Here is a 133,480-nt window from a genome sequence, read left to right on the forward strand (position 1 = left end):
CTTCCTCTGACCATTGGCAGAAAGATACCAACCTGCAAATATCTGTCCAGCCATAAACACTGGATGTAGGGATATCACAGGGAAATAGGAAGGCAGAGAGCCTAAATTCTTCCTCTGACCATTGGCAGAAAGATACCAACCTGCAAATATCTGTCCAGCCATAAACACTGGATGTAGGGATATCACAGGGAAATAGGAAGGCAGAGAGCCTAAATTCTTGCTGTTTGTTTAGCTCTTACAGATTTGCCAGGTGTTTTTACAGAACAGCAGCTATCCCCTTAGATGTGACCCACAGTCATCCTGAGTCTCAAAGGAGCATGAGTGAGGCTCCAGGCCCCATGGGAAAGGTCAGAAACCATAGGTACAAGTGGCTTTGAGAGGTGCAGAAGCTTCTTGTCTGGAAGGCTAAGAACAAAACAGACCAGACATGTCACTAATGAGACAAAAAGAGACATAGAGCCTTCAGGCAATTCGCTTGGATTTCACTCCCAGTGAGTCACTAACAGCAAAGCCAAGTGAAAAGTTGTTGGTATCGGGTGGATGGGCCACGGGGCACTGAGGGAAGAAAGTCTAGGCCGTCCCAGAAGCAATGGGACCATTCTTTGCACTGAGAAATATATGGTAGAAGAAAGGAGGGAGAAGCAGTTGAAGTGAAGGTATGGGGTCAGAAATGAGAAGAAACGTTTTCTTCTCTCCATCTAAACCAGAGGCCCTCAAGATGTCTCTTGGGTATACATGTGAATGTAGATTGTATAAGAAACATGTAACGGCCTAGGAGCATGTCCATGCCACAGAGACCCTGTGTATGTGATCCTAGGAAGATGAAACGTGAGCCCAGAGACTAGTGGCTTGAGCTTCTCAGGCTAAAGTGGCCAAGATGTAGAAGGCACATCCAGGTCCTGGGTGGGCTCTCTGCAGGCCTAAAGGCCAGACTGAAATAAAGGTTATAGTCTGTTCAGCCTGGGGAACTCGGGAGTGACTCTCGTCCCCCGGCCAGCAACACTCAGCTCCAAGCTGGAGCTGTCCCAGGTGTATCTATGGCACCTCTGGGCCGCAGCAGGGTAGTCAGGTGTCCTTGGCAGGAGAAAGATGCAGGCGTTGGCCTCCCCCATGAGGGATGCCTGACTTCTTCCCCACCCCACCACACCCCACCCCTGCCCTGAAGGTGAGAGAGCCACATTTTATGCAATGTTTGTTGAAAGAAGCGATGGAAGTTCCTCTAATTATGGCCACGGTAATTATAGGATTGCTTCTTCTACCAAATGTGTTCAAAAGAGACTTGGTGAGTCTCCCCAAGACGCATCATCTGCCTTGGGCACAGACTCTTGGGAGCAGGCTTTTCGGGTCTGCCTGGGCTGAGTAGGCACTACTAAGAGGGCCAAAGGCTTGGGTCTGACTGGTCCCTGCCTGCCTCGCCAGCCCATTTTCATCTCTATCCTCCACTTCTCTCAGCCCCCCTGCTCCCCTCCACACACACTGGTGTGCACACGTACACACACTGTCTATTTACATTCCACAGTGACCAGCCTGTAGCTTCCCAATGGACTCTGATCCTTTTTGTTTCCAGATCTCTGATCAAGCCCAGGAGGCATTTCCATTCCTTCTTAACTGCTGCCCCTCATTTTGAGGCTTGGCTTCTATGTCACCTCCTCTAGGAGGGAAGTCTAACTTGACCAAACCTAGGCAACCTTAAAGACTCTTCCCCAGGATTCCCCCCAGATCCCTGAATGTACATGTATGCAATGTACATGTACTACTTAACACAGCAAACTCTCCCTGTCATGGCTTGTTTACTTGTCATTCTCTCCCTCTGGATTGGGATGCCTTGAGGGAAGGAGCTATGGCGTTTTGCCAGTTACACCGTCAGTTCCCAGCACAGAAGTCAGCTCAGAGTAGAAGCTCAAACACTGTGAAATGAATGAATGTTGGAGTGAGCAAGAGGGCAAACCCGGTTTCAAAACAGGACAACTGGTTTCGCCTGATATTCCCATGATTCTCTCCATGATCTCGTCCATATTTAGCATACCCTCCTGTCCCCGGAAACCCACTTCCTGACTGAGAATGAGAATCCTTCAAGGCAGATAAATCTCTATTAGATACACAATGGGAAGAAGACAGAAGATCGGAAGTATAGGTTTAGGAATGTGGTGAACTTGGGGCGCCTGGGTGGCTCAGTGGGTTGAAGCCTCTGCCTTCAGCTCAGGTCATGATCCCAGAGTCCTGGGATGGAGCTCCACAGGGTCCTGGGATCGAGTCCCACATCCGGCTCTCTGCTCAGCAGGGAGCCTGCTTCCCCACCCCCTGCCTGTCTCTCTGCCTACTTGTGATCTCTGTCCATCAAATAAATAAGTAAAATCTTAAAAAATATTAAAAAAAAAAAGGAATGTGGTGAGCCACATTCCTTTGACCATGGGTCTTTTAAATTTTTTTTCATTTTTTTAGAGCAGTTTTAGGTTTAAAGAAAAATTTACAAGGCTTCCCACATACTCCCTCCCCCTTCAACACACAGTTTCCCTCATTATTTATATCTTGTATTAGTGTGGCACATTTATTACAGTGAATGGGCCAGTAATGGTATGTCATTATTAATTAAAATCCATAGTTCACATTAGGCTTCAGTTTCTTAAAATCTTTTTAAAGAATAATCTCTATACCCAACATGGGACTCAAACTCACAACCCTGAGATCAAGAGTTACATGCTCTGAGTCAGCCAGGTGCCCCAAGGTTTCACTTTTTGTATTGTACAATTCTGTGGGTTTTGACAGAGATATAATGATACATATCCACAATTATAGTGTCATACAGAATAGAATAGTTTCCCTGCCCTGAAAATCCGGTGTGCTTCCCCTACTCATCCCTCCCTCCCTCCCTCCAAACCCTTGGTAGCTTTTTACGGTCCCTGTGAGTTTAACCTTTTCCAGAAGGTCCTATAGTTGGCATCATATTGCCTTTTCAGATTGACTTTTTTCACTCAGCAATATACTTTTAAGGTTCCTCCATGTCTTTTGGAGGCTTCAAAGTTTTTTTTTAAAAGATTTTATTTATTTTGGGGCGCCTGGGTGGCTCAGTGGGTTAAAGCCTCTGCCTTCGGCTCAGGTCATGATCCCAGGGTCCTGGGATCGAGCCCCACATCGGGATCTCTGCTTGGCAGGGAGCCTGCTTCCTCCTCCTCCTCTCTCTCTCTGCCTGCCTCTCTGCCTACTTGTGATCTCTGTCTGTCGAATAAATAAATAAAATCTTAAAAAAAAAAAGATTTTATTTATTTACTTGACATAGCAAGAGAGATCACAAGTGATCTCTGTCTGTCGAATAAATAAATAAAATCTTTAAAAAAAAAGATTTTATTTATTTACTTGACATAGCAAGAGAGATCACAAGTAGGCAGAGAGGCAGGCAGAGAGAGAGGGAAGCAGGCTCCCTGCCGAGCAGAGAGCCCAATGTGGGACTCGATCCCAGGACCCTGAGATCATGACCTGAGCTGAAGGCAGAGGCTTAACCCACTGAGCCTCCCAGGTGCCCCTTCAAAATTCATTTTATCACTAATATTCCATTGTATCAATGTACCTGTGTTTGTTTATCTACTCACCTACTAAAGGACATTTTGGATGCTTCCAGGTCTGGGCAAGTGTGCTTAAAGCAGTTATAAATATCTGCGTGCAAGTTTTTGTGTGGACATATGTTTTCAACTTATTTCAGAATATCATGAATTTTTTAGAGGTGTGTTGTTTAATTTCCAAATATTTGGGGGCTTTCCCAGGTATCTTATTGCTGCTGATTTCTAATTTAATTCTACTGTGGTCAACGAATATATTCCATGAGATTTTAACCTTCTGAAATGGGTTAAAACTTGTTTATAACTCAGGCTAGAGCTTATTTTGATGAATATTCTATGTGCACTTGAAAAGAGTTTGTATTCTATTATTTGAGGTGCAATATCCTGTAAGTGTCAATTAAATCAAGGTAGCTGATAATGTCCTTACTAGGTTTTTTTTTTTTTTTTTGGTCTAGTAATTGGTTTTTCATATCAATCTTTGAGAAGTATTAAAATTTCTGATTAAGGGGTGCCTGGGTGGCTCAGTCAGTTAAGCGTCCAACTCTTGGTTTCAGCTCAGGTCATGATCTCAGGGTTGTGAGATTGAGCCCCACATTGAGTTTGGGGCTCAGTTTTGGGCTCCCTCTGCCCCTCTTGCTCATGTTCTCTCTCTCTCAAATAAATATATATTTAAAAAATAAATAAAATAAAATAAAATAAAATCTGTAATTATAATTACGAGTATGTTTACTTCTCCCTTTAATCCTATCCATTTCTGCTTTGCATATCTGAATCTCTGTGATTAGGTTAACACACACTTAAAGTTGTCCTATCTTCCTGTTGAAGTGTCTCTTCTATCATTGTGAAATATCTCTGTTACAGTCTTTGCTTTGAAGTCTACTTTATCTCATATTAATACAATCATTAAAACTATCTTAGGATTTCTGTTTTTATTTTGTATCTTTTCCCACCTTTCGACCTACGTGTAGCTTTGTTTTTAAAGAATATGTCTTGGGGGGGCGCCTGGGTGGCTCAGTGGGTTATGCCTCTGCCTTCAGCTCAGGTCGTGGTCCCAGGTGGGTCCTGGGATCGAGCCCCGCATCGGGCTGTCTGCTCCGCCGAGAGCCTGCTTCCTCCTCTCTTTCTCTCTGCCTGCCTCTCTGCCTACTTGTGATCTCTGTCTGTAAAATAAATAAATAAATAATCTTAAAAAAAAAAAAAAAGGAATATGTCTTGGGGGTGTCTGGTTGGCTCAGTCAGTTAAGCATCTACCTTTGGCTCAGGTCATGATCCCAGGATCCTTGATCAAGCCCCGCATCAGGCTCCCTGCTTAGCATGGAGTCTGCTTCTCCCTCTGTCTCTCCCCTTGCTTGCACACGCGCGCTCTCACTCTCTCTGCCAAGTAAATAAATAAAATCTTTTTAAAAAATAAAATAAAGTTTGAGAGGCACAATCCTAGCGTCTATTCTGATGGTCATTGGCGATTCAGTGCTGAAGGAAACAGACACCTTACAGCAGACGAAGTATGACAAAGAATGTACAGCATTGGGGTACCTGGGTAGCTCGGTCCATGGAGTGTCCAACTTTTGATTTCAGGGCTCTGCACTCAATGTGGAGTCTGCTTGAGAATCTCTCTCTCTTCCCATCACTCTGTCTCTCTCCCCATTTGTGCTTTCTCTCTCTCTCTCTAATAAATAAAATATTTACAAAAATTCTGGTATGAGAGGGGGTTCGCTTTGTTTTGTTTTGTTTCCCAGCACTTTAAAGGTGTTGACCATTAGATTCCAGGCTGTATTATTTGCAATGAGAAGTCAGTTGTCATCTGTATCACAGATCCTGCTCTTATGACGTGTCACTTTTCTCTAGCTGTTTTCAAGATAGTTCACATTCTCTTGGGGTTTTGGTGACTTACCTATGCTGTGCTGCACATGGTTTTCTTTGTATTTATCTTGTTTGGACTTCACTGAGCTTTTTGAACCTGTAAATTTTTCTTGATTAAATTTTGAGAAATCATCAGCAAATATTTCTTCAAATATTCTTATGCCCCATTCTTCCTCTTTTTTCCTGAAAACTGAATTATGTATGGTTAATTGATCTTTCAGTGTTGTCCCACAGGCTCATGAAACTGTCTAATTTTTTTCAGTTTTCTTTTTCTCGCTGGTCGTCAGAATGGGTAATTTCTTTTTATTATTATTATTATTAACATATAATGTGTTATTTGTTTCAGGGGTACAGTTCTGTGATTCATCTATCTTACACAATTCACAGTGCTCACCATAGCACATACTCTCCCCCATGTCCATCACTCAGCCACCCTTCTCCCCTCCAGCAACCTGCAGTTTGTTTGCTGAGATTAAGAGTCTCTTATGCTTTGTCTCCCTCCCTAGTCTCATCTTGTTCTGTTTTTTCCTCTCTTTTCCTATGACCTCTGTCCTGTTTCTCAAATTCCTCATATCAGGGAGATCATATGATAATTGTCTTTCTTTGATTGACTTATTTCACTTAGCATAATACCCTCTAGTTCCATCCATGTCGTTACAAATGGCAAGATTTCGTTTTTGATGGCTGCATAGTATTCTGTTATATATATGTATGTGTGCATATATATATATATATATATATATATATATATATATATCGCCGTCTTTACCCTTTCATCTGCTCATCTGTTGATGGACATCTAGGTTCCCTCCATAGTTTGGCTATTGTGGACATTGCTGCTATAAACACTGGGGTGCATGTGCCCCTTCAGATCACGACATTTGTCTCTTTAGGGTAAATACCCAGTAATGAGACTGCTGGGTTGTAGGGTAGCTCTATTTTCAACTTTTTGTGGAAACTCCACGCTGTTTTCCAGAGTAGCTACACCAGCTTGATTTCCAACAACAGTGTAGGAGGATTCCCCTTACTCCACATCCTCACCAACATCTGTCATTTCCTAATAATTTTAGCCATTCTGACTGGTATGAGGTAGTATCTCACTGTGGTTTTTCATTTGTATTTCCCCTGATGCCAAGTGATGTTGACCCCTTTTTCATGTGTCTGTTGGCCATCTGGGTGTCTTCTTTGCAGAAATGCCTGTTCATATCTTCTGCCCATTGATTGGATTATTTGTTCCTTGGGTGTTGAGTTTGATAAGTTCTTTATAGATCTGGGATACTAGTCCTTTATCTGATATGTCATTTGCAAATATCTTCTCCAGAATGGGTTATTTATTTATTTATTTATTCCTTTCTTTCTTTTGTTTAAGATTTTATTTATTGGGGCGCCTGGGTGGCTCAGTGGGTTAAGCCTCTGCCTTCAGCTCAAGTCGTGATCTCAGGGTCCTGGGATCGAGCCCCACATCAGCTCTCTGCTCAGCAGGGAGCCTGTTTTCCCCCTCTCTGTCTGTCTCTCTACTTGTGATCTCTGTGTGTGTGTGTGTCAAATAAGCAAATAAGATCTTTTAAAAAATATATTTTATTTATTTATTTGTCAGAGAGAGAGAGAGAGAGCACAAGCAGGGTGAGTGGTGAGCAGAGAAAGAGGGAGAAGCAGGCTCCCCACTGAGTAAGGAGCCTGATGCGGGACTCGATTCCAGCACTCTGGGATCATGACTGAGTGGAAGGCAGATGCTTAACCAACTGAGCCACCCAGGCATCCCAGAATGGGTAATTTCTGTTGATCTTGAAATTCACTCTTTTGTCATCCTCATGCTGCTATTGAACCTATCAAGTTAATTTTTTCACATCAGTTATCATACATTTTAGTTCTCAGATTTCCATTTGGTTCTTTTCCATAGTTTCAATTTCTCTGCTGAGGAGCTTCATCTGTTTCTTCACTGTGACTTTATTTTCCTTTAAGACCTTGAAAATATTTACCAGCAGCTTTTATTTTTTTATTTTTTAAAAAGATTTTATTTATTTATTTGACAGAAAGAGATCACAAGTAGGCAGAGAGGCAGGCAGAGAGAGAGGAAGGGAAACAGGCTCCTTGCTGAGCAGAGAGCCCAATATGGGACTCCATCCCAGGACCTTGGGATCATGACCTGAGCCGAAGGCAGAGGCTTTAACCCACTGAGCCACCCAGGTGCCCTATCAGCTGCTTTTAAATCCTCGATGTTAAGTCCAATATCTGGATTGTCACTTTTCTCTTCGAGGATGAGTTTGGGGTATAAGTCAGTTTTCTGTTTCTTCATCTGTCTGCTTACAGCTTACTTGGTTTTTGTGTGCTGGCCATTGTCAGTGACCCATTGCAGAGACCTTGGAGTCTGTCTTCTTCCTCTCAAGACTGTTGAACTTTGTTTTAGCAGGCAACTCATCTGGCTGGACTCAAAACTCCAAATTTTGCATCCATGTAGAGGGTGGTCCCCGAGCTTTCCACTCAGTTCTTTCAGCTTCTGGCTGTTGGTTTCCCTGAGATCCTTGGAGCCTCTTCTGAATGTGGATAGTCCAGTGGAAACCCAAGGATTTAGACAGAGTTTGGGACTCAGCTCCGTTACAGTCTAGGTTTTTTTGGGATCCCCCCCTCCACTCACCTTGATTTTTCAACACTTTGCATGGAACTCTGTACTCCTGACACCTCAAATCAGTAAGACCACAGCTCTCTACCCATGCCTACCTCCCACACAGGTTAGAGAGTGCCTCAGATGAGAGACTACAACAATACAAATTTCAACCTGTAGCTTCTATCTTTCATGTGTTGTTGGCTCTCTCACATTTCTGGCTGCCGTGGGATGTGCTACAGTGCCTTCAAATAACCAGAAGTTTCTGGTATATATTTTGTTCAGATTTTATGAGGGAGGGTTATTCTGACCAACCCAATCCCAATCTGCTATTACCACCCCCTCCCTTTATTCCTCAGAGCACCATGCCAAGGTCAGTATAATAAGGAAAGCAAGGCTTTGAAAAGTAAAGTGTGTTGCCCAAGGTCACATAGCTAGTTCATGGCACAGCCAAGGTTTGAGTGAAATCAGATGACATAACCCAGTCCTTGCTCCAAATCACAACCTTTCCTATATGTCTTTAAGGTGGTTTGGATCCCAGTCTAGAGCCCATTGGAAAATATTCAAGGATGGAAAGAAGTGAGATCCCTGAAAACCCCTATTCAGGCTGGGGCAGCAGTTTTCAACCCACAGTGTCAGAATCATTTGAGAAGCCATGAACAATAGAGATGGTAGACCCCATCTGCTGGAGAGGTACTAGCGGTAGAGACTTGAAGCTTACATTTTATACAGCTTCTTCATGATTCTAATACCCAGTTGGGGTTAAAAACCCATCTGGGAAAGGCAAAGTACCTGCCACCAGTATTCTTCTGTCTCCTATAGCTCAGGATTCTTATTTTTCCATCACGCTTCACTTAGGTGGGGACCCTGCTTAGATTCCCATCCCCGCTCTGTCACTTGTCACCTGTGCAGGCTTGGGCAGGTGGCCCCACCTCTCTGAGCCTCCTGCTTTCTTTGATCTTAAATGCAGATCGCAATAGCACCAACTCTGGGGCGCCTGGGTGGCTTAGTCGGTTGAGCATCTGCCATTGGTTCAGGTTGTGATCCCCGGGGTCCTGGGATCCAGAACCGCATTGGGCTCCCCTTTCAGCAGGGGAGTCTGCTTGTCCCTCTCCCTGCCTGTGCTCCTCCCCGCTGCTCATTTGCACGCTCTCAAATAAATAAATAAATAAATATCTTAAAATATATCTATATAAAGCACAAACTTCACGGGGCTGTTGTAAGGAATATGTGAGCTAATTTGGCCGAAACATTTCACAGAGGACCTAACACCAAGTAAGCTCTCAATTGATAGTAGCTGTTATTACGATGAACACATCCTCTCTTAGCTCTTCTGCTTGCATGAACTCTGTTCTGTCTCTTACCTAAACCCAGTTTCTAGAGTTAAACTACACCTACGTCCTCTAAGGTTTTTTAAAATCCCCCTTCCCGGGGTGCCTGGGTATCTCAGTGGTTAAAGCCTCTGCCTTCGGCTCAGGTCATGGTCCTGGGGTCCTGGGATCGAGCCCTGCATTGGGCTCTCTGCTCAGCAGGGAGCCTGCTTCCTCCTCTCTCTCTGCCTGCCTCTCTGCCTACTTGGGATCTCTGTCAAGGAAATAAATAAAATCTTTAAAAAATAATAATAAAAAAAATAAAATCCCCCTTCCCAAAAGTTAGCACAACCTCTGTTCTCTCAACTGAGCCATCCCCACCCCAGCTCCCCCTGCCTTAGAGTAGGAAGCATTTTAAATTGAGCTCAGACCTTGAAGAACTTCTTAGAAGTGACTAAAATGCCCTCAGCATCCGGCTGTGTCCCCGCTTGCCTGTGAGCTGGACCTTACAGGTCACACCTCAGCGAAGCCCTGAATGACAACCTCAAATACCAGACTAGAGGGTTAAAATCGCAAAACCAGACTTAAATGGCTGAAACTAACCACCTGGGCTCCTGAGAGTCAGGCTTGAGTCAGAGCGTCCAAAGGGGAGCATAGGCCTGACCAAGAAGTTCCGAGGAAGGTGAACTTCTAACACCCTATTTCTAGGCACTGGCTGAGCAGTGGGGGGGGTCATGAGAGAGGACGCAGCCATTGCCCCGAAGCTTGCCCCATCCAGCAAACATCTCTGTAAGGCTCCTCCCCAGAGAAACCTTTCCTGTGTGGCACATGGCACACCCCAAGGTGACTAGTTCCAGGCACACCCCCGGGGCTCTTCTGCCGGCCAAAGCATTCCTTTCAACCTCCATCGCATGTCAGGTCTGTGGTTTTCAGGGAACACTGGGGACCAGCTGGGTCCCCAGGGCTGGTTCCTAAGAAGGAAGGGAGGAGGACCGCCCCTGTTTACTGGGGATCCTCTATATGCCAGATGCTGTGCCCTTTTTTTTTTTTTTTTTTGGTGTTGTTAAGATTTTATCTATTTATTCATTTGAGGTGGGGGAGGGGCGGAGGGAGACAGAGGACCTCAAGCAGATTCCATGCTTCTGAGCACAGAGTCTGACATGGGAGCTGATCCCACGACCCTGAGATCATGACCTGAGCTGAAATCAAGAGTCGGACCCTTAACCAACTGAGCTCCCCAGGCATCCCAATACTGCACATTACTGTACTTTATCTACATAAGGTGTCTGCTTTCCTCAGCACAGAACCCCGATGCCCAGCAGAACAGACACTGGGTAAGTATTTAATCATGATAATGGGAAAATTACTATTTACTGAGTGGTACTATGTGCCAGGTACTGTTCAAAGTGCTTTATATCTCTTAATTCATGAAAAATATGACGACAACCCTGTGAGGCTAGACTGTCTCAATTCTACCTCAGAGGAAGCCGAAATGCAGAGAAGGTAAAGGAATGCTCGAAGGGCAGACACGTAAGAAATGGACAGCGAGGCCGGGCTTTGAACCCAGGGAAATGCAGCTTCCCAGGAAGCAGAAGGGAAGGTCTGGATCTCAACTGAGATGTTGGTGCAAAGGGAAAAACCAGCTGGATTTTGAAGGAGGCACGTCTGTGGAAGAAGGAGCGAAGACTGGTGATTGTTGGTGGGGCCGGCTGCCGGCTGGCCTCCTCTTAGAGCAACCGTTTCAGACAGCAGCACAATCCCCAGGCAGTCCCCTAAGAAATGCTGACATCGAGTCCTCAAGAACCATACCCCTTTCCCACAGGAAGAGGTGGAAAGGAACCTTAAATTTCATCATGGCCGCTGTGGGGCAAGGGTGTGGGGTGGGGGCTGGGGGGGTGGGAGTTGGGGGGTAGGGCTGCTTGCTGCCCCAGTGATCAACAGCCCCAATTTCTGTGAGCTTCTCCAGTCAGATCCTCTCCCAGAGTCCTGGAGCCAGGGCAGTGTGGGGGTGGGGGAGTGTAGCAGGTGGCTCCTAGCCCCACCTGAGGTGACTCAGAGGTGACGCCCCAGCCCTGGACTCTGGGTGCACCCCGGCAAGGAGGAGCATGTCCCAAACCCTGCCAGTGGTTCAGAGGACACCCACCCACTTGGCCTCATTGTCATGTGAGACCTCCGGGGTTGGCTTGCTGAGAGGCTACAGAGCTGTCTGCCCTCCTGGGCAAGCCTTCAGTGGACCAAACTTCTGAGGTGGGACAAGGGCCCCAACAGGGCAAGACCTGGGAGCTCATCATATGGTGACACAAATGACCACATCTGCCGTCCTCACTCAGCTCCTGCCCAAGCCACTCCAGGACATCGCATTCTCTTCTTCACCTTGGATTCACTTTGACCTACACGCTGCACCTGCTTATCTCCCTGCTGCCCTGAAGCTCCCGAGGGCTGCTCCTCCCCGGACATCCGCCTGGAATGGAGCTGGGCACGGCCCAGGTGCTGCAGAGCTGCGGGTGAGCCATGAATACGGCAGGCCTCGGTCACAGCCATGCCTCCACCTATGGCCTTGGTGCTCTGAGCACCTGCTGCCCCCCACCAGAGCCAGGCCAGCAGGAAGTCCTGGCTTGGATGTGGGTCTCCTTCGCCAAGTTGTTCCCGCCAATCTTGCCAGTCTCGCAGCCTAGCTCTCTGTCAGGCCCTCTCAGTCTGGTGCCTTCCTCCTGCGATTTTCTCTCTCAAGCTCCATGTGTCATGCCTGCCCCCTGCCAGCACGGTTGGGCTGTTCTGACCCTATCTGAATCCAGGTTCAGACACCTGGTCAGGTGTTGGTCCTTTTCCATGAAGCACATGGTGTCGTGCAAAACGGGGGTGGGGGTGGGGGGACCTGGCCATATTCCAGGAGGTTTCATGCCCATCCCTCATCACATACTCCATGCTGTTTGGGACCCAGTCTATTTCTAGCCCATGGGGCCCCTCTGGAGGGTACCATGGCCTGACTGTTTTGCTCACTCTTGGCCAGAACATCCCTACCCATGAACCCAGCAGTCAAGAAGCTGGGCAAAGAGAAGGCACACTTCCTAAACACCCACTATATGCCAAGCAGCCTGCTGGACCCTTCCAAATGTAAGATCTCAGGATACACCAACTCTTCCACAAACTTTTAGTGATCCCACTGCACTCAACCTCATTTTTTCTACATTGTTGTGCACGATTTCCATTTCAGAGTTGAGGAGACTGAGGGTCTGAGAGTGACTTTCTAGGGTTACATATCTAGCAACCGATTCCATGCTCATCTCATCCTGCCATGTCCTAGCCCCAACTGTGGCCTTAAGAGGCACGCTCAAGGAAAACAAGGCATGAATCACAACATTCCACTCACCTAAACAAAGGGTGCAAACTCAAGTGCCTCCTGGACCCAAACAGATCATTTAAATGAATTTGTGAAGCAGTACAGGGGTAAGACGACAGGGAGAGGTAACGACTGTGGATAACTGGAGAAGCCACACCCCAACTAAAGGCAGTAGGTGTGACTCATCTCCAACAAAATGTTACCACATGGGGCTACAGGTCAGTTTGGCCAGATCTGATTCTTCAAAAAAATCTGGAAATTGGAAACTTTTATGTGAAATTTACAAACAAAGCATTTCCACTTGCTGGCTGTTATCAGGAAGACAATTTGGCCCTGTGAATTGGAAGATGCTCCACAATCTTGGAAAGGATCCCGTGTCTATAGACCAGCTGTTTTGAGTTTTGTACTCTTCCAGTCCTCCAGATAGCCCTCTGTCTGGGAAGGGAAGACACAAGATATATACATCCAAAAGGCATGCCACACTTGAAGAAAAACACATAGTTAAAGAAAAAAAAAAAGGAAGAAGAAGACACATGGTTGTAACACAGGACCACTTGAAGGTCTGAGCTCATCAGCTGCCAACAATAGAATCCAATTCTGCGTAACTTAGGCAGGTAAGAACTTGTTGGAAGGATATCTGGAAGCTTAGGGAAATAGAAGCAGGGAATTGGCAGAAACCCAGGGGAGGTAGATGGCTGAGACCACACCTAATAGCCCGCAACCACCACTGAGCGCTAGGGGCCAGATGAAGTCCACATCATCTCTTCTCGTAGGCAACCCTCAGCCTGTGCTTCCAGAGGTTCCAGCCAAATGGTCCAGTTCAGTGAGAACAAATATTTGATACTTTCATTCCATACAAAATCTGATATTTGATCCAGAAGGTGGACCACCCCCCGCCCCCAGCCCCTGCCCCAAACACAGGTACAAGGTTCTGATTCTGGGAACACACACACACATACACACACACACACACACACACACACACACACACTGTCTGACTCATATCTAAGCTGGAAAGGCTCTTGAAGAGCCTCTGGTCTTTCATTTTCAGAATGGAGAAACTGAGGCACCAAACAGGACAGTGACTTGCTCCAAGCCACACACAGAGGGGCACCCGGGTGGCTCAGTTGATTAAGCATCTGTCTTTGGCTCATGTGATCCCGGGACCCGGGGATCAAACCCTGCATTGGGTTCCCTGCACAGCAGAGAGTCTGCTTCTCCCTCTTCTTCTGTCTGCTGCTCCCCCCGCTTATACTCTCTCTCTCTGTCAAATAAATAAAATCTTAAAACAAAACCAACAGAACAAAAAACATAGCTTCTGGAGTGATCATATTATAGCTCATAAATTAGGGAGTGAATTCACAGATAATGTTTATTTTGTGATTAACTTTTATAACATATTTCAGGGTTTCGCTCAAAAGTTACCTCCTCAATGAGGTTTTATAGTTAGACTACTCAAAATTGTATCTACTCTGTGCTCCCTTGCCTCTTTCTTGCTTTATATTTTTTCCACCCGAGAGATGAAAAGTGTCAGGGTTTTGTGTGTGTGTGTGTGTGTGTGTGTGTGTATGTGTGTGTCTTCTCTTTCTGTAAGGTACAAAAGCAGCACCTGGGTCTGTTTTAGTCCCCACTATATCCCCAGCAACCATAACAGGGCCTGGTACCCAGGAGGCCCTCCATAAATGTTTTTGGAATGAATATGTTATACAGTGTATATACATTATCTAATAAAATTTAAAAATTTAAAAAATTTTAATTTTTAAAATTAAATTTGAAATTTAATTTTAAAATTAAATTTGAAAATTTAAAAGCCATATTTAACAATTATTGGGCATTGCTCTGTGCCAAGTCCTGAGCTGAACACTTCATGTGCCATAAGATCTCACTGAATCCTCATTATACAGATGAAGACACTGAGATTCAGGGAGCATGTCATTTGCCCAAGGTCAGAGCTAGAAGGTGGCAGGGGCAGAATGCGAACGTGGCAGGGGCAGAATGCGAACTTAGGGGAGAAAAGAGGCTGGAACGATTTGGGAGGTGAACTGGGGACAATGCTGGGCTCGGGGAGCAGAGGCATGGAGGTGAGGTGTTGGAGGAAAAACCCTCCTCTAAGGCAGGGCCCTGTTGTTTAAGAGCTGGGCTTGGCCGGCTGGGTTCAGGTTTTTACCTGGGGACTCTGAAGCCACGCGGAGAGGGAGGCTGGTGGACTCTGACAGTTGTCAGTGTAGCATCAAGCTTGTGACCATGCACTTGGATTACAATGAGCTGAGAAACGCTGGGAAGGCAGCTCAGAGCCTTAGAGACTCATCTCCCCAGTCCATCCAGGGGCCCAGGAGAGCTAGCTCATTGCAGAGGGACAGGAAGCCAAGAAGCCATGCAGCGGAGGCAAGCTGGCCACACCTGCTGTGGGCTGCTTTCCTCCCAGGATTACCATTAAGGGGATCATGGACTTCTACAGAGCCACTCTCTGCCCCATTCTGTCTCCTGTAGGGACCCATCTTGGAAACACATCCCAGGGCTCCCTGGGTGGCTCTGTTGTTTAAGTATCTGCCTTCAACTCAGGTCATGGTCCCAGTTCCTGGGATCTAGTCCTGCATCTGGCTTCTCACTCAGCAGGGAGTCTGTTTCTCCCTCTGCCTGCTGCTCCCCCTGCTTATGTGCTCTGTCAAATAAATGGATAAAGTCTTTTTTAAAAATGTACCTTTTTAAAGTGGATTTCAGGGGCACCTGGGTGGCTCAGTGGGTTAAAGCCTCTGCCTTCGGCTCAGGTCATGATCCCAGGGTCCTGGGATCCAGCCCCACATCGGGCTCTCTGCTCAGCAGGGAACCTGCTTCCTCCTCTCTCTCTCTGTCTGCCTCTCCGCCTACTTGTGATCTCTGTCTGTTAAATAAAATCTTTAAAAAAATAAATAAATAAAGTGGATTTCAGTATGGTCACCAACTTGTGCCATATCACCACAATCTAATATTCAAATTATTCTTGTCACGCCAAAAAGAACCCCTCATCCATTAGCAGTGAGACCCCTCCCACCCCCGACCAGTTCCTCCCTGCCCCAGCCCTGGTTAATCTCTGATCTAAGCTCTGCCCATTCTGGATATTTCATGAACATGCAGTACGTGGTCTTTTCGTGTCCGGCTTCTCTCACTTAGTTTAATGTTTTCAAGGTTCATTCACGTCTTAGCAAGTATCAGTACTTCATTGTTTTCCTTTTTTAAAAAAGTTTATTTATTTTTTTGAGACTGTGTGCATAAGAGGGGTGGGGGAGGGGCAGAGGGAGAAGCAGGCTCCCTGCTCAGCAGGGTGTCCCAGGTGGGACTCAATCCCAGGACTCTGAGATCACGACCGGAGCCAAAGGCAGATGCTTCACCGACTGAGCCACCCAGGCACCCCAGTACTTCATTGTTTTCAACGGCCAAATATGCCATCATATGGTGAGACCACAATTTCTTTATCCATTCACCAGGGGATGGACGTTCGTGTTATTTCCAGTTTGGGGCCTTTATGAACAATGCTACAATGCACGTTTGTATAGTTTTTGTGTGGACACCATTACGTTTTTAAATGAATGAATGAATTTATTTATTAGAGGGTAAGGGGTGGGGCAGAGGGAGAGGGGGAGAGAGAGACTCTGGAGCAAGCTCTGGAGAACTCTCTCATGCAGAGCCCGATCTTACCACCCTGAGACCATGACCTGAACTGAAATCAAGAGTTAGACGCTTAACTGACTCAGCCCCCAGGCACCCGGATACCATTACTTCTTGCCTGAACCAGGCCAGTAACCTCACCAGAGTCCATGCTTCTGCCCTTGGCTCCCAAGGGTCTGTTCTCACTTCAGCCAGAGACCCCTTTGAAAACGGGTGTCAGGTGGTGCCATTCCTTCGCTTTTAAACTTCCAGTGGGTCCCCGATCCTGAAGACAAAGCTGAAGACCCAGTGTGCTCTCTTTCCCGCCTCCAGCCCAGCGGCCCCTTCGGTCAGTTACAGTTGTCTGTCCTTCCCCATCACTGGCCATGTCTCAGTTCCTCACATGAGCTACGCTCCCTCCCAAGCTCAAGCCTCTGCAATTTGCTGGCCCTTTGCTGGGAGCCTTCTTCCTTCTCCTTCCTCCCTCTGGTCTGCAAACTCATCACTATCCCTCAGCTCTCCAGCGAGAATCATTCATATTTGCAGAGAAGCCTTCTGTAACCTTCCCATGAGCAGGTGGGGCGAGGGGGTTTAGAAGGGAAGGCTGAGGGGGTTGTCTTGAAGCTGCGTTTAGGGAGCTGTAGAAGATGCTCTTGGTACCCTGTCCAGATCCTTTTTCTCCAGCATCTACTGTCGAACCTCCAGGAGTGTTGCAACTTCTTTCTCCAGAGAACTGCTTTCATCTAAGGGGTCCTGCCTTGGTAGAAGGTTCTGACAGCTTCTAGTGCTCCCCCACCCGGCAGTGTGTAGGCAACAGCAGATAGAAAGACACAGAAGACAGGTCCTCTGGCCTCAGTGAGGGGCCAAACTATGGGGCAACTAACACTCCAGACCACCTCCCTCTCTGCCCCAGCTACAGGTAGCTCCCAGCCGAGGCTAGATTTTATCCTGCCCCTCCCCTGCCCTAGCCTGCTTTGCTCAGTCTTTCACTGGGGCTCAGTGCACGGGAGTCAGACTAAGCCTAAGATAATCACATTTCACCTGAGGTTGAAAAATTGTCCATGTCAGTACCAGATATGTCCCCTCGCTGCTTCTGCTGATGGAAATGATGGAGAAGAAGGCGATGCCCTTCCCCAACTCCCCTTTGGCACTGACCCTGTAACTGGGCACCCCATCTGCTCTCCCCAAGCTCTTCCCTTTGTGCCCTTATGTCCTTCACTTGTTTGTGGACTGTCAATGATCTCTGCCTCACTTGATCTTAAGTTCTCCAAGGGCACAAGCCGCGTCTGTCTCAGCCTCTACCTTATCCTCGTTATCCACCGGGCACCCTGGAATAGTCTAAACAAATATTTGGTAAAGGGTGTTCCTTGCTGCAGCGTTTATGATACCAAGCGATGGGAAACAACCTAAATGCCCAAGAAAGGGGAATACCTATTTTTCGGTGGTCGGCTGGCCTTGCTTACCTAGACCGCTTCTTCCTCGCTTGATTTCATAGATTCACATACAGCCAGTAGTTCGGGACCTGGCTTGCTTGCCTGCATGCTTCCTTTTAAATACTTTATTTATTTGACAGATAGAGCAAGAGAGCACAAGCAGGGTAGCAGCAGGAGGAGAGGGAGAAGCAGGCTCCCCGCTGAGCAGGTGCCCGACCTGGGGCTCAATCCAAGGATCCCACTTGGATCATGACCCGAGCTGAAGGCAGATGGTTAACCGACTGAGCCACCGGGGTGCCCGTGGACTGGCTTTCTTCATGCCTTACACCGAGGTCGCAGAAGTCAGAGAAATCTCAAGGCGCCTTCCAGTCATCAGCCACCTACTCGGGAGCCAGAAAAGGGCAGAAGGCAGGGCGTGGTGGGACTTATTTGGCTACCAAATTTGGCTTTCCAAAGCCTGTATACATACATATGAACACCATGACCTAGAAATTCCATCACTAAGAATTTATCCTAAAGGAACAATCGAGGATTACACATCAAGGTCTAGTAGAAGCATAGTCACTGAAGGATTACTTAGGACAGTGAGGGGGGAAATGGCAGCACCTCTCACTGGTGGGGAACTGGTAAGTGAATTAGGCTGCGTTCACACTAAACCCTGCGTGCATTCTTTACACAGTTTCTAAGGAGTTGAAGACAGAAACTAGCGAACGAGAGAGAGAGATGCAGTGTCAGGCAGAGCTTGATTCAAATACTTGCTGTACTCTTTGAGGAGTGTGACCTGAATTTACTTAATCAGCGTCCCTGGACCTCTGTTTCCTCATCCAAACTAGGAGTACACTATCAGTCACCTCGCATGAATCAGCATTGGCTCACTGCCAAACAAAGCACTACACAACATCACTGGCGTAACCCCACAAAGGTTTATTTCTCTCTCATGCTAGGTCTGATGCAGAGGCACACAGCCTTCTGCTGACCCACAGACTCAGGATCAGGTTCCTTCCCATCATAAGGCTCCTACCATCTTAAATTCCTTTGTTCCCTTTCCCACTGGACAGGACAGAGAACGTGAAAGACTGGATGGGTTCCTTCCTGGCCAGGCGTGGTGGAGAGTACATCCCTCCGTCCACACCCTATTGGCAGCAAAGGCAACAGTCCTCCCTAGATGCAAGGGCGCTTGGGAACACTGCCTAGTCCGTGCCTGGGAAGGGGAAATGGGTTCAGGGAACTCTTGGCTTTGTTTCTGATCCACGCCTCTGGGGACTCCTCTGAATGAATGAAGTGGCACAAAGTAGGGACTCCAATATGCCAGGCTTTTTCTCATTCCCTTTCCTTTATGACTGATCCTATGTGTGACTGCCCTGCCTCCTGAAAAGTTTTGTGTAAATTGAGGCAAGATGTTTATGCTTTGGGGTAGGGAGCAGAAGAGGGTGGGGTAAACTGGGGGGCAGGGGGTCCACTTAGAGGAGCCCTAGAGAAGTCATCCCACCTACCTGCGTCCCACTCAGTTTATTCTCCAAAAAAAAAAAAAAAAAAAAAAAAAAAAAAAATGAGTCCCACGATGTTTCTCTTTCTCCTCCTCCTCTCTGCCGCCGGTGAAGTCTAGCCCCAGCTCTTCTCTCCAGCCTCCACACCTTTTGTGGCTTTCTTCATCCTGCCCACACTTCTTTAATTTCTAGAATGTGCCTTGTTCCACATTGCTTTCCATGCCACAAGAGGCCCACCCAGCACGTCCTCAGGAAAGTCCCTCTCTCTAACTCCCTGGTTTAGACAAGGGGACACTGCTGTACCCTCATGTAACTCTCTCGGCTTCTCCTCCATGGTGATGCCTCCATCAGGTGATGAGCCCTCCGTCGGGCTCCCTGCTCAGTGGGGAGCCTGCTTCTCCCTTTCCTTCTCTCTCACTATCTCTGTCTCTCCCAAATAAATAAATAAGTAATCTTAAAAAAAGGGGGGGGGCCTACCTGCAAGCTTAGAAAAGAGTCCACAGAAAGAAACCTACCTATGTAGGGACACCTGGCTGGCTCAGGCAGTAGAGTGTGCGACTCTTGATCTTGGGGTTGTGAGTTTGAGTCCCACATTGGGTGTAGAGATTACTTAAACATAAAATCTGGGGGGGGGGGGGGAAGAAAAAAGAAGGGGTGCCTGGGTCGCTCAATTGGTCAAGCATCTGCCTTCAGCTCAGGTCATGGTCCTAGAGCCCTAGGATTGAGCATCGGGCTCCCTGCTCAGCGGGGAGCCTGCTTCCCCTTCCCTCTCTGCCTGCTTCTTTGCCTCTCTGTGATCTCTGTCAAATAAATAAATAAAACCTTTAAAAAGAAGAAGAAGAAGAAAAAGGAGGAGGAGGAGGAGAAGGAGGAGAAGAAAGAAGGGAACTTACCTTGCTGGCACCTTGATCTTGGACTATCAGCCTCCAAAATTGAGAAATAGTATTTCTGTTGCTTAAGCCACTCAGGGCAGTTTGGGTGGACCAAGACGTCACAGAACTCATCTGAATTGTTGTTCTTTCAGGACTAATTGTTAATACCTGCAAAGCACTTAAAACTGTGCCTGGCATCCAGTTAGTCCCACTAACTGTTAAGCTGGTCACATATCAGATGTATAAGAATTTGTGGAGTGAATAAATGGATCCATTTTACAAGTTTGAGTTCTTATGCAATGGTCTCCTTGAAGTGAACTTAACTGAAGTGAAAATAGCCTTCAGACATTTGAAGGACTCCCTTAACTGCATTTTTATCCCAGGATATCCGACACAGACGAACTCCTTAAAAAGAAAATTCATAAACAAAGAAAGGGAGTTGAAAGAGAAGGTTCCCATCTCCAAGTTTTTTTCCCTAGAACGCCCACCAGAGGGCCCCCTGTTGTCTTTCTCCTTCCAAACCAAGGTTGGCCCCCGGGGAAGTGACCACTCTGGGGATAAAGAAGAGAAAGCTGAGTTTTCTCCCTGGGTTTACTCCACGGGGGGTAAACAAAGCTCATACAATCATAGGTGTAGCCGGGTAGGGGCAAAAACCGAGGCGGGGCTGAAAAGAAGCAAGGTGGAATCTTGGTTTCGCTGGCCCTGGGCTAGTGAACCTCTGAAACTTAAGTCTCCTCCTTTATAGAGAGCCGAGATAATCTTACTTAGCACGCGGAATTGTAGGGAGGACCAAGTAAAAGTCTTCTGTGGAAATGTTAGCGGTTACTATGGAATCACTAAGTTGCAAGGACCTCTTTTACAGTTATCCTGCTAACGTGACAGTGCGGGGGTCCCCGTGCCCCACTCCTGGAGACCTGTCCCACACAGTCAACCAACGTCTATTTTCCCGCACTAATTTGAATGCATTCAGACCAGATGTAAATTCTTCTTGACATCTTCTTTGCCACAGCCTATCGTAAATGCTTATCTTACCTTGTTTACCAACCTGGCCCCTCACGGCCTCTTTTGGGTTTGCAACATCTGGTCTAAATAGAAAGTTCTGGGGTGCCTGGGTGGCTCAGTGGGTTAAGCCGCTACCTTCGGCTCAGGTCATGATCTCAGCGTCCTCAGATAGAGCCCGGTGTCCCTGGGTCCAGCTCTCTGCTCAGCAGGGAGACTGCTTCCCCCATCTCTCTGCCTGCCTCTCTTGTGATCTCTCTCTGTCAAATAAATAAATACAATCTTTAAAAATAAATAAATAAATAAATAAATAAATAAATAAATAAATAAATAGAAAGTTCTGTGCCCGTCAGGTGATACCTGAAATACAGCATTATTAATCCCAACCACTGCTATTTACTGAGGCGGGCCCCAAGCTGTATGCATAACATACAGAAGCCAAATATAGCCAGAACTTCTGGATGCCGAATCTCTGCGTGGTGACTGACTTGGCAGAAAAAATGTAATTGGAAGCAATTCAAATCTTCTCCCAAACCCTTGAAAAAATGTAAAGGGGTGAGTAGACTGTGAAAAGAGTTTGTCGCAGTATAATGGACTGACCACAAACTTGCCCATGTCTCAGGTGTGTAATTTGATAAGCGTTGGCGTTCAGGGCACATCAGTGAAACCATCATCGCCATCACGATAATGAACACACCTAGAACCTCTGTAAATTTCCTTGTGTGCTTTGTAATCCCCCCACCTTCCCTGGCCTGCCTGCCCTCCAGACCCCAGGAACCACCAGTCTGCTTTCCATCACTGGAGATTACTTCCATGGAACTGAACTCGTACCGTACGTTCCCAGTCTTGCCTGGCTTCTTTTTCACTCAGCACCATTACTGTGAGATTCATTTGTGTAGTGGTGCGTGAATGAATCTTTGGCTCTGTTGTCGCTCAGTTTCTCTTTGATTGTACGGAGAGGACATGCTTTGTTGATCCGTCTCCTGGCTGACCGTCATTCGGTCTGTCTCTGGCTTTCGGCTACTACGGATAAAGCGGCTGTGAACTCGCGTGGCACATGGTTACTCGTGGGCAGATGTTTGCATTTGTCCTCGGTAAACACCGAGAAGTAGAATGGCTGGATCTTATGTTAATTGTATATTTAACTTTTTAAGAAACTGCAAACTCTTTTCCAAAGTGGTTATACCACTTGACAGTTCTAACAGTTGCGCCGGGCAGTTCTAGCGGCTCTGTTAGGTCCGTTATTAAATGAAATGAGACTGAGACAAAGTGAAAGTTATTTAAAGCTTTATTTTATGATAAGTATTAGAAGTTAGACTGTTAGACTGATTGGTCAGGGGAACGAGACTGAGACAAGGTGGAAGTTATGCAAAGCTCTATTCTATGCTAATCCTTAGAAGTCAGACAGACCAAAGAGAGCGATCACCCCCAGCTTACAGGCTCAAGAATTGACTGACTGACCGGTCAGGGCCGCCTTTGAAGAGGGCGACCCCTCCCCATCTTACTGACTACCTTTTATAGAGCAAAAGTCTGGCCACACATAGGTGGCCAATGAGATTGTAGTCATGTTGGGTCACACACAGGTGGCCAATTGAATTACAATTTACCCTATAGTAGCTGTTTGACCTAACCTATTACTCTGATCAGAATTGGTGCTCAAGGTTGGTGCCCAAACAGCGGGGTTTACATTCTTTGGTGGTTAGGGGGAAAGTATGTGTGTTTCTTACTGATAGGATGTCTCCACCTGGCCCGACTTGTCCTTGTATTCTGGGCTCTGTTATCAGGAACTGGCCGACTTGGCCTTGTATTCTGGGCTCTGTTATTAGGAAATAGCCGACCATATTTTACTGGTTTCCCAGACTTGCTTCTAAGTAAGTTTCTCTGCGGGGAGGGGGGCAGGGTCAGTTTAAGTTGGCTGCACAAACAACAAAATCGCTTTTAACCAAGATGGAGTCGCTCTGGCTAAATAGGTCCTTACAGCTCCAGATCCTCACCCGCTCTCTGTGGTCAGGCTTTTTCATTTTAGCCATGCAAATAGGTGTGGTTTGGGGACACCTGGGTGGCTCAGTGGGTTAAAACCTCTGCCTTCGGCTCAGGTCATGATCTCAGGGGCCAGGGATTGAGCCCCGCATCGGTCTCTCTGCTCAGCGGGGAGCCTGCTTCCCCCTCTCTCTCTGCCTGCCTCTCTGCCTACTTGTGATCTCTCTGTCAAATAAATAAATAAAATCTTTAAAAAAACAAAACAAACAACAAAAAAACTTGTCTGCTCTTCTGTTCTGCAGACCCTACTCTTCGAGTTGCCACAATCACAGAAGAGTCCCACCAAGCTCTAGTGGTAAGACAGGTGAGGAAAAAAAAAAATTAGGGCCATTTAGCCAGGAAGAGAGAACTAGCAATGGTGGCATGAAAACAGCCTTCAGACATTTGAAGGACTGTATTTGACCCCCAACACATCATTTCTCAACCTTCCCTTCCTCGAGAGGATAAAATCATTTTCAGTATTAATCATTTGGTAACCAATAAAGATTATTATTTTCTTGAGTCATGGTTTCATTTCATTTCATTTATTTTTTAAAGATTTTTATTTATTTATTTGAGAGAGAGAGAGAAAGTGAGAGCAAGCACCAGAGCGGGGGAGGGGGCAGAGGGAGAGGCTCAGCAAACAGGCCACTGAACTCAGACGGGACCCCAGGGGGCCCCATTCCAGGACTCCCCCCCCACCAAGATCATGACCTGAGCCAAAATCAGATGCTTAATCTACTGAGACACCCAGGCACTCCCATTCTTTCCTTTTAAAACAATTAATGGTTAAGAAGTAGGAATACATTGGGGGCGCCTGGGTGGCTCAGTGGGTTAAGCCGCTGCCTTCGGCTTGGGTCATGGTCTCAGGGTCCTGGGATCGAGTCCCGCATCGAGCTCTCTGCTCAGCGGGGAGCCTGCTTCCCTCTCTCTCTCTCTGCCTGCCTTTCCATCTACTTGTGATTTCTCTCTGTCAAATAAATAAATAAAATCTTTTTAAAAAAAAGAAGTAGGAATACATTTCAATTTTAAACTTATTAGTGAATTCAGTAAAAATATCATGCAGGAACTAAAATTAGCACTGACCAAACAAACAGAAGTATTACATCTTGCTGTTCACACTGTGTTTCATCTTTTTAAATTTTATTACTCCCAGTGGCCTTCTAAAATGACCAAATTAGAGGTAGGTTAGGTTCTGTTTCTTCATCTTTTTAATCACTGTACTATCTCTGTGTTGTTTTGTTTTTAAATCTACTGTTTATTTTTTTTTTTTTTAAGATTCTGTTTAAAGATTCTCTCCTCACTCTCGAAAGAGAGAGTGAGGAGAGAGCATGAGAGGGGAGAAGGTCAGAGGGAGAAGCAGACTCCCCATGGTGCTGGGAGCCTGAAGCAGGACTTGATCACAGGACTCCAGGATCATGACCTGAGTCAAAGGCAATCGCTTAACCAACTGAGCCCACCAGGCACCCGAAATCTACTGTTTGAAGGAGGAACACGTAGTGCCATTGGGGCTGGTGTTATGACCACCCCCAGTGATTTTATATCATTAAAAACCTACTCTTAAAACCAAGATAGCTGAGACCAGCTGCCCGGGGAGTAGCCATATCACTGGGAATTCTCCGAATTAACTTCCCTATAAGTAGACTACAATGATTACTAAAAACAAAACAAAAACACCCCAAAGATATTACAAAGTACCAGTTTTACATTTATATTACTTGTGTTCTATTTTAATTTAATTATATACTTATTATAGAGTCATTTATATTACTAAAACCCAACAGTACAGGAGTTCTTTCAGAACTTAAACCAACTGGGGATGGAGGGCGAGAGTATTTTGTAACTGACATTGGTAAGAAGTGCTATTACATTTTGATAAAACTAACTTTTAGCTGGTTTTACCATTAGGTTAAAATTCTCTACATGAAATGTTCATTCCCCTTTGTTACTAGTTGTTCCGATCGGAAGCTAGCTTTTCCCATCACTCTGCTGTTGACTGGTACATCATCACTGGTCATGTGGACGGGAGACTGACTGTCTCCCATGGCGTAGAGGGTAGGACCCAGATGGGTGGCTGTGTATACCTGTGTAGCCTTGAATTTTCTGAACCTCAGTTTCATCATGGCTACAATAGAAATTTTGTAACATCTCTTAAAGGACCACTGTGAGATCCATTGATGATGGATGTGTAGGCGCTTATTCTGTCCAGTGGGTAGATCCCGTTCCCTTGAGGGTTGTAACAGAAGAGACCTCAGTCTTACAGTCTCCTTGCTGCAGATGGGGACTCCTGAGCCCATATTGTCCCTGTCATCTCATTATCCACAGCAGGATTTGCAGTGCCCACTGGGGAGGGCATTCTTTCCCTCATGGCCCTCCTGCCAACTCACCTACCTTTCTCCAACGTCACCCTCACACCTGGACCTTGAAGGTGGTTTATGAAGACTTTTACTTAAGGCAGTGGTTCTCCATCAGGGTATCAGAATCCCCCGCAGGGCTTAGGAAACACTGGCTCCCTGGGTCTGCTGGAAGATTTGCATTTTTTTTTTTTTTCCAGAAAGAGAGAGCACAAGCAGGGGAGAGGGAGAAGCAGACTCCCCACTGAGCAGGGAGCCCAATGTGGGGTTCCATCCCAGGATCTGGGATCATGACCTAAGCCTAAGGCTTAACCGACTGAGCCACCAGGTGCCCTCGGGTTTTCCTTTCTAAAATGTTCTCAGGGGAGGCAGTTGTTGCTGGTCCTAGGACTGCACTTCCGAGAGAATCACCACCAGATTAAATCAAGTGTGGTAATTCCTTCTTCTTTGGCCCCTGGTTGATTCAGATCTGGCTAGACTACTGCATGGAAGCCACTCCCCCTCTGTTTCTCCCCCTAGGAAGCCAAGATGCCTCAGTGCGTGGTGGCAGCCACTTTGTGACCACGAGGGGAGTCACAACTCAGTGAAGCTGATGCTGTAGACTGCTGAGAAGGAAAATGAAAAGAACCCGGACTCCTAATGATGCCACAGAGTTGTCCTTAACTGACTAGGGGAAGGCTGTGGGTGCATACGGTTTCTAGGGAGAAGATGGGAGAATTTTAATCAAGGCTTAATAGCTTTCATTTTGTTTCCCTTGTCTCAAGAACTACACTTTTGATCAGTCTTGACCTTTTCTTTTTTTCCATTCCCCAACTCATTCCCAAAATATAAAAAGGGAAATGTGAGGGTGGCCCAGGGACACCCCAATCTTGCAGTTGGTGTCTGAGGTGAGGTGAGGGCAGTCTTGTGGAAGGTCATGTCCCTCTCCTCAAGTTTTGCCAACTCATTGCATAAGGGTCTGGCCATCTGCCTAAAATAACACCATTTCCTTGCAGGTTGCAAGGGGGGATATGAATTTCCACCACAGATACTAAGGGAACAGTACTTTATTTATCTGAAATCCAACTACTCCTGACCCAAGGCTTCCTCGTGTTCAGGGAGGGTGGCACTCATGTTCGGTCATAACTCAGCTTCTTATTTTTAGTCTTGTACAAAGGTCATGGGAGTCCTCTACAGGAAAATATGTTTGAGGGGGCCTTCTGGCCTTTCATCTATGCCCTCGGTCCAAGACTGTGGAACCACCCCCCAAGGCTGGCAAGACCACCATTTCTGTACCAGGCTTCAGTGCGGGTGTCTTGGTTCAGACTGGCTGCTCCATAGCCAGGATCCATCCTTCCTGGGTTTTGCCCAAATCACCAATCCTCAGGAACCCCAAACCATGTCTCCAGTCTTGGGGTAGCTTCATTTCCCAGGGGATGGTCACGGCTGCCACCTCCCCCTTTCGAGCTCCTTCCTCCACCAGCGCTCCCAGAAGGTCGAATGTCATCTCCTTTCTACAGGCCCTTTAGAAACAGTGCTGGCCTCTCTTCTCTGTGGGTGGGTGTGACCCTGGAGTTGTACAAAATGGCAGCCCTGTGATGTTCCCTTCCTCTCTGCACCGCCTACTTCTCTCTCCTACCTTCGCATGCCTCATGCCCTCCCTTCCTCCTGACTCTCCAGCCATCACCCATCTCTGTAAAAATGTCAGAGTCCCCACTGAAGCCCCTTTTTGTAAATTGCTAAGTACACAGTTCCCAGAGTCCGCTGACTATCAAAAGCCTTTCTTCTCCGGAGTTTCTGCTGACTCGCAGAGGGGAACAGAGGGACTTTGGTCTCACCATTTGTTGACTCCTCTGGGGGCAGGAGCGGGAGGCTGGGGTTGGCTGGAACAGTGGGGGGTTTCCATGCCAGACAGCGCTGGACTTGTATCAGTGTATATGAAATCAAACGTTATCTCCAGCCACCAAGATTAATTTCCTTCTGAAAACATTCCCCCCTATCTGCATGGGAAATTAATATTTCTCCAAGTCACAGCGTTTTGACTGAATTTCATGAGAACCAGTAACCCTGACCTTATTATGCTAAGGGAACATTAAGGGAACATTTCCCCTCCCTGCTTGGGATCACATTACAAAGACGTCTCACATGGGCAGCTCACAGTGAAGGGGCAAATGGCTTGTGTGTGTGTGTGTGTGTGTGTGTGTGTGTGTGTGTGTGTGTCCCTGGCTACGGAAGGGGCAGCGGTCAATCCTGTTTGACCACAGATACACTGTACCGGCGCATAGTAAGGGCCTAATGACTGGAGATGCTACGATTATTTGCAGCTAATTACACATCTAACAGACATTCTTCCCATTTTTCCTTAGCAACAGAATCTTGATCTTGTCTAGAATAAAGGTATTTCCTCATTTCTCTTGCAACTAGGGGTGGCCGTGTGACTGCATTTTGTTCCCTGAATGGTAGGTAGAAATACTGTACAGGCCTCTTGGAGCCTGGGAAACCTGCAAACCTGCATCAGGTAAGCATCCCACTCTTGATTTCAGCTCATGTCCTGGTCTCAGGGTCCTGGGATGGAGCCCTGCACTGGGGAGTCTGCTCATCTCTTACTCACGCTTTCTTGCTCTAATACGTAAATAAATCTTAAAAAAAAAAAAAAAAAAAAGACTCAGCTTTTAGCTCAGCTCTGACACTAACTACGCGGGCTTATTGCAGACCCCATAGGTTAAGGGCTTAGTCCCTCAAGACGGCCCCCATCTCAGATGCCACTCACAGGTATTGGGGCCCCAGGGTACCCCCACTTCTGACTTGGCTTCCCATCAGAAGCTCCCATGCATGACCCCATCCTCAGTTTCTATAATCTGTTATGATAGCTCCCAGGATTCAGGGACACACAGTAATAACTGGTTTATTAGAAAGTAGTATGATAAAGAATGCAAATGACAGTCGGAGGAAGAGGTAGCTAGGGTGGGATTTGAAAGGGTCCCTACCGCAGGAGGGGCGCCTGGGTGGCTCAGTGGGTTAAAGCCTCTGCCTTCAGCTCAGGACATGATCTCAGGGTCCTGGAATTGGGCCTCGAATCAGGCTTTCTGCTCGGCAGGGAGCCTGCATCCTCCTCTCTCTCTTGCCTGCTTCTCTGCCTACTGTGATCTCTGTCTGTCAAATAAATAAATAAAATCTTGTAAAAAAAAAAAAAAAAAGAAAGGGTCCCTACCACAGGAGCTCTGTCCCCGTGGAGCAGGGGGGCACCACTCTCCCAGCACAAGCGTGTGTTCACCAACCTGCAAGCTCTCCCAACTCTCTTCTTTAGGATCCTAACGGAGGTTTTGTGACATAGGTGGTGTTGATTAAAATCACTGGCCATTGATTAATTCGGTCGGCAGCCCCTCCTCCCCCCTTAGAGGTCAGGTGTAGGTGGGAGGGCCTGAACTTTCTTTCTTTCTTTTTTTTTTAAGATTTTATTTATTTATTTGCTGAGCAGGGACCCTGATGCAGGGGTGGATCCCAGAACCCTGGAATCATGACCTGAGTTGAAGGAAGACACTTAAACTCGAGACCTGAAATTTCTAATCCTCTAATCTGGTCCAGGTCTTGTGGGTGGTGAGCTCCCCGCCCTTGCCCCACCAGCCATCAGCCATCTCATTAACATACAAAAAGACAATTTCATCCCTCCAGAGATTCCCAAGATCTTGGAAGGTCTTAAATCTAGAATGGGGACTAAGTTCAAATAGTGGAACAAAAGATGCCCCTGTCACCTCTGTCATCCATTTTACAAGGGTTCAGGTGCTCTGTGCCAAGACCCAGGGATGAAGTCCAAATATATACTCCTTAGCTCATCAGTATCATGGAAACCTCCACTGTGTGGTGGTCAGGTCTGCCCTGCAGGGGTGCTCTTCTGTCTGTAGCCTGCCCCATGCCCCGGGAGTCTGTCTGGTGGTTGCCTTTGGTAAGTGGAGAGACCAGCAGGAGATAGGAGCATGGTAGTGGTGGAGGCATTTACTACCTCCTACCTCCTGGCTTGGAGTCACGTGGTTCTGGCCCCTCAGGACAGCCCTCTCCAAAGCGCTGGAGGCCATTCCCACCGCTCACCAGTCTGAGCCTGCTGACCAGCCCCAGCCCCTGCCCCAATACTCCATCCCTTGGGTTTTTCTACATCTGCTCCCACTTAGGTAAAGAGCCCCTTTATGGAAAGCCTCCCCCACACCATCTCATCCGAGAGTGCCTGCTGTATCCCACCAGGACCATGTAAAAATGAAGTAGCGCAAAAGAGAAGCCTTCATTCCACTCTGTCCTCCCGTCTCTGGGGTCCCCTCCTCTCCCCAGAAACAAACAATGTTCCCAGGCTCATTTGTATCTATCCATCTAGAAACACGATCATATGGTTCCTGCTTGCCGATCTGTTTTGGATTGTCCGTGAATCCGTGAATCTCGAGGCCCACGGATGCCTGTGAATGGACGTGACCCAAATGCTAGGCCCCGAGGACCCCCAGTTTAGCTTGATTTCCCTCTTGTCCCTTCGTTTCCTCAAAAAGGCCTTGTCTCAGGGCCAGGGGTTGGGGGGCGGACACGACACTCAGGAAGCCATGCTTTCTGGAGTGGTTAATGTCCTAGATGGAGGCTGTCCCTGATGGGCATTTGTCCCTCAGTGTGACAGCTTCCTGGCTCTGACTCCAGTTCTGACACTCCCTAGCTGGGACACCTCTCTTTGCCTATTTCCTCACCTGTGAAACGGGGATAATACCCCTGAGGATTATTGTGAGGGTTGAAGGAGCCAAGAGAGTTAATGTGAAGCTCCGCGCAGAGTGTGTGTTCAAAACACCAGGTATTTTTATTTTTTTTTTAATTTTATTTGTTTATTTGACAGACAGAGATCACAAGTAGGCAGAGAGGCAGGCGGAGGGGTGGGGTGGGGTGGGGAGCAAGCTCCCTGCCGAGCAGAGAGCCCGCCCGATGTGGGGCTCGATCCCAGCACCCTGTGATCATGACTGAGCTGAAGGCAGAGGCTTTAACCCACTGAGACATCCAGGTGCCCCAAAACACCAGGTATTTTTATATTAGACTGAAAACTAACATTCCATCGATGTCTGCTTGCTGCAGAGACACAACAGCGGTGTATCTCACTGAAGGATCGATACAACCACCAGGTGAGGACAGCAAATGCTTCCGGGATTTGCCAGGCACGCGGCTCCTACATAACAGAGCTGGCAAGTTCGGTCTGTGGGCAGCAGTACAGCCTCGCTCTGGGACTGACCCATTCAGTCCAGGCTAACATATTTATCTGTTCTCTTTGATTCCTGGTCCTTGTTTTATAGGAAGTCTCCCTGGGCTCTGGCTTTTGCTTCTTAATGCACGGAAGCCACATGGAACACATCCAAGGAGCTGTGTGAGATCCTTTCTGCAATTTGCTTGATCCTGAGAAAACTACCCAAGGTCTTGTTCAAAGAAGAGATTCTCTGTCAATTTCTGCCAGTCTGATTCCGGAACAATGAGGGCGGGGCCTTGGAATCCTAAAGTTTTTCAGTGCTGTGAGTTCCTAGGATGAGGCAGAGGTGGCTTTTTTTGGCGGGGGGTGGGGTAGGGAGGTGTGGGGTGTGTGTGTGGGGGGGGGGGGGTGGAAATAGAGCGCCCTCTGCTGTCCAGGAAGAGGATGACATCAAAACCAAGGAAGGAGCGCCGGGGGCTGGTCCCTCTCTTCCATGGGTACTTTTCTGCCTCTTGTCTTTGTTCTACCCTTGAGGGTCACTATGCGCCTGTATCAGAACTGGGCAGGGGTAAGGAGAATAAAAAGAAGGCAGGGTCCTCCTGCTCTCACGGAGTTTACAATCTAGTTTTACTGACAACAAGAAAATTGTAAGAAACAGGTTCAGAAAGCGTGGACTAGGCTCCATCCTACAAGAATTTCCCGGGCATGTGCTGTGCAGACTCCAGGAGCATAGGGTCAGCATTTACAAACTCCACGTGCCCAGGAATAGACATATCGTGGGTTTTGCCACCAGGTGAGGGTCCACAGATGAACACTTGAGATGGGGAACAGATGGTAGGTGCTAGCATAGCCTGGGGAGCCTGGCTCTTGGGGAGGGGGGCAGGGAGGAGTTACCACTCAAATAAAAATAATTTTATCTTAGGGTGCCTGGCCGGCTTAGTCAGTAGAGCATGCAGCTCTTGATCTGGGGTGTCCTGAGTTCAAGCCCCATGTTGGACATAGAGATTACTTAAAAACGAAAAAAAAAAAAAAAAAAACTCATTTTGACATAAAAATTAAGTATTCAAGTTAAACTATTCCAATCTTATAGAAAAGAATAAGCATGAAAGTAAAAATTACCTGAAATCCCACTATTTCAAGGTAACTGCGGATATCTCTTTGGAGACCATCTTTCCATCGGGCTCACTGTGGTTTATCCTGACATACCTACAGACACCAAGTCACTTCATTATACACGCAGTATCTTTCAGAGACTCCTTTTCTTTTTAATTTTTTTAAAAAAGGTTTTATTTATTGGTGCACCTGAGTGGCTCAGGTCATGATCCCGAAGTCCCGAGGATCGCCAGGATCCAGCCCTGCATGGGGGCTCTCTGCTTAGCAGGGAGTCGGCTTCTCCCTCTGACTCTCTCTCCTCTGATGCTCTCTCCTCTCATGCTCTCTTAAATAAAGGAAAATTAATAATAATAATTTTATTAATTTGAGAGAGAGAGAGCAGAAGTGAGAGACTACAAGTAGGGGGAATGGCAGAGTGAGAGAGAGAAGGCGGCTCCCCGCTGAGCAAGGAGACCCACACAGGACCAGATCCCAGGACCCTGACATCATGACCTGAGCCAAAGGCAGACACTTAACCGACTGAGCCAGTCAGGAGTCTCCCTCTTCCTTTCGACCCCCTCCCTCCTTCTTTTCTTTCTTTCTTTTTTTTTAATTATTAAAAGCTTTCCTGAAATATTTTCACATACCATACCATATAATATTTTCATATACTCACCCATTTAAAGTATCAATTTAATGGTTTTAAGATACTGCAACAAAATTGTGCAACTGTCCCTACAATCTACTTCCCACCCCCAGCTCTGTAGAGCTGTAACTGACATGAAACACTGTACTCATCGAAGGCATACAACATAATGATTTAGTATATGTACATATTGCAGAATGATCACCACAATAATTTTAGCTAAAATCCATCACCTCACACAGCTACGATTTTTTTTTTTTTGAGTTTTCTTTTCTTTCCCTAACCGTACTGTTGGTTTGTTTGCTTGTGGACACCTTTCCAGCCCAGGTAACTGAGGCTGACAGCTTAGGGCGGGTCCTTCCACATCTTTCTCAAACACTCTTATACAGAGAACACCAGAGTTCTTTGCCCTTTGATGGAAAGAGCTTGCATATTTGGGCCTCACTTGGGATCTACGAAATCAAACCCTCTGAGTGAGGAGACACGAACCTGTGTTTCTAACCCGTAGTCTAGGGCTTCCTGCTGCTTCTGGTCCTGCTCCGGGGAGAGAGGTGAAGGCTCCGGTGGCTGCCAGACAATAGTTGGGGTCAGGAGGAGACCATGGAGGATCTTCAGCACAGGCGAACAGGTGGAAGCATCCAGGTAGAGAAAAGAACTTGTGCAAAAGCATGGGTGTGAGGGAGTTCCAGGTGTGCTCTGGAGATGGCTCACAGTGGGGCTGGGAAGGGGGTGGGCCTGAGGTCCTGATGGCCTTGAATGGCAGAATCAGGGCCTATTAGTCAAATGGGATGGGTGGCAGGGACTCTTATGGAACTTCTGCAAAAGGAGAGAACTCAGCCTGGCCAAGGGGAGTGGGGCACTCATGTTAATAACCACGTAATGACAATCGTTCAGTGCTGGGCTGTGCTTACAGTATGCCAGGCACAGTGCGTGCGTGTTGTTACCTCATCAATCCCCCTAACAACTCACGGGGCAGATGGTACTTTCAGGCCCATTCCAGTGAAGAGGAAACTGAGGCACAGAGCTGTTAAGCATGTTGCCCAAGGTCACACAGCTGGTAAATGGTTGAGCCAGGCTCAAATTCAGGCAGTCACTGCCAAAGTCTATGCTCCTGACCTGTTTTTTGTTGTTCCTGGGCATCGTAGTCTCTTAATCTACAAAACCAGCTCTAAAGTGACAAGTATTTAGAGAGAGCCAACTGCCTTAAAAAAAAAAAAAGAGGAAGCATGGAATAGTGCTCAGGGCTTTGAGTCTGACATCAGAGGAATTTGGGTTCAAATCCTAGCTTTGCTATGCACCAGCTGGGCTGCTTATATATCCTCTTACAGCCTCAGTTTTCTCAGCTGTAAAATGGGATAAAAGTACCTACCTCAGGGTGCCTGGGTGGCTCTGTCCGTTATGCCTCTATCTTCCGCCCAGGTCCTAGTATCAGAGTCCTGGGAATGAGTTCGAGTTCCGCATGGGCTCCCGGCTCAGTGGGGAGCCTGTTTCTTCCTCTCCCTCCACCATTCCTTCCACTTGTGCTCTCTCTGCGGAATAGATAAAATCTTTTTTAAAAAGTACCTGAGTACTCAACGTGAGGCTGTTGAGGAGTTAAATGAGAAAACGGATGAACAACGCATATATACCAGCCACATAAGTGAAAGGGGAGTGGGGACTGGCTGTTAAGGGCATCCCTCCTATGCTGTCTCCGATGGCCAACGGGGAAGCCTATGCCTTACCTGAACTCTGCCTTTGCAAATCGCTGCTCGCCCAGGAAAGCATAGCAATAAAGCTCACAGCCACCACGTACTGAATTATCTACCGTCCCCACTGCGCGAGGATTCGGGCTGCGGAGGATTTTTTGAGCGGTCCACAGCGACACCTGCCGGACACCGTGCGAAACTGCTAGCTCAAGATCTCAGTTTTAATGTTGGGAGCTTCGTTCCTTTGGAGGATGTGGTTTATGGCAGTTCTGATAAAAAGCCAAGTATCATACGAAAATTAGTGTGGAACAGGAAATGAGGGTGGTAATGCCCAATCTAATCCCAAGGGTTGAGTTGTGTAGAGTCCAGCAAGATCTCATTCCATTAATAGTAGTTAACGATTATTCAAGAAGGAACTAAAACACCTTTTTCTTTCCATTTATGTGTATTTTTTCAAGTGGCCTCTAAGCTGTTAGGACATAAATGTTTAAGAGTTGTTTTGATCTAAATACCTACTAAACCTGTTAGGTTTTATTGGGGGGACTGTTTGTTGCTCAGGTGGGAGCACGAGGTACTTTAGAAACATCGGGTGCCTTGGACCAAGTAAGTTTGGGATCTGCATCATGCTTGTTACAAAAAGTTGTCTTAAGCAACCCTACCTCTGTTTTATAGACGAGTCAAGAAAAGCTAGCTCAAGTGCCTGAGGCCCCCTAGGAGCGGGGCTGGGGGTGGTGTATGGGGACCGTGACATTCAAACTAGGGTCTGTGTCATTCTCTAGAAGGCAAACGGCTCCTGTTTAGATTTGTCTCCTGACTGGGGGACGCGCAGCCTCTTCTGCTTGCGGAGAAGTAGGGTCATGTTCTTGTTGTGTCTCTTCTTATTCATATCCTAGGGAGGGCCCCTACTCAGGGGACCCAAGACAGCAGCCTCTGAGCGTAGTGGGAGCAGAAGCGCCCATTAGGGCGCTAATCCCCTAATCCCCAGGCAATTATATCTTCAGTCTGGAGTCCCAGGCTCCGCCACGGGGCTGCGGGAGGGTTTAGCAGTTAGATTTCAAAAGGAGGCAGAGGAAGAATCCAGGCCCCTCCCTTTGCTCCGCCCTCGGGTTCCCTTTTCTAGGTGAAACGTAACCGCGGACCTCTCTGGGCAGCAAGCAGCCTCCTGGCAGGGTATACCAGGTTAGAAACCAGTGAGACCGTGAAGGGACCGCCACTGAGCTCCTCAGAGTTGCTCCTCAGAGCAACTTGTGTCAGAGGAAAAGCACTGGGGGTGAGAGGCAGACTATTGACTCTCGGGGACTTTGGGGAAGTCATTTAACCCCTTGGAGCCTCTGTTCCCACCTCCCCACTCCCCGCAGATGGAACAGCAGTACCTACTAGGTGGAGTTGTTCTGAGAATTTAAAACATCACCAACGCTTATACTTAGTGAATGGCTCAGTATGCATGGTCTGTTTGCAGTGAAATTTAGCTGTCTATTCATTTTCAACAAATAATTATTGGCCACCCCCTATGTATATACGAGGCAATATTCTAACCCCTGGGAATACAGCAGTGAACAAGACAGAGGAAAAAGCCCTGCCCTCAGGAGGCTTATACACTGTAGCAGATGGAAACTGACCCTAAGTAACACACACAACACAGAAGTCAATTACAGAGCCTACATCAGACAGAAATAGGAGGAGCCACATAATGTAATTTACAATTTCCCAGCAGTACTGTTACAAAAGTAAAAAGAAACTGGGGAGATGAATTCCTTTTCAAAAGATTTTTATTTATTTATTTATTTGACAGAGAGAGAGAGAGAGAAATCACGTAGGCAGAGAGGCAGGCAGAGAGAGAGAGGAGGAAGCAGGCTCCCTGCTGGCAGAGAGCTCGACATGGGACTCAATTCCAGAACCCTGAGATCACGATCTGAACCGAAGACAGCGGCTTAACCCACTGAGCCACCGTTTTAGAAAAGTTCCTTCTCTCTCAATACACCCAAAACATGGTTTCACCCAGAGGCATTAGCCACATTTTAAGTACTCAGTAGCCACATACTGCTGACCGTGTTAGAAGGTGGAAGGAAGGGGCACCTGGGTGCCTCAGTCAGTTAACAATGGACTCTCGAGTCTCAGTTTTGGCTCAGATCATGATCTCTGGGTCGTCAGATCAAGCCCCATCTGTGGCTCTGCGCTCAGTGGGAAGTCGGCTTCAGTTTCTCTCCCTCTGCACCCTCATCTCTAAATCAAATCAATCAATCTATTAAAAAAAGAAAAAGAAGGGGAGTAGCACAATAGAGGCATAATCCAGGGAAAGCAGGAATGGAGCCCCAGGTAAGGGGGGGTGGCAGACGACAGACAGGGAAAGCAGTTACCGCAGTGAAGCCCCTTGGTTACAGCCCCTTGGTCTGTGCTGGCCTGGCCTGGCTCCGCAGGGAGCCTTTTCTGGCCAAGGGCACATTTTCCTCTTCTGCTGCCAAGTCATGACCCGAGTTCTGCAGAGCCGTGAGTTGGACGCCCTCACCACCACCCTGCTTACTCCCGGAAATGGTGGCACTCCTCCTTCTGGGCACTGAGGGCCACCACAGGGGACAAATTTCAGGAATTTTGTCAAGGATCTTACTGGAACAGGGAAGAGGTGGGTGTGTGTATGTGGGTGGGTGGGAGGCGTTCTTGCACAGGGCTGGGATTAGGGGCAAGGCCAGTGAGGGTTGCAGCCTGTCCTTATTTTAAAATTCTGCTATTTTATGAAATCCTGCCATTTGCAATGGGGGTGCATGGATGGAACTAGTATTATTATGCTAAGCAAAGTCAGTAAGAGAAAGACAATTGTCGTATGATCTCACTCATATGTGGAATCTGAAAAACAAGACAGAGTATCATGGGAAACGGAGGGAAAAATGAAACAAGAGGACAAGAGAGGGAGACAAACTGTAAGAGACTCTTAATCTCAGAAAACAGACTGAGGGTTGCTGGGGAGTGGAGGGGAGAGATGGTGTGGCTGGGTGATGGACACTGGGGAGGGTATGTGCTGTGCTGAGTGCTGTGAATTGTGTAAGAAGACTGAGGATTCACAGACCTGTACCCCTGAAACAATTACTACATTTTATGTTAATGAAAAAAGTCAATTGCTCCTAAAATTACTGGGACTTTATGCATATATCAAATTATCACATTGTACACTTCAAATATATTGCAATTTTATCTGTCAGTTATACCTCAATAAAGCCAAAGCTATGTAAAAAAAAAATTGTATTTTAGGGGCACTTGGCTGGCTCAGTTGATAGAGCATGGAACTCTCGATCTTAGGGAGTCAGAGGTTAGGCATAGAGCTTACTTAAAAAAATAAAATTGTAGTATTTTGTTCATCAGAGACTTAAGATTTTATTTATTTATTTGACAGAGATCACAAGTAGGCAGAAAGAGAAAGGAAGGGAAGCAGGCTCCCTGCTGAGCACAGGGCCGGATGCGGGTGCGGGGCTCCATCCCAGGACCCTGGGATCATGACCTGAGCCGAAGGCAGAGTCTTTAACCCACTGAGCCACCCAGGCGCCCCCATCAGAGACTTTTTAAAAAAAAAGATTGATTTATTTATTTGCCAGAGAGAGGAAGGGAGGGCACAAGCAGGGAGAGCTGCAAGCAGAGGGAGAAGCGGCTTCGCGCTGAGCAAGGAGCTGGATAAGCGACTCAATCCCAGGACCCGGGAACCAAGACCGGAGCAGAAGGCAGATGCTCAACCGACTAGGCCACCCAGGCGTCCCTATCAGATATTTTTGCCTGAATTTAAAAATCATATTCTACTGACTCTTGTATCATGAAATCCACCCTGTAAAGTGCTCAATTCATCGGTTTTTAGTTATTCTCAAGAGTTGTGAGACATAATAACATAATAATAACACCTAGTCAATTCTAGAATGTTTTCATCATCCCGACAGAAATCCTGATACCCATGAAGCAGTCCCTCCCCCTCCCCAACAATGCCCCAAACCCCACCTCCAACCAGTCATTGACTTTGTATAGACTTTGTATAGGGGGCCTTTTGCAACCGGCTTCTTTCACTGCGCACAATACTTTCAAGGACCACTTATGCTTTAGCGAGTATCTGCCTTTCCTTCCTTTTTATGGCCAAATAACATACCGTAACATACCATAACACACCATGGATGCACTGTATCTTACTCACACAATTGTCCATTGGTAGATATTTATGTTTTCTCCCCATTTTGGTTATTGTGAGTAATGCCGCTATGAACATTCACATGCAGGCTCTTATGTGGGTATGTTTTTAATTATTTTTTGAGGTTTGCATTAATTTTCGTTTTTATTATATTGTATAAAAATGCAGTTTTCCTCAATTACTGAGAAAAAATCTTTTTTTAAAGATTTTATTTGACAGAAAGAGAGATCATAAGTAGGCAGAGAGGGGGAAGCAGGCTTCCCGGTGGGCAGAGAGCCCAGTGTGGGGCCCGATCCCAGGATCGTGGGATTGTGACCTGAGCTGAAGGCGGAGGCCCAGGCGCTCCCTTAATTACTGAGTTTTCTGATGCCCCCTTAAAATTTACACATGAGTCAAGTTCCTACCCGGCTTTGCCTTGTTCCCACCTTCCAAGTTTGGTCCCTTGCTAGCTCTGAGGCTTTGGGCAAGTTGTTTCACCTCTCAGAGCCTTTGGTTTTCTGGTCTGTAAAATGGGGATAATCCCTGTACCTACTCACAGCTCTTAGGGGCTGTGAGGCAATGAGGCAATGTCATATTTTACAGATGAGCCTAGACTTAGGTCAACATGTCTTTCTTACGGGGACGCCTGGAGGTGAATCCCACACCCAAAATGGATGTGACCTAGCCCTGACCTTGAGGAGAGATGGCCCATCTGCCTAAAACCCTTTCTGGCTTTAGTTCCCAAGGGAAAGCTGCTCTTTTCGATGTCGTGTCTCAGCCTGAGCCCCCTACAAAAGTCCTCAGGGACAGGACCCAAAGCTGTTCACCTAAAACCCTCCGTGGCCCCCCCCTCAGCTCCTTCCATTCTGGCTGCCCTCTCCCCCACCTCCTACCTCCCCCACCCTCCTCTCTGCCCACTCCCGTTGAAGGCCTAGGCTCCCCCGTCCCTCTGCACTGCCATGAGGCCCGCACTTTGCAGGGCTGAAGTCCAAAGTTCAGTCCCTTCGCTAAGCACACGGATAAATATGAACCTTGGAGAATTTCCCCAGCTCCAATGTAAACAGAGCGGGCAGGGGCCCTGATTCACTGGCCGCTGGGGCCAGGGTTGGGGGTTGGGGGTGCCCACAGGGCTTGGTTTGTGGGGTTTGGGGGGGCAGTAGGTGAAAGCCTGGTTTGTGCCTGCCTGCTGGTCGGCCAGCAAGGAGACGGCCCACTCAGTGGGGAAGGCTGCCGGTTTGGTGGCCCTAGGCCTTGTGGCCCCAGCGGTGGCGGAGCCATGGTTTCTAAACTGAGCCAGCTGCAGACGGAGCTCCTGGTGGCCTTGCTCGAGTCTGGCCTGAGTAAGGAGGCCCTGATCCAGGCGTTGGGTGAGCCGGGGCCCTGCCTGCTGGCTGGAGATGGCTCCCTGGACAAGGGGGAATCCTGCGGCGGCAGTCGGGGGGAACTGGCTGAGCTGCCCAATGGGCTGGGGGAAGCAAGGGGCTCCGAGGACGAGACGGACGACGATGGGGAAGACTTCACGCCGCCCATCCTCAAAGAGCTGGAGAACCTCAGCCCTGAGGAAGCAGCCCACCAGAAAGCCGTGGTGGAGACCTTGCTGCAGTAAGGACCCCTCCCCTGTCCCAGCATCCAAGGAACCCAGGCAGGACCCCCACCCCCACCCCAGCTCCTGACTAGCCTTTCTTCTGAGTCCAGAGTTCCCTAACCTGCAGGTTTTAGCCTGGCTCTTGGGGATGGGGCCCACGAGAGCTCAGGGGAATCCCTGCTCCCAGCCCAGAGCCTCTCAGCCCCCCAGCCTGGCCCTCTGCAACGTCCCAAGGCCCCACGAGCCAAGGCTTTCAGCCCAGGGCTGGGGAAGTAAGGGTATTCCCCAGGGGAGCTTTGAGAGATCAGGGAAAAGCAGGCATGTCTAGATTTTATGTGCCTGGAGAACTGGAGGGTGGGTGGGAATTGTTAGCCACCATGGCCCTTTCCACTCCCCAAACCCTAACCTCCCTGCTAAGCACTCAAGATTATAGGCTCTGGGGCCAGGAAGCATGGTTAGTGAGAAGGAGGGCCGAGGCTGGAGTTTTAGGGGCTCCTTCCGCCACCCAGGGACCCAAGCATTAAGCCAGGAAAGCCCAGATCTTACCTGAGGGAGATGGAGTCTCGGGGCAGGACCTGTTCCCCTTTCCTACACAGCCTCAGCACCCCCCCCCAACCTCACTGGCACACACCATGAGAGGTCTCCCCATTGTGCACCCCCATCCACTGGCTGGCTCCCCAAGTCCCCTCCCGGAGAACTGGGTGGGTCTGAGCCCGCTGCCTCCCCTCTCCTCAGCAAAGCTCACCTGGTTACTAATTACCCACGAGCTTTATTATTTCTCTTTTGTTTTATAAATTTATAAACGGTAAAAGGCTCTGATAAGGCCTGTGATCATTAACTTGTAAAGATGGTGACCTGGGGAGGCCTGGGCCAACCAACCTCTTACCCAGCAGGAGTGGGAGGGGTAGGGGTCTAGGGGCTGCAGGGACCGCCCTCCCCAAAGGCTCCTAAGCTGGAATTCTAACAGTCCGACCCTGTTGTGCTGGGGTTTCACATGCAAATGGTCTGAGAATGTGACGATGAATGCTGGAAAGCAGCGGGGGATAACTGCCTCACAGATGAGGAAACTGAAGCCCAGAGAGGGGAGGTAGCTTGACTACAGCCACCCAGCTGGGACTCCACAGCCACTCTGTTTGGTCTCTCAATTGCCGTGACTGGGCAGTTGGAGGAAGAGCCCCAAAGAGGCTCTCTAGGGACCATCTCTTTTCTGTCCAAGGTCCTGATCCCAGCTTGGGGTGGGGGGAGGCCTCAGGGTCTGCCCGGACTTGTGAGAGCCTGGGCAGGGGGCAGGGGAGCAGCCAGGGCCCCCAGACTTGGCAGGAAGAAGAGGGCAAAGGGCCCTACTGGGCTGCAGGGGAGGGGCAGAGAGTCAGTTCTTGCCAGACCCAGAGCCAGGGCCACAAGGACAGGGTGGGGCTGCGCCAGACTTGCTCCGGGCCCCAGATGGGACTGGGGGCTTTCCAGTGGGAGTGGGGGCAGGGGGTACCAAGGGCCTTTCTTACCTGGCTGGGTGGGGCCTCTGGATCATCAGCCCCTTTGGTGGAATGGTGGGTTGGGGGTGAGGCTTCATCCACAGCACCTGAGCGGGGAGCAGAGGTCAAAGTGCTCCCTGGGGACCAGCAGAGACCTGGAAGCTGAGGGAGAGCAAGGAGCCATGGAGGGAGAGAGAGAGGGGGGCATGGGGAGAGATGGAGAGGCCTGGAGAAGCCCAGGGGAGCAGGAGAGCCTGGAGGGCAGAGGGGCTCTCTCCCAGCTGGGAGAAGGGGCAGGGGAGAGAGTGAGGCACCCCAAGCTGCAGTAAGGCTAGAGTGCTTCCCGCCTGCCCTGATTGGGTTTTCTTTAATGCTAACAGCATGCTATTTACTTTCCATTTAAATTTGAGATGTTGCTATAAATTATCAACCAGCTCCTTGTTCCTGTGGAGTTTATAACTAACTACCTGGGTTACTTATTGTTCAGGTAACAAAAGGGATCTGAAAACGCCCCGAGGAGAAAAAAAAACGGGGCTCTACCCTCGGGGCACAGGAGGGAGTTGGGGGTGGGCACCCCTGATGAAGTCCTGGACAGCCCTGGGTTGGGGAGGTTCAGGCTAGAAAGGATGCTGCAGGGGCAGGGTTTCCCGTGGACGCCATTTCTTTGGAGAAGACAGTGGGAGGAGGCTGGGTGGGTCCTGGGGGCCTCCCCACTGGGGTGCTTCATGCCTGAGGTCACAGTGGGAACCGAGCTCTTCCCTCAGACTTCCACTCTTCGTTCAGTGTGTGACCTTGGGCAAGTCTCTTCTCCTGCCTTAGTTTCCCTAGCTGGCCAATGACTGAAACTCAAATTCCCTGCCCTGATTCCCTGATCTCTTCTTGCAGGCCCTCTGCCCCTTACTCACTTTCCTCTAGTTACATGGAATTTGCTGATTCCCACCACAGGGCCTTTGTGTGTGCTACTCCTTCTGCCTGGACACTTCTTTCTAGATCTTCCCATGACCCATTCCCTCTCCTCCTTTTGCTCCCTCCCTCACTACCGGCATGTAAATGTAGTTCCCACTACACTCCCTCTTCCACTATCTTCTGTTACTTTCTCTTGTCCCTTAACGGTACTTAAGATGATCTGTTTTCACCTGTTTTCTGTCTCCTGCCATGACATCAGTTTTTCAAAGGGAAGGCCAGTGTGTCCTTGTTCACCACTCTTACCCCTGATATGCAGCCCAGTGGCTAAAACACAGCATGAATTAACAGTGGCTAGGATTCCCTGAAGCCCTAGGGACATCTGCTCTTATGGCCGAGGGAGCATCCTGTACCCAGGGCTCCTTCCTTGGTGTCCTCCTGGGTCCTCCCTGTCCCTGAGCAGCTCAAACCTCAACCTGAGGGACTCTGATCCTCTCCAACAGGCAGCACCAGGGCACTGAGACCCAGGAAGACAGTGGGCAAGGTGGGACAGTCTTAACATCCGTGACTGAGGCCAACCTCCCTGGGTTCAAATCCCAACTCAGCCCCACCCTCATTCCAGCACCTGATTTCACATCTTTGAGCCCTTGTTTCATCTGCAAGGCAGAGGCGGTATAACACCCACAGGGTTAAATAGCATGTAAGTGGGGTAAACTGTTGCTATGAGCAATAGTCCCATTTTGCAGATAAGCAAACTAAGGCTTAGAGAGGCAAAGTGACTTGCCCAAGGTAATTTACAAAGTGGTAAGGCGGGGACTCGGACCCGGGTCCTCCTAGTCCCCCACTCTGCAGCGTCCTTGAGGCTGCCTGCCATCCTTGATAGGTTTATTTCCCTTTTTCTCCTCCGGAGTCATTCTCCCTGTTAACCTCACATCCACTCCCTTCCACGCGGTGCTCTAGAGCTCATGAGACTGCTTACAAATGCGCTAAACTTGTTTTCTTCTCCTGGCAACCTATGAAGTTTTTTTAGCCCTGTATCATAGTTGGAGAAACTGAGGCATGCAGAGGTGAAGCAATTTGCCAAGGTCCTAACTGCATGGATAGTGAGTAGCAGAGCTCCAGTTCAACCCGAGAGGGGAAGCTTCTCTGTACCACCCCCCTCCAAGCACTGAGAACTCCACTGTCCCTCCAGACGTGTGGCCCTTCTGGCTGGTCTCCGAGCTCCGTAGCCTCGGACCCTCTGAAACCCCAGGGGCCAGCAAGCCAAAGGCCCAGAGTCTTGAAACTCTGCCTGACCCCTCCCAGAACCCGTCGGAGGTGGGAGGAGGAGATGTGGGCCGATCTTTACCTCTTCTGGGCCCTCTTCCCTCTGCGGCAGGGCTGGGGGGGTCCCATGGCCACATCATCCGTGATGATGATGGTGGTGACCAATTGTTGTATTTACTGAGCACTTACTATGTCCCAGGCCCTGCTCTATGTGGTTCACTCCTATCTGAAACTCAGTCGGTCCTCCCACGGGCACCGTGAGTGTGCGGGGCACACACGCAGGACATGCTAGGGCGCCATGCTGGGATGGGAAGCCAGGTTGGCTAGACTCTTAGACCCCTTAGAGGGAAAGCAGGAGCTACCTGGAGACGTGGCCTGTTAGTTCTGGGTTCGGAAAACTGTCCTGGAAAGTCAGGAGTCTGGAGACTGAGGGTGACTGAGTGAGTGTGTGTGGTGGGGAGTGGGTGGGAGGAAGGGACAGAGCGAACAGCAGAGATAGACACACAGACAGGAGAGGCGGAGAGGGAGAGAGCCAGGCAGAGAAAAAGTAGGACACACACACACACACACACACACACACTGTCAAACGGACAGTGATGAGACAGTAAGTCTTCAGTTGGAGCCAGGGAGGCCAGGCTGAGAGGGAGACTGAGCTCATTCTCTCTCTAGGGGGAAGGGGGAGGGGAGGGAGGGAGGATTGCTCAGGAGGGTGATGCCTGCGGCTAGGGGGAGGAGGGAGGCCATCAGCAGTCCGTCTGGCGCCAGAATCAGATAAACATGTTTGCCTGGAAGCAAAGGCCGGACTTTGTACTGCCCTTCCCTTCAGGCTCTGACTGGCACCCGGGGAGCAGGGGAGGGGTGGAGAAAGAGGATCCTGGGAGCCCCTGAATGCAGAGAGGAAGAAGAGCTCAGGGAGAGCTGGGGGGGGGGGGGGGGGATCTGGGCAAAGCCAAAGATTCTGGAGTCCCAGCTAGGTGGGCTTTCTGAGGCTCAGTTTTCCCATCTATATAACAGGCACACAAGTAGTCCCTACCTCCCAGGGTTATGGTAAGATTTACACGACCCGCCGTTAGCACAATGCCTGGTTCATGGGAAATACTCAAGAAACAAGGATTCTCACACCTATCATTTCTACACAACTGGGATTTTGCGGTACCGATCGCTGACCAATTCAAATCCGACCCTCCCGGTCTCCCTTCCCTACCCACGTGTATGGGAACTGCTGATAAAAAAGAGGGAGTCACAGGGCAGGGCTGCTGAAAGGCTCTGGGCTCTCCCGCCTGAGAAGGGTGGTGTCAGGGAGGCCAGGCTGGCGGCTTGGGACAGAGCGGAGAGGCGCTACGGGGTGGGCTTCAGAGTGCTGGGGGTTTGTTTGCTTTCTGTTTTTTTCACAGTTGAGTTTTAAATGTTCTATATGCATGTATCGCCTATTGTCTAACATTATATTACATTATTTGAAAAGCACAGAAAAGCAGCAGAGGACGCTGTCCCTCTGCCCCTGTCCCCAGCACCGCATTCCCGTCTGGAGTCCGTGGATGTCGCTAGTCTCTTCTGTGTTCTGGGATCTCACGCAGACCCAAGCAAACACGCTGGACTCTTTTTTGTGCCATTTCAGATTTTACAGCAACAGCATAGCAGAGCCAGACTCTCTCCCATCTTGGGGGGGCCGGCGGGGCTTCCTCAGGGCGTGTTTATGGGAGCATCCACTTGAAGCACCGCCAGCAGTACCCTTTCTGCCGGACATGCAGCTCATTTCCGCTATTTTGCTGTGGCAAGCAACACAGCAACGAGCAGTGCTCTACATGGGCCACTCGTCACACAGGCAGATGTTGGAAAGCTCAAATTCTTAGAGGCAAAGTGCTCAGTCAAAGAGGAGAGGACCTCAGGCTTTGGAGCCACACAGAGCTGGGGTCAAACCCCAGCTCTGCCCATTTCCAGCACTGCTGCACTCAGCTGTTTTTCTTTGCCCGTATTTGTAACACAAGCTCCGGAGAGGAGGGTTGGAACGGAACAGCAGAGGGAGAGAATCAGACACCCTACCCCCACTCCGCACAGCGGGCAGCAGACGGGAACATGAATCGTGGGTGGTTGCAGGTCCCTTGAGTCTCTTGGTGAGAGAGACTTAGCCCACAGAGTGAGATTCAGGGGCTCAAACGCACACAATATATGTATTTTTTGCAGGGAGGCTCTGAATACCAATCGGTAACTCCTTCATCAGGAACTACTCCCCCAGCCCCCACCATGCTGTGGGGAAACTGGCCAGGGCACAGTCTAGGTTTTAGTATTGATTATCAGAAGGTGGGTTTTGTTGTTGTTGTTTGTTTTGTTTTGAAAGATTTTGTTTATTTATTTGACAGAAAGAGAGAGATCACAAGTAGGCAGAGAGGCAGGCAGAGAGAGAGGGGCAAGCAGGCTCCCTGCCGAGCAGAGAGCCCGATGTGGGGCTCGATCCCAGGACCCTGGGATTATGAATTGAGCTGAAGGCAGAGGCTCAACCTCCTGAGCCACCCAGGGGTCCTTCAGAAGGTGTTTTGACTTTCTGTGATTTTTACCTGATAGGCTGACTCAGAACGGAATCCCTTCAGGCGCGAGGGGACTCTGCAGGGCTGGCTCTGGGACCTTGGGCAAAAGATAGAACGCAAGCCCTGTTAGCCTCAGTGGCCCTAGCTATAACGTGAGAGAATCATGTTTCTCTCCTTGTTTTCAGACCCATTTTTTCCCCAGGAGGTCTCCTTCAACCGTCCATACATCCATCCCCCTAATAACCCACCCATCTACCCTCCGGTTCACTCATTCCCCCCCATCCTGTTTACCCGACCTCCACCCACGCACCCTTCATTCACTCCTGCATTCACCACGGGCATACGTCCTGCCAGGTCGAGTTTCGGGGCTGAGAATTGGACGGCTCCTGCCCTCACAGTGTGTACAGCTCTCTCACAGTGGATAAGACATAACCACAGATAACATTTCTAGGTAGGATGGGGGGAGGATCTTTAAAGGAGGCATAAAGGTGAGGGCCTTCTCTCTCTGGCTCGTACAGCTTCCGGCAGGAGTCTGTTCGTATCTCCACCTCTGTCCCTATGACCCGTCATGAGTGCCCTTACCTTGCTGTCCTGGAGTCTGAGTGTAGGTCTGGGGCTCCGCACCTCCTTCGGTCCACAATCCCCACTCTTAGGGCTGACGGAACCCCCAGCCCTGCCTGCACCCCTGCACCCCCATACTGAGCAGGCTCTGTCCTTGTCCTCCTCCTAGGGAGGACCCGTGGCGCGTGGCCAAGATGGTCAAGTCCTACCTGCAGCAGCACAACATCCCACAGAGGGAGGTGGTCGACACCACCGGCCTCAACCAGTCGCACCTGTCCCAGCACCTGAACAAGGGCACCCCCATGAAGACGCAGAAGCGAGCCGCCTTGTACACCTGGTACGTCCGCAAGCAGCGAGAGGTGGCCCAGCGTAAGTAATGAGCACAGCCCCGTCCTCCCTGGCAGGACCCGGGACTCTTTGCCGCTTGGGGGTGGGGGCCGGGAGCTTCTGTGTTACCGGGACTGGGCAGCTGAGAAGAAGTCAGCAGGATTCACTGGGCACATATGACTTGTTCTGCACAAGGCGCTCTGGGGGAGGGGGTAGGCTGGTCCCGGGAATCTGAGGATGGATGAATTGAGTCCCTGTCTTCTAGGAGCTCTGCGTAGAATAGATCGTTACGATGCAACGAGACATATTTTACAATACGATAAAAACAACAGTAACAGCAAGGGTTTATGGAGTGATCACCATACGCCAGGCCCAGGGAGCATAGTACTACATAAAGATTTTCAAGATATTAAGCTGACAGAGGACCAGAGAGTAATCTGTTCTTCCACAGGGAGGCGAGGGCATCAGGAAGGACCACACCAGAAGGAGAACTTTCAGACTAAGTCTTGAAGTCTGAGTGAGATGTTGGCCCGCGAAGACACAGGGAAAGGTGTTTTGGGCAGAAGGAGTGGCCCGAGTAAAGGCTCAGAGACAAGGTGTATGCTCGGGAAGATCAGCCACACTGTTGTTCAGGGAATGCTGCGTTTCCTTACTCAGATATCACACTCCACAAAATCCCAAGTGCACTCGTACTTTTGAGCCTATGTGTAAAAAACTTTTAAAAAAAGATTTTACTTATTTATTTGTCAGAGAGAGAGAGACCGCGAGCGAGTGAGCAAGCGCACAAGCAAGGGGAGAGGCAGGCAGAGGAAGAGGGAGCAGCAGGCTCCCCAAGGAGCAGAGAGCCAGATATGGGACTTGATCCCAAGACTCTGGGATCATGACCTGAGCTGAAGGCAGATGCTTAACCAACTGAGCCACCCAGGTGTCCCTAAAAAAAAATTTTTTTTAAATTTCTTTTATTAATTACCCACATTTTTAAAAAAGGGTACTACATATTAGTTTTAAAAAATAGGGGAAAATAAAGAGTTTACAATAAAAATTAGGTGTCCTCCTAATGGACATTCCTGGTCTCATGCATCCTTCCAGAGATATTTTATGCATATACTACACAATATGTAATGTATAATAATATATAATACACACATACATACATATATATTTTTCTTTTTTTCCCCCTGTGCTCTTTGAAGAGCTGCTGGCTATTATTATTTGGAGGCACTGTTATTTGTTTAACTGACTCCCTACCAAAGACTTTTAGACTTTTAGGGTTTTTCCAACATGCTGCTATAACCAACTGCTTCAAAGAAGACGTGCTTACACAAGACTCTGTCTGTGGAAGTAATTCCTAGGAGTGGGATTCTGGGTGAGGGAGTATGTACTTGAAAATCTTTGATAGATATTCCCATAGCTCCTTATGAAGACATGGTGACAATTTGCATGTATGGAAATTTAAAAAATCAACTATTTGCTCCCATGCTTCCTAAACATTTATTAAAATGTTAAAAGTCCTCAAATTCACATATTAATTTGCTCACTCATTTAATATTCACTTATTTATTTACTTATTTATCTATTTTTTACAAGGTGAAAAGTTTTTTCAAGCTGGAAAGTTTATTAAAGTGAAAAGTACACTCTCAAGATAGGAGAGCAGGTGAGCTCAGGAGAGAGAGAGAGCGGGGCGCCTGAGTGGCTCAGTGGGTTAAAGCCTCTGCCTCAGCTCAGGTCATGATCCCAGGGTTCTGGGATCGAGCTCCACATCAGGCTCTCTGCTCAGTAGGGAGCCTGCTTCCTCCTCTCTCTCTGCCTGCCTCTCTGCCTACTTGTGATCTCTGTCTGTCAAAAAAACAAATAAAATCTTAAAAAAAAAAGAGAGAGATAGAGAAAGAGAGCAAGCTATACTTCATTTAATATTTATTTATTTATTTTAAATTTTTAAATTAAAAAAAAAAAGATTTTATTTATTTATTTGACAGACAGAGATCACAAGTAGGCAGAGAGGCAGGCAGAGAGAGAGGAGGAAGCAGAGCAGGGAGGAAGCTCCCTGCTGAGCAGAGAGCCCGATTCGGGGCTTGATCCCAGGACTCTGGGATCATGACCTGAGCCGAAGGCAGAGGCTTTAACCCACTGAACCACCCAAGTGCCCCTTATTTATCCTTTTTAAAAGATTTTATTTTTAAGTCCTCTCCATACCCAACATGGGGCTCGAACTCACAATCCTGAGATCAAGAGTCACACATTCCACTGACCGAGTCAGCCAGGTGTCCCACCTCAGTTTATATCTATTGAGTATCTACTATTTACCATTTTTGTTGAACAAAAAAACCCACAACTTTTTAAAGCTGTGATGATCATTTATATAACTTATTTTTTAAAACGATGATATTGGTAGGGGTACCTGGGTGGTTCAGGTGGTTAAGCATCTGACTCTTGACTTTGGCTCAGGTCACGATCTAGAGGTCACGAGATCGAGCCCCTTGTCAGGCTCCGCACTGGGCGTGGGACCTACTTAACATCCTTTTTTTCTCCCTCTGCCCAACCCTCCCCAAACTATGATATTGGTTTTATCAAGGGGCTGATTAAAACATTTAAGTTAGTTGGGGTGTCAGGGTGGATCAGTCAGTTAAGTGTCCGACTCATGTTTTCAGCTCAGGTCCTGATCTCAGGGTCCTGGGATCAAGCCCCAGTGAGAAGTCTGCTTGGGATTTCCCCGTGCCCCTCCCCCTGCTTGCACACGCTCTCTCCCTCTCTCTCTAAAATAAATAAATGAATAAAATCTTAAACTGAAAATACCAAAAAGTTAGGTTAATTAGGTTAAGTAACATTAGGTTACTTTACATTAGGTTATTGAACATTTACTGAGCAACCACTATGGTAAAATTTTAATATATCCTTACAAAAATGATCACTGATTCCTTATTTGTGCAGAAATAGCAACACATACTGATGCCCTAGGACCCAGTGTTCCTGACACCTGTACCCAACAGGGGCATCCTTTGGGTCTCAGGTGGCTGGAATTGTATATGACGTACTTTGAAGGCACTATCACTAAGTGTTTTTAGAAAACAAGCATGGCTTTAATTTACCCTTCTTAGCAGGTAAAACTTTAACATAACAAACTCTTTTTTTAAAAAAGATTTTATTTATTTATTTGATAGAGACACAGTGAGAGAGGGAGCACAGGCAGGGGGAGTGGGAGAGGGAGAAGCAGGCTTCCCACCTAGCAGGGAGCCTGATGCAGGGCTCGAACCCAGGACCCCGGGATCATGACCTGAGCTGAAGGCAGACAGATGCTTAACGACTGAGCCACCTAGGCCCCCACACATAACAAACTCTTAATTTAGGACAAGTGTAGACCTTCTGGGCAGGCAGTACAGAGGAATCTAGTTTACCCCAGACCCAGTTTTCCCTATTATTAACACGAGTAGGGGACATTTGGGACGATTAACAAACCAGCACTGTCACACTATCGTTAAAGTCCATACTTACTTTATTGTTCAGAGTGCCTCAGCTGTCCCCTAATGTCTTTCTCATCCAGGGTCCCATCCACTTGGATGGTGAAGGCACAGCGTCTGCCCTCCCTGACTCACTCTCCCTGCCTCCCCTCCCCCAAAGATGGCTTTGCATTTATCCATTCTAGTCTCTCGGTTCCTTGCTCAGGGAGAATCTAAGCATTTCCATTAAGTTGGAACCAGCTGATGAGGGCTGGCTGGGTCTCCCCTTTCCTGGCTAACACTTGCATGTTAAGTGTGATTTCCAGATCTGAGGAGTTTAAAATAGCTCTGAATCTACTCAATCTACTGTGCAAGGGTTGATTAGTGATGTCTGCCTGGGGCACGGGTTGAGACAGGTGGCACGCGTGCTGTTTGTTATCACTGGATTGGATTTTTACATTCTAGCTGTAAGCTCCCTTGGCTCAAGATCTTAGGAATGAGAAAGAATCAGAAGTGTGGTTGGAGGAATTGAGGTGGCCAGGTGGGAGTGGCCAGCACCCTGCTTATGGCTGTGTGTGTGCCTACAGAGTTCACCCACGCAGGGCAAGGTGGGCTGATTGAAGAGCCCACAGGTGACGAGCTGCCAACCAAGAAGGGGCGGAGGAACCGTTTCAAGTGGGGTCCGGCCTCCCAGCAGATCCTGTTCCAGGCCTACGAGAGGCAAAAGAACCCCAGCAAGGAGGAGAGAGAGGCATTGGTGGAGGAGTGCAACAGGTAGGATGTCTGGTGGGTCGGCAGGGCTGGCTCGGTTTGGGCTGGGGCAGGGCGGGGGAGAGATTGGGGGAGGGTGGCTCTGAGTTCTGAGGCTCCCCGGTCCTTGAGCGCTCTTGCTGTTGGCCCAGGAGCACTCAGATCCCGCTCAGTGTCTGGAACCTAGCTCCATTCCTAGCACCCACTCCCCACCCATCCTAGCAGTCCTTGAGGGGTTGCTATTTCATTCACCCTCATTATGACCCTATGGCTATTTTGCTCACTTATGAATGGAGATACTAAGAGAGGTTAAGACCCTTGCTTAGGGTCACATAGCAGCCCTGGGATTAGAACCCAGATCTGCCAGCTCTCAATACTAAGGGAGAAGCCTACATCTTGGGACTCTCTCCCCTACCTCCAGCCTCAGGAGAGGAGGGTTCCTCTGAGCCTAGCCTGGAGGCTCACGAGTGGCCATTTCTGCAGGGCGGAGTGCATCCAGAGGGGGGTGTCCCCATCGCAGGCCCAGGGACTGGGCTCCAACCTCGTCACGGAGGTGCGCGTCTACAACTGGTTTGCCAATCGGCGCAAGGAAGAAGCTTTCCGTCACAAGCTGGCCATGGACACATACAGTGGGCCGCCCCCAGGGCCAGGCCCGGGCCCCACACTGCCTGCCCACAGTTCCCCGGGCTTGCCCCCACCTGCCCTCTCCCCCAGTAAGGTCCACGGTGAGTGCTTTGTGTGCGGGGGCATGAAATAGTGGGTAGAGGGGACAGATGGCAGGCTGGTGAGCTAGGGAGCACCACACCAGCGGCAATAACCACCCAAACCCCTTCGCACTTCAACTTGGTTCCTTATCACCCCCCTCTACTCGTTACCCTCCATCCTCTATCTGGTCCCCTCCTACCCACCCCAGTGACCAGACCATGCCATTCGATCTGGCTGAACTTGACTCGGGTCACTTTCATTCAGGTCATTCATTTAAGATCAACTCAACTCAATTCCTTTCAGTTCAGTTCAATTCGATTCAATTCCGTTCTGTTTAACTCACTATAATCCAACTGAGTTCCCTTCTATTCCACTCCGTCCAGCTAAATATAATCCAGGGAAATTAAGTTAATTTTGTACAGCTCAGTTCAGTTCAATCCAATTTGATTTGATCTGGTTCGGTTCAACTCCAACATGCTCAATCTACTTCAATCTATTTTGGGTTCAGTTCAACCAGATTCCAGTTCATTGAACTAATTCCGGTTCCTTCTATTAAACTCTATTCACCGCAGTTTCAGTTCATCAATTTCCGTTCATTTTGACCCAAATGTCTTTCATTGCACACCTCCTGCCTATCACGCATAGCTCCGGCCCACGGGGGCCATAGAGCTAGTGAGATGCAGGTCTTGCCTTCGGGGAGTTGGAAGCAGCCAGCCCAGGACCTGGCAGGGGGAGGTTCAAGTGAGGTTTGTTGGCTGCACACAGAAAGATGGGGGGAGTCAGTAATTAGGGCAGTTTGGAGCAATGAAGGCCACGGAGGTGGGGTGCTGATGCTGGCTGCGGCTCCAGTTCCAGGTGTGCGCTATGGACAGCCAGCAACCAGCGAGGGGGCGGAAGTGCCCTCAAGCAGCGGTGGTCCCTTGGTGACAGTGTCTGCTTCCCTGCACCAAGTGTCCCCCACGGGCCTGGAGCCCAGCCACAGCCTGCTGAGCACCGATGCCAAACTGGTGAGTGTCCCCACACCCCACGGGGAGGAAGACCCGTCCAGACCCATCTTCCACCTTCCCCTGGCTGGGAGATTCTGGAGTGGTCCCCAGGGAGACAGTGTGGGGCCTCACTCAGGCTCAGCTTGGTTTCCCCTCTAAGGTCTCAGCTACTGGGGGTCCCCTGCCCCCTGTCAGCACCCTGACAGCCCTGCACAGCTTGGAGCAGACCTCCCCAGGCCTCAACCAACAGCCCCAGAATCTCATCATGGCGTCACTTCCTGGGGTCATGGCCATTGGGCCTGGTGAGCCTGCCTCCCTGGCCCCCACATTCACCAACACGGGTGCCTCCACCCTGGTTATTGGTAAGTTGGTGGGCATGGGGGGGCACCCGGGTGGGAGGGCTCACAGGGACCCCACAGGATCCAGAAGCCAGAGGAGCCACTGGGACTCATTCATTCATTCATAGACTTACCGAGTACATGTGATCTTGCCAGGCACAGTGCCACCTGAGTGACACATAAGGGAGCCAAACAGACCAAAATCGCAATGACTCCGGGTGGGGAGGCAGACAGCACACACAGTACAACATTATATAGTGTCTCGGAAGGCAAAATGTCTTTGGGAAAACTGGGCACAGAAAAGGAGATCAAAATCTTGTAGGTTTTGGGGTGTTTTTTGTTTGGTTAGTTTTCTTAAGCCCAGAAAGACTTTCTTTGCAAGAACCATAATACTGAGGCTGAATATATTTGACAGGGAGCTACCGGGAGAGGGGGACAGAGTTAAGCTGCAGGGCCTATGCACTGCTGTGGAACCCCAGGTCTCCGGGGAACCTAACTGGTCACACCCCCTGCCCATAAGATGAATTAGAGGCTCAGAGGCGGGGAGTGGCTTGCTAAGACCATGTAATTTAGCGCCAGGTCCTAGTGAAGCTGTCTCCTGGTCGCCTTTCCCCTTCCTCCCCCGCCCCACTGGCTCTGGAGGGAGGGACAGTGTCCGGGGGTCAGTGCTGGGCCAGTGGAGGCAGTGGAGGCAGTGAAGGCCATGGAGGCAGTAGGAGGCCAGGCTAACTCCTGTTCCTCCCGCTGCAGGCCTGGCCTCCACTCAGGCACAGAGTGTACCAGTCATCAACAGCATGGGCAGCAGTCTCACCACCCTGCAGCCCGTCCAGTTCTCCCAGCCGCTGCACCCTTCCTACCAGCAGCCACTCATGCCCCCCATGCAGAGCCACGTGGCCCAGAGCCCCTTCATGGCTACTATGGCCCAGCTGCAGAGCCCCCACGGTAAGCACACCGAGAACCATGCTGGGGGAAGTGGTGGGAGAGGCCAGGTGTCTACGAGCAGATGAGGCGACAGGGCGGCTTAGCAGCTTGTGTGTGTGTGTATGTTGGGGGGCACATGCTTTGGTGTGTGTTTTGGTAACGAGGTGGCCTGCAGGGGTTCAGATGCGTGTCTGGGGGCCTGAATATGTGTCAGGGTGTGAATGAGCATTGGTCGTGTGTGCACACGAGTTTCTGTGAGTGAGTGTGCATGTGGGTGTCTATCGGTGTTTGTGGATGCACACCCATGTGTAGGAGAAAGGTCTGAGTCCTCTCTCTGAAACGCGCAGGGCCACATGTATCTCAGAACTCAGTACTTCTCTGACTTTAGAAAGGAGACACAGAGTGTCCACCATACATACCACCACACTCCCGGGAGGCCTTGGGGCAATGTCCTGTCTTCTAAGCCCTGTGACTTCTGCAGAAGGGAGAAAGCCACCAGCGGGTTAACAAAGACTTAACAGAACCTCCCATTGGGTTCGGGTCAGAGTTTGCCACCAGATGAGCTCAACTGATGGCTTTACAAAAACCTGTTGGTTTTCAGAACTTTCTGGAATTTGGAACTAGGGATAAGGGCCTGTGGGCCTGTGTCTCTGTGTGGGTTTGGTTGAGGGCACATACTCGTGTGTGTATGGTTTCATCTGAGTCAATGTGAGAATATGTAGTTCAAGTGCTTTTCTGCTGGTGTCTCTGTGCCTAGTCATGGGGCCAGGCTGTAGGCGGAACTCTGGGTTACATTTTGGAGAGGTGTCCTGGAGGTGGAGTGATGCTGCCCCCCGCTCTGCTGACCCCCTAAGGGGGCTGCCAGCCTTCCCCACCACGGCCTGTACTTAGTACAGCTGCACTGTGCCTCCTACTGCCCTTCACACTTGTCGTCCCTGGGTGGTGGGTGTGGGTTGAGGGTTCTGGGCCTCCCCAACCTTCCACCAAGCCAGTCTCTGCAGGGTCTTGTAGTTGGGGAAAGGATCTAGCCCCTCAGTTTTGGAAATCTTTCCTGAGTCCTTAACCACTGCTCCATTGGGCCATTTACCAGGCCCCATGCCCCACTTCCCCCAGAGCTCCCAGCTTTGAGGCCCCCTTCAGAGGGGTCTAGTGTGGCCCAGGGTGCCACGTATTTATCCTCCTCTCTCTTCTCCCTCCTGGCCAGCACTCTACAGCCACAAGCCTGAGGTGGCCCAGTACACCCACACAGGCCTGCTTCCGCAGACCATGCTCATCACCGACACCACCAACCTAAGCGCCCTGGCCAGCCTCACGCCCACCAAGCAGGTAAGGCTCAGGCCCTCCTGGCCCCTTGCTCAGGCCCCTCCCAGAGGGCACCTCTGCGGGGCTCAGGAGGCTGCTGTGTTCCCCCAGGTCTTCGCCTCGGACACCGAGGCCTCCAGTGAGTCCGGGCTGCATACGCCAGCGTCTCAGACCACCACCATCCACATCCCCAGCCAGGACCCCGCTGGCATCCAGCACCTGCAGCCAGCCCACCGGCTCAGTGCCAGCCCCACCGGTGAGCAGCCTTTCCCTGCTCCCTCAGCTGGGGAGGAAGGTGTATGCAGCAAAGGGGAGGGCACCCTGTGCTCCCCTGAAGTGAGCCAAGAGGGGTATGAAACCACAGGAAAATGGGCGTATCTTACGTGACTATCACACTGACTCAGTTGAGGAAAGAGATTAAGTAATCGCAAGAGACAGTAGAGGGTACTAAGGAGCAGAACGCTGGGCGTGCCGTGGACCAGAAGCAGCTCATGGGCGTGCTGGTTGGGCTCAGGGCTTGGCACTGTTTGAGTATGTTGCCCACTTTTTAAAAATTAGCTTTCACAAAGAAATCGTGGTTTCTGGCTTTTCTTGGAAAATTGGGAGACTCGTGTTCCCACGTAGCAACGATAGAGTGTGGGCTCTCCAGGTCGTCACATCCCCCTTGACCCATTCACTTCCATCTCCGATGCCCGACGTCTGCAATAATGAACAGTGGGCACTTGGGAGTCAGGCTGCTGGGCTCTGGGGCCATGGGTCATCACTTGCTAAGTGTGTGACTGTGGGCGGCCGCTCCTCCTCTGGGGGCCTCAGGTTCCCCCATCCAGTCCTTGTGGCTGCACTGACAGGTACTCAGGGCTCCATGGGTCAGGCTCCATGCTTTATCCACCGGGCACGAGTCATCATCCCCATTTTACAAATGAGAAGCACCGCTCAGGAGGTGAAGGACTTGGCCTTGCCTCTGACACTGCCTAGGTGGCAGGGCCAGGATTTGCATCTGGGTCCAAAATCAAAGCCCATTCTCTTAGCCACCGGATTTAGTCAGGGTTCTGGTGAGACACAGAACCAAGAGGAATACAGCTGGGCCCTGAATGACCCGGGGTTTGAACAGCACGGGTCCACTTATACGCCAGTTTTTTTTCAGTATAGCACAGAATGGTAAATGTCCTTTCTCTTCCTTACAATGTTCTTGATAACTTTTTCTTTTCTCTAGTTTACTTTGTTTTAAGAATACGGTATATAATATCTAGAGGGTACAAGATATGTGCTGATGGTTGTTCAGGTTATTGGTACAGCTCTGGGTCAACAGTAGGCTGTCAGTAATTCAGTTTTTGGGGAGTCAAAGGTCAGTTGCATATCTATGACTGTGCAGGTGGTCAGTGGCCCTAGCTCCCTCCACACTATTTGAGGTTCAAAGACATATGTACACATATATTTAAGTAACTGGTTCACATGCCTGTGGGACTGGCCGTTGGGAATCTGTAGGGCAGGCCAGCAGGCTGGCAAGAGAGACAGGAGTCCGTGCTGCAGTCTTGAGGCAGGATTCCTTTTTCTCTAGGAAACCTCAGCTTTGGCTCCTAAAGCTTTCAACTGATTACATGAGACCCACTCATGTCATCAAGAGAAATCTCCGTCACTTCCACGCAATGGATTATAGGTGTTAGCCACAGTTACAAAACATCACCACTGCAACACTTCAATGTTTGGCTCGGTGACTGTATCGTAGCCTAGCAACTAACCACACCATCTCACCAGGGCTTCTCAAATGTTTCCACTAAAATGTCCGGAGGTGGCCACTCCCTGGGGGGCCCCAGAGACTGGTTGGGGGTTGATGAGACCCAAGCACAGAGGTTTAGTTTTGGGGTCTGGTTATCTGCAGCAGTTCAGAAGGTGGTGAGGCCCCATGTCCTCTGTGCCAAGTGCCCCTTGGGATGGGGAATGGGTGGGCGAGGTGGGTTCAGGAAGGGCTTGGCCGGCAGCCAGCTGTCTCACTTGCCCCTGCAGTGTCCTCCAGCAGCCTGGTGCTGTACCAGAGCTCCGACTCCAACAATGGCCACAGCCACCTGCTGCCATCCAACCACAGTGTCATCGAGACCTTCATTTCCACGCAGATGGCTTCGTCCTCCCAGTAACCATGGCGACCGCCTCCCAGGGGCTGGGCCCTGCCTGGAGCCTGCAAGGCCTGCTTGGGGGGTGATAGGGACATCTGTGCCTGTGAAACTTTCACTGCCACAGGACAGCAGTGTGCCCTGGAAAACTGTGCCTTGGTCCCTACTTTGCTCTGTCAGCGTCAGAAGGGGTTCCAGGGTTCCCTGACCCCAGGAGGGCTAATTCCGTCCACAAGAGGGGACTGTGGAGAGCTGGGAAGCAGAGCAAGACACAGGAGGGACTGTTCCTGATGCTCAGGGTCAAATCTGTCACTTGGAACAGAAGGGGGCAGCCTTTGGACTCTGGTGCCCCCAGCCTGTACCTGTGGAGAGCCCTGGAACTCCCAAGGGAACCACACTTCTCAGAACATGAGGCTGTGCAGCTGTGACTCACTGAGCTCCGAGAAGCTTAGGGTCAATGTGGCCCCACTCTGTCTTCTGTGTCCCGATCAGTCCCCTCACCCTGCTCCCCTTCCAGCTGTAGGCTCACATGCCCATTTGTACCAACCCAGTCCCCCAATCACATGAGCTTTCCCCAAGTGGCTACTCTGATGTCCACCGCCGGGAGAGCTCAAGCTAGCAGTGAAAGCATGCACAGCTCTCCAGCTTCTCTTCTCCTGGACCATCCCTCTCCCTGGCCTCCAAGATAGCCAGTTTTCTTGGCTGTTCTTTCCCTTGGGTATTACACCTTCTAATGCCAGCCTGGCATCTTGCCTCTATGGGAAAGTCCCCCTCCGGGTTAGGAAGTCATCCCTGCCCCATGGGAGCCTTGCGATTGCGCCTGGTGCTGTCAGGATTCTGGTCTGTGGGGCCCTGCAGCACCTCCCTGGTTTGGGGGAGAAGCCGCTAAGCTCGGAGGGCACCAACGCCTGAGCACGTGGCAGAGCTGAGGTGCCCAGAGGGAGGAGGGGAAGGTCTAGGCAGTTCACAGCCACACCCAGGAGCCTGAGGTCCCGAGTGCCACCAGGAGAGGCAAGGCAGCTGTGTAAACCCAGGGCCCCATGACCCGCTCCCCCTGGGGCTGCCACCCCTCACCTGGCCTTGCAGATAGCTCCCACCCTGGGACTGAGGACAGGGCCAGGGAAGAACCAGTGCCCCCTGCAGCTTGTAGCTAGCTAAGGGCGAACCTGTACATTTATTTAACTTTTAGTAAAGGAAATGAGGAACGGAGTAGAGGAAATGAGTACCGGAAACTTCTTGCTTGTCCACACATTGCCCACATGGGGTTGGGCGGGCAGAGGGAGGTGGAGGTGGGCCAGGGGCCTGAGGGGAGATGGGTCAGCGCACACACTCTCATGTCCCACCTCTGTCTCGCTCTGCGGAAGCTTAAAGGCAAAGCCAGAATTTCACCTTAACCCTGGGCTGCTCCTCTTCCCTGTGGAACACTCCTGGTGTGTGAAATCCCACTTACGAGTGCTGTGATACTTCCTGAAGTCTTGAGGCTAGGGTGCGGGGACACATCTTGGGGTATAGGCAGGAGGATTCTACCTGAGTGATGTTTATTGAAACTGTCTCATCAAGATTCAGCATCGATACACAGGCAGAACCCCAACTATTTTGTTAAGTTTGGGGGTCTCTTGACAATTTATTTTCAATCATCTGGTTGGCTCAGACACATGATCATGCATGGTACATTCACAAACGTGGAGGAAAAAAATTCTGGAAACCTAGTGGGGGAGAAAAGCTCTCAGACAATGTTGTATAAAGTCTGTGTGGCCTGGAGGCAGAAAAAACTCCTTCTGGGCCGAGCAGCCCTTCCCTCAGTTTCTTATGGTTTTCTGCCACACCAGGTTGAGAAGGTGGAAGGAAAGGAAAAGCTCTCCCTTCACTCACTCTCCTCAGACAGTACAGGGAAGACAAGCTTTACCACCTGGTCAACAATCTTGAATAGGTGGATGGCTCCTTTTTCCTGAAGCCATGGAATGTTCTGGTACCACAGGTCTGCCCCAGCCCCCAGGGGGAGCACCAATGGGCAGGCCTTAATTAGGCTTCTCACTCTACAGCTGTCTTTGTCCTGACCCTTGGGCAAGCCCCAATCATGGTCCAGGAATGGACTTCCTATTCAAGTTCTTGGACTTGGAAAGGGAGATGGGGCTTGGAAATGACTTGTCCCCAAAGGGCACCTTGTCCTCCAGACTGGCTGAGCCTTGGGCCCGTATGCCGAGGTCAGTTTGCAGGCGTGGCCACTGTACTCTTTGTTGATGGGAATGGGGAAGCCTCACTGGTCTTCTTGGCTTTTTTCTTCCTTCTCTTCTTTTTGGTCCCAAGTGATGGCTGGTCTCCATTGAGCTTGGGTGACTGCTTTTCCTGCTTCCTAACTGCAGTTTTGCTTATGACGGCGGCGGCAGCGTCCAAGTTGGCACTGGCCTCCTTCTTGGCTTTCTTTTTAAACTTCTTTTTCTTTTTCTTTGCCTCTCCGTCCACTCTTATAGGGCCATGGATAGCAGATTCCTGGAGGATGTCGGAGGCCGACACAGCTGCCTCCCGGCACCGCTGCCATTCCTCCTCGCTGTCCTCACTGCTACAAGGGAAGAGCACAGAGTGGGCACAGGGCCCGGAGCTGCCCCTTACAGCCCTCTGTTTCAGCCACAGGGAAGAGGTCACAGTGGGAGGTGGCTAGAGAGCTCCGGCCTCAGAGTGAGGCTTACCTAGGTTCCAGCCCTGGCTTTTCTGCTTCCCAGCTGTGTAACCTCAATAAGTGACTTCACCTCTTCGACCCTCAGTGTCTTCATCTACAAAATGAGGATCTTACCAGAGCCCAGGCCTCACAGGGATGCCCCAGGAGTGAGGTGTCTGGCAGTTGATGATGCCCAAGAAGCAGTAAAACTCCAAAGCCAATGCCCAACAGAACCTCTTCCCCCTCGCCCTGATGGCACCATTTCTCTAGCTACCTGACAGGTTCCTTCTTGGCCTGGATCTGATCAGATTCTGCTTGGCTATTCCAGAGGACTGGCAAACACAGACAATGGGCAGAAAGAGGGGAACACGAGGAGAGGGTATGAGACCTCACCTGGAGCCAGAATGTAATCGCTTTCGGCCAGGCTGGGGAGCAGCTTTCTTCTCGAAGCCTCCCGGGATGGATGTGAAGAAGAGGCGGAAGCCTAAAATCCAAAGGGGTGGGGTCAGCACTGCCAGGGGCCCTCCTCCTAGGGGCCAACGCTGCCCCGCCCAGCCCTCAGGGAGCTCCGAGTCCAGAGGCAGAGACCCAGGAATCAGTGTTGGTTGGTGACAAAAAGGTGTCTTGTGTGTGGAGAGGCACGCATGATGCCTGCCAGAGTCAGGGGACGCCAGCTGCCCCAACAGGTCAGCAAGCCCTAAGGGGAACTGGAAACCTGCAGGTGAACCTTCTGCCTCAGGAAGTTTCCGCAGTGGCAAGTGGGCTGGGCACAGGACAGACAGACTCGGCCAGGGACAGCTGGGGAGTGCGGTTGGTAAGAGGCCCCCGCTCGGGCTTTGACACCTTCATCTCTCAGAACCTCAGCTTCCCCTATGGCTTCCCCTGTAAACAGGGAAAGCATCAACGAGCCTATTTCAGAGAGGGCTGTGTGGATCAGAGAGTGTATGGAAACAGTTTGCCAGCTGGGACACACATTGGGGGTGTGTAAGGAAACAACACCAGGTGCTAACAGTATGACTGCTCACCGTCGTCCTCTGCGGGGACTTGCTGTACCTTAGGCTTTGCTGGCTCCTCCACTACTTCTGAGATGGTAATCGAACTATGGAAGGAGGAAATGGTTGATTTAGGATGATGTCTGGAGTAATAGGGAAAAAGTAAAAAAAAAAAAAACTAAAACAATTTTTTTTTAAGTAGAAGGGACAGGGGAATATGATGTTAAATGCTACAGCAGCAAGCATGCGGGCCTGATTAAGGGCAGTAACACCTATAGACGTAACATGGTGAACGCTCCCCTTTAGGGGCAAATGGCAGCCCTTCCTTTGTTTGAATCCCATTCTATTCCAGAAAGTGCTGAAGAAGTTTTAAAGATACCCACAGTATAACAAAATTCAATTTCAAATAGAACAAAGCAAAAACAGGCCAGGAGGGACAGACAATGCTGGAGAGAGGGGGCGTGGTTTGCTTTGAGCTTCCTGGAAGCAAGCATGAAAAGGGAAATAAGACCAATCTGGAGAATGGTTCAGAGGTCAGCCTCTAGAACAGGGCAGCCCTGTTTTTTCCTTTCTTAATTTTTAATTTTTTAAAAAAATTTGAGTTAATCATGCGTTGACATATAGCTGTTGAAATAAAACAGAGATCCCATATACCCTTCCCTTTCCTCCCTATGGTAACATGTGCATAACTAGAGTACAGGTTCCAACCAGGTAACGGACACTGATACAACCCACTGACTCTATTTACACTTCAGAGACCTGGCTTTGAATCCTGGCTTCGTTGCTTTCCTGTGGTGTCCCCTCCGGCAACTGACTTCATCTCTCTGAGCCTCTGTTACTTACCTGCCACACGGAGAATAGTAACCCTACATCTTAGAGTTGTCATGGGATGAAATAATAGTGGATATCAAGCACTTAGCATAGAGCTTGGCCACAAGTAGGTGCTCAGTAAATGGTAGCTCTGATGATGATGAAGATGGTCCCTGACATCAAGATGAGCAGGAAGAAGTACTGAGATCAGGAAGCATCGTTCTGGTGAGTGCTGATGAGGTCACCGTGCACGGCAGAGAACAACGCTCGCACAATGTCTTGGCGGCGAACACAGGAACGTACTGGGTACATTCTCCTGACTGTTTCTTCCCTATATGCCAAAGGCATCCCTTGGAGCACCATGCAGGAAAGCAGGGAGCAGGCACAGAGCCGCTGCTGCCCAGGTGCCTAACTCTGACCCAAGCATCTGACACAGTGGTTCAATGTCAGTCTGCAGGGGACATGAGAACGCTATTAGGACATAGTAGGTCAAGGCCAGGGATGCTGCTCACTGCTCTACGAGGCACAGGGTGGCTCCCCACAGGCAAGAAAGATCCAGTCCAGGAGTCTAAAATGTCAGGAGTGACAAGGCTGAGGAACCTCGATCTAACACAAGGAACCAATTAGAGTATCATTTAAGTCTCTTTTCAGAGAGACGCAGAAACACCACAGGGAGCATGTTGACTGTGGTTGACCTGTATCCTGCGTGATTTCCACCTGGGGAAACATCCGATGTGAATCACCATAATGCCAGCCAGGCCTTGTTCACCCCAAAGCCAAAGGGTCATGAAGAAAAACTGCTCCCGTGTGTTGAAATGCCACTGGACCTCCCCACGCGTGTTCACCACATTCTCGAGTTGGGGGACTGGTACTGACGCTGCGGTGGCTCAGGCTGCGAAGGTCTGGCCCAACATTCTGTCAGTCTCAGAAGAGCAGCTGGTTTATACTTTGGGAGGACACATTTGTCTTTTTGATAAATTGAAGGACGATGGCCTAAACATCTTCATCTCCCTTTGAAAAATCTGGTGGGGCTCTGCCAATCAGGAACGGATGTAGACCAGCTTATCCGGAAATGTGTTCCATGCTACACTTATCAGTCTTCCCTGAAACAAAGTCACTGTGGCCAGATGAGTTTGGGGAAACTGCCAGGCCAAGCAAAACCACACAAGTCTCTTGACTGCAGGATTCTCAAAGCCTTGAATATCCCATTATGAATCTTAAGTCTCCAAGGGCATAAGGAGGTACACAGATTGCAGTGTTTCCCAACTTCTTTGCTGTTGGACCCCTTCTTTTGAGAGCCATGCTTTGGACCTGGCACTGACTTGAGGAACACTGACTGGGATCTGTATAGATCATATTCTCAAATGCAAGACAGAGAACCAGCACGGCACAGGGCATAAAGAAAGTACCCCCAAAATAGTAGTTTTGGCTGTCTCTACCCTCTTGTGGTGAGAATGAGCTCTCGCTTCTTGCGTTCCTCTGACTTTCATGGTAGCCGGATAATGCAGTGCTTAAGAGTATGGCCTTTAGGGCCAAACACACTTGGGTTTGAGTCCCAGCCTGGGCCTTACAGTCTGTGCCTTCAAGCAAATGCTCCTTCTCCCAGAGACCCTGCTTCCTCATCTACAGAATAAGGACAATGATAGGACCTGGTTACGAATGTCACAAGGGGACATATGCCACATGCTTGCCCAGCTCCTGTTTGCACACCCTGAGGTCCTAGCCGATGTGAGCCATCCCTGTTTGTATTAAAGGATGCAGAAGAGAAGGGCCATCTTTGGTTACCTGTCCAGCAGGGCTCCCAGTTTCTTGGCTACGTGGGCTCGGAATTCGGGGGTGGTCTGAAGTTCATTGCCATCTTGTTCATGGTCGTCCACTCTATGCCTACAACACACATGAAAGGATCTCATTTCCTACCAGCTCAGCAGCTGCTCCCTGTCCACGAGGGCAGGGATTCCATGTGTCTTGTTCACCCTGACATCCCAGGGTCTAACCTCACGTCTGGTACATGGCAGGGGACCACTACTTGTTAAAAGGGTGGATTAGGGCGCCTGGGTGGCTCAGTGGGTTAAGCCGCTGCCTTCGGCTCAGGTCATGATCTCAGGGTCCTGGGATCGAGGCCCGCATCGGGCTCTCTGCTCAGCAGGGAGCCTGCTTCCCTCTCTCTCTCTCTGCCTGCCTCTCCATCTACTTGTGATTTCTCTCTGTCAAATAAATAAATAAAATCTTTAAAAAAAAAAAAAAAAGGGTGGATTATATTTGAATACAGTGTGCACAGTACCTGAGGCTCGGCTGGGTGGCTGGCCCCTGATTATTTCCAGCACCTATAGAAATAAGGAAAATTGAGGCATTTATAGAGGAAATGACAATAATACCCATTGGGCATGACTTACATGTATAACACACTGAATGCTCCCAACAACCTTGTTAAAGGAGTTATTATCCATTTGGCAGAAGAGGAAGCAGAGGCAAGGAGATGTAAACTAACTTGGCCAGAGTCAGGCAGCTAGTAAGCAACAGAGTTGGGACAGGATTCAGGTCATCTGACTCCAGAGCCCCCTCTGAACCACCATACTGAACAATAAAGTCTAAGTGTGTTTGATTCCAGTGTTTACTGCACACCTACTGTGGGCCTGGCTGTGTGCTAAGTGCTGTGGAGGAGAGAGAAGGTAGCTCGGTTACATAGGCTGCGTTTTTCAAGCCAAGATGCTGGGGATGCCTGGTGGTCATTCGCTCAACCAGATCCTGAAGCTCTAATATCACCCAGGTGGTGATGCAGCTGATGAACAATTTAGACACAGATCCCAGCCCTCATGGAACTTCCGTTCTAGTTGGTGGATATGGATGACAAAACCCACACAATTAAAATATGAAATTAGATAATGATAAATCTAGGGGAAAAAACAAAGCAGGGGAAGGATATGGGGGAGGGACAAGTTGGGGGATCATTTTGTAAAGGTGGTCAGGGAGGACTTCATGATAGGTGACACACGAACAGAGTTTTCAGAGACGTGAGGGAGTGAGTCAAGTGCATACCTGGGAAGAGTCTTCCAGGTAGAGGGAAGAGCACCTGCAAAGGCCCTGAGGCAATACTTCAGAACCAGCCAAGAAGCTGCTGTGGCTGCAGCCCAGTGAGTTGGTGGAGCAGCAGAAATGGGGACCTTGTGGGGGTCAGAGCAGGATGGGCCTGGTGGGCCAGTGTGAGGACCTGGGCTTTGAGGGAGGTAAGGAGCCCCTGGAGGATTCTGCACAGAGGAAGGACATAAACGGATTTGGAATTTTCCAGCATGTCTCTGGCTGTGGTGTGGACACAGGCCGTGGTGGGGTGAGGGCAGGAGGGGGCCGCGGCAATCAGGGAGAAGGGTTAGGGCTCTGGATGCATGTATTTTGAAGAAGTCAGCAGGATTTTGCTGACAGACTAGATGGTGTGAGAGATGAATGAAAGATGGTTCTCAGGTCTCTGACTTGAATAATGGAACAAAATGTGCTTGTGTCTTTAGGAAGCCAATTGGACAAAATGATCACGTGGTAATTCTGGGCCCCAAGCAAGGCCTCATGGTCTTGAATCAATCCAGGGCATGCAGTTCACATGTGTTCTGTGTCAAACAAGTTCTGGAGAACAGCCCAGAATGCAGAGTGCCTGATGCTCCTGCAGTTGGGGAACCTGCAAGCCTGGGATGGACCCAGTCCTGCCTTCTGAGCACACACTCACAAGGAGGAGGAGTATTTTATCCGGCATGACTACAGAGCAAGGGCAGTGATGGCTAATGTCCTGGAACAGCAACAGTATGAGGCCCCAGAAGACAGGGTTCAGTTCTGGTTCTTCCACTGTGACTCCAGACATGTTACTTTATTTCCCTGAGCCTTCGTTTTTGTCATCTATAAAATGGGGAGAAGACCACCAATTTCCCAGAGTTAGTGTGAGGACATAGTAAAGTTTTACACTGTTTCAGAAACTATTTTTTTTATAAAGATTTTGTTTATTTATTTGACAGACAGATCACAAGTAGGCAGAGAAGCAGGCAGAGAGAGAGAGGAGGAAGCAGGCTCCCCGCTGAGCAGAGAGCCAGATGTGGGGCTTGATCCCAGGACCCTGGAATCGTGACCTGAGCCCAAAGCAGAGGTTTTAACCCACTTAGACACCCAGGCACCCCTCGGACACTTTGTTTGCATGTCTATCTCCTCCCTGGATTTGTAAGCCGCTGGAGCACATGGTCCGCCTCTTGTTATCTTTACATCTCCAGCTCTGGGTGTAGTGCCTTGGTGTGAAAAAAGGTTGCATAAAGTAATCAAAGTGTATGCTGCCCCAAATGTGGTATGTGTGATCATTACTGGGTTAAAGAGCTCATTACTGGATTAAAAAGCTGTATCAGGGGTCACATTAATAACATAGTCACTTTGGGGTGCCTGGGTGGCTCAGTCAGTTAAGTATCCGACTCTATTTCTGCTCATCAAAATCTCAGTGTTGTGGAATTGAGCCTGGTGTCAGGCTCTGGGCTGGGCATAGAGCCCATTTAAGATTCTCTCTCTCCCTTTATCTCCCCACCAACTTGTGCGCACACACTCTCTCTTTCTCTTTAAAAAAAAAAAAAAAAATCTTAATACTACAGTGACCTACATTTCCACATGGTCATGGAACAAAGGGTGGGAGTTTTGCCCACAAGAGGCACTTGTCTGTGGCAGGGAGTGACAAGAACAGCAGTTAATAGCACAGGCTTAGAGTCACAAAGACTCTGCCACCTACAAGCTGGATGACCTTTCTGAGCATTCACTTTCTCATCTGTAAAATGGGGCTAATAATTGCTAGAATGGATTACTGGAAGAATTAAACTAGACAATGAACATGAAGTGTTTAGAACAGGGTACACGGGGCACCTGGGTGGCTCAGTGGGTTAAGTGTTCAACTCTTGATTTTGGCTCAGGTCATGATCTCAGTGTTGTGAGATGTTGGCTTAGCTCGGAGGCTTGCTTGAGTTTCTCTCTTCCTCTGCTCCTTTCCCTCCCCCGTCCCCACACAAGTGCCCTCCTTCCAGCTCTCTCTCAAATAAATAAATAAATAAATAAAATCTTTAAAAATAAAAATGAAAAAAGAACAGGGCACACAGTAAACTCTCAACTCATGGTGGCTACTATTAGAATGGCCCCAGAATGTATGTTAAGTGTTCAGTATTCTTCCTGGCACACAGAAGGCGCTCAATAAGTAACAGGGCTTATTATGAGCAGCTACATCTACTTTGGTTAGCAGAAGGTTTACAGTTTCACAAAAACAGTGAGTCATAAAGCAGATATCTTAGATGCCTCTTTTCCCATGTACACCTCTTCACTAGCTGGTCAAAGCTGTTCATGTTTGAGACTCCCAACAATCCTAGGACTTAGGCATTTCTTTTTTTTTTTTTTTAAGATTTTATTTATTTATTTGATAGACAGAGATCACAAGTAGGCAGAGAGGCAGGCAGAGAGAGAGGAGGAGGAAGCAGGCTCCCTGCTGAGCAGAGAGCCCGATGTGGGGCTCGATCCCAAGAGCTTGAGATCATGACCTAAGCCGAAGGCAGAGGCTTAACCCTCTGAGGCACCCAGGCGCCCCGACTTAGGCATTTCACACATGAGGAAACTGTGGCTCTCAGAAATTATTTTACTTGTCTGGGGTCAGCTTCACAGCTTCACAAAGAAATCCATTCTGTCAAGGCAGAAACAACTGGACTGGAAGTCTGGTTGGATGTCAGTCCCTCACTCATCAGAGAAGTGCCTCTCTGGCAAGTTCATTCATGTAAGAACTATTTTCCTGAACGCTGTGCTAAGCCCTGGGGATACCATGGTGAGGGACAGGCCAGATCCCAGCCTCTGTTAAGTTCACGTCACATAACCTCTCACTAAACTATTTGTGGAGCAAGTCGGGCCAGGGTTAACTCACCCACAAATGCTAGGGATGCAGGGATGGAAGGAAAAAGAGATAAGTGGCAAGAGTAGGGGAAAAGGAAGCACCATTTATGAAGGGAATCACACAAGGTATGATGGTGACACTGTGAAGACATATAACCAGCTTTTCTGAAGAGGTGGTTAACTCAGCTATATCACAGGGTAAGCAAGAGTTAAGTAGGAGAGAGAAAGCAGTCCATGTAGAGAAAGCAATCACAAAACTACTACCACTGATTGGGTCTTTAATATGTGCCAAGCATTGTAGAGGTATCATCTCCTTGGGGAGGGGAGGGACCACCATTACCCTTACAAGTGCCTTACAAGTACCTTGCCCATAGTCTCACTGCTAGTGAATGATGGAGTTGGCAAGGCAGACCTATATGCAGAGCTGAAGAGAAAAGTGCTGAGTTATGGTGTCCAGAGATGAGAGGATATAATATGGTTTGGAGTCTACCTATGGGAAATGCAATGTGGCAGGACAGGAGGAAGAGAGAGGCAGGGAATGGATTGAAGACTACCAAAGGGCTTGTAAGTCCTTTTAAACAAATGTGGGGGTTCTTAACCTTGCTTTGCTATGGCCTGCTTTGGCAGTCTGGTAAAGCCTTGATCCTCCTCAGAATAATGTTTGAAATGCATAAAACACAACACATATGATTACAAAGAAAACCAATGATACAGAAATCCAGTTACCATTATTATTTAAAAAAATTAATTAAAAAAAAATTAGTTAAAAAAAAATTACGGAGTAAGGGACAGGTGAGGCTAGGTAGGGAGAGACAGGTAGGGGGCTATGTGACCAGGCTCATGCAGGGGACTATGCAACCAGGCTCACAGAAATCCCAGAAGTGGAGAAATGTTATAGATATTAACCAGAGAGCAGGGAACAAAACAAACCCACCTTGTTTGTAAATATAGACAAGATATTTTCAAAATATTTACAAATCCATCGTTTCCCTTAAATGTTCTACAAAAAATATTTACCAATAAAAGCCCTCAGTGGCAACCCATCCCAGATCCCTCTCACTCTAGAAAGATTTCCCCCCTGTTCTCACCTTCCCTTAATAATTCTTCACTTCGGGACGCCTGGGTGGCTCAGGTCATGATCCCAGCGTCCTGGGATCGAGTCCCACATCGGGCTCCTTGCTCCGCAGGGAGCCTGCTTCTCCCTCTGACTCTGCCTGCCATTCTCTCTGCCTGTGCTTGCGCGCTCTCTCTTTCTCTGACAAATAAATAAAATCTTAAAAAAAAAAATAAATAATTCTTCACTTCATTTCACCCTTTGTCTGCCAGATCCATTTTTTGACTTTGTGAGAAAAGAACCCGGCAACATTACTACATGTGCTTCTTTATTAATGCACTGTCTTTATTAAGGCATTAAGTAAGATCTACAGATGGGTCTAAAAATGACTGCAATTTTAAAGCAGGGACGAGTGTAAATTATCTTTTCCTAATATTTTCTTGTGAATACAATGGTGTTTTGATACATATGCATACTGCAATGGGATATGAAAATCTGTGATTTTATCAGGACAAAGTAATAGGTGTTGCCCAAACGACTGTAGTTGTTTTGCTCACATGCATGACAGAAAGGGATGCTAAATTTCAAATGCAGGTTAATGAAAGTAAAGGTAAAATATTTTTCCGATTCCAACGTCACGGATCTTCTAGATTCTACCCATGACTAGGAATCCCTAAGTTGAAGGGCTTTGGATTTATTCTCAGGGTTGTAGTCACGGTCAGACACGTGTAGGACTAAGCTCGCTGGCAGCATCAAGGTCTGAGAATGAGCTGGACGCGGGGATAAGGCTGGAGATCGGTTTACAGAAAGGGGGCTGTTGCAGTCATCTTGGAAGAGGTGGCGGGCTACCAGAGTGCAGCAGTGACGATGGACCAAAGGAAACAGAGTCAAGAGACATTCAGGTGCTTCAGTTTCCCTGACTGGGATAATGAAACAACCCTCCCTCGTGCTGCCCACTCTTTGAATAGGGGTTCCACCCAGTCCCTGAAGCTTTCTCAGGGAGAGAGTGGAGTCCGGATAACACCCTCCTAACCATCTATCCGCTGAGACCCCGGGATAAGATCCCACGCCTTTCCGCCAGACTCCCAGAACACAGTGTCCTACCGGCTCTTGACTTCTCCGGCCCTCTCTGGTGCAGCTCCAAGCCCCAGGCTGGCATCGCCGCCTCCCGGCACCGTGCCAGCTCCTCCGCATCGCTGCCGCTGCTGTTGCTGCTCTCCAAATCGCTCAGGTTGGCACGGGGCGCCGCCATCTTGAACTACCGCAAAGGATTGTGGGGAGCGCTTCTACTGGCGAACCTTCTCTGCACCCGCAGGAGGGCGGGGGAACGCAAGGTTTTGTGGGGATTGTAGTTCTTCGACGCCGGCCCCCTGGGACACGAACTACCCTGAGAGTTTTCTCAAACGTGAGAGCTAGATGTCCATCCTTTTCTTGATGAGGCAAATGAGATCCACAGAGGAGAAGGAATTGCCCAAGGTCTTACGGGGAGTTAATTACAAAACCAGCATTGGTTCTTAGGCTTTGATCTAATGTAATTTCAATATTATCCATTTATTCCAGTAATTCCCAAATTCTTCTAGGCATCAGAAACACCATAGGGAACTTATTAAAACTCAGATTGTTGTGTCCAACAAAAATTAACCAAAGGAGGGCGCCTGGGTGGCTCATTCAGTTAAGCATCTGCCTTTGGCTCAGGTCATGATCCCAGGGTTCTGGAATGGTGGGCATCTGGTTCCTTGCCCCCAGGGATCCTGCTTCTCCCTCTGCTCTTAGCCCTGCTTGTGCTCTCTCTCTCTCTAATAAATAAATAAAATCTTAATATATATATATATATATATATATATATATATATATATATATAAACAAAAAAGGAATCAGGGCAAAGGCGAGGGGGGAAATGAAACATTTTATTGGGTTATTGGAGTAACCTGATCACATGAACTCCTCTGATGATAGAGATACTGTTCTTTTCCAAAAGCCTTTGGACTATTACATACCATTTGTGTGTGTGCATCAGGAGTTGAGAGAATTGTTTTACACTTCATCATACTCACTGTCCCAGATGTTAGCATGCGTGGAAAGAGATGAAGAACACCCAAAAAGAGATTAAACAAAGGTTATTTATTTCTAGCTTTCTATTACAAGGGAGCCAGCCACTGTTCCCTGCAAATTGGCAGAGACTCCAAGACAGAGAAAGCTTTATAGTGGAAAAAAGAGCAGGTTTCTCTTCACTTCTTGATTGAAGCTGTTGGCATGGGGAAGCAGTAGGTGGCTAACTAGAAGCAGGCTGTCCTCTGTGATTGGTTAGGGAACTTATTTGCCTTTTTCTGATTGGCTCTATGTTGGAAGTGCAGTGGAATTAGGCAGTTAGTGACCAAGTCCTGATGACTGGGGGTAGATTGCTGCGAAGGTGGTGGTTTGGCTTCCTGGGCTGGGGACTGCAGAGGTTGTGTGGGTCAGAATCCTATCGTCATATGTGGTCTGGCCATTGTCCATTGTATACGAAATGTCTCACATCCCTCCTCATTCCCCCACTTGCAGGGCTAAGCTAACTATTTACAAAGCTGGTGAAGACATGGCACCTCCCCAGGTGAGAGCTGGAGGAAGTGGCTGATATGCTGAGTCCCAGATTAGTGGGGCAGAAATGGAAAGCTTTCAGCTTTCTTCTTGGAGAGGATAAGGGTGTCACCGTCCTGGATCCCATAGCTGCACAAAGATGACCAATCCTGCAGAACTTGACCTTGGAACTGCAGCTGCTGCTTTTTTCTGGGCAGCCCCTGCTGGTCTTCAATCTGGTGCTTCAGGCCTAGGATGAAGCTTTTGGGATCAATGCCATAGGCATGGCTCCCCCCATCAGGATTCTTCACAAATACCTGGATCTCGTGGGAGGTGGCCTCCACCAGACAGAGACGAATGTTGGAGAAGATGCCGTAATAGGCCAAGGAGCACTGGTTACTGAGGAGCTGTCGCTTGCCACCGGGCTCCTGGAAGGACAGACGCTTCAGGGCCAAGGTCCCCTGGCTCTCCCAGATCTTCTCTTGGATCTTCCTTATGGGCTCATAAGGGTTCACCGTAAGAATCAAATCTGAGTAACCCCACTGTCCCACTGTCACTTGGATGTCTCGTGTCCTCTGGAAGGGAGAGAAGAGGGAGAGGGGGTCAGTTCCACGCTCCTCTGCCTGACATGCAGAAGTTCTCCTTACCTGTTCCTAAGTTTCCAACAGCAGCAGTAGTAGCAACACACTTGGGCTGTGCCAACCACCTCCTAGGCCCTGTGCTGGGTGCTTGCACTCTTCTGAATGCGTTTTATTTTCACAGTGATAAGGGAAATCTGTGTTCTAACGTGACCAACCAATCTAGCAGGAGATCCCAGTCCCAATCCCAGGGCCATTCCGGGTTTTCCCCCTCTCCCACTGGCAGTAGCTGTAAGAGTGGCACAGTACAGAAGTAAAAGTGTATAAAGTGCCCCCCTTTGTGCTCCGGGCTCAGACCTTGAGAGATTACTCTCCTCTGAGCCCTCTGGCATTAAATAAACCTTGGATCCTCCAAGGTCTCTGAGTGCCACAGGGTTCTTTGGCTAGGATACAGTCCGGGTCCTGTACAACAGCAGCCTCATGAAGTTGGTTCCTATCATCCCCTTGTACAGATGAGGAAACTGTGGTTGAGTAGGGTTAAGTGACTTAGTGATCATCACAGAGGTAGCGAGGAACATAGCAGGTATTTTAACCAAGGTCAGACTCCAAAGTCTGTTCTTCACCACCACTGGAGGTCATGCTCAAGGTTCTGGGAGTCCCCGGTGGCTGGAGAACAGCACCTGGCAGGCGCTGGGTGGGGCTGGACTGCTAGCTGATCTTTTTAAGAAGGAATATAGGCCCAGAATCCCCACGTCCTCTGATTTTCAAGATTAAACATCTTTGCAAAATGATTTTTATACTCCGGAAAAATCCAGAGGCATATCGATTCAGTCTGTCTGTGGGCCTCACTTGGCTGGTGGCTCCCACAAAGACCTGGGCATAAATCCTGGCTCTGCTCCTAGCAGTGTGATGTTGGTTATTTACTTAACCTCTCTGAGTCTCAGTTTCTTCATCTGTAAAATGGGGATAACAGTGTTCAAGATAGTGATAATAATGTTTGACCTCTCTATTTGACAGATTTGTCCCAGGACAAGTGCTTGGCAAGTTATTAAGTACAAGAGGAATAGAATCAAAGTGATTATTATGATCTTTGCCTGTACAGCAGGTTTGCCATTGCATAATAATATTACTTGGCATTTTTTGTTCATTGAGTAACTTCCCTCGCAGTTCTTTTCTTTCCAGCAGTTTTGTGCAAGGTTGTTTTCATGGGCTTGCTTCCCACCCAAATCCAGTGAGTTCTTTGAGAGTAGGAGCCATGTTTGATTTCTACCCCACTGTTGTCCCCACCAGCCCCAAGTGCTGGCACAAAACAGCTGCTGAATTCACTTGCGTGGCCTCAATTCCTGCCCACAGTGATCGGGAGCATGACAGCTTTCTCTTCCGGTTATGGCAAAGAGAAAGAAAAAGAGAACATGAATTTAAAGGAAGCAATCTGAGGCTCAGCAGGTTGAAAAATGTTCCCAATTTCACAGAGCTGCCGGGTGCCAGGCCTGTCTGGTTCTAAAGCCTTGTGGGTGCCATCGACACAGAAAGTAAGTAAATAGGTAAATTCTCCGCAGTTACCTCCTTCTGAGCTTCAAGCCCCTGACAGCCCCACAGAAGAGCCATTACCTTCACATTCCAGCTGGGGACTGGGTTCTCCTTGTTGTCATAGCAACAGTTCTGTTTCAGGCACTGGGAGGCCCTCTCCGCGACTATGTCCCATCTGTATCCTTCTGCCACATTGTGGGTGGGATCGGCTGGATCCAAGATGATGGGCCTGCAGCACAGGGAGAGGGTTCCCAGGCCTTTTCTGGTTTGCAGGCCAGAAAGAAGCCTGTTCAAGGAAACATTTAATCAAAACCACTGAGCATGTGCTGGGTGTGGAGCCTGGGGGGGGGGCCATTGGTCCTGAAGGGTCCGGGAACATCACTGGAAAGGAACAGATCAGGGTTGATTATATTTCCAAGAAGTCCTTTTTAGGGTGTAGAGTGTTGAGATCCCCAAAGGTATGCTGTAGCAAGAACAGAGGCCGGCTCTGGCCGGTGGGCCTCTTAAGATCAGAGCTTTTGTTTTGCTGAGCAAACTTACTACTTAGTTAAGTTTGAGGCCAGGGCTGCTGAATTGCTTTGGATAATAGAAACACCATCAGCAATAACCACTGAGAGTTACTGAGGCACTCGGTCAAGCCCTATGGGAATTAACCTATTTTAATCCTTATAACAGTTCTAGGAGGGAAAGACTATTAGACTATCGGTTTCTTTCTTTCTTTCTTTTTTTTTCCATAAGATTTATTTACTTAAGAGAGAGAGATAGAGAGAGCACGCAAAATGCATGAGCCGGGGGAGGGGCAGAGGGAGAGGAAGACAAGCAGACTCCTGCTGAGTGGGGTGGCCTGGTGTGGGGCTCCATCACAGGACCTTGAGATCATGACCCAAGCTGAAATCAAGAGTTGGCTGCTTACCTAATTGAGTCCCCCGGGGTGAGACTATTTAATTGCTGTTATATATCCCCATTTCACAGATGAGAAAACTGAGGCCCAGACTTCTCTAAGTTCTTACTGTCAGCAGATGGGTGATCCTATCCCTTTGCTCTGGTTCAACAGAGAAGAGGTTGGGCTGCCCCCAAGCATCTCTCTTCTGTATAAATGGTGAATGAATACTTAGCGAATATTGGCTCAAAGAGGGTCTAACAGTCTCCTTAGGTTGCTTGGGTTGAGCACATGGGGCAGATGCCAAGCCCATGATTAAGTTCTGGCTCTTGCCCTCCAGGAGCTTTTGGCTAAGGAGGGAGCTGTGACTTCATCTATGACAGAATGTGACAGTGTGCTATGGGAGGGTGCTGGACACCACAGGCTCTATGTTTGCTACCCCCAACATCCCTGCACCCCAAACCAGCCCTGCCTGAACTAGGGAGCAGTGCCAGGCTTCCCTACAGGATAAGATCACCTGACCCAAAGTGATCCACCAGGTGACCTGACATGTAGGGTTTGGGCCCAGTGAATAGACTGGTTCCTTCTGGGGTTTGGACCAAGGATAAGGGAGGTCCCTCATCACATGGAAGTAAGAGGGGAGTAGGGCAGGTATGGGGAAAAAAGCAGAGGTTGTCAGAGGAAGAGACGGCATGTGGACCATGAGAGGGAGTGGCAGAGAAAGAGGGTGTCTGTAGGTTTGCCTCAGGTCCTGATGGTTTCCTAACCTCAAATTTCTGGGCATCCTTAGAATGAATCCTCTTTTCATCAGGAGACTGGGTTTTACTTCCTTGTTTTTTTTTTTTTTTTTTTTTTTTTTAAAGGGACCCAACATTCACATAAGGGAACAATAAACATTCTTGGGATATTGCTCGCACTGACCTAGAGCTTCTAATATAAAGAGTTGTCTCAGGCTGGGTTTCTCCAAAAGCAGATCGCAGGAGAAGAATGTGAGTGCCCATGGTTGATTTGGAAGGACAGGCCAGGAAGCCCCAGTCGGGAGTGGGAGAGTGATACAGGAAGGGAAGGATACTCATGAAGGGTTTGTATTGAGGTGATTCCCACTGTGGGCAACTGGAGGTTAGTCCCAGCACAGGGACTCTGGGAAACAATGTAGCACACGTGACCCTAAGAGAGTCCTTCCATCTGGGATGGGAGGGAGCTGGGGTGTTTATCCACCAGCCTCCACCGGCCACTGGGGGAGGCTGAAAGCCCCAGGCAAAGGCTGGAGGCTGAGCCAGCCTTCACATAAACGGTGACAATCCCGGGGTTAGGGATGGGTGCTGGTGCTTTGTAGAGCTACATGCGCCATGAGAGTGAACACCTCTCTGGCATCTACCATAGACCAGACCGCATGGGCCCTTTAGGTATTTCCCCAACCCTTACAATAGCCTGCATTGTAGATGCCACTTACTCTTGCTTTACAGAGGAGGAGCTGAGGCTCACAGCGGTGAGAAAAAGCCAGAACTGGGATGAAACCCGGCTGCCCGCGATTCTTTCCACATTTCCATGCTGTTGCTAGAATGCCCTGAAATGGTCTTTTGGAAGCAAGAGAACTAAGTAGGGTGGGGTTCCTTGAGGCACAAGGAGAAGGCTTACAGCCCCTCTGCCCACCGGGGCATTTTGAAAGGTTTGAGATGTCAGTGTGATTTTAGTGCCTGATAAAGCAGCCCTCCCATTCAATGCGACACTGCCTTTGCCTCTCTCCTTTCAGTTCTCTGAGATGTGGCAGACACGCAGGGGCCCAGTACCTGTCTCTTTTGAGCTGTTTTCTGACAAAATCCTTGATGTCTGGGTTCTGGAATGTGTAGTACTTGGTCCAGTAGATGCATAGGAACTTAAACTCCTGGAGTAGTTCCATCACTGAGGTGAAGCCTTTATCCAGCCTGAAATTCTCATTTTCCTGAGTACCCATCTCCCAGGCGTAGATGGTCAGCAGCTCGAGGGCATAGTCAGGGGGCAGCGTGGCCCTGGGGCACTTGGCTTTCACGTACTGTTGTTGAAAGAGACAGGAGAGACCCCAAGATCTTGTGTCAGGATCACTCTAGATGGACCAGAAACTGGCAACTCCAACTTCTTGTCTCAGCTTTGCCACCTACTGGCTGTGTAATCTTGGCCAATCGCTTTCCCACTCTGGCCCTAAATGGTTTCCCTGTTTCAGAATTAAGGGGCTCAGTTGGTCCAGTGGATTTCAAACTATTCCTTTTTTTTTTTTTTTTTTTTTAAGATTTTAGTTTTGGGGCACCTGGGTAGCTCCATGGGTTAGAGCCACTGTCTTCAGCTCAGGTCATGATCCCAGGGTGCTGGGATGGAGCCCCGCATCAGGCTCTCTGCTCAGCAGGGAGCCTGTGTCCCCCTCTCTCTCTGCCTGTCTCTCTGCCTACTTGTGATCTCTGTCTGTCAAATAGATAAATAAAACCTTAAAAAATATTTTAGTGTTAAGCAATCTCTGCAATCTCTGGCTCCAAGCCTCAACTTCAAGATCAAGAATTGTATATGACACTGACTGAGCCAGCCAGGTGCCCCATGTAACTCCTGGAATGGACTTAGGAAGAGGTGTCCCAAAGAGTGAATGTGTTGGGCTCTAGATCTGAGCCTAAGCAACTGCATTTCTATCTATTTTACTGTACTAGGCTTCTTCTGAAAGATTTCCTTTAAAGAAAAGTCTTTGCTAGGGGCGCCTGGGTGGCTCAGTGGGTTAAGCCACTGCCTTCGGCTCAGGTCATGATCTCGGGGTCCTGGGATCGAGTCCCACATCAGGCTCTCTGCTCAGCAGGGGCCTGCTTCCCTTCCTCTCTCTCTGCCTGCCTCTCTGCCTACTTGTGATGTCTCTATGTCAAATAAATAAATAAAATTCTTAAAAAAAAAAAAAAAGAAAAGAAAAGTCTTTGCTGATAGAAAAAGAGGGGTGGAAATGTAAGATTTTATAGGCGAGATAAATACGACACCAGGCGAGGAAGGCAAAAGGCAAGATTTATTAAAGGCACTCTGGCGAAGTTTCAGGGCTCAGGAGAAGGGGAGCCAGGAAAGTTGCGCTGGGAGGAGGTGAGCACCCTCGGGTGAGGTTCCGCGACTCTGGAAAGGGGAGTCGGGGAAGTCGCACTGGGTCGGAGTTGGTGGGGATCTTTTATCAGGCCAAGGCAGGGCATGGGCTCACATCCATATATGATAGGGTATTTGGTGATCAGAGGGTATGGGGTGGGGGGTCCTGATACTTCTGTTTCCTGCATATGTATCAGGTTATCTATGGAGATGTGACCTGGGCATACAGCCTTTTGGCGGGAGAATCAAGGGTTGAGGAAGGTGGGGGAGGGGGCTGGAAGATGGCGGCCCAGGCGGTCATTTCTATTGTTCCTCCTGCATTCCCGGAGCCACCAACCCAACAGGGAAGTTTCTACAGATCTTGGCAATAGCCGAGATTCTGTGGGGGAACACAGAAAGCTCTAGGAAGCATTTCTCTCTTCTCCGTTGTATAGTACCTACACTGTTTGGATGGGATTACCACTCCCCTCAACACCAGGGTGAATCCTGTTACGAGCTGATAATTGTCCTTATTGTTTAAGTCAGGTTTTTGTTTTTTTTTTTTAAAGATTTTATTTATTTGACAGAGAGATCACAAGTAGGCAGAGAGGCAAGCAGAGAGAGAGCGGGAAGCAGGCTCCCTGCTAAGCAGAGAGCCTAATACAGGGCTCGATCCTAGGACCCTGAGATCATGTCCCAAAGGCAGAGGCTTAACCCACTGAGCCACCCAGGCACCCCTGTTTAAGTCAGTTTAAGTTGGTTTTTCTCCTACTTGCAAAAGAAAGCATCTTACCTGATACCGGTCACTTCCTGTCTAAAGAATCTTTCTAGGGGCGTCTGTGTAGGTCAGTGGGTTCAGTGGCCGACTCTTGATTTTGGCTCAGGTTGTGACCTCAAGGTCCTGAGGCTGAGCTCCACAGGGGACTCTGCACTCAGCAGGGATCTGTTTGAGATTCTTTCCCTCTGCACTCCCCCCCCCGCCCCAACCAGGTGCATGCACTCTCTCTCCCTTTCTCTCAAATAAATAAATCTTTTTTAAAAAGAGAGAGAAACCATATGCGATCAAATCCTTGTTTTAAGGAGGAGACTCGAACAAAAACAGAAGGGAGGCTTCTAGAAGCAAAGCTGATATACTCTCTGGACATTACCAGAAAAAAGGGCATATCATATGTAGGAAGAAAGCACTTTGCATTCTTAGACAGCAAGAAAATGAATCTTTCTGCGGAGTTCTAGTTCTCCAAAGCCACAAAACCTTGCGTTTCCTGTAAGTGACTGACTAAACACCAAACCAACTTTGTTCTTGGCTTTGGGCATTCTGATGACGGAAGATGTACCACAACCTTGGTTGACTTGATAATCGTGTAAGAAGAAAATGGCTTCACCATCCCTCACCCCCACCCCCAATAAACAGAGTAACTGTAAACTTACTAACCTTGGAAATTTTCTGATTCTGTTTTTTTATTTATTTTAGAGAGACAGAAAGCGAGTGAGTGGGGGGAGGAGCAGAGGGAGAGCGTGAGAGAGAAAATCTTCAAGCAGACTCCCCACTGAGTGTGGGGCTCTATGTGGGGCTTAACCCCAGGACCCTGAATGATTGGGTTACCCAGGGGTGTGTGTATGTGTGTGTGTGTTTGCGTGTGTGTATTTTAATATATACAAGAAAGCATCTTTCTTCCACCCTTTCTAACTTTGGGTTTGTTTCTGAGTCTTCCTTTCACAAGTTTAGTTGACTTTATTCATGGAGATATTTTGAAATGTACCTGGTACCATGCAAGCCAGCATCTGTGAAATCTAAAAATTGGCTGTTGCAGATGTATTCACTCGGTAATGACCATGACAGGAACACGGGTATTTGTGGGGGAAACTGGTGCAATTAACAGAAACTTTCCTTCTGTTCGTCCTTAACTAGCTGAGATTAACTAACATCTGGAGAACTCAAAGTAGTCAGTGTTAGCCAGTATCGACTGAAACTGGGGTGTCGCAAACACTTGTGTCCTGGAAAATATTGTATATTCCTTGCTTTTCTCCTTCCTTCTGTTCCTCCTCCTCCTCCTCCACCTTCATCACTATTTCAACTTACAGTTTAAAAGATTAGCATTTCCCCCCCTTCCCCACTACTACCCCCCACCTTGATGCAGGCCCCGCCTCCTCTTCCCTGCCCTCTACAGGCTCCCCCTATTGTGCCCCCATCCTGGCAGCCTCCTCACCTGCAGGTACCAGTGCTTTACTAGCCGGAGGAGGCTCTTCAGCTTGGTTGGCCGATATTTCACGAAGTTTCTCTGCAGCTCGCTGAAGGATGGGGAGAAATATCCAGGGTAACCCTGGGCCTCAATCAGACTCACATAGACCTCAGGATGTGGCTGAGTGTTGGAAACAGAAGGCCCTGGGGTGAGAGGGAGCAAAGGTAGAGAGCCGGGATTTAGGAAACCCCAGGTTGTTAAGTGGGGAGGAAAGGGTTGAGCCTGCTAATTTCCCTGGAGTGTCTCCCCAGGGAAACTGGACTCCTCAAGGCCCAAGAGAATCAAGGTTTGCCTTGCTTGATTGTCCTTCTGGAGAACCAAAAATGGGCTTGCCATTCTTCAGACCACTCAAAGACTGTTATTCTCTCTCGAGGTCCCAACCCACCAGGTCCCCTTGATGTCTGCTTGGGATTTCTTTCTCAGTGACTGATTCCAACCTCCTGACACCAGAATCGAGAACCAGGGTCAGATAAGAGAGCTGGCGGCCTCAAGGGCATTTGCAGAAGGGTGTGCTTCCACGGCAGCCATCACTAATGCATCCCGGCACTCTTGTTCTTGCCCAGGTGGGACCCCATTTCTGACACCGTCCCTACAAGGTGGATCCTAGCAGCCACCCATCTGGATGAAACCTGATTCACCTGGGGTTGTAGCTGATACTGTTTACTCCAACCCCAGGACTCTTTGCCTGAAGACAAACTCAGACAAGGGCGATGGTAAGTTGGGGAATAAACATCCCACGCTGTATTTGGTTGAGGGGTACTCTGTGCTGTCCCCTAGAGTTCTCCAGGGGCACGAAGCCAGAGGCTCGTTTGGTGACTTTGTGATGCTTCCTCCCTTCCCTATCCCTCTCCCCTACTTCCCTCTCAGCAGTTCCCAGGACTGCTTATCCTCACATCTTTGTCTTAGGGTCTGCTTCTGGAAAAGCCCAAACAAGGACAAGCAAGCCCTGGCACCTGTGATAAATGCTACAGGAGGACCCCAGCTTCTGCTTCTAACACCTTCCCCTCTGCCGCTCTCATCTCCTCTTGCAATCATGTATTTATCCACAGGATTCTTTGGTAATTGTTTCCCAAGCTGATCAACACAATGGCCTGAGTTGGGCCAGCCCCAACTGAGCCCCCAGCTCAGGATGTAGGTTGAACAGATGATTGCAGGTGTCTGCAGCTGGCCGTGAATGAGAGGTGTGAGAGTTCAGGTCTCCCTGAGATGGCAGGTGTGTGCATCTGATGGGCTTCCCCTCCCCCTTACCCAGGGCCCTATAGGCAGGCACGATGGTGACAGTGATGGGCTCTGCCGTCCTCCTGGTCTCAATGGTGAAGACAAGAGCATCGGGGTCTCCCTGGGTGATTTCCACGTCCTTGAGCCCAAGGGCCAGCAGATCCTGGCAACACAACAGCTTCTTCCATATCAGACTCAGAATGTCTTGGTGGTGCTTGGCCTCTTGCTGGAAGCTGTGGAAACAGCTCAGGAACGCCACCAGTTCTACCTCCAAGTTGTTCCTGACTGCTGTGCCATTCCCGAAGGAGCCTACCTGCGGAACACAGAACCCTGTCACCTGCCACTGCCTGTGCCAGGCAGTCCCTGGTGCTCCTTACGTGAATTATCCCATATCCAAGGCTCCCCACAGCCCAGAAGTGTGGGCGGGTAGTACCAACATCCCCTCTTACAGGCGAGGAAACTGAGATTTCAAGAGAATTCACTCGCTCAGGGTCACAGAGTACATAGCAGAGCCAGGGTTTGAACCCAGGCAGCCTGACTCCAGAGCCCAGACATTGTTTTGCTGCTGAGATGGGGTGTTCTAAGCTGCAGAGTGGTGCCTCCTCCAAGAGACCACTGAGGCCTACTCCCCAGGGTATTTTGAGCATTTGGGCATCTGAGCCTTTCATGACATTAAAAAGTTGGGAGCAGGATTGCCTGGTGGGTAAGAGCCAAGGGGCAGCCTGACTTTGACCTTGACTCCTGCACTTGTTTCTCATCTCTGGTCCCTAAATGTGAACCCTAATTCCTCGTCTGCAAAGTGAGAGTAATCATGGAACGTGAGTCATGGGTTCCTGGGAGGATTAGATAAGAGAAGGTGTGTGTGTGGGGCTTGCCATGGGCCCGGCATGCAGGAAGTCAGCCGTATAGCCCTCATCCTCTTCTTTGTCTCGTTTTGACTCAGATCATCCCTTCTCTACCTGGGGTTCAGTTTCCCCATCTGGATGGAAGGAGCCTGAGCCGGATGATTTGGAAGCAGTCTATTTGATGTTCTGAGAGTCTAGACCTGCTCTCCAGCCCCTCCTGCCTCTGGTATATAAAGCCCTACAAATATCTGGCCTCCTGTCTTTCTCACCACAGGCTGGGAGATCCCTCAGACCTGAGGGTGATTACCTCTTCTGGCAAGTGGAATCACGACAGACTGATTGTAATGCAACTGTCATGGGTTGAACCTTCACGGTGTCTGGCACTATTTAACACCCACTGACTGGGGTGGGGACTAGTCACCCCAGTAATTGTCCCCAGTGTACAGATGAGAAAGCTGAGACAGTGGATTCATGGCCAGGGGTCATAGTCATGGTCAGTTAAAGGGTCAGAAGACAAGGTGTTCTGACAAGGTGTTCTACTTCTTTCTTCCCTGTGCCCCAAGTCTCTGTGCCCCAAGGCCCTAGTTCTGAGGAGAAGTCTGCCATCTTTTTCTTCCTCCTTTTTTTTTTTTTTTTTTTGCATTCTCTTTCTGCACCTTCATTGAGATCGAACATTTCTGCTGGGAATGGAACCCTGTGTGCGGATGAAGGGCACATTCCCTTGAAAGCTATGCCCAGACTTCCTGCCTTTTGCAATGAAGACCCAGGTGGAGACTAAAGGACATTCTTGAACAAGCTTCGTGACTTACTCCAGTCCGAGTCTTCTTAAACCCAACTCATTCGAGCATTCATTCATGTGAACCAACCAAGCTCCAGATTTTTGTGGGGGTGGGAAGAGGGTTTAGAACGTGCATAAAGCATTATTTCTCCTCTACCATTGCTTTGGGGGTATCACTCTTATTTTATGGTTTTGGTGGGAGGGGGAAGTGGCTCGGGTCTCCAGGGAGAATTTGAGGGCTGGGTAAATTCCACTTCATGTCATCAAAACTCATTCAGTTGGTCTCCAGACTACCCCCCCCCCCCTTTCATCCACTTCACCCTCAAGATTGTCAGGGGTGGGGCAGGCTGGGGGTGTCTGCCTGACTCAGAGCAAGAATTTATAACGGCGCTTTTGTTTTGGTGCATTTACCATGTGCTTATCTCTTAGTTTACATTGATGAGGCTTTTGCTGGACAAGGAGGAAACTGGTGATGATGATGATGAGACAGAAGGTATGAGAGATAAGAGGAGTCTAAGAAGGAAAGGAAAGGAAGCCAAGAGTCAAACCGTGGTCTGTCTAAATCCTGTGGCCTCAGGCTCTAGGTGCTGGAGATGGGTGTAAGGAAGGGCTGGGGACCCGAGATTTCTAAATCCTTTACTGAGGTGAGAACTAGAGCCCTAGGCTGGGGTCAGGCACCCTAATTCTAGTCCTGCCTTTGCCGCTAGCTCACTGTGTGAACCTAAGACATCTCTCACCATCTCTGTGCTTCAGTTTCCTTAATGTTTAAACAAAGGGTTGGCTGAGACTGATTCTCCAGGGCCTTTCCAGGTTTGACCCCCTTGAATTTTGATTCTAGCTAGGACAAGAAGCAGCTGAAGGAAGGGCATGGGGGGAAAAATCAGTGGGGTTGGCCTAGAGCACCGGCTGTGGAATAGATAGATCCTGGTTCAAATCCCAGTTCCCCCAGGAGCTGTGTGACCTTGGACAAGTCACCTTACCTCTCTGAGCTTCCACTAAAGAAAACGTCTAATCAAAAACTTACAACAGAAAAGTAGGAAGAGACTCCAATGAGCAGTTAGTTCCAGCAAGTCTAAACTCCTTGCCACATTTGCTGCATTAAAACCTTGTTAGAGCAATTACAAATACTGAGGAACTTTGTCTCTGAATACTTTAGCATTTTTAAAAAAGATTTTATTTATTCATTTGAGTGTAAGAGAGAGAGAGAGAAAGAGAGAGCACAAGCAAGGGTAGAGGCAGAAGCAGATTCTCCACTGGCAGGGAGCCCGATAGAGCCCTCAAATCCCAGGACCCCGATATCATAACCTGAGCTTTTAAACACAGATGCTTAACCATCTGAGCCACCCAGGCACTCCTGCTTTAGCATTTGTATCCAACCAAAAAGAGCACTTCCTCCTGGCCCATAACCACAAAAGGATTATACCTAAACAATCAACAATGCCTCTATTATCTAATATTCAGGCCATATTAAAATTTCCCTACTTGTCCCCAAACTGTATTTTATGGATGGTCTATTCACACCAGGATCCAATCAGAGACCTTGCATTGCATTTAGTCATTATGAATCTTAAGGGTCCGAACCTCCATTTTGCTCATCTGTGAAATGGGAAAAGAATCGTGTATACCTCAAAGGGTGCATGAATTAGAGCTCGTGTATTGTAAGGGATTAGGCTAGTGCATCCCAGAAAAGTGAACTATTGTCATGAGTTTCCTTACCAGACCTGTTCTGCTCAAGACAGAAGCAGGGTAGGGTGCAGGCAGCTCAGTGGGATGCCCTGACATGTCAGCCCCGTGGGCTAAGGATAATGAGGCAAGAGGCTCCCAGCATCCTCTGGGATGAGGACCCTCATGCTGCCTTTGCCAGGCCCTGGCTTTATGGAGGGAGGGGACCAATCTCACCTTGAGCACCTTCAGCACCCGCACCTTCTCATCCAGTCCGCAGTCGCCCTCAAAGTGCTCTTCTCTCAGGAATTGTTGCACAGTCTGCACAGCCTCCAGAACCTCCACTTTCTGCTCCTGGTAGGGCTGCAGCCATTGAGCCACAAAGGAGTCCAGCCTGGAGGCAGGGGTGGCATACAGCTCCCTGGTCAGTGCCATCTCTGAGCCAGAGGACCACCGTTGCACAGATATATAGCCACACAGCTATCCGGCTCCCTGCACGCCCACTTCTTTAAGGGGGCTCCTCCTCAGTTGACTGCCAGCACCCTGCGGGGTAGAGGGGCCAGAGTGGAGAGGAAACCAGGAGGTGACTGGGCTGACCTGAGTTCTCTTCTTGGAGACCCTTTGCTGCAGCAGGGGCCCTCCCGCCGGGAGTTCTGGGGCCACCTTAACAAGCTTGACTTCCAGCCTAATCTTTTTGCTATCAGTTTCGATTCTCAGCTGCTTTGGTTTCCCTTTGATGACATTTGGAAACTGAAATTGGCTGAGTTTAGCCCTGGAGGAGCCAATGCTCCCAGTAGGTCAGAGTGGGATGCTCTCTATCAGCCAGTCACCCCACATTGTCATATGAACCCGAGGCTCAGAAAGATGGGGACTTGCTCATGGTTGGTCAGGGTGAGCTGGGGGAAGCCCAAAGATCCAGAGTCTGGCAGAACAGACTTTCAGTTCTGGTCTGCCCTTTGCCACACTCTACTTCTCTGACCCTCCCATAACTGACCCATAAAAAAGGGGTTAGTAATCATACCCTCCCCCATAGGTTGTTGTCCAGATTAAGTGTGAGAACACTGAGCACAGAAAGCACTCAGTAAATGCAAATATTATTATTCACTCATTAAGTACCTGTTGGGCACCTGTTGGCTGCCAACAGTGTTAAAGAGACAAAATAAGATGGGATTCCTGTCCCCAGGGGCTCTCAGAGCTGTAGGGGAGAGGGGCAAGAGATTCTGAGAGTCCAGTGTGACCCTTAAAAGATTACGGATCTGGCCAGGAGGAAGAGGAGGGCAGACCACAGGCAAAGTAGAAGTCCGAATGGTCCTGGTGTGTGCCAAGGATTGAGTTGTCAAATATGCCTTGGCACAGAGGGTAAGGAGGAGAGAGGTGAGAGATGTTCCTGGACAGGTGGGCAGGGTTGAATAATTGGAATGCCATCATTCATTCATTCAATAAATATTTATTGAGTAGTTACTATATGCCAAGCCAGTGCTGGGGATACAGCAGGGACTAGACAAAAATCCGTGCCTGCAGAGGGTTTACGTTCTGATGGTGGAGACTGACCATAAACAGGAAAAATAAGTCAAATCGTAGTAAATAAGACAATGAGAAGTGCTAAGCAGAAAAAGTAAAGCAGGGCAAGAGGTTAAGATATATGGGGTGTGTGTGCGTGCGTGTGTGTGTGTGTGTGTAGGATTGTTTATATGTTCAGTCTCAAATAAGGTGGTTGGAAAGGCCTGAAAAGGAGATATTTGAGCAAAGACATGAAGGAGGCAGAGTGAGCCATGTGTATGCCCGAGGGAAGAGGATGATTCATGGCAGAATGAGCAGCAAGCGCAAAGGTCCTGTGGCATCAGTGTGCCTGGTGGGTTTGAGGAATAACAGCATGACTAGAATGGGATGACCAAAGGGAGAGACTGTGAGGAGATGAGGTTTAAGTGGTAAAATGTTCGGGTGCAAATAGTGTAAGATCTTGAAGACCATTCATTAAGGCTGACTTTTACCCTGAATGAAATGGGGAGCCATTGGAAAGTTTCAAGCAGAAGAGTGAAATGGTCTGATTTTCTTATTAATGAGATCACACTGGCTGCTAGGGGAAGTTTAGATTAAAAGCAGAGGGTAGCTGTGAAGGTGAGAGGGGAAGCAGGGGCTCAGTTAAAAAGCTACTGTGATAGTCCCAACAGGAGGGCACCTGGGTGGTTCAGTCTGTTAAGTGTCTGCCTTCCACTCAGGTCATGATCTCGGAGCCTAAGATCGAACCCCATGTCAGGCTTGCTGCTCAGTGGGGGGAATCTGCTTCTCTGCTCCTTCCCCTACCTGTCTCCTCATGCTCGTTCTCTCTCAAATAAATAAATCAAAATCTTAAAAAAAAAAAAAAAAGTCCCAACAGGGGAATCTGGCTGCTTGGATCAGAATGGTAGCAGTGAAGGTAGGGAGAAGTTGTATGATTTTTTAAAAAGATTTTATTTATTTATTTGAGAGAGAGAGAGAGAGAGAGAGAGAGAAAGAGCATGAGCTGGGGGGAGGGGCAGTGGTAGAAGGAGAAGCAGACTTCCCACTGAGTAGGACTTGATCCCAGGATGCTGGGATCATGACCAGAGAGGAAGGCAGACACCTAACTGACTGAGCCACCCAGGTGCCCCTGATTTAATTTTTTTTTTTAAAGATTTTTTAAAATTTATTTATCAGAGAGGGGGGGGGAGAGTGAGCACAGGCAGACAGAGGCAGAGGGAGAAGCAGGCTCCCTGCCAAGCAAGGAGCCCAATGTGGGACTCGATCCCAGGACGCTGGGATCATGACCTGAGCCGAAGGCAGCTGCTTAACCAACTGAGCCACCCAGGCGTCCCGATTTAATTTTTTTATTATGGAAAATTTCAAACATAAACAAAAGTGGAAATAACAAAAGGAACCTCTGTGAACCATCATTCAGCTTCCACAATGATCAAACTGAGGAAGGAAAGGGTTAAGGTGTAGGGAGGGAGGCATAGGGAGCCCCTGACTAGGCTCTGAAACTATTCCTGGCAGGCAGAGGCTCTAAGAGAGGCTGGACAAGAGATAAGGGAACAGACCAGACCACCGGCCCCGGATGTTAGGGAGTCATTTTCTTTGGTGGCTACAGTGTAATCACAGAAAAATTACCAGACCTCAAAGAAATGAGTCATTAAGGGTGTTACCAATAACACCTGCTCAAACCAAGATGGCACGAGAAACTCAAGGTCACAAGCTTCCTGGTTGAGTTTTCAATAAAGGACCCACCCTGAAAACCCTCAGTGGAAACCCATGAGGGACCCCTCTCACTCTAGAGAGCATTTTTCTTGCCTTTCTGCTCTCACCTTCACTTAATAAACTTTCACTTCCCTTGACCCTTTTGTGTCTGGCAAGATTCATTCTTCAACCCAGTGAAACAAGAACCCTCCGATCCTGCAACAAAATGGCATTCGGTGATTCTTGCATCCACGTGTCCTCTCCTGTGTTATTTAAGCATGAACCCCAGATGTTGCATCATGTTCCTGCATCTATTTTGAATATAAACAGATCTTGCTAATGGATAGAATATGGTGTGAGACCAAGACTGGACCAAAGGACCATTCCGAGGCTTTGGTTTGGCAACTGGAAGGATGGAATTGTCCTTAAGTGAGATGGTTAAGACAGGAAAGGGCCAGCGTAGAAGACTTCCTAACCTCAGTATTCCTATATGTAAAAAGGGAGAGAAGGTATTAAGCATACTCCTCCACCTAAGTTCCCGGGCAGTTGTGAGGACAGGAATCTAATGACATCATGTCGATAAAGACTCTTGGTGTCAATGCCAGGCAAAGGCATGGAGTTATTAAGTTACTAAGTAATAGAAAATAAATAATTTTATTGAGCTGCAGAAGCAGATCTTAGTCAAGGCTTTGGAGGCAAAAAAGATACCCTACCTAGTCACATTCACTCAATGAGTAGGAGTTCATTCAATTTAGGTTAATGATGGGGGGGATTTTATTTTATTTTTTTTAAACAGGCTGGTCTAACAGCACCCTGCAGCATCTCTCCCTGGGGCTGTGAGTGCTTTTGATTCTCTCTTGCTATGCATGGCTCCATTCTTTGTGCAGAGGGAAGACTTTTTACTCATACGTAGACTTGACCTTGGGAAGTTCTGCTCTGATTGCATTTCTGCTTAGACATTCATGCTCATTTAGCTATACTGGGAACTGCGGTACTTGGTCCCACCCCCCAGGGCTCAAAATCAGGCTAAGTAAAACCAATAGATGGGAGTCTATGCTAGGTCAGCTGATCACTCTGGGTCCAATTAGGTTTGGACAGATGAGCGAAGCTATTGGGTCGGAGCTTGTTATGGTTTACACTATGGCATGGAGCGCATATGGGTGATTGGGCAATTTCAAGGAATGAGACAGCAGTTACCATGTGGTTTCTAAAATAGCATTGGGCTGAGACCCTCAGGAAGATAAGAGGGAAGAATTCAAAGTCATTCTTTGGTTCATTCGTTTATTGAGCAAGCACGTGCTGAACATGTGTGCCAGGTAGACAGCATTCTAGACCATGGGGACACAGGAATAAGGCCCTTGTCAAGTCTCATTAGATTAGAGAGACGAATGATCCAACAACAGAACACAACGAGGGTCCCAAGTGTTTTCATGGAATTCTGAATTGGGTGTGGGGGCAGGAAGTGACCAAGTTGGCTGTGGGGGGCTTCTAGCAATGGTTCTCAACTGGAGCATGCACCAGAATTACTTGGAAGACTTGTTTGGACACAGACTGCTGAACCCCATCACCAGAGGACCTGACTCAGGTAAATCCGGGATAGCTGCTGAGAATTTTCATTTCTAAGACATTCCCAGGTGGTGTGCTGATTCTGCTGGTCTGGGGTACATACTTGGAGAATGATGACTTAGAGCTTTGAGTGTTGACAGATAGAAACACGAGGGAAAAGGGATAGTTGAATCGGTCACGGTGTCATGATCCAGAATTTGGTGCTCTGGAGCTTCGAGAGTTTGGGCTCACCTGGTGTGTTTTGAGAGTGATGAGGAGAGAGTGAGAAGCAAGCAATCACTTAATTGTCAAAGACCTTGAATGCCAAGACAAAGAACTTAAACTTTGTTCAATAGGTAATAGGAGCCATTGGAGGACTTCCTGCAGGGAAGGGTACATTCATACTTATGCTTCTGAAAATCACAGTGGTCTGGGTGGAAAGGGGTAGGTGAGGGAACAGAACCATAGAAATCTACATCATGTGCAGCCTGACCTGGGGACCTGTGGCTTTGAATCGAGGAGCTAGGTTCTTATCTCACCAAGTCGAAGAATGACTCTCACCAACAAAGGAGGGTGAGTAAAGCAATAGAGTTTTATTAGGAAGGGTACAGAAAAAGCTCTCAGGAGTGAGGGCTCCCAACGTGGTTGCCACTGAGGGCTTGTAGTCTGTCTTTTTTTCTTTTTAATATATACTTTTAAAAAATTTTAAATAAACATATAATGTATTATTAGCCCCACGGGTACAGGTCTGTGAATCGCCAGGTTTACACACTTCACAGCACTCACCATAGCACATACCCTCCCCAGTGTCCATAACCCCACCCCCTTCCCTCCCCCTCCCTCCCCTCGCCCACCCTCAGTTTGTCTTGTGAGATTAAGAGTCTCTTATGGTTTGTCTCCCTCCGGATCCCACCTTGTTTCATTTATTCTTTTCCTACCCCCAAGCCCCCAATGTTGCATCTCCACTTCCTCATATCAGGGAGATCATAATGATAGTTGTCTTTCTCTGATTTGTAGTCTGTCCTTTTATTGAGAAGTGACTGGGTGACTTATAGCCTTGAATTTCTGGTGCCATCTTGGCTTGAGCATGGGCTATTGATAACACCTTTAATGACATACTTCTTTGAGGTTTGTTCATTTTCTATGATACATTGTAGCCACCAAAGAAAAATACTGCCAACCATCGGCCATCTGAGGTCAGGGGGCTGTTCCCTTATCTCTTGTTCACTCTGTCTTGGTGCTTCTGCAAGTCTCAGAGCCTAGCCAGGGACCCGCATCTCTCCCTGCCTATACCTTAATCCTATCCTCACTCAGGTTCTCCTCGTGAGTAGGATGGTGTCACAGTCTTTAATCTGCAGGTCTGAGAGGCTGCGGTGATTCCGCAGAGTCCGACTCTGGAATTTTAGTATCTGATCCACCACAGAAAGTCCCCCAGCTTCCTCAATCTTCTCTTTCAAGTCACGGATGGAGTCCTCAGGGTGGATGGCGTAAGGTTTGCTGTGGCCTTTAGAGTCCTTCACGAAGGCCTGAATCTCAGGAGGGAAGGTCTCCAGTACCCGGATGTTCACTTTAGAGAAGATCCCATAATCTGCTAGTGTCTTCCGGCTGCTGAGCATTTGTCTCTCCCCACCTGGCTCCTGGAAGGAGAGACGCTGCTGCCCGTCGAAGCCCCATATCCTCCTGATCTCTATTTTCATCTTCCAGATGGGACTGTAGGGGTTCACTGAGAATGTCCAGGCCTCCTCTCCTGCCTTTTTCACCGTCACCTGGACATCCCTTGCTGGCTGGAAGGGAAGGAGGACCAGATAAGGACATCTCACCGTCATGGCTGTTGTCTCCAAATCCTCCCCTTCCTGCCCACTGACAATATGACTGATTGCCTACGAAGATACTTACAGTAGGAGAAAGTGCTATTGGTAATTTTCTCAGCCAACAGGTATAAACTGGAACTGTCCCAGGCAGAGCAGAACACCTGATCATCCTAGGCTTACCTGACCATTGAGTCGCCTGACTTGCCTTCTGACTCACCCTGATCAGAGTAACAACCGGCAGCAGTTCTTGAAGTAACCATTCCTCCTATGCGGAACTGTTCAGAGTCCCTATCTGTCCTATGGGGATAACATTAACACCTACACAGGTGTTTGGGCTACTCTAGGTTAAATCATTTAACAGATGGAGGTGGTCAAGGATATTCACTGTAACAGCAAAAGTCTGGAAGCAGCTTAAAAATCTTTCAGTGGGGCAGTGGTCACAAAAGAGAAGGTACTTTCCTCCATTGGATCAAGATATAGCTGTTAATCCAGGGGGACTCGAAGTCTGGTCCAAGTGTGTGTCCCTTGTCCTGGCATAATTAGCATCACCCCGTTTCATGCTCAAAAATATCCTGCTTTGGACATTGTGTTACATGGTCAAGCCCTTTTAGGTCTACAGGTGTGGATATGGAATTGCCTTTCTGATAATTTAATTGAGTAACATAAATAGCCGAATAGTCTAAGTAAATAAAAGCAAAAACACAAAAAATTTAGATTACGGTCAGACAGGAGCATGCTAGTGTGTGGGCGGCGTATCTATCTACAGAAGGAGATGCAGGACATCGATAAATGGATGTTGGGGAGAAGGCGGTACCTAGAGCCTGGGAATCGGGATGGGAAGGCAACTTACTTTAGTTGTGTGTTCTTTTCAACAGTGTGATTTTTAAAATTATTTGCTAAACATGTGTGTTACTTTTTCACAAAACGATAATATTAAAAAAGGTGGTGGGGAGGGTTCTTAGCAAGAGCTGGAGGACAGTCCCATGAATCTTGCCTTGCGGGAGCCTCCTGGTCCACTGGACATGCCTGTCAGTGGGCCAGGGCTGGGTGGCAGGTCCTTCTCAGGCCTGAGGAACTGCTGCAGATCTGCCTTCGAGGCCAGCCACAGGATTTCCCTGCAGGCTACGAGATGTGGGACTGGCAATGAGATCTCTAGGGGAGTAGCAGGTTAGGGAAATAAGGTCTCTCTCAGTTGAGCTGATAGCCACCTCCTGGTCTTTGAACCCTGGATTCCTATAGTGTTCAGACCCAGGACTGCCATGGTCATGTGGGGGAAACCCGTGAATGGGGAAGGGGGGGTCGCACACTAGGGGTGTTGCTGTCTGCAGTGGAATCCAGCGCTCCTAACTGATCGTTTCTGGATACATCTCTGAAATCTCTCTCTTTTTAAAAATAAAACTTAATTTAAATATTTTTAGTAATCTCTACACCCAACATGGGGCTCAAATCCACAACCCTGAGATCAAGAGTCGCATGCTTTTTGACTGAGCCAGTGAGGTGTCCCTTAAATCATTTTTGACAGCAAGAAGTTGAGCTTTCAACAATGCATAATAGGGAAAATGTTACCCTACAGAGGGTATGTATGTGAAAGGCTTTGATTATATTTTTCCAGTGGCTACAGAGCAGGGAAGAAACTGCCCATTTTACAGATGAAAGAACTGAGGCCAGACACTTAGAGCAGAAGGGGAAGACTTGCTGGTTGCCTGGGATATCTCCATGGTGTGTGGGGGGGGTGCTACCTGTCCTGGGGTCTTAGAGGTGCTGTGGCCAGAAGCTGAGAGGGTTCACTGGGGGGTGGGTGCTGAAGTGAGGTCAGCACTGGGTCATGACTGAGGCATGGGCTGGCATGGGGATGATCATACCTGTATGTACCAGGCCTGGTTGGGGTCTTCAGTCCTGAAGCAGGCCTGTTCCAGTTCACGAACAGCCTCCCTGGCCACCAGGTCCCATCTCTTTTTGCTTCCCAGGTTGTTGGTAGGATCAGCTGGGTCCAGGATAACTGGCCTGAGAGAGAGAAAGGGAAGTAGATCTCCATCACACTTAGGACTCTGGCCTCTGTTACTGAAGTCTGTAGGACGTGCAAGGCCTCCTTGTAGGGAGGCCTCCCTGCAAGCTAAACCTAAGTTGGCCTGGTCAGAGTGAATCTCGGGGACTCTGCTTAGAACGCTAGGGCAAAGGCACTCTCTCTTGTAGTGAAAGGGATGAGGGCAGATGAGGAGACTGGAACTGATGGTCGCCTGAATTCAAAGGCAAAACACAGGGAAGGGCAGGGCTGAGTGATTTCACAGACTGCAACCCTAATGAAATAGCAAACATCTGGATCACACCATACCCGAAGCTTCATTTATCCTTGGGCTTCTCAGTTACAGAAACCAATAAATTCCCTTTGTTTAAAAAAGCGTGTGAGTTGGGTTTCCTGTTCCTTGAAGCTGAAAATAATGCCAATATACTCACCTGTGTTCCTTCAAACGTTGTTTGACATACATTCTGACAGTCTCATTTTGGAAATCATAGTACTTGGTCCAATATATGCAGATGTTTTGATAATTGATGAGGAGTTCCATCACAGCTCTATACCCTTCATCCAGGCTGAAGTTATCGCTTTGGTTTGTGCCTATTTCCCAGGCATAGATGGTCAATAGCTCCAGTGCATATTTTGGGGGCAATGCTGCATTTCGATATTTAGGTTTCAATTTCTGTGGGTTTGGGGGGAAAGGGAGACAGAGAGAGAGAGAGAGAGAGAGAGAGAGAGAAAATAAATATGAGATGCTACCCTGGGAATTGAGAATTTCTAGTTCTCTCTGTTTCTAGATCCCAGTAATATTTTGTCAACTTCAGGAATGCCAGGCTGGCTCAATAGATAGAGCATGGTACTCTTGATCTCAGGGTTGTAAGTTCAAGACCCTGTCATGTATAGAGCTTGCTTAAAAATAAATAAATAAAAATAATACAGAAAAGAACTACTTTGTCAACTCCATTTTGTATCTGGACTATGTAGCAAGTCCATGAAATTTGAAGTGGGTCTAGAAGCTTGGTCTCTAGAAGAATTACGTCCCATGGCCAGCAAAATTTCCATGAAAGGGGAAATTGAAGCCTCTCATGGACATTTTAGGCCCCACAAGTCTATGTTCTTGAGTTGGGATGGGGGAGACAATGCAGTATGGTGAATATAGGGTCTAATTAAAGAAAACAAAGCATATAGATACACTGAAAACATAACACAAAAACCAGAACAAATGGAAAGATGGAAAAAGAGTTAAGAGTGTGAAATTTTTAGTTCCTCAAAAATTCATTTAGAAATTTATTGCAATTACAATTTGAATCCCACCAGTTTTTTATTCTTTTTTTTTTTTTTTAAGATTTTATTTATTTATTTGACAGACAGAGATCACAAGTAGGCAGAGAGGCAGGCAGAGATAGAGAGAGAGAGAGGGAAGCAGGCTTCCTGCGGAGCAGGGAGCCCGATGCGGGGCTCGATCCCAGGACCCTGAGATCATGACCCGAGCTGAAGGCAGCAGCCCAAACCACTGAGCCACCCAGGCGCCCCTCCCACCAGTTTTTTAGTGGGAGAAAAATGATCTTAAGATTCAAATATAGGAATAAATGCTTAGGAAATCCAAGAAAATTGTGAGAAAGAAAAATAGAGAGGTTGGGATTTGTTTTCTCAGATATTTCTCATAAAAAGTATGTTTTTGGTGTCAGAATAAGCAATAGCCAAGTGTAACAGAATGGATAGCCCAGAACTAGTTCCCAGTAGATTAAAAAAACTTAACAAAGACTGACAAGGGTGATGGAAGATGGGAAAAAATGCACAACCCAACAAATGATGCTAGCACAATTTTCCCACCATTTGGAAGAAAATAATGATGATCCCACTGTGGCAACAAATACCAAAATAGTTTATAAATGGAGTGAAAGAATTTGTGAAACATAGTAGAAGAAAATTAGAAGACCACCTACACACGGTGGGCAAGACAGAAAACCTACAACCCAGAAAAGTCAGACCCATTTTTGTGTCTGTTTTTTTTTTTAAGGATTTTATTTATTTATTTATTTGACAGAGAGATCACAAGTAGACAGAGAGGCAGGCAGAGAGAGAGGGAAGCAGGCTCCCCGCTGAGCAGAGAGCCTGACTCGGGCCTCGATCCCAGGACCCTGAGATCATGACCTGAGCCGAAGGCAGCGGCTTAACCCACTGAGCCACCCAGGCGCCCTTTGTGTCTGTTTTTAAGTAATCTCTACAATCATGTGTGGCTTTGAACCCATGACCCTAAGATCGAGGGTTGCACACTCTTCCAAACGAGCCAACCAGGCATCTTTCTTTGTGTATTTTATTTTATTTAATGATTTTTTAATTCATTTTAGAAAGAGAGAGATTGCCTGAGCATGGGGAAGAGTAGCGGTGGGGGTGTGAGGGGGGACAGAATCCTCCAGCAGACTCCCCGCTGAGCCCGGAGTCCCACTGGGGGCTGGATCCCAGGAGCCAAGATGGTGATGTGAGCTGAAACCAGGAGTCTGTCCTTCAACTGACTGAGCCACCCAGGTTCCCCCCCCCCCAACTTTGTATATTTTAAACATTAGAAAAATTATATTGTCAGAGATACTTTAATTAAGGGCCATAGAGGAGTGCTCTATTGGTGAAAACATTGTAATACATGAGAAATAGCAGTAAATATCTACATAATTTACAAAAAGCTCTCACAACTTATTAAAAAAAACCCAAAATACCCAATGGAAAACGATGCAAAATACATTAACACGTTAACTCCCCTAAGTTCAACTCCAAATGTCAGTAAGCAAATGCATGTTTGCAAAGAGTGAACTACAGAAAGAGTAAGGCATCATGTGGGTCCACTTACGTGAGCTCTGGGCATAGCAGTGTGAACAAAGAGAGAGGAATGAAGGGACAGTCTCCAAAAACATTTTTGGTGTCATTTCAGGCATTTCATCTGAATTTTACCTTCCTTTTTATACTTCTTTTCGTGCATTACTTGAATTTTTCACAAGTTCAATGTAATGCTCAAATAATCAGAAAAAGTGATTATTATTATGAAAACTATTATTATTATTAAATGTTATTATTATAAAAACCAGCCTAGCATAGTCAGGCACCTTGGTGTCTCAGCCTAACTTTAGCCCTTGAGCCTCAGTTTTCTCATCCCTGAAATGGGGCTAATGTAGAATGCCTACATGACAGGGTTGCTGGAAAGACAGAAAAAATATGCAGAGCACTCAGAAGACAATTAATGCTCAGTAAACAGCAGCTTTCTTCCCATTGCTGTTACATGAAATGCCTGAGGTCTGAAGTCTGTGGACAATCACATTGGCGGAGCACTTGGGTGGCTCAGTCAGTTGAACCTCTGCCTTCAGCTCAGGTCATGATCCTGGAGTCCCAGGATTGAGCCCAAGTCAGGCTCCCTGCTCAGTAGGGAGTCTATTTCTCCCTCTGCTTTTCACCCAGCTCTCTCTTTCCACCTCCCCCAATAAATAAACAAATCTTAAAAAAAAAAAAAAAAAAGTTAGCATACGCCTGCCCTCCCTCTTGTCTCTGCATCTCCCAGTCCAGCACCTCCCAGGCCCGAGCCGCCCAGCCCTGGCACCCAAGCCCCACACCCAACCCCGCTCTGAGCCCCATACCTGCTGGTGCCAGTACTTCACCATCCGCAAGAGGTTCTTTAGCTTAACAGGGCGACTTTTCACAAAGTGCCGCTGCAACTCTGTGAAGCTGGGCGAGAATTCCCCAGGGGGGGCACCACTGGTTATTAAGTCTTCATAGATTTCCGGTGATGGTTTAGAGTCTCGGCAAAAATTTTCTGGGAGAGAAAAGAACCTGGTTTAAGAAAATCCACCATCTGAGGACAAGAAGATGGGAAAAAACTGCTAGGTAGAGAGGACTCATAAATGATCTCACAGAATCCCCACTCCTGTATTCTTTTCCCTATTTTACATCAAAACAGGTAGAGGCTTACCGAGTTTGGTAGCCCCCTCAAAAGTCACAGAGATTTTAAATGACTCACAATGCCCAAAGACTTTACCCTGTGTTGGGCACTGGGCTAAGCTCACGGAGCCTTAGGACAGCTCCATGAAGTAGGTAAAATTAAGTGGAACCATAAAGAGCACCATCTTTGTGGATCAAACATGGTCAAATATTGTCAATTTCCTATGGTTCAACCTGATACTATCCCATTTAACAGGTTGGTACATTGAGTCTTAGAGGTGTTAGATACCTTGCCCAAGATCACAGTTAGTAAGTCTTAAGCTAAAATTAAAAGACATTAAGAGTTCGGTTTTTAAAATGATTCCAATCTAATCCTAACTCCAAAGACCTTGAAGTGCTTTCTTATCCTGGTGTTTCCCAGAGGGTCACAGAGGAGTCTCTCCTTGAGCTGGGTGGGAAAAGTCCCCTCTCTCTCCAGCATGGGGCATGGTAGCACATACGTTTATGGAACGACTTAACTTCAAGATACAGCTCGAGTTGCAGCACCCCCAGATAAAGTGAACTCTACTCTCTCCCCCCTGGTTTCTACTTTCCTATACCTCCCCCAACACCAGTTTGGTGAAGACTCCCTTCTAGTTTCTTGGGCCCCAAACCATTATTGTCTTTACTCAGAGCATCATAGGCTGGAAGCACATCCACTCCAATGGCTTTACTGTTCTTCCTGAGCTGGACCTGGAAGGACAGCGAGCGGGGGACCCTGGTGGTCTCTTTCCGTGGGACCATGGTGATGCTGTAGGCTAGGCTCCTGCTGTACTTGGTCAGTCTCTTCTTAATGAAGTTGATGACAAATTCGCGGTGGTCTGCCTGGTCTTGGAAGCTGGAGAAGCAGCTCAAGAACAAGACCAAGTCCACATCAGAGCTGTAGTTCAGCGTTGTCCCCTTCCCAGAGGAGCCGCCCTGGGGAGGAAATTAATGTTGAAGCTTCGCCTATCTTGGGGCCTGAAGCTTTGAGGTCAGGGTGAAGCCAGAGGCACCCATGTTAGGCTGTTTACATAGGTGCCAAAAGGAGACCTTGGTCTCTTCCATATGTGGTGGCCTTTGCTGACCACATCTCTTTGTTAGTTTAGACAAATTAAGTGCATGATTAACTATTCAAAGATATAAATGAAAGGCAAAACTCCACTGTACCTCAGGCCCTAAGCTCCTTCTGCAGAGGCACCCACAGTTACCAGCTTCTTCTGTATTATTCCAGAGATGCTTGATGCCTAAACCCATGCTGTCCAATATGGTAGCCAAGAGCCACATGTGGCTAATTACATTTGAATGAAACGAAATTTATAAATACAGTCTTTCAGCCATACTAGCTTCCGTCCAAGTGTTCAATAGCCACCCACAGAGAGTGATGGGGGGTACATGTAGAGAACATTTCCATCACTAGGAAAGTTCTATTGGACATCTCTGGCCTAGCCAGACAGACTTTAACATATATATTTTGTATATACATTTTGTGTGTGTAGGCACAAACATATTTTTTGGACATTGTGTCTGTACATGTGCGTATATGAAGGATACTGGAAATCCTAGTGCATTGGTAGCATACGTGTTCATAGAATGAGGCCCAGCTGTAGCCTTGAAAGGTACATCGTAAATCTTTCCTCCTGGATAAGAAAAAAGCTGGAAAAGGAATTTAGGTGTCACGGACAAACACCCAAATTCATGGGCAAGGTGATGATGGAGTTTCTCCATTAGAGGGGGACTGAGAATGATGGAAAGTCCTGCCTGCCTTTATTTACTTCACTTGCAAATGATCTTCTTCTTGCCTGGTCCTTTCCCCCACTTACTGCTGATGCACTTGCAGAGAATGAACTAGAAAACTACATGTTCCTAATATTTGGTCAAAAGAAATCTCAACAAGAAAAGCAGAAATTGTTTCCTCTTTCTCAAACGTGTAGAAATGCATCCACTGTCCTGAGGCCTGATTTGTGGCCCAGGATGTGATCTACTCTGGAGAATGTTCCATATGCACTTGAGAAGAATGTGTATCCTGTTGCTTTAGGGTGGAATGTTCTCGATATATCTGTGAAGTCCATCAGGTCCAGTGTGCCACTCAAGGCCCTTGTTTCCTGGTTGATCTTCTGCTTGGATGATCTGTCCATTTCAGTGTGTGTGGGGGGGTTGTTAAAGTCCTCTACTATTACTGTATCATCAATGTGCTTCTTTAACTTTGTTATGAATTGGTTTATATACCAGTCTGCTCCCAGGATAAGGGGCATAGATATTTACAATCACTAGGTCTTCTTGTAGGGTGGACCCTTTAATTATGTTATAGGGTCCTTCCTCATCTCTTTTTATAGTCTTTGGTTTAAAATCTAATCTGTCTGTTATAAGGATTGCCACCCCAGCTTTCTTCTAACGTCCATTAGCATGGTAAATGGTTTTCCACCTCCTCACTTTATGTCTGAAGTGTCTTTGGTCTAAAATGAGTCTGTTGAGGTACTTGGGTGGCTCATTCGGTTAAGTGTCTGCCTTTGGCTCAGGTCATGATCCCAGAGCTCTGGGATTGAGCCCTGGGTTGGGCTCCCTGCTCTGTGGGGAGTCTGCTTCTCCCTCTCCCTCTGCCTGCTGCTCCCCCTTGTGCTGTCAAAGAAATAAATAAAACCCTTTAAAAACAATAAAATGTCTCTCTTGCAGACAGCCTATCAATGGGTCTTACTTCTTTACCCAATCTGATACCCTGTGTCTTTTGGTTGGGTTATTTGGCCCATTTATATTCAGAGTAACTATTGAAAGATACAAATTTAGGGCCATTGTATTATCTGTAAAGTTACTGTTTCTTTCTGGTCTGTGTTACTTTTGTGCTCTCTCATCACTTAAAGGATCCCTTTTAATATTTCTTGTAGGGCTGGTTTGGTGATCACAATTTCTTTTAGTTTCTGTTTATCCTGGAAGCTTTGATCTCTCCTTCCACTCTGAATGACATCCTAGCTGGAAAAAGGACTCTTGGCTGCATGTTTTTGTTTTTGTTTTTTAATTTTCCAATTAGTATTCTGAGTGTATCATGCCAGTCCTTTCTGGCCTGTCAGATCTTTGTGGATGGGTCTGCTGCCCATTTTTAAACATTTCATGAAATCTTTAATAAAATTAAGGAGGGATCACTGTTATATTAAAACAAGACAAACTGGGATGGCCTGGCTGGCTCAGTCAGTGGAGCATGCAATTCTTGTTCTTGGGGTTGTGAGTTCGAGCCCCACACTGGGTGTGGAGGTGACTTAAACATGAAATCTTAAAAAAAAAAGATGAGTAAAAAAGGACAAAAAAGTGCATACTATATGATTGCATTTATACAAAATTCAAGAACAGTTGAGACTAATCTATGTTGTTAAAACTTGGGCTATGATCAGTTGTCTCTGGTAAGAAAGAGAGGGGAACATTCATCTTTTGATATGCATGCTGGTTACACTTGGGAATTCATTAGGAAAATTCATCAGGCTGTACCTTTATGATTTGTACACATTTTTTCATATGTTAAACTTCATTAGGAAAGTATTCAGGAAGGGTACAAAATTAATTTTAGGTAATCCTTAAGCAAAATAAATATTTTTTTGGAAGATTTTATTTATTTATTTGACAGAGAGAGTGAAAGAGGAAACACAAGCAGGGGGAGTGGGAGAGGGAGAAGCAAGCTTCCCACCAAGCAGGGAGCCTGATGTGCGGCTCGATCCTAGCAACTTGGGATCATGGCCCAAGCCAAAAGCATACCCTTAAGGACCGAGCCACCCAGGCACCCTAACCCTTTTAAGTAGGCTCCATACCCAGTGTGGAGCCCAATGCAGGACCTGAACTCACAACCCTGAGTTCAAGACCTGAGCTGAGATCAAGAATCAGATGCTCAACTGAGCCACTCAGGTTCCCTTAGCACAGTGCTTTTGACATCCAACCATGCTGTTCCATATATTACCAGTTTGCTCCACTATCATCCCCATTGTTATAGGTTGTTCCTTGAGTTTTGACTTCCATCCCCCATCTGTCTGCTTATTGTTTACTGTACAGAGTTCTCAAATCCTTTTTTATGTCTGTCTAGTGTTTCAGCTATAATTTGTGAGGCAGTTTGTAAGAGCCTTACTTCCTCTTGGCTGGCACCAGAAATTACTAGTGTAATTTTCAAAAATCATGAGGCAATTTGGACCCCAGATTCCTATGTAATCTTAACTTTGGTACCAGGTTCCTTGACCTGGGGAAAAACAATAGTAGAAAAAGAAAGCATATGGATGTCAGTGGGGTGGCAGTGATCAGACATGGCCAGATGTCTTTGCAAAAGTTACTTCTGGTCCTAGAAGACTCTCCAGGCCACTCATGGTAGGAAATCTGTGAAATCAGTACATCGAACTCAAGAATTAATTCCAGAACTCTCACCGCAATAGAGATAAATGAAACCAGGGAAATTAGATGCAACTTAGAAAATCTAGCACTTAACAAGTTCCAGAAAGGCAGAGAGAAAGAACTGTTACGTACAATGCACAATGTAATCTCTTCCTTCCTCCTCATATAGAAACAGAAATGTTCATTACAAATGTGTCCTTTATGCTATTGCTGGTTTACCAATATTTATCCAAATATGGTGTTTAAATATTTGGCTTGGGACACCTGCATGGCTCAGTTGGTTGGGCAGCTGCCTTTGGCTCAGGTCATGGCCCTGGAGTCTCAGGATTGAGCCCCGCAGCAGGCTCCCTGTTCCACAGGGAGTCTGCTTCTCCCTCTGACCTTCTCCCTTCTCATGTTCTCTCATACTCTCTCTCAAATAAATAAATGAAATCTAAAAAAATTTAAAAAAATTGGCTCTAGGCATTGTTGATCTTGCTCATAATAGTTGGACATAGCTACTGCAGGAGTATTTAAGCTTCTAGAAATAAAGATCATTGAGAGAACAAGAGAAAAGGAGAAGTGATTTTTTTTTTCTTCTTCTCCAAACAGTCTTCACTTGACATTACCCATAAAGGAGAGAATGGGAACTTCAAGTCATGGGTATTTGAAGTAACACAAATGGCAGGTATCCAATGGAAACACAACACTTTTAAATCCATAGAATAAATTTAACATACGTTCCTTTTTTGGTGTTAGGTCCTGAAATCAAAGAAGCTCAAGGAGGCCTACAGCAGAAAGCATGCATCACAATCACTCCAGGGAGTTCAGATATTTGGAAGAATCAGAGCCCAGAAATGCAAAGTTTGTATTTTTTAAGCAACTATAGTAGCCTTTATTTCTTGAAATTCCATTTGGAAGCTCCTGCTTTGCTGATCGCACTCTTGAATCTTTGGCTTCAACTCTGTATTTAAAGATTCTTTGGGGGCGCCTGGGTGACTTAGTCAGTTGGGTAACTGACTGTTGATTTTGGCTCGAGTCATCTCAGGGTCATGGGATTGAGCCCTGCTGCTCTCTCTAAAAAACAAACAACAACAACAACAACAACAACAACAAAACAACACTCTAAAGATCTTTAAGGCTGCACATCCTTCTTTTGGCAGCCACAGTGTTAGAGGATTTTTGTCCTCCTAGTCCTGCGGTTCTTGGTCCTGCTGCTTGGAAGAATGAAGAGGTAGACCTGACAGAGTGGTGGGCAGCAAAGCAAAGTTTATTGAATGTTAGAATAAAGCTCCTGGCAATGGAGGGGACTCCAGAGGGTTGCCATTTTGGCTTTCCTATCCAGGGGTTTTTATTAACTCTTTTGCAGGACTATCTTTTTTTTTTAAAGATTTTATTTATTTATTTGACAGAGAGAGAGATCACAAATAGGCAGAGAGACAGACAGAGAGAGAGATGAGGAGAAGCAGGCTCCCTGCTGAGCAGAGAGCCCTATTACAGGACTATCTTGAACAGCTGGAGTGTGGGCCCCCTGTGGATTGGCTATGGAGGTGTACCAGTCCAAGCTTTGATCATGCCCCCGTCTACCTGATGAAGTCCCAGAACCCAAGTCAGGTTCGGTGGGGTGAGGAGGTTCGGAGCCGACGACTAAAGAAAGAATTCTTAAGACGTTGTTGGTGCAAAAGGTGATTTATTAAAGCACGGGGACAGGGCCCGTGGGCAGGCAGAGATGCAGCTGCCCCGGGTTGTGAGGAGTGGTTGGTTATATACACAGGAGTTGGGTAGGTGAGGACAAAGGGGTGTTCAGAAGGGCTATTGGGGCAAAGAATACTATGAGGATATTGAAGGCTTAGTTGCTATCAAGTAAAGACAATTGGAAGTCTGGTGGAATGTTACATTCCTGCTATCAAGCATCCTTGTTAATGAGATTTAGGTTTAGAAGAAATTTAACTTTATTTACTTTTCCTTCTACTTCCACCTCCTTCGGTTTTTTATGGAGGGGAGGGTGACATTAGGGCTTGAGGAACTGAGTTCTGTGTCTTTAGAAATTGGGCTATTGATAAGGTAACTTCTTTGTTGTAATCTCAAGGACATTTGCAAACCAAGGGAGACTCCTGTCTTGCAGGACTGTGATCTCAGCAAGTTAACTATTTATCATTTTATGGCAGTCAGGGGTGCCTGAGGAATGCTACACCTATGGAGGGGAGCGGATGGAAGGGGGGTGTGCAATGCACCAGCTCTTGCTTTGTCCTCAGCCAGCCTCCTGCTCCCTCATCATACCTATCGGGTTATTGTTCCCGTGTTGCTGCTCATTTGGGCTGACATTTGGAAAACCAACTGTCTCAGCTTGTGATAGTGACCCACGTTTTGTGGTTAATTGTTTTGTTTCAGGATATTCTGTAAGAGTCACTCCTACAGAGGCTGCTAGACAGGATGCCACTGTGGTCTTGTCTATGCTGTGAAACAGGATGCTGGTGGGGTTTTGTCTTAGCTGTCCCCGCTCCCTGTTTTCTTGTTGGGGACCCTGGCCCTGATTACCTAAGTGTCCAATCAGCTCCTCCTAACAATACCACCCCCAGGTGAAGCTTGATTTAGATTAAGCTTGATTAGATTCATGGGACGCCTGGGTGGTTCAGTCGGTTGGGCGTCTGCATTCAGCTCAGGTCATGATTCCCAGGGTCTGGGAATTGAGTCCTGAATAGGGCTTCCCTGCTCTGCAGGGAGCCTGCTTCTCCCTCTGCCTGCTGTTCCCCTGCTTGTATGTGCTCTCTCTCTGACAAATAAATGACAAAACGCTTTTTTAAAAAGTAATTAGATACATGAAAATTAAGGGAAGCTTCACAAAACGGAGTCTGAGGCCAGAGGGGGAGGTCATCAGGGGGAGAGGTACCAACGCCAATTATAGGAATTATCCATGCAGACCACAACAGAACTGTAAACAGGAAAGAAACATCAATTGCAGGCCCCAACAGGAAATCATGTACAATGCATTTTCTATAAGAAATTTACCCTGCAACTCAGCCAATGAGAAAGTCTCATTACTCTGACTGGACTTCCCTTCAAAACAACTCCTGCACCTTCCTCTTCCTTCTCCCTAAATTCCTCTCCTTTGTGTGTTGGACTTGCCTACGGTCATGCCCTAAGGGGCTTGTGCTGAGTTGCCATTCTTTGTTATAAAGTAACTGGTTGTTAAATTTTTTTTTTGTAGGTTAACAGATATCTTTCATTTAGCAAAATTAGCAAAATCTAGAGGATGATTAAAGCAATTTTGATTTAGGGTGATGTTGGGTTCTGGCTCCAGGAAAGCAGGAGGAACAATAGAAATGACCGCCCCGGGGCCGCCATCTTCCAGCCCCCGCCCCTTAACCCTTGACTCTCCCGCCAAAAGGATGTATGCCCAGGTCACTTCTCCACAGGTAACCCAATACCTATGCAGGAAACAGGAGTATCAGGAGCCCCCACCCCATACCCTCCGATCACCAAATACCTTACCATACATGGATGTGAGCCCATGCCCAGCCTTGGCCGGATAAAGGATACCCACCGATTTCCCGACTCCCCTTTCCAGAGTAGCGGAACCTCGCCCGAGGGTGCCCACCTCCTCCCAGAGGGACTTTCCTGGCTGCCCTTCTCCTGAGCCTTGAAACTTCCCTGGAGAGTGCCTTTAATAAATCTTGCCTTGTGCCTTCCTGGCCTGGTGTTGTGTTTACCTCGCCTGCAAAACGTTACAGGTGATTTGTTAAACGTTGAATTATGTGGTCAGCTCCTAAAAATCCCTTTTAACCCATGAAGTACTCACAATTGCTAGGTATATTCTAGCATAACTATGTACATATAGTACCATTTTAGGAGAAAAATACAGATTATAACTTGGAGGGTACAGTAGGTTTAAAATAAGAAGATTTTATTTTAGAGCAAGAGAGCACCAGAGGGAAAGCACCATGAAGGGAGATGAGAGGGGGAGGGAGGAAGGATTCCACGCTGAGAGTGGATTCCCGGTGGGGCTCTTATCTCCCCATCTCCCCCTTCCTGAGATCAGGACCTGAGCATCAACCGAGAGTCCCACGCTTAACCCTCCGAGCCACCCAGGTACCCCAACAGGTTTTCTTCAACAAGAAACAAAAGCGGCCCCTTTATCAGACCTATTATTCGTATTCCACCTGCCCCCCGCCCCCAATCAGCTGGATCCCAAATAATTTCCTCCTCCTGATCATCCTCCTCCATCAGACTTGTTAAAGTTCAAAGGCACTTTCCCACAGTTAATCACGTCTCTTCCTTGTAACAAATCCTGATCAAAGAGGGGGCAGCTCAGAGACGAAAAGACCCCTCCCCCAAGGTCACACGGTCTCCAGGTCACACGGGCTGGGAATCAGAGTCAATCTTAAGTCCCCAGGAGCTCACCTTCACCACCTTCAGCACCCTGACTTCCTGGTCTAGAACCAGCTCATCACGGAAGCAGCGTTCCCGAAAGAAACGCTCTATTCTCTGCCAGGCATCCTTCAGCTCCTCCTTCCAGTCCGGATCGGGCTGAAGGTTCTGCTCCACGAAGACAGACAGCGTGTCTGCAGGGGTGTAAGACGGGACCTCAAAGAACGCCATCTCCACCAGCCCAGGCGGCCGGCCCGGCTGGATTCTCTGGGCTTCTCTAGGCTTTCCCCAGAGGCTGAAGGGCTGGGGAGCTCCTGCTACCCGCTCCGCAGGCGTTCGGCCGCCCACAAGGCTGTTCCTTCCGGCTCCTTCCTGCTCAGGTCTTTGGGAAACCGAAACTGAAAACCGAAAGTGACTTCCTGAAAATGCAATTTTCTGGGCACTCGAGGCTGTCAGGGAAAAGGGCTGAGTGTGGTGGGGCCGAGCGCCCTCTGCAGATCACCCGCTGAGTCTCGGTGTGAGCGTTTCCCCCACCCCCGTGCCCCATTTCCTGCTGCTTGCAGAGCAGACCCCCACCCGCTACAGGAGCTGGATTGTGTGGACCCCTGGGGTAAGGAGGTGCTGAAGCCTGGGAAGTCCTGGAGCCAGACCCAGAACCAGCGGAGCTCTTTCTTTTCTAAGAGCAATGGGAAACACACCTTCAGTTTGCTACTTTGTTCCTAAGGTCCAGGTGAAGTTCCCCTTACCCGCGATGGTGCAAAAAAATAGCAGAGCTTGGGGTTAGGAATTCTACGCTGCCCTCATCCCAACTCCGTCAACAAAATGCCAGAAAGAAGTTTTCTTCTCGTTTTTGTTAATGGCAAAAATTTGCCACTCGTTGAAATCATAGGTTTGGAGCAAGTGCGGGGGACCCACGACTATGGGGAGGAGACTGGGTTTTGGAAATAGGGACATGAAAGGTTTGCTGAGGGGCCAGGAGGCCCTGATGGCTGGCTGCACAGGCCAATCCAGGTTTGGTGGGAGGGATAAAATCAGCAGATTTGCATAAACTACCAACTCCAGAGTCTGCAGCAGAGGGGCTCATGTGGGGTGCCTGGGTGGCTCAGTGAGTTAAGCACCTGTTAAGCACCTGTCTTCAGCTCAGGTCCTGGGCTGGAGTCAACATTGGGCTCCTTGCTCATTGGGGAGCCTGCTTCTCCCTCTCCCTCTGCTCTCCTTCTTGTGTGTGCTCTCTCTGACAAAATTTTAAAAAAGGAGAAAATCCACTTATAGTACTGTATACAGTATTTAAACAAATCTGCATATAGGTGGACCCTCATAGGCCAAACCCATATTGTTCAAGGGTCAGCTGTGTTGACAGCTGTGGTCACCAGGTTGTACGTCAGATTCCCAGAGTTCAATAATCTTTTTTTTTTTTAATTTAAAGATTTTATTTATTTATCTGACACACACAGAGAGAGATCACAAGTAGGCAGAGAGGCAGGCAGAGAAAGCAGGGAAGCAGGCTGCTCCCTGAGCAGAGAGACTGATGTGGGGCTCAATCCCAGGACCCTGGGATCATGACCTGAGCCAAAGGCAGAAGCTTAACCCACTGAGCCACCCAGGCGCCCCTGGAATTCATTCATCTTATAACCCAAAGTTTGTGCTCTTTGGTTACCTTCATCCATTGCTCTCCCCCCCACCTCCTAACTCCGGCAACCACCAGTCTACTCTGTTTCTGGGAGTTCTTTTCATTTTGTTTCATTTACTTGTGATTCCACATGTAAATGAGCTCGTAGTGTCTTTCTCTGTCTTATTTCACTTCACATAATGGCTTTGAGCTTGCTGCTTGTTGTCATAAATGCAGGACTTCCTTTTTTCGTATAGTTGAATAATATACCATTTAAAAATTTATTTATTTATTTGAGAGAGAGAGAGAGGGCAGGAGTGAGGGGAGGGCCAGAAGGACAATCAGGCTCCCTGCTGAGCACAGAGCCCGACGTGGGGCTTCATCCCAGGACCCTGAGATCATGACCTGAACCAAAGGTAGACGCTTAAACGACTGAGCCACTGAGGTGCCTGCGTCTTACTTTTTATAGATCGCATTTTCCTTACTTGTTCTACCTCCTCACTCATTGTGGATTCCAGATGAGGGATCACATCTGTTTCACTGCTGGGTCCCCAGCCCCAACACCGTCACGGTGCTTTCAAGAAAGATTATTTTTATTTTCTTTGAAATAAACTGTTGTGAAATAATTTCGAGGGCGCCTGGGTGGCTCAGTCATTGGGCATCTGCCTTCAGCTAGGTCATAATCCCGGGGTCCTGGGTTCGAGCCCCACATTGGGCTCCCTGCTCAGCGGGAAGCCTGCTTCTCCCTCTCCCATTCCTCTTGTGTTCCCTCTCTCACCGTCTGTCAAATAAATAAAATCTTTTTAAAAAATGCAGAGGAGTTGCAGAAGTGGCACAGGGAGCTCCTGTAGACCCACTTCCTAGGTTCCCCTATTGTTATCACCTCCCATGACCCTGGGACACTGGTCACAATGAAGAAAACAGTGTCATTTGAGTTCCAGGAACTAAACTCCAGACTTGATTTTGCCAACTTCCCCTTTCATGTCCTTTCCTAATGCAGGAGCCAACCCAGCACACCACACTGCATTTAGCTGTCCCACTGGCCCAATGTCTTCTGGGCTGGGACAGTTTCTCACTCCCGTTTTTTATGACCTTGACAGGTTTGTTGATGGGCTCTTCCTGGCCAGCCATTTTGTAGAATGAGCCCAGTTTGGGTTTGTCTGATGTTCTTCTCATGAGGAGGCTGGAGTATGGATTTTGGAAAGAATATCACCAAGGTGAAAAGCTTCTGTGCCTTCTCATCCCATGAGAGCCAGGACTGCACTAGAGTCCCAAGACATTACTGCTGACTTTTGTTACTCAGTTAAGGTTGTGGGTGCCAGTCTGCTGCACTAAGTCACTGTTCCCCTCTGTTATTTGGAAGCGTGTTCTAAACCCAGTCCACCCTTGAGGTAGGGGGTGGGAAGGATTCAACTTCACCTCCTGAAGTGGGGAGTCTGTTTTCTGGAATTCTTTTATTTTATTTTATTTTAAAAAGATTTTATTTATTTATTTGACAGAGAGATATCACAAGTAGGCAGAGAGGCAGGCAGAGAGAGCAGGGGAAGCAGGCTCCCCAATGAGCAGAGAGCCCAATATGGGGCTCCATCCCAGGACCCTGGGATCATTACCTGAGCCGAAAACAGAGGCTTAACCCACTGACCACCCAAGCACCCCATTATTATTTTTTTATAAAGATTTTATTTACTTATTTGATGGACAGAGATCACAAGTAGGCAGAGAGACAGGCAGAGAGAGAGAAGGGGAAGGAGGCTCCCTGCTGAGCAGAGAGTCCGATGCAGGACTCCATCCCAGGACCCTGGGATCATGACCAGAGCCGAAGGCAGAGGCTTTAACCCACTGAGCCTCCCAGGCGCCCCTATGGGATTCTTTTAAAGAAAAATTTGCCTCTTATCCCCTCATTTGTATGTTTGTTCATTATTTATATCAATATAAACTCATGTATATTTATTTCATACTTTGGTTATAATCCAATGCCATGTTATTAAGAAATCTTTAGGAAGGGGTACCTGGGCCCACTTTACACGTGAGAAAACTGAGTCCTAATGTCAAAATGGTAGAGGCAAGATTTGAATCTGTCTGGGTCAAGCAGAAGTTGCCCTAGCCCAGTTGCAGGAATTTGTTTCTGCTGGGTAACAAACAAGCACTTTCCTCTCTCCAGACTTCAGAGGATGCAAAGGTGTCCAGGCTTCCCATTCTTAATTATCTTCTTTACTATCCCTTACCCCAGTTTTGCTCTATTAATTCATTTATCCTTTTATAAAGCTTCTCTCACTAGAATATAGAACAAAAATCACATCTACCATTTTTGCATACCAGTTATTTCTATCTTATAAGTTCCCTCCCTGTCTTAACCTCCTGGCATCCATTGTTTTATACTTTCTTAGGTCACAAGTTCTGTGGGCACAGAACTTTACAGTTTATAAAGTTTATATGATGCTTTCACACATCATCTAATCTTCATGATGACCTTATGAAGTAAGCATTACAACCATTGTGTTTCCCATTCCATATGTGAGACAGTTGAGATCAACAAGCCTGAGAAACTTGCCCAGACCTATTGCTGTGAAGAGGCAGACACTGTAAGACATGTGGAGTGACTCAAAGATGACAACCAGTATGGGACATTTGGGCCTGTGCCCACTGTTCATTATAGAGTATTAGTGTGTAACATGTTGGTGCCTATTTACTTTCTCGATTCCTTTTTTTTTTTTTTTAAAGATTTTATTTATTTGACAGAGAGATCACAAGTAGGCAGAGAGGCAGGCAGAGAGAGAAAGGGGGAAGCAGGGTTCCTGCTGAGCAGAAAGCCCAATGCGGGGCTTGATCCCAGGACACTGAGATCATGACCTGAGCCGAAAGGCAGAGACTTAACCCACTGAGCCATCCAGGTGCCCCATTTCTATTCCTTTTGATTCATCCTTGGTAGGTTGTATGCTTCTGGAAACTTATCTATTTCTTTGAGGTTATCCAATTTGGTGGCATGTAATTGTTGACAGCAGTATTTTCCGATCACGTGCATTTCTGTAGTGTCAGTTGTAATGTCTCATCTTTCCTTTCTGATTTTATTTATTGAAATCTTTTTAATAAAAAAAGATTAAAAAAAATCTAGTTCAGCATAGCTAAAGGTTTGCCAGTTTTGTTTTATCTTTTAAAAATATATATACATTTTAAAGATTTGTTTTTAGAGAGAAAGCATAAATGGGAGGGGCAGAGAGGGGAGAGAGAATCTCAAGCAGACTCTATGCTGAGCTCAGCCTGGCACAGAGCCTGACACAGGGCTTGATCTGATCACCCTGAGATCACGACCTGAGCCGAAAACCAAGAGTTAGATGCTTAACTGAATGTGCCACCCAGGTCTCCATATATATGTGTGTGTGTGTATATGGGACCACATCTGTCTCACTGCTGGGTGAGCAGTGATGATATATATAGTGAGGTACACACACACAAACACACAACACACACACACACACACACATATACACACACACACACACACACATATATATATATATATATATATATATATTATATTTAACTTTGTCTATATATGTAATCTCTACATATATAGCTCAAACTCAGCACCCCAAGATCATTAGTCACTCTAATGCTCTACTGACTGAGCCAGCCAGGTGTCCCTGTTTTATCTTTTCAACAAACCAGCTCTTAGTTTCATTGATCTTTTTTATTGTTCTTCTGGTCTCTATTTCTTTTATTTCCATTATGATCTTTATTCTTTCTTTCCTTCTGCTAACTTTGGGCTTGGTTCACTTGAGATAATAAAGTTAGGTTGTTTGAAATTATTTTCTGTGCTTAGGTTTTTATTTATTTATTTATTTATTTAGGATTTTATTTATTTTGACAGGCAGAGATCACAAATAGGCAGAGAGGCAGTCAGAGAGAGAGAGGAGGAAGCAGGCCACCGCCAAGCAGAAAGCCGGATGCGGGGTTCGGTCCCAGGACCCGGAGACCACGGCCGGATCCGAAGGCAGAGGGTTTAACCCACTGAGCCACCCAGGTGCACCTTATTTATTCATTTTAAACAATCTCTACACCCAAGGCGGGGCTCAAATTCATGACCCTCAGATCAAGAACTTCTTGCTCTTCAGACTGAGCCAGCCAGGCACCCCTTGCTTTCTTCTTTGACCTATTGGTTGTTCAGGACTGTGTCGTTACAGTTCTGCACATTTGCAGATTTCCCTTGCTTTCTTCTTGTTGGTTTCTAGTTTTGCATCATTGTGGTCAGAAAGGATACTTGGTATGATTTTGGTCTGAAGACTTGGTTTGTATCTTATCCCGTAGTCTTTCTAGGATAATGCTCTGTGTCCACTTGGGAAGAATGTGTATTGGGCTTCTGTTGGATGGAATATTCTATAAATGGCTGTTAGTCAAGTATGTTCAAGTCCAGTTTTTCCTTGATTTTTTTGTCTGGATAATCTATTCATTGCTGAAGTTTTTTTATTGTCTATTTCTCCCTTCAGATCTGTTAATATTTGCTTAATATATTTAGGTGCTCTGATGTTGTCTGTGTGTACATTTAGAACTATTATATATTCTTTATCAATTGATGCTTATTCATTGTATAATGTCTCTCTGTCTCTTGTTAACATTTTGGCTTCAAGTTTATTTTGTCTATTGCTTCTCAGCCTTTTGGCTCTGAATGTAGTGTAGTGTCTGTTTTCATCAGTTTAAAGCCTATTTTGTCTGGTAAATATATAGCACTCCCCACTGTTTTTGGTTTCCACTTCCATGGGCTATCTTTTTCCATCCCTTCGTTTAAGACTGTGTGTTTCGTCGGGCAGCATATGGTTGCGTCTTGGTTTTTAAATTCATCCATCCACTCTGTGCCTTTGGATCAGTGAATTCAATCCAGGTTGAAAATGAAAGGATGAAAAATGATACTCTATGCAAATATTAAGAATAAGAATAGCTATGCTGGAATCAGACCAAATAAACTTTAGATCAAAAATAGATCAAAGACTTACTTGTAAGAGCTAAACTGTGTAAATCTTTAAAGAAAAGAGTTAAATAAATCTTCGTGGGGATAAAAATCCTCATGGTCTTGGATTTGGCTGTGAATTCTTACATATGGTGCCCAAAGCACAAGCCACAAAAGGAAAAATAATAGGACTTTACCAAAATTAAATTCTTTCTTGCTTCAAAGAATACCATCAAGAAAGATCTAATACAGCTTACAGAATGGAAGGAAATATTTGCCGATCATGTATCTGATAAGACCTATTACCCAGAATATATAAAGAACATTGGCAACTCAACAAGAAAATGTCAAATAACCAAATTTTTTAAATGAACGAAAGATTTGGGTATTGCTTCAAACGGGAGCAATTCTCGATAAGCACATTAAAAACACATGAGATACCACACACCTCACTAATATGGATGTAATTAAAAACAACCAACCAACCAACCAAATTTTGGCAATGATGTGGAAAATTGAAACCTTTGCAAATATAAAAAGGAAAATAGTTTGCAAGTTTCTCAAAGAGTTAAACACAGAGTTACTATATGACCCAGAAGGCGTGTGTGCCTGGGAGAAATAAGAGAACTTGTATATGAGCGTTACGGCAGCACTACTCGTAATAGCCAAAATGTGGAAACAACCCAACTGCCCATCAGCTGATGAGTGGAAATAGAAGTATTCTATCCATACAGTGGATATTATTTAGCCATTTCAAGGGTGAAGCATAGATATATGCTACAACTTGGATGAAACTTGGATACATTTTGCTTACTGAAAAAAGACCCAAAAGGCAACACATCATATGACATTTATATAAAATGTCCAAAATAGGAAAATCCACAGAGACAGAATGAGCTAGTGCTGGGGGGATATTGGGGAGACAAAATGATATTGACTGATAATAGGTATGGGGTTCCCTTTTGGGGTGATAGAAATGTACTGGGATTAGACATGATTGCAAAACCCAAAGATACTGGGACGCCTGGGTGGCTCAGTCGGTTGAGAGGCTGCCTTCCTTCGGCTCAGGTCATGATCCCAGCGTCCTGGGATTGAGTCCCACATTGAGATCCTTGCTCTGCAGGGAGCCTGCTTCCCTCCCAACCCTCTCTCTGCCTGCTTCTCTGCCTGCCTGTACTCTATCTCTCTGACAAATAAATAAATAAAATCTTAAAAAAAAAACCCAAAGATACTAAATACCCACCAAACTGTACACATTAAAAAAGATCAAATTATGAGATGTGAATTGTATCTGGATAAAAAAGAATGGGACTTAGCATTTTTCTAGTTTTTTTTCTTTTTTAACATTTGTATAGTTTGTCTCTTAACATGAATCATCAATAAACTGCAGTTGACCCTTAAACAACACAGATTTGAACTGTGAGGGTCCATTTATTCATGGTTTTCTTTTTTTATTTTGTTTTGTTTTTTGAGCACAAGCAGGGGGAGGGGCAGAGAGAGAGAAAGAGAGAGAGAGAAGCAGCCTCCCTGCTGAGTAGGGAGCCCGATGTGGGGCTCCATCCCAGGACTCCGGAATCATGCCCTGAACTTAGCCACCCAGGTGCCCCAGTTTTGTTTTGTTTTGATACAGTACAGTACTGTAAATATATTTTCTCCTCTTTATTTCTTTCAAGAACACTTTTTCTCTAGCTTACTTTATTGTAAGAATATGGTATTTAATACAAATAACATACAGAATAGGTCTTAGTTGACTGTTTATGTCAACGATAAGGTTTCTGGGCAACGGTAGGATATTAATTAGTAGTTAAGTTTTGGGAGAGTCAAAAGTTATACTTGGATTGTTGACTGCATGGGAGCTTGGCATCCCTAACCCTTATGTCGTTCAATGGCCAACCATACAATAATTTTTCTTGAGTGAGCTTAATGATGGGATTCCCACAGTGAAGTCAGTGGGGTAGCTTGTAGGGGACCCTGTGTGGCCAGAGCCCTTTTGCCTACAGGGGCCCGCAGGTATTTTCTTCACTGAAGATCACTCCCCACATGTATCTTTTGTTTGAATTCATTATCTTTTTCATTTTTTAAAATATTTTATTTATTTATTTGACAGACAGAGATCACAAGTAGGTGGAGAGGCAGGCAGAGAGAGAGGAGGAAGCAGGCTCCCTGCTGAGCAGAGAGCCCGATGCGGGGCTCGATCCCAGGACCCTGGGATCATGAGTTGAGCCGAAGGCAGAGGCTTTAACCCACTGAGCCACCCAGGCGCCCCTGAATTCATTATCTTTTTGTATTCCTGAAGCAAGGTACGGGGAAAGCAAGGTACGGTATGCACAATAGGGATGGTTATTTAGGTCCTCCCGGCGGAAGTATTCATACCATACTCCCAGACCAAACTTTGGCTCTCCTTTTCACTAGCTGCCCGGGGAGCCCCCTGAATCCAAGTAGGTCTCAGGAAGATGGAGCTTGCCATTTGGTGTGAACCTAAAATACCCCAAAGACTGAATCTACATGGGAATAATAACTTTCTTTAGATGAGGCAAGTGGCAAGCCAGCACAATACAGTGACTGAGAGCATGGGTGTGGGGGCCTGATGTCCTGAAGTCAAATCCCATTTGAAAAACACGTGTGTCTGGGGAGGCTTATTAGCTTTTTTGTTTGTTTGTTTGTTTCTCAGTTTCCTGCTCTGGAATATGGAACTGTTAATAGGATCTGTTTATTGGTATTATGTTATGAAACCAAAAATAAGGAAATACGAAGCCTGGAGAAAAAGGATCGATGCTTTTTCAAGTTCTCCCGACATAAGTGTTCAAATAGATGTCTGGTCTCCTCTAGAGAGGGCACCTGGAAGGCTGCAAGACAGTAGAATGGAAACTACATGAACATGTTTTAGTGCTCGTGGGAAAAAGTCTGACTTCTTGTGATGCTCACATCTGCACTGTGGGGTGGGCAGAGTAGGGACTTGTGGTCTATATTTAGTGGCTCAGTGCATGACATTTAGAGAAATGAAGTGACTCACTCAGAGTCACAGCACTGACGAGGGACAGCTCTGAAGCAGGGTATGCAGTTGCCTCCGTGGGGATAAAGATCTCTGATCACCAGGGTATGAGATCCATGATCACGGGGGGTATGAGATTGTGCCCAAACCCTTTCTCCTTCTCCCTTGCACACATCCTCCTACCCCAAGGTTGCTGTGAGGAGACAGCTGGCACCCTAAGGAGGTGTTGGTCTGAGAGAATGGCTCAAAACCTGACCCAACTCCTGGTTCTATGTTTCAATCCCTGACCCCATGATGGACAGGGTGTGTGTGTGTGTGGGGGGGTGATTCAAACACGTCTCCATCTCCTCGTCCGTCAGCCCCCAGCACTCGATGCTACCAGCTGCCTTGCTGGTGGTCAGGTGACCACCCGGAATGACCACTGGTCTGCTTGACTCTCAACTGTCTCAGAACCCAGGACATTCTAAACCAACTGCCGACTTTGGCAGTTGCGCCAAGAATTCATCTTCAACTGACCATACCTGGGCGATGAGCAGTTCATTTTAACTGAGAGAGGGGTCTGCCAGGCTGGTGCTCCGGTGGCTTTAATGGATGAAGTCTACAAGCCCTGAGTATCTCTGTGACCAAGGATCAGACCCATCATCTGAGCAGCCAGAACTAAGGCGTGGCTGAGAGCAGGCATGGGCTCCCTTGTTCTGAGCGAGCTCCTTTCCTGCTCCTTCCTTCCTCCCCAACATCCAGTCTCTGCCATACAAATTACAATCTCTCTACAACCTACTTACTGATTTTATATCCACAGTACCTTTAATGGAGTGGTCAGTGGGGGTGATATTTGTAGCTCTGCCCTGTTGTTTGGCCGGAAGCCCATTTTGATGCTGCTGGGGCTATGCTGGGGAGGGCCACTAGATTTTCTTAAGCACAGATGATTTCCTTGTGAATCCTTTATGATCTTTTTTTGTAACCTGTGCCATGATCCTGGAAAGTACACTAACCACAGAGAGACTAGTTGTTACGCGGCTGGGAGAAGACCATGAGAGTGCATTCATTCATTCCTAGGTCACACTCCCGTTTTTGATCACCTGTTCCTGGGGAACAAGCTGGGCTCACATAGGTGGGGGGGGGATTGTGGTGTGGTGAGTGTTTACCACCTCCAGCAGACTGATGTGCGGGACGCGAGTTTATTGAGATGAGACAGTATAGAAAAGACAATATAGAGGACAGTGACCGGGAGAATGGGAGTGTCTGATGCCTGGTATCCAATCATACTAGAAGCCACACATGCCTGGGAAAATTTCTTAACCCTTCTGTCCTCGGTTACCTGTTCTGTGATATGGGGTCTGCTTACTAGTATTACCTTAGAAAGCTTAGTATAAGAAAATCCAGATGATGCTGAAAGACCATGACTGGCACCTCGGAAGGGCTACATGACTGATCGGATAGAACATGTCTGGAAGAATAATCAAGAAATGTGGGAGTGGCTGCCTCCAGCGTGGAAGCATGGATGGCTGTGGGACAGGGGAGGGTGGATGGTGACCTTTCAGCCATCGCATGGGCACGATGCTTTACCGCTCTGCCACCATCTCCTGTGAGTCCCCTCAGCCACCCATGGGGTACACAGGGCAGGTGCAGACACCTATATTTCCTAGTTCATGGCACTGAATTCATAGATTTTAAGTAACTTGTCCAGAGTCATAACTGATGGTCGATAGATCTGGGACAGGCATACAGGTGGTTCCCTGCGGACAGAGATCCCCATGCCCCTCAAATCCTCTAGATCCTGTCCTGGACTCCAGACCAAGGGCTCCCCTCCCTCTGTACCCCAAACTCTTTCTGCTGCGGGGACACAGGACATGCCCGTGACAAAGAAGGGCACATGTCTGACTCGGCCACCTCCCACAGATTTCAATCCCTGACCCAAAAGCTCCGACGTTTTCCTGAAAGAAAGCCCCTGAAGGGTCGGGGGGTTCCAATCTGTGTCCCTCCCTCCTCCTTCAGCATCTTCACATATCAGCTGCCCGAAGTGAGCTCTTGGGCATCTACTCGGCCCCCACGTGGCTGAGTCCACAAATTTCCCAGCCAACTGCCCACATGGCAGGTCTCTAGTAAATTAGCGTGGCCTTTACCCTCCAACCGTGGATGAACAGTTAGTGCTGATTAATGAGGACAGTGACCCATTGCGCTTGTGTTTGGTGGTTTAATGGAGGAAGCTGGCATGTCCCCTTTTGTCTACACTACTGATTTGAACAACTATGTGAGCCTGGCTTAAGGTCTGGTTGAGGATGGAGAGGGGCTGCACTGTCTCTGAGTAGGTGCTTTCTTACCCCTAATATGACAAAGTCTCCACAGACTCCTCATCCCTCTCTAGATCCTGTATGGCAGGAGAGAGTGCCATGTTGTTCTAGAGGGTTTCCATCATAGCTATAGCCTGTGACATCCACCCCAGGACTCTCCCAGAGAGTCACCCGGACCCTCCTTCCCTCTGTCACCAAATGCTCATTTCACCAACCCAATGGCCCTGTCTCTTCTCAACCGCTCTTCCAGGCAACCCCCAAACAGCCAGTGACCCAGTGAGATCCCAGGGTTACTTCTAAGCCTCCAGATTTACACAGCTCACATGGGGTTTGGGATTTTGCCATCCACATCCAGAAGAGCTGACCCGTGCTCTCCCCTTTTCCTGCCACGTCCATGCTGGGATGGCATCAAGAGTCTCCTGATATAATGAAAGCAATGTGGGCATGTGCCCTCCGTGTCTCTTCTCTGGGAGACGGTGGAAGAGACTGGCATCCTTTCCATCTTCAATATTTGGTTGAAATCAGAGAAAACACCCTGAGGCTTGAAGTTTGCTTCTTGTGAAGATTATTTTTTATTTTTCCTGTTTTGAATTGCTGCTTACTCTATATACTGTACAGCGCACCGTCTTTAGTGTACACTTTACGGTTTCCCATAAACGTGCTTGCTGCCAACCCCCAGTCTGCCATGCTGACCGGCTCTGGCCCCCTGACAGCCTCCTGTAGAAAGACATCAAGGTTGTCACTAATTTATTAGGACACAAGTGTGAAATCAACCACTCCATGAATATTCCAAGCATGACAATTATATGTAATTGGCACAAAAATATTTGGGGCAGCACACTGGAATGGCAGTGGAGCAGCGGAGAGCTGGGAGAATCCAATTTCCACAGCGGAAGTGTGGGGGCAGGGCAAGGAAGCTGCGAGAAGCCTCTCCGAAGCATCTGGGCTTTCACAGAGTGAACAGAGTGCAGTGCCCACACACGAATTCAGTGACTGCTACTTTTGCTTCCAGGGCTGTTCTGCTTTTAGCAGGATATAAATTCTGCTTCACGCGAAAACCTCCAGCATTAACTATAAAATGTATCTCTGCCCTGTGTTAGCGGGCTGGGACCAGAGGAGCCGCAGCGAGGCAGACCTTGGTCCTTGGCTTCCTGTCCTGTTAAGCTTCCAAACACTTTCCAAGCCCAGGTGCTCTGAGGCCCCAGCTGACTCCTGCAGGGCACTTCCTTCCCAGGCACCTCAGCAGCATCTGCAGCACAAACACGGGGGCTGGGCTCCCCCGGGGAAGCACAGAGGCTGGGAGGAGAGCGGCCTAGGGTGTGTGGGCGGGTCCCAGAAGACTCCTCAGGTCTTGAAAGGTGATCTTAACACCTGGGTGGCTCAGTTGGTTAAGCCACTGCCTTCGTGACTCAGGTCATGATCCGAGAGTACTGGGATCAAGTCCCATAGGGGGCTTCCACTGCTTTGCAGAGAGCCTGCTTCTCCCTTTCCTCCTGCCTGCCATTCCCCCTGCTTGTGCTCACTCTCTCTGTCAAATTAAAAAAAAAAAAAAAAATAAAAAAAAAAATAAAAGACAGGTGACCTTAGGCCCTCAGGTCCCCAGCAGTCAGTCAGATCCACAGGGCACCGGGTCTGTTTGCAGCTCTCAGGCTGAGGGTGATGTATGTCTGCTGAGAGTATCTGTAAGTATCGTCCAGGAGAGATTCAACCTGGGCCTGTGACCAGCCAACCCTTAAGCCACTGGTCCCCTGGACAGTGAGTGACCTGGAGCAGTGGAAAGGGGAGGCTCTCAATTCCAGGGTGGAGAGCCGGAGTCCCACCCCTGGGCCTGTGAAGAACAGGAGGTCTGGTGACACAGGTCTGACGCTGTCTTCCCGTGGGAGGACCCAGTGTGACACCAGCACTGTCAAGGGGGACAGTTATCTGGAAGGCTTCTCTTCTTCTCCGTGTTTCGGTTGCATCCCTACCAAACTTGCCTGTGCTTTTCAATTAAACATTTTTTTCATTATAGTGTCCTAGTAGAAGTAATACCATGTTTAAACATGAAAACCTTATGGAAGACACCGTTTTTCCGGAGTGTAATGAAACCAGCTATATTTAAGCTATTTAATTACAATGCCAGAATAATAATAAGAACACGAGTAACTTGCAATCCTACCTCTTTAGTTCACCCGAAATTAGCATTGCACAGAATTTCCTTCGATTTTTGTTTTTTCAATTTTTACACATGCACGAAAAATCGACCGGACCTCAGCCTGAGAAACGGTGCCATGAGGTGATCTTGGCTGTCCACAGGTCTCCGTAGAGGCTGAGGGACCCCCAGGGCTCGGACCTCTCCCAGCTGGGGATGGATGTTGCCTTGTCGTCTACTTGAGCCCCAGCTGCCATGTGCCCTTGGAACACGTGGTGGGGCTGGGCTGAGCTGCCTTGCTGGCATGGGAGGGAGCCCCAGGGCCTCTGTCCTCCTCACATTCCCAGGGAGCCTGAGCTGTGGAAAGTCAGGACTCCCCACCCTCCCCTGCCGCAAGACTCTCCCACACCCCAGTGATTAGCTGTAGATACACCCTATCAACCTCGGGGAGTTGGGAGGGCGGGGTGGGTCTCCCTGAGTGAGATGCTGAACACCTCCAGGGCACCCTTCACAAAGAACACAGCGTGACCCACACCTCTTGGGGCTGAGCGCCTGGTGGCCCTGTGGGCACTGATGGAACGCCCCTCCCAATGAGGAGCCACTGGAGGCTGCCGCCTAGCCACTATGGGACCTCTATGGAAGCTGGAGGGGGGGTCCCCACTCCCTCGGAAGAGGTGCTCAGGGAATCCTGCAGTTCCCTGTACAGATTTTTACCACCATCTCATTTCTACTTCTGTGTCACGTGCAGTAGGGTCCACCCTGGCCCTCCGCTCTGGGCTGTTTTCACCCTGATGTGCCAAAGAGAGAGTGAGGGAAGCAGTGGAGAACATGGGACTTGTTTGCCTCCTGCTTCTCTCCCCCACCCCCCGCTTCCTCCACACTCACATTTCCTCCTATTCTGCCACTTTATCAGCTTTTACGTCCTGCACCCCCTCTCTTGAGCCCAAGACAAGAGAACTTCTGGTGCCAGACTTCCGCAGGACCTGACAGCTGGTGGGGAGAGAAGAAGGGGGATGTTCAGAGCCCCCTCCTCGTACCTGGCACAGGAGAGCACAAAGATGGGGGGGTGCCCAGGGCAGAGCCAGGCTTCTGGAACCCCTCCTGCCGGGAGCTGTGTGTGTGTGTGGCCCAGCCCTTCTCACTGCACCCTCCTGTCTCCCTGTCCGCTACTTGGTGCTGCTCAGGACCATTCAGCGGCACAGACCCGGGTCAGGAGCCAGGGCGATGCAGGAGAGCAGGTGAAGGAGGCAGTGGCTGGGGATTTTATAGACATTGGAGATGCAAGGACCTTCTGAGCCTGGTTAGGACCAGGTCCTTCTGGATGACAATCATCCAATCAGGGAACAGGGAAGAGTCACAGAGGGAGCTCATGGGTAGGGAATCAAGAAAATGAACAGGAGATGACAGAGGAGATAAATTATCCACTCAGTTTTGCTCCCTCTGTCCAGTCTTCAAAATCTGCAAAGGAACCCCCTGCATGGAGCTTGACAGGAGTGGCTCAGAAGAGGGGGTGGCCTTGGGAAATGACGTGGGACAGTCAGGGCTGAAGTGAGAACTCATGTTCACTGCCCTGGGGATTATGTCCCTGACCCCAGAACTCAAATCTGTCCTCAGCTCTGCGGTCCTCCCGGGACCATGACCTTCACCTTTGTGATGAGGAGGGGGTCTAGGGTCTCTGGACCCTTCCCAGCCCTCACATTCATACCTGGGACCAGCAAGGAGCACCTGTCATCCCATTCCTGCAAGGTGCAGTTACTGTCCCCATGACTTTCTGGGCAGGACATTGCCCCCACCCCCTTCCCAGCTTCCCTGCTTGTTTTGTCCCTTGAATAAAGCCCATTTCCCTTCTCTTTGTCCATCCCCACCGATCTGATTCTCCAAAATGGGAAGATGTACTGCCAACCTCCAGTCAGCCACACGATCCTACTCAGGAGGGGACTGTCCATGGGCACAAGGTCGTGCTGGGCCCATAGAGACAGTGAGAGCCAACGCCCTATGTCTGGGGTAACCCCAGGTTCTAGGGAGACATTTAAATCTCACAACAACCCCATAGCATTCTAAAGATGAACACAAGCTTAGAGGTCATCTAACTTTGCCAAGGTCCTCCAGTCTACAGGTGAAGTGAGAGGATATCTACAGCAGAGGCAGCCATATGAACACCAGTGCTTGCCAGCATTTGCTCCAAGACCCGAGCCCTGGAAGGCCTGGGGGAGGCCCCGGCAGGCCTGAGGGAAGGTCCCACAGGGGGCCGTGACCGTGATGTGGGGAGCGGGCCCATCGCTGTCTGGCTGGGGCAGCAGGTTCTAATAGGAGCAGGGTGCTCAGAACCCTGGCTCTGGTGCTCAGAACCTCTGTCCTAGGCCTGGTTGGTCCCAGGAGGCCAGCTCAGCGAGACCATGAGAGCCACTGTGTGCACACAGCCCCACAGCCATCATACACACCTCTGTCTCGGGTCCCACAAACCTGACCCAGGAGCTCCCCTGCTCAGTTCTCAACACATGAGATTCAAACATAAACAAGGCTTTGCTGCTTGGCAGAAGCAGAGCAGAAAAGAGCAGGTCTGGGGAAAGATAATCTTCACCAGCAAAGCACACTGAAACCCACCCACAAAATATCTACTACTATTATGTCATTGATATTAAGAAAGCAGGCCAAGCCATCACACATATTCATTTCTTTTCTCTGATTTCAAAGGCCCCTCCCTCGCCTCAGTCTCCAAAGCAGCAAGTGAACCCATGCTCCTGGAACCGTTGTCTATTGATTCCTACCTGAGTGTAGTTCCCAACCTGGCAAGTCTTCCCTCTCTGAACTGACCTCATAGATGGTCTCCAGGCTCTATTCTATTGAGACACAAGCGTGAGCAGCGGGTTGTTAGAGAGAGGGGGTCCCCTGTGCCTGGGGCTCCAGCGGAGGCCAGGCTGGCTCGGCCGCCATCACCTGTTCTTCCTCCAGACCCATAGCAGCCCTGGGCTCCCTGGAGTCAGAGCCCTTCAACAAGACCTTGAGCAGCCTCACTGCTCTTTAGGAAAGAAAATCTTAAATATCGAATCAGAAAAGAGGATTCCAAACAGAGCACCTTCAAAGCCCAGAGACAGACTACTTACTCTTATTTCAAAAGAACCTACCATTACAGGAAAGGAACAAAACAGAGACTGAATCTGGGTGGCTCAGTCGTTTCAATGTCTGCCTTCAGCTGGGTTTCTGATCCCTGGGAGCAGGCCTGCATTAGTCTCCTGGCTCAGCCTGGAGTCGCTTCTCCCTCTCCCATGGCCCCTCCCCGCCAATCCTTCACTCTTTATAAAAAATAGAATCTCTCCAAGGCTGGAAAACAGAAAGAAATCCTCTAATACACATACTTCATCTTTCTGATTTCCTACCTCCCACTCTCGGTCTCCAAAGCAGCAAGTGAACCTGACTGCTCCTGGACCCATTCCTTTGATTCCTACCTGAGTGTAGTTCCCAAACTGGCATGTCTTCCCTTTCTGAACTGACCTCATAGATGGTCTCCAGCCTCTGTTCTATTGAGAGACAAGCATGAGTGGTGGGTTGTTAGAGAGAGGGTCTCCCTTGTGCCTGCAGGCCTGCATTAGTCTCCTGGCTCAGCCTGGAGTCGCTTCTCTTTCTCCCAAGGCCCCTCCCCACTAATCCTTCACTCTTTCTAAAAAATAGAATCTCTCCAAGGCTGGAAAACAGAAAGAAATCCTCTAATACATATACTTCATCTTTTTGATTTCCTACCTCCCACTCTCGGTCTACAAAGTAGCTGCTGTAACCTGCCTGTTCCCAGGAACCCTCTCCCCTTGGTTCCTACCTGAGTGTAGTTCCCTACCTGGAGGGTCTTCTTCCTCTGAGCTGACCTCGTATATAGTCTCCAGGCTCCATTCTATAGAGACACAAGCATGAGCAGCGGGTTGTTAGAGAGAGGGGCTCCCTTGCGCCTGCTGCTCCAGCGGAGGCCAGGCTGGCTCGCCTAGCATCACCTGCTCTTCCCCCCAATCCTCAGACCTGCCCTGGACTCCCTGGAGTCAGAGCCCTTCAACAAGACCTTGAGCACAGCTGCTAATCTTCAATGAGAGGAAGGATGCCCCTTCCCTTGACCTTTCCCTTTCTCCATGGGATCACGATCGCTGTCTCCTGCACATGGATCAACCTGAGATCCCAATTTGTGGTTGAAACAGTCTCGGTTAGATGGCGTCCGTGAGCAGCCCATCTGCCAGACTCATAACAGGTGCCCAGTGGAGCTTTCTGTGAAGTTGGAAATGTTCTGTGTTGTAAACAATGCTCCACGAGTACCTGAAATGGGACTGGTGTGTTGAGGCATGGGAATATTCAACTTCATTTAATTTGAACGTGAGCATGCACATCTGGCTAGTTGCTGCCCCCTGGATAGCCTAGCTCTAGGATCGAAATATGAGGAAGATGTGACCTCCATGATCTGGGGGTTGCTCCAGAGGTGTTTCCTGGCCTGATCTGATCATTCCTTTGCAGGTTCTCCCTGGCCTCCTTCTCCCATGCCAGGCATGACATGAAGCCCTGGGGACACTCACACAGGAAGGTCAATACCCAGGTTCTAGAGGAATCCCAGCAGGGACCCCCTTGTAAGCAGAGCTGACGAGCAGGACCCCATACATTTGTGCTGGATGTATTGAGGGCAGCAGAGCAGATGGGGGCCTCCTCACTGTCCTTAGGAGGCTGCCTTTCCATTCCTGATCCAGGCTAGAGTCTGGGAAGGCACCTAGCTTGGCAGGGGGTGGGGGAGGGTGGGTTGGGTTGGGGGGAGGTGGTGCGGTAATAGGCCCAGAGAAGCTGATGAGGGAACTTTCCAGCTCTGATCGGGACCCCAGCCCCGGGATTTACAAGAGGGGCTGTTCTGGGCTAAGCACTGGGGTGAGGAGGAATGAGGGAGATGCTGTTGGTGCCCTTGCAGTGGCTACCAAGGGCCAGGGCTCCTGTCCCCATGAGTGGGAGGACACAGAGTTTGAGTGTCAGAATTCTCAGGTCATTTCAGAGAAACCCTCAAACTGATGTCCTCTGGGCCATAAAAGTGAGCAGCAGGAAGCACCACAACCGTGGGATCAGCTCCCATCACTTTGCTAAGCTCACTGTGCTTGGAATCCATGCCCCTCTCACCTCCTGTGCAACTAGAATGTTCTACAGCTTCCCTGGCCACATGGTGTGAGATCTCTTCAGTGTAAATGTGTCTGAAGGACAGACAACCCTTGGCCGACAACGTGTAGACAAGGGCTCGTCAGGTGACTCCCAGAAGCAGGTGAAAAGTAAAAATAAGTCGGTCCTTCTAGATCTCACGTATCAGGATTAGGAACCTTCTTTTCTCAGGCCTGACCATATGGTTCATCCCTTTGACCCACATTTTGGCCAATCCCAACTAGGACCCAGAATCCAGGTGGCTGTCCATGCGAAAGCCAGCATATTTTTTCCTAAGTGAGTGATGCCAGATTACGTCCCATTTTCACTTGCTCCAGGGGTCATTTGCATTACAGAAAACACTTCGAGGGGCGGATCTCCATGTGTACTGGTCACACAGGTCTTTGGTTCTCTTGATGAGCTTAGGAAACCAGATGGGCAACCGTGGTTGATTCAGAGGCCTCGAAAGCACATGCAGAGGACACCTGTGGGAAAGGCACGAGCTTTTTCTGAAGGATGTGTCTTATTCCGGGTTGGAACGACAAAATTCTTAATCCCAGGAAGAAAACATCTGTGGAGTAAAAGCCCCCTACTCTTCAGCTTAAGCTGTCTTGGTAAATGGCCTCTTGGCTCAGGTCACTTGGCTAAGGGCTCTCACTCAACACTTTCCCCACCATGGAAATTGTACATACCCCGAACATGTATGCATAACCTCATATACATAGTCAGATTTCATACGAAAATCAGATTATAAAGGAAAGAAACCAATAAGGTAGGAAAAGCAACCTCACTTCAGGGACCAAAGGGGTCTCTTCCCCTGCTGCCTGCTCCCCCGCCAGGCGCTCAGGGGGATCAGGGAGGACACAGATGGACTGTCAGTCATTTTCAGGGTTGTTCAGGACTAACTCAGGGTGCTTCGCTTGATGGGAGCATGGGGCCAGAGCATGTGGTCGTGGGTGGGTAACAAGCATGGACTGAGCTCCTGCTGGGCCACTCTCCTTGGTGGTTGAAAGAAGGCAAAGCAGAGGAGATGGAACGAAATGAGAAACAGAGTCCTTGGCTTTGTAGCTGAAGGCAGCCTCAAGCCAGGCCCACCAGTCTACCCAGAGGACCAAACTATGCCCCATGTTTTGATGGCCCCTTCCCCGTGTTCCTCCTGCCCGATCTGCAGCTCCTTTCAGTGGTCCCTACCTCCTCGACCTCTTCCAAGACCCTTTCAGCCTCTGTGGAGGCAAACAGGCTGCTGAGCCCTCTCCATGTGAGATTTCATGCTTGATTAAAAGCAAACTCGTATTGGTGGAAGAGATTGAATCATGGGCCCACACGTTGCATTGTACTCATTTACCAATCCTCTGTCACGAAGAGACAGAGGAGAAGATGAGAGAGCGTGGAAATCCTGGATTTAACAATAGCCGTTATTAATCAGATGGTGTTTTCTTCATCCAGTCCTCTTGTGTGCATTCACTGAGGGGAGAGGGCTGTCCTCGTTCTGGTGGCACAGAGGGAGTGGAGCGAGGGCCGACGTGCTCAGCCTGCTGCATGAGCGCTGCAATGAGGGAGATGGGCACGGGGCTAAAACCAAAGTGGCACTCTGGGTTCTTTCTTGTCACTATCCCCAGGGTGTGCAGCTCTCACGGGATTTCAGGGGTTTTAGGGCTCCTGGTGATGATGCGGCCAGATACACTACAGTCACACGTGCATTCTTACTGGTTTTGTGCCAGCTGCTGGCGAGTGACTGAGACCTGGCAGAAGGTGACCCAGTCATCCTAAGTAGCGCTTTCAGTGCTCAGGGTCTGTGAGCAGACCCCCAGGAGCATGTGGTCTTTCTACGCCCTTTTCACACACATGAGGACACCAATGTGTAACACGCATACCTAGAGCTACTGTTGGAGAAGCAGACATGGTGAGACCTGAGGCCTCAGGGATTGCCCAGTCGGTGCCCCAGGACTGGAACATTCTCCTGGACAGAGGCCATGTGCACAGCTCTCCCTTGGCCCTAGACTCTTCGTCCATCTTCGGAGAACCTTTCCCCTGTCCTGGGTCCCCAAGATTTTCCTTGTGTTGAAGTATGTGGTCATATGGTACCTGGTCAGTTTCATCAGTTACATGTGGCCCCCCCAGGAAGAGAACGGACTCGCACTTGTGGCGTGAATGGGGCGTGTGCAGTCCACCACCCTGCGATGGTCTTCGGGGGAGGGACCCACGGGCTGTTAGGACACCAGTGCATGCTACAGACCCTGATCTTGTTGTGTTGCTTTTCCTTCCTGTGAATGCAGTGTGTTCTAACCCATGCCACGTGTATTGAGCCTCCTTGACAACTCTGAACCCGTAGCAGATTCAGGGGGGCCGAGGTGTGTGGGTTCATTCTTCTGGGGGTTGGCATCATCAGCATCTTTGCTGTCCTGCATGCACTGGGAATACTCAACTGGCACTGGATGCCGGGCCCTCCTGCTTGACAGCTGCTTTTTTTCCTGGGACCTGTCGAGGTTACCTTTTAATGGCGACCGTATTTGGGATCTCTGTGGGCTTGGGGACTTGTAGGCACATACGCAGATGCTGGAACTTCTGGCAAGGGGACCGATGGTTCCGTTGATGAGTGACGGGTGCTGTTCTGTAGTCCAGACCATCAGCCCTGGGGACACACGCCGGGTTCACATTTTGTTTCATCCACTTAAGAGCTTGGGACTCGGACTCATCCAAATCTGCGCCACACTTTCTCCATTTGAGGCGTGGGGATATTGGACCAATCTCCCATGTACTGGCATGGAGAGCGTTGAATGAATTAATGCATGTAAGGTGTGCAGCGGTGATCTCTGGCCTCCTCCCTCCTTCCCTCCTACCTATCTGAGCAAGTTAACACTACAACGTGATGTATAAGTGAGATGTATCTCTTGGTGCACACGCACGCACACCACCCAGACCCACCTTATGTACACACTATCCACACCACTGAAAGGGAACGCAGCTCTTTCCAGAACTGTAGAATATGGTAACAGTTCTTTATCTGGAATGGAAATTTCTTTCACCACATTCAAGTCCTCTTGGTCCCCAAGAAGCTGGAATCAGGATGGCTCGCCAGACCGAAGCCAGTGAAAAATAAAAAAGCTCTGCCCTTCTCATTCCCTAGATGTTTCTTCCTTTAGTAACTGGGTGACTCCAGAGTATGTACTATGTCATGGCTTTTGAGGCTGCCTGCAGTGACAGAAACCTCAACCTGACTTAACCATAGCTGTGGCCTAAAGAAATGGTTTTGGAAAAGAGCGTGACTGTGAGGTTGGAAGATGAAGGGTGGCCAGAACTTACCACACTGTTGATGACCTAGGTAGGCACAGGCTGGGTGAAACAGGCTGGGGGAGACGTCTGGAAAGACACTCTTGCAGTAGCGATCACAGCACACCATCATTCCAGTTCCAGAAATTATCCTGGGTTATATCTTTTGTTGCATGCATTCAAATTTGTCTTCTGCTTTCCATTCGTTTTTTTTTTTTTTTTTTTTTTTTTTTTTTTTTTTTTTTTTTTTTTTTTTTTTACGCTCTTATTAACGTCTAGTCAACGAGACAATCAGTTGGATCCATTCGGCATGTTGATTTGATTTCAGGAAATGAACTAAGTCAGATGTATGGTTTCACTTGTAGGTGGAATCTAAAAAACAAAACAAGCAAAGAAACAAAAAAAAGCAGAAACTGGCCCATAAACACAGAAAATGAACTGGTGGTTGCTGGGGGGTTAGGGGAGGGGAAGGGTGGAGGGAAGGGGAAGGTGAAGCCAAATGGGTGAAGGGGAGGGGGAGGTATAGGCTTCTAGTTAAGGAATGAAGGAATGAATAAGTTGTAGGGATGAAAGGTACAGCATGGGGAGTAGTCCTTGATGTCATGGTGGTGATGTTTGGTGACAGCGGGAATGCACCAAAATGCACAGAGCTGTCAAACCACCGTGTCACACACCTGAAACTCATGGAACACTAACGGAACATGTGTGTCTGCTGCATGTCAATTAAAAAAAAAAACAAACCCTAAATAGAAAAACAATGTTTCTTTCAATCCTCAACTCAGCACTGCCTAAGGAACTCAGTGGCAAAACAAAGAAGTAAAAATTGCAGAAGTTTAATTCGAAATTTGAGGAAGAGGTCCAGGAAAGAAAAAAATTAACCAAAGACTGAAAGAGAGGTTTATTGCCATATGTACTACCAAGCACATTAGCTTTTGACTATGAAATTAGCTTTTGACTATGAAAATTTCGATCTAGGATCCCAAGGGAATCAGTTTTTTTCCTCGTCTACATTTTACAGTGCGTGAAAACAAGAGAAATCTCATTCACCACAGGACACATTCTTTTCCCCATGTGTTCTTTTCTAAAAAAAATTATTTTTAGCCAAATAGTTCTATTTGCTCCCTGGATATTCCCAGAAAAATTGCTGTTGTAGATGCTTCAGTGTAAAGACAGTCAGTGATCCTTGGTAAGCATCCAGTGAATCTCGAAAGAAAAGAAAAGGAAAAAAAGAATAAAATGCAGTGGCTCAAAAGTGGATATTTTGGTGAACAGAAAATGTGAGATGTATTGCTACTATTGAAAAAGGAACAACTTCCAATATCTAAAACCTTCCTAGGTGGGATCTGAGGTCCATCCATGCACAGGGAAGCCCTGGGTCTTGTGCTGGGAAAGCAGTGCTTTTCTGTTTCTCAAAGTCATGGTCCTTAAGCCAGGTTCAGCAGACAGACTGACCTTCCTCAGCCAGTGAACAGATTCTTTGCATATGTCCAGATTCCATTCTTTTCATGTTCCTACTTCTCAGTAATGACAGCCCGAAGTGAACCTGGGGGTGCTCCTGGACCCAAATCCAGTAGCTGATTCTCTTTCTGATTCTGTTTGAAATGCTGACATTGGACACTCTTCAGGTCATCAGAAATCTTCAGGTTGTTAGTGAATGTGTCCAGGTCTGTGGTCACAGCCACGGTGGAGAGAAAAATAAACTAGCGAATGGGCAGAATATATGGTCCAGTCTTACAAGAGACCTACATCCCCTTCTGCATTTAAGTTGGTTTACTTCTGCCCTCTCCACTGTGGATACAACTTTTCCACACAAATCTTTCCTGATCTGAATAGGGAATCGGCTGAAGACTGGTGTTACAGTAGATCCTCTCTTAAAACTAGCCAATCAATAAACCTGCAACAAAGTCATGAAAGATCAAAATAAGCAATATAAGACATATGCTGCACTGTAAATTTTGAAATACCTTTCTTTCTTTTTTTTAATTGTACTTTCCCAAATCAGACAGATACCCCATTAGTATTGCAATTTTTCCCTCCTCGAATTTAAGAAAAATGACTGTTTTATGTGGAGTATCTTGTGGAGAAATCGAGAACAGAGGCAGGCACTTTCCTTGTCTAAAAGCGATTCAACTTCAGGCCTGTGCCTGGTGGGGAGATGCTGGGCTTTGGCAGCGACTTAGAGCCCAGAGGAGGTCGTGGTGTGGGGCAGGACGAGAGCACTGGGCGGGGAGAGCTTCATGAGTTGGATCACGTTCCCAAATAACAGGTGCCTCAGCGGAAACCAAGCTGCCCTGGTGACCTATTCTGCCAGGTGGCTCACCTGTGCCCAGAGTGGGACTTGGGCGTGCGCCTATATCCGTGGTCTGCTTTGCACTCACTTTGCAAGGACCACGGGTGCGGGAAGGGCACAGGAGGGTAAAATGTCACAATTCAGATAATTTCCACTTATCATAAGAAGAACCAACTGCCGTGTCAATTACGTCTGGGTCCTTAGCGGGAAAGTCTCTTTCTCTGGAACTTCAGCACCCATGGGTTCATTAGGAGAACCTCTCTCAGCTGGGACTCTGATCCTTGCCATAAACAATCAACCTGCCCGTGGCTGGCACCTGGGTCCAATGCCATTCTTCTGAGAGACCCGCGAAGTGTAGAAGGCACGGTGTAGGACGGATCCCCAAATCAGTCTCCCTCTGGGGTCCTGGAGCTTAGGACTTTCGCAGATGAATTGGGAGGGTGGTGGGACCCGTAACAGAATTTAAACTGCTATAACTTTGAATAGTCTTGTGAGCAGCAGGTAGTGAAGATCACCCCTAGTTATCAGCGATGTTTACTACACTGAGCAGTTGCGGGATCAGATGGGTCCTTGCCCTCTGGTGGGCATTTCAGGAAGTGAAATGGAGGAGGAGGAAAGCCCGGATGGGAAGAGGAAAGAGCTTGCACAGTCTGTGACATAGCTCCACCTAGTGGCCAGCTGCGTTTACGACCGCTCCATTCACCAAAAGCTCCAGTGTCTGCCACAGTCACTCAAGAACTAAAATCCACCAGGACTTTCTCTATTTGAGGACTAAAGGCCAAAATGAATGAGGCACAACAACAAAAATCCCCTCAAATCTCACCGAGGGTTCGCTAATAAGAATATTTAAAATAGGTATAATTTATGAAGTGTTATGACCTTCCCATCTTTTCAACTTAAAAACATCTGAAATAGTGCTGTCTTTGGCAGTACGTATAATAAAATTGGGACAATCCTGGATTAGCGTGGCCCCCCTCCCCTGTGCAAGGATGACACACGGATTCTGGAAGCATTCCATATTTTAAAATATATCTGTGTATTGAAATAAGCTTCATGATTTTTGTTAGTTTTATTTTTATCCTTTAATGCATGGTAACACAAGATAACAGTTTGAGATTTCTTCTTTCTAGTCATTGATTGGTAATAAAAACCAAAGTAAAGAATCTGTCTCCTGGGATGAGACCTTTTCCCATCTCTACTCGCTCTGGCTCCCCAAGACTCCATAGCAATTAGGCTGTGTGTTCATTAACTTGGCCTCACAGAAATAGCTGAGCTGAAGTGAGGGAAAATTTATACTGGTTATTGGTGAAGGGGGAATTTTAATTAATAAAGTTGAAGGTTTTAATCTTTAAAAAGTGTAAGTCAAAATGAGAATGTTAGTCACCATTGGATGGCTTGCCACCCAATCAGCATCAAATACAAACATACAGGAATATTAATGAAATTGTTTTTAATTAATGAAAAGTGCTCTTCCTGTTGGCATTTTGGTGCCATAAAAACGCTGCATAAAAACGCTGGTAGTAAACTCTCCTTAGTAAATCTCATTTCTCCCCAAATTAAGCCAAAATAGAATCGGATTAAAGCGGGGAGTCCAGGTGTGGTAGGGTGGGAAGAAAAACCTTTATCAGAATGAGCCCCTGGTGCATCAGTCTCGCTCCAGAACTGGGCCACCGTTGGGAGGAGCTGAGGCCAGAGAAGAATCTAGTAGAGGAGAGGTGAGTCCAATTACATGATTCCTTTTTTACTTTTTGGGTTTCTGCAGAAGGTAAATAGGGCAGAGTGAAGTCTGGGAACGGAGTACTTTATTCATACAGACAGCGTTGTTGAGATCAGCTCAAGTTCAGACACAGCATACACTTGGGCTCTCTGCTCTAGGAGTTGTGGGCAGGGCTAGATTTTCAAGATCCAGGCTGGAGAGATGCCATAGTCTTCCTTTCTCTTAGTCAGACCACGGCTTGGACTATTCTAGGGGATGGTGCCTGGAGGTTCCGGCATTGGCTTATTCCACCCCTCGGGGCTGCTGTGAAGGGGCCGAAGTTCCAAAGTGAGAACCTTCCCCTACCCCCAGCTTCCTTCCTCGTGGCTAAGGGCTCAGGGTGAGGCTGGACCAGCTGGGGAGCTGGAGAGTATCAGAGTCTAGGCTGGTGAGGTCCAGGAGAAATATAGTGTGATGAAAATGAAAATGTGATTGTACATTTTCTAGAAGCCCCATTAAATACAGTAAAAGGAACCAAGTCAAAATAATCTTAATGGGCAAAATGTTATTTTGATAAGGGTTATTATTATTGAAAAGAGCTTAAAACGAGATAGTGCTCATTCTCATGTTAAGCGCTCGATTGTCAAGGGGGGGCTTGGAGGGTGGGGGGAGTGGTTGTGGGGGTGGTGGTGGTGGTGGTAGCGGGGAGGGGGTGGGGGGGCTTGGTGGCTAAAATACCAGACAGCTTAGGTGCCTTTCAGGGGTTTCCCTGGATATGGATAAGGGAATCCTCTCCCTCCATCACATTAGCAATGGATCCCATATATTGACATGCACTAAAAATTTCTGCTGTAGAGTCACCACTTCCATTTTTTTGCTCCTGTAAATCCAATGAGTGGTGTTCAGGGAAGTCGTCTTGGGTACCGCTGATTTTCCCTGAGCAATGCTGATAGGTCTTTGGCCACAAAAACATTGAAAGACCCTCATTATGTGCTCACAGCTAAAATAATTTCTGCTTGGTACACACACACGAAAGAGTTACAGCAGTAGCGTATGGAACCTTTTGTGTATGACACACATAAACTAGGTAGATAAACTAAGAGATATTACATTTCCAATATTAACTATAATGGTCGAGGTGTCTTCGTTGGGTTTTATGTTTACATTTCTGTCCTAAAAACCATGTTCGATTTCCAAATGTTTTCCTTTTTCTGCAAGACCAATCAGCCCAAGAGTGTATTAAGAGGGGCAGCTTAGAGCTGACCATTTGGGGGAGAAGGAATGAGGGAGATGCTGTTGGTGCCCTTGCAGTGACTACCGGGGCCCAGGACTCCCGCCCCCATGAGCGGGAGGACACAGAGTTTGGGTCTGAGAATTCTCAGACCATTTCAGAGAATCTCTCAAACTGATGTCCTCTGGTCCATAAAAGGGAGCAGCAAGGAGCATCTTGACTGTGGGATCAGTCAACCACTTTGCTAAGTTCACCGTGCACTGGAGTCTGTGTCCCTCTCACCTCCTGTGCAACTAGAATGTTCTACAGCTGCTGTGGCCACATGGTGTGAGATTTCTTCAGTACAAATATGTCTGCAGGCCAGATAACCCTTAGCCAACAGTGTGTAGACAGGACTGGTTGTCAGGTGACTCCTGGAAGCAGGTGAAAAGTAAAAATTAGTCCCTCCTGGCCCTGGGTGGTTCAGGCTGGGAACCTCCGTGTGTCTGGCCTGGTCCTGTTCCATCTGCACTGATGTGTCTCGGGTGGGGGAACAGGAGACCTGACTGCATTCTCTG

At 48.0% G+C, this 133,480-nt stretch overlaps 4 protein-coding genes and 1 long non-coding RNA gene across 13 annotated transcripts; 1 reads left to right on the forward strand and 4 right to left on the reverse strand.

Annotated features, from left to right (window-relative positions):
• Nucleotides 1-30,244: 30,244 nt before the first annotated feature.
• LOC132023246 (uncharacterized) lies at nt 30,245-41,616 on the reverse strand. 5 transcript variants are annotated; one of them, XR_009405903.1, is made up of 6 exons: nt 41,282-41,616; nt 34,093-34,325; nt 33,741-33,900; nt 32,861-32,938; nt 31,753-31,839; nt 30,245-30,963 (listed from the first exon to the last, which is right to left on the reverse strand). It is a non-coding gene; the product is annotated as an uncharacterized LOC132023246 (long non-coding RNA). The 5 variants fall into 5 exon arrangements; XR_009405901.1 differs by lacking the exon at nt 41,282-41,616 and adding an exon at nt 40,326-40,499 and having other exon boundaries at nt 30,247-30,963; XR_009405904.1 differs by lacking the exons at nt 34,093-34,325; nt 41,282-41,616 and adding an exon at nt 40,326-40,493 and having other exon boundaries at nt 30,259-30,963; nt 32,861-32,980.
• Nucleotides 39,177-58,826, forward strand: HNF1A (HNF1 homeobox A). 2 transcript variants are annotated; one of them, XM_059408601.1, is made up of 10 exons: nt 39,183-39,796; nt 46,673-46,872; nt 50,852-51,038; nt 51,498-51,739; nt 52,569-52,726; nt 52,866-53,067; nt 53,794-53,985; nt 55,169-55,290; nt 55,378-55,522; nt 57,271-58,826. In XM_059408601.1, the coding sequence occupies exons 1-10, from the start codon at nt 39,471-39,473 to the stop codon at nt 57,396-57,398; spliced, it is 1,902 nt and encodes a 633-aa protein (XP_059264584.1). In that variant the 5' UTR covers nt 39,183-39,470; the 3' UTR covers nt 57,399-58,826. The 2 variants fall into 2 exon arrangements, with proteins under 2 accessions (XP_059264583.1, XP_059264584.1); XM_059408600.1 differs by having other exon boundaries at nt 39,177-39,796; nt 55,169-55,522.
• A 69-nt stretch (nt 58,827-58,895) lies between these two features.
• C8H12orf43 (chromosome 8 C12orf43 homolog) lies at nt 58,896-70,036 on the reverse strand. Of its 2 annotated transcripts, none has more exons than XM_059408603.1 (6): nt 69,871-70,036; nt 64,114-64,156; nt 63,618-63,716; nt 61,056-61,129; nt 60,424-60,514; nt 58,896-59,931 (listed from the first exon to the last, which is right to left on the reverse strand). In XM_059408603.1, exons 1-6 carry the CDS (start codon nt 70,016-70,018, stop codon nt 59,580-59,582), a joined length of 807 nt encoding a protein of 268 aa, XP_059264586.1. In that variant the 5' UTR covers nt 70,019-70,036; the 3' UTR covers nt 58,896-59,579. The 2 variants fall into 2 exon arrangements, with proteins under 2 accessions (XP_059264586.1, XP_059264585.1); XM_059408602.1 differs by having other exon boundaries at nt 58,896-59,934.
• An 832-nt stretch (nt 70,037-70,868) lies between these two features.
• On the reverse strand, nt 70,869-84,802 carry OASL (2'-5'-oligoadenylate synthetase like). Of its 3 annotated transcripts, none has more exons than XM_059409953.1 (6): nt 84,351-84,802; nt 80,859-81,141; nt 79,578-79,753; nt 76,101-76,342; nt 73,512-73,659; nt 70,869-71,897 (listed from the first exon to the last, which is right to left on the reverse strand). In XM_059409953.1, exons 1-6 carry the CDS (start codon nt 84,546-84,548, stop codon nt 71,397-71,399), a joined length of 1,548 nt encoding a protein of 515 aa, XP_059265936.1. In that variant the 5' UTR covers nt 84,549-84,802; the 3' UTR covers nt 70,869-71,396. The 3 variants fall into 3 exon arrangements, with proteins under 3 accessions (XP_059265936.1, XP_059265935.1, XP_059265937.1); XM_059409952.1 differs by having other exon boundaries at nt 73,512-73,716; XM_059409954.1 differs by lacking the exon at nt 76,101-76,342 and having other exon boundaries at nt 71,809-71,897.
• Nucleotides 84,803-89,419: 4,617 nt separating this feature from the next.
• On the reverse strand, nt 89,420-105,785 carry LOC132023247 (2'-5'-oligoadenylate synthase-like protein 2). Its single transcript, XM_059408605.1, has 6 exons — nt 105,360-105,785; nt 97,268-97,556; nt 96,299-96,474; nt 93,116-93,357; nt 92,524-92,665; nt 89,420-90,634 (listed from the first exon to the last, which is right to left on the reverse strand). Exons 1-6 carry the CDS (start codon nt 105,555-105,557, stop codon nt 90,161-90,163), a joined length of 1,521 nt encoding a protein of 506 aa, XP_059264588.1. The 5' UTR covers nt 105,558-105,785; the 3' UTR covers nt 89,420-90,160.
• Nucleotides 105,786-133,480: the final 27,695 nt, after the last annotated feature.

Source organism: Mustela nigripes, chromosome 8, assembly GCF_022355385.1.
Source record: "Mustela nigripes isolate SB6536 chromosome 8, MUSNIG.SB6536, whole genome shotgun sequence".
Lineage (NCBI taxonomy): Eukaryota > Metazoa > Chordata > Mammalia > Carnivora > Mustelidae > Mustela > Mustela nigripes.

What these genes read in the sequence shown, in the direction of transcription:
- HNF1A (XM_059408600.1), top strand. Translation starts at nt 39,471, where the DNA reads ATGGTTTCTAAACTGAGCCAGCTGCAGACGGAGCTCCTGGTGGCCTTG. An exon ending in TGAGCACCGATGCCAAACTG is followed by an intron (nt 52,727 to 52,865) that starts GTGAGTGTCCCC and finishes TTCCCCTCTAAG; the next exon opens with GTCTCAGCTACTGGGGGTCC. An exon ending in CCAGCTGCAGAGCCCCCACG is followed by an intron (nt 53,986 to 55,168) that starts GTAAGCACACCG and finishes CCTCCTGGCCAG; the next exon opens with CACTCTACAGCCACAAGCCT.
- C8H12orf43 (XM_059408602.1), bottom strand. Translation starts at nt 70,018, where the DNA reads ATGGCGGCGCCCCGTGCCAACCTGAGCGATTTGGAGAGCAGCAACAGC. An exon ending in GCCACCCAGCCGAGCCTCAG is followed by an intron (nt 63,717 to 64,113) that starts GTACTGTGCACA and finishes TGTGTGTTGTAG; the next exon opens with GCATAGAGTGGACGACCATG. An exon ending in CGATTACATTCTGGCTCCAG is followed by an intron (nt 59,935 to 60,423) that starts GTGAGGTCTCAT and finishes CTTCCCTTGTAG; the next exon opens with CAGTGAGGACAGCGAGGAGG.
- OASL (XM_059409952.1), bottom strand. Translation starts at nt 84,548, where the DNA reads ATGGCACTGACCAGGGAGCTGTATGCCACCCCTGCCTCCAGGCTGGAC. An exon ending in GCCTGCCTATAGGGCCCTGG is followed by an intron (nt 79,754 to 80,858) that starts GTAAGGGGGAGG and finishes CTCTCACCCCAG; the next exon opens with GGCCTTCTGTTTCCAACACT. An exon ending in TAAAGCACTGGTACCTGCAG is followed by an intron (nt 76,343 to 79,577) that starts GTGAGGAGGCTG and finishes TTTCAACAACAG; the next exon opens with TACGTGAAAGCCAAGTGCCC.
- LOC132023247 (XM_059408605.1), bottom strand. Translation starts at nt 105,557, where the DNA reads ATGGCGTTCTTTGAGGTCCCGTCTTACACCCCTGCAGACACGCTGTCT. An exon ending in GGGTGCTGAAGGTGGTGAAG is followed by an intron (nt 97,557 to 105,359) that starts GTGAGCTCCTGG and finishes TTTCCTCCCCAG; the next exon opens with GGCGGCTCCTCTGGGAAGGG. An exon ending in CAACGTTTGAAGGAACACAG is followed by an intron (nt 92,666 to 93,115) that starts GTGAGTATATTG and finishes TCTCTCTCTCAG; the next exon opens with GCCAGTTATCCTGGACCCAG.